Source organism: Camarhynchus parvulus, chromosome 20, assembly GCF_901933205.1.
Source record: "Camarhynchus parvulus chromosome 20, STF_HiC, whole genome shotgun sequence".
Classification (NCBI taxonomy): domain Eukaryota; kingdom Metazoa; phylum Chordata; class Aves; order Passeriformes; family Thraupidae; genus Camarhynchus; species Camarhynchus parvulus.
In genome coordinates this window covers 7,049,101-7,182,138 of record NC_044590.1, presented here as the reverse complement: position 1 = coordinate 7,182,138, position 133,038 = coordinate 7,049,101, and the positions used below count along the sequence as shown (strand labels likewise).

The 133,038-nt window shown below is 59.1% G+C and overlaps 15 protein-coding genes across 28 annotated transcripts in view; 3 read left to right on the top strand and 12 right to left on the bottom strand.

The window, feature by feature from the left end:
• The window catches only part of BCL2L1 (BCL2 like 1), an 18,482-nt gene extending 18,051 nt beyond the window's left edge, over window positions 1-431 (top strand). For all 7 annotated transcript variants that reach the window (XM_030963081.1, XM_030963078.1, XM_030963079.1 and 4 more), the window contains exon 3: window positions 1-431. This exon is cut by the window's left edge and continues 1,294 nt beyond it. The gene's annotated coding sequence lies outside the window, so the exon portion shown is untranslated.
• Window positions 432-1,522: 1,091 nt separating this feature from the next.
• Window positions 1,523-5,324, bottom strand: LOC115911836 (bactericidal permeability-increasing protein-like). The gene is made up of 15 exons (XM_030963075.1): window positions 5,183-5,324; window positions 4,838-4,952; window positions 4,624-4,752; window positions 4,387-4,542; window positions 4,193-4,256; window positions 4,028-4,088; window positions 3,762-3,853; window positions 3,443-3,676; window positions 3,288-3,347; window positions 2,698-2,865; window positions 2,416-2,483; window positions 2,092-2,134; window positions 1,853-1,916; window positions 1,693-1,769; window positions 1,523-1,614 (listed from the first exon to the last, which is right to left on the bottom strand). Exons 1-15 carry the CDS (start codon window positions 5,322-5,324, stop codon window positions 1,573-1,575), a joined length of 1,515 nt encoding a protein of 504 aa, XP_030818935.1. The 3' UTR covers window positions 1,523-1,572.
• A 3,072-nt stretch (window positions 5,325-8,396) lies between these two features.
• On the bottom strand, window positions 8,397-9,295 carry ID1 (inhibitor of DNA binding 1, HLH protein). Its single transcript, XM_030963083.1, has 2 exons — window positions 8,912-9,295; window positions 8,397-8,723 (listed from the first exon to the last, which is right to left on the bottom strand). The coding sequence occupies exons 1-2, from the start codon at window positions 9,230-9,232 to the stop codon at window positions 8,682-8,684; spliced, it is 363 nt and encodes a 120-aa protein (XP_030818943.1). The 5' UTR covers window positions 9,233-9,295; the 3' UTR covers window positions 8,397-8,681.
• A 4,995-nt stretch (window positions 9,296-14,290) lies between these two features.
• On the bottom strand, window positions 14,291-28,190 carry HM13 (histocompatibility minor 13). Of its 2 annotated transcripts, XM_030963473.1 has the most exons (13): window positions 27,978-28,190; window positions 26,591-26,689; window positions 25,286-25,368; window positions 24,136-24,224; window positions 23,295-23,380; window positions 23,060-23,185; window positions 21,130-21,187; window positions 19,829-19,912; window positions 19,373-19,409; window positions 18,286-18,388; window positions 17,424-17,509; window positions 15,287-15,475; window positions 14,386-14,672 (listed from the first exon to the last, which is right to left on the bottom strand). In XM_030963473.1, the coding sequence occupies exons 1-12, from the start codon at window positions 28,155-28,157 to the stop codon at window positions 15,325-15,327; spliced, it is 1,182 nt and encodes a 393-aa protein (XP_030819333.1). In that variant the 5' UTR covers window positions 28,158-28,190; the 3' UTR covers window positions 14,386-14,672; window positions 15,287-15,324. The 2 variants fall into 2 exon arrangements, with proteins under 2 accessions (XP_030819334.1, XP_030819333.1); XM_030963474.1 differs by lacking the exon at window positions 15,287-15,475 and having other exon boundaries at window positions 14,291-14,672.
• Window positions 28,191-30,569: 2,379 nt separating this feature from the next.
• On the bottom strand, window positions 30,570-33,496 carry REM1 (RRAD and GEM like GTPase 1). The gene is made up of 4 exons (XM_030963331.1): window positions 33,051-33,496; window positions 32,815-32,897; window positions 31,614-31,818; window positions 30,570-31,433 (listed from the first exon to the last, which is right to left on the bottom strand). Exons 1-4 carry the CDS (start codon window positions 33,328-33,330, stop codon window positions 31,156-31,158), a joined length of 846 nt encoding a protein of 281 aa, XP_030819191.1. The 5' UTR covers window positions 33,331-33,496; the 3' UTR covers window positions 30,570-31,155.
• A 5,674-nt stretch (window positions 33,497-39,170) lies between these two features.
• On the top strand, window positions 39,171-43,379 carry SOX12 (SRY-box transcription factor 12). Of its 2 annotated transcripts, XM_030963551.1 has the most exons (2): window positions 39,171-40,049; window positions 40,165-43,379. In XM_030963551.1, the coding sequence occupies exons 1-2, from the start codon at window positions 39,216-39,218 to the stop codon at window positions 40,252-40,254; spliced, it is 924 nt and encodes a 307-aa protein (XP_030819411.1). In that variant the 5' UTR covers window positions 39,171-39,215; the 3' UTR covers window positions 40,255-43,379. The 2 variants fall into 2 exon arrangements, with proteins under 2 accessions (XP_030819411.1, XP_030819412.1); XM_030963552.1 differs by having other exon boundaries at window positions 39,171-43,379.
• A 1,473-nt stretch (window positions 43,380-44,852) lies between these two features.
• TBC1D20 (TBC1 domain family member 20) lies at window positions 44,853-55,441 on the bottom strand. Of its 2 annotated transcripts, none has more exons than XM_030963489.1 (8): window positions 55,285-55,441; window positions 52,839-53,024; window positions 51,625-51,708; window positions 49,997-50,183; window positions 49,128-49,229; window positions 48,098-48,239; window positions 47,327-47,514; window positions 44,853-47,193 (listed from the first exon to the last, which is right to left on the bottom strand). In XM_030963489.1, the coding sequence occupies exons 1-8, from the start codon at window positions 55,325-55,327 to the stop codon at window positions 46,920-46,922; spliced, it is 1,206 nt and encodes a 401-aa protein (XP_030819349.1). In that variant the 5' UTR covers window positions 55,328-55,441; the 3' UTR covers window positions 44,853-46,919. The 2 variants fall into 2 exon arrangements, with proteins under 2 accessions (XP_030819349.1, XP_030819350.1); XM_030963490.1 differs by lacking the exon at window positions 55,285-55,441 and adding an exon at window positions 53,808-55,049.
• A 1,339-nt stretch (window positions 55,442-56,780) lies between these two features.
• On the bottom strand, window positions 56,781-79,429 carry CSNK2A1 (casein kinase 2 alpha 1). 2 transcript variants are annotated; one of them, XM_030963217.1, is made up of 14 exons: window positions 79,307-79,429; window positions 67,449-67,642; window positions 66,322-66,433; window positions 65,334-65,435; window positions 64,868-64,918; window positions 64,110-64,169; window positions 63,399-63,482; window positions 62,890-63,000; window positions 61,974-62,075; window positions 60,974-61,074; window positions 60,137-60,285; window positions 58,775-58,861; window positions 57,973-58,125; window positions 56,781-57,121 (listed from the first exon to the last, which is right to left on the bottom strand). In XM_030963217.1, exons 2-13 carry the CDS (start codon window positions 67,547-67,549, stop codon window positions 58,010-58,012), a joined length of 1,176 nt encoding a protein of 391 aa, XP_030819077.1. In that variant the 5' UTR covers window positions 67,550-67,642; window positions 79,307-79,429; the 3' UTR covers window positions 56,781-57,121; window positions 57,973-58,009. The 2 variants fall into 2 exon arrangements, with proteins under 2 accessions (XP_030819077.1, XP_030819076.1); XM_030963216.1 differs by having other exon boundaries at window positions 56,781-58,125.
• Window positions 79,430-85,675: 6,246 nt separating this feature from the next.
• TCF15 (transcription factor 15) lies at window positions 85,676-88,336 on the bottom strand. The gene is made up of 2 exons (XM_030963391.1): window positions 87,730-88,336; window positions 85,676-85,899 (listed from the first exon to the last, which is right to left on the bottom strand). The coding sequence occupies exons 1-2, from the start codon at window positions 88,204-88,206 to the stop codon at window positions 85,825-85,827; spliced, it is 552 nt and encodes a 183-aa protein (XP_030819251.1). The 5' UTR covers window positions 88,207-88,336; the 3' UTR covers window positions 85,676-85,824.
• A 6,099-nt stretch (window positions 88,337-94,435) lies between these two features.
• SRXN1 (sulfiredoxin 1) lies at window positions 94,436-95,458 on the bottom strand. The gene is made up of 2 exons (XM_030963420.1): window positions 95,045-95,458; window positions 94,436-94,901 (listed from the first exon to the last, which is right to left on the bottom strand). Exons 1-2 carry the CDS (start codon window positions 95,456-95,458, stop codon window positions 94,698-94,700), a joined length of 618 nt encoding a protein of 205 aa, XP_030819280.1. The 3' UTR covers window positions 94,436-94,697.
• A 1,643-nt stretch (window positions 95,459-97,101) lies between these two features.
• On the bottom strand, window positions 97,102-102,144 carry SCRT2 (scratch family transcriptional repressor 2). Its single transcript, XM_030963590.1, is given in 3 exon segments — window positions 97,102-99,784; window positions 99,786-99,820; window positions 101,945-102,144. Coding segments are annotated over 3 exon segments (831 nt in total). The 5' UTR covers window positions 102,069-102,144; the 3' UTR covers window positions 97,102-99,112.
• A 3,565-nt stretch (window positions 102,145-105,709) lies between these two features.
• On the bottom strand, window positions 105,710-108,547 carry SLC52A3 (solute carrier family 52 member 3). 2 transcript variants are annotated; one of them, XM_030963273.1, is made up of 4 exons: window positions 108,490-108,547; window positions 106,544-107,614; window positions 106,171-106,294; window positions 105,710-106,047 (listed from the first exon to the last, which is right to left on the bottom strand). In XM_030963273.1, the coding sequence occupies exons 2-4, from the start codon at window positions 107,569-107,571 to the stop codon at window positions 105,835-105,837; spliced, it is 1,365 nt and encodes a 454-aa protein (XP_030819133.1). In that variant the 5' UTR covers window positions 107,572-107,614; window positions 108,490-108,547; the 3' UTR covers window positions 105,710-105,834. The 2 variants fall into 2 exon arrangements, with proteins under 2 accessions (XP_030819133.1, XP_030819132.1); XM_030963272.1 differs by lacking the exon at window positions 108,490-108,547 and adding an exon at window positions 107,999-108,479.
• Window positions 108,548-114,422: 5,875 nt separating this feature from the next.
• FAM110A (family with sequence similarity 110 member A) lies at window positions 114,423-116,505 on the top strand. The gene has a single exon (XM_030963268.1). It carries the CDS (start codon window positions 114,783-114,785, stop codon window positions 115,782-115,784), a length of 1,002 nt encoding a protein of 333 aa, XP_030819128.1. The 5' UTR covers window positions 114,423-114,782; the 3' UTR covers window positions 115,785-116,505.
• Window positions 116,506-118,227: 1,722 nt separating this feature from the next.
• Window positions 118,228-127,630, bottom strand: ANGPT4 (angiopoietin 4). Of its 3 annotated transcripts, none has more exons than XM_030963224.1 (10): window positions 127,035-127,630; window positions 122,709-122,864; window positions 122,330-122,451; window positions 121,800-122,032; window positions 121,221-121,336; window positions 120,688-120,789; window positions 120,442-120,608; window positions 119,496-119,626; window positions 119,204-119,409; window positions 118,228-119,117 (listed from the first exon to the last, which is right to left on the bottom strand). In XM_030963224.1, exons 1-9 carry the CDS (start codon window positions 127,344-127,346, stop codon window positions 119,249-119,251), a joined length of 1,500 nt encoding a protein of 499 aa, XP_030819084.1. In that variant the 5' UTR covers window positions 127,347-127,630; the 3' UTR covers window positions 118,228-119,117; window positions 119,204-119,248. The 3 variants fall into 3 exon arrangements, with proteins under 3 accessions (XP_030819084.1, XP_030819085.1, XP_030819083.1); XM_030963225.1 differs by having other exon boundaries at window positions 119,216-119,409; XM_030963223.1 differs by having other exon boundaries at window positions 118,228-119,409.
• Window positions 127,631-129,712: 2,082 nt separating this feature from the next.
• Window positions 129,713-133,038, bottom strand: part of RSPO4 (R-spondin 4) — a 6,846-nt gene continuing 3,520 nt past the window's right edge. The window contains exons 3-5 of the mRNA XM_030963423.1: window positions 132,988-133,038; window positions 132,715-132,900; window positions 129,713-129,798 (exon numbers count right to left, since the gene is read on the bottom strand). The exon at window positions 132,988-133,038 is cut by the window's right edge and continues 93 nt beyond it. Coding sequence (XP_030819283.1) covers window positions 129,725-129,798; window positions 132,715-132,900; window positions 132,988-133,038 — 311 coding nt within the window. The 3' untranslated portion in view covers window positions 129,713-129,724. The remainder of the gene's footprint in view (window positions 129,799-132,714; window positions 132,901-132,987) is intronic.

Here is a 133,038-nt window from a genome sequence, read left to right as displayed (position 1 = left end):
CTGCTGCTGGAGCAGGGAACCTCCGGCCTTTGAGCTGAAATTAGCTTCCACAATAAACGCCCTCATCCTTCGAAGCCCACCGCGGGCAGACACAGCTGTCCACAGCTTGTCCGTGTACATACTGCCCGCGCTCTGCTGTACATATACGAGTAGTTTTTAATTCATTTGTGAATACTATTAATGCTATTTTTGTTATCTTGTCTGTCCGTATTTATGTGTGGGACCGTGCTCCCTGCAGAGGCCAAGCTGGGGTGGAGGTGAGGGGAGAACCGGAGGTTCCAGAGGGGCTCACTTGGCCACTGAGCACGGACTCGAGCTCCTCATGTCGGAGCCACTCCGATCCCGCGTGGGGAGCACGAGGATTAGCATTAGCCCATTGAACGCTTCGGTTTGCAGGTGGAGGTGAATCCACAAATAAATTTGTCATTCGAGCTGCTGCTGGTGCTGTGGTCTTTGCAATCGTTGGGAATTTGAGTGACTTTGGGGCCAAAGGAGTTGGTTTCAGTGGGAGGGATGATGGATGGATGGATGGATGGATGGGTGGGTGGGTGGATGGATGGATGGATGGATGGATGGATGGATGGATGGATGGATGGATGGATGGATGGGGATGAGGTCCTCTCCCTGCCCAGGGAAGGGTTGGGGTGTTCCGACGGCAGTTTGCTGTGGTCCAGAGGGATGGTGGTGGGGTGGGGTGGCACTAAGGGGTGAAAGGGACAGGAGAACCCAGGACAGGCTCTTAGCTGGGCTGGGGGTGCTGGTTTTGGGGACATTATGACTTTGGGAGGAGGAGGGCAGGGGACTCACAACCTCACTGGGACCCACAGCCCCCCGCATTCCCGGGGCTACCCTTCAGAGGAGCACCTTCCCTTTGTGCGGGGCTCATTCCAGCACGGTTTGGACCACACAAACACTCGGCCTTTTTTTGGGATGTCACGAGCATGGGGAACGCCGAGCCACCTCACATCCCTGTCACGGCAGGACTAGCCCAGCTCAGCCTCCCGCAACCCCCCTCCCCTGTCCTTTCCGGGACACCCCCGGAGCAGGGGGGCAGCGCAGGGCCCCGGCGGGCTCCGTGGGGCGGCGGGAGCGGCGGGAGCCCGCGGACACGAGCACCATCCCGTGGGCAGCGGGAGAGCTGCGGCCGCTGCGGCTGCGGGGAGCGGCAGCGCAGGGACCCCCGTGACCGACAGAGCCGCGGGGATTGGAGGGACCCGCGGTCCCCGAGGGCCACTCGCCCCGTCCCCACCGCCCGGAGCCCCCCAGAGGGGACGGACCCCCTCCTGCACCATTTCATGTCCCGCCATCCAGCACCACGGCACAGCCAGAGCCCCTCGCCGCAGAGGACACGGAGATGCCCCGTGGCGGAGTCGGGAATGGGACCGTGCCTGGCAGACAGCGTGAGGGGGCTCCCCGAGACACCCCACAGCACACAGGGCTGAGCTACGCTCCCCTTTAATCCCTGCCGAGGCTGGGGGGCTGCGGCTCCCGCGCTTTGCCAGCCGCGGGGGCGCGGTGACACCGGGGTGGTGATGGGGACACGGCTGGGGGGTTCCCACGAGGCAGGTGGTCTCATGGCTCGTACTGCAGGTCCGTGGCGATGAGCACGAAGCCCTGTAGGGAGTCAGGGTGAGAGGGGGGATGTGGGGGACATGGGGGACCTCGTGGTAAGGGGACAGTGGTGGCACCCACCTGGTGCAGTGAGAGCCGCGGTCTGAGCAGGCTGAGGCCACGTGGGAGGGGCAGGGGGATGCCAGCCTGGAGCCACTCTGGGGGGAGACAAAGGCATAGCAGGGGATGGCCCTGGTGCAGCTGTGGGAGGATGGGGGGACAGCACGGGGACAGCACTTACTGTTTGCCCGGGGAACCCCAAAAAGCCACAGACTGAACTTCAGCAGGGTCTCCAGACGCTTCACCTGTGGGACAGGCAGGCCCTGAGCCCGGCTCAGCGCAGGCAGAGGGGTCCATGCTGCAGGCAAGGCTCAGCCCCCTGCCAGACTTGCCATGCATGGGGTCCACAGTCCCCCAGATCCCCCCCAGGGTGATGTAGAATCCAAGGCTCCCCTTGGCTTCCCTGGCACAGCCACTCACCTCCACTGGGCCCACGTTTGATGCCACCTGTGTTATGTGGAGCCTGTAGGACAAGATCAGGGTCAGAGCCAGGCACAGGGATGGGAACTGTCCCGTGCCAGGGTAGGGACAGGCTGAGCTCCATGCTGAGACCAGGACCCAGCAGAGCAGGCCCAGCTGAGCACCTACTGCCAGGGCAGCTGGGACAGATATGAACTGGGGGCAGGATGGGGTCTGAGCAGGCAATAGGCGACTCAGGGAGGGAAGTGGACAGAGGTGGAGAGTAGGGGAGCTCTCTAAGTACGTCCTAGGGGAGCTCAGATCCAGCTCGGGGTCAACACTAACCCTGTCAGCCTCACAGTGCCCCCGAGTCTGTTCCTGGTGATTGTTGGCTTCCCCGTCACGTTGGCATCCTGCAGCAGGAAGAGACATTGGAGAGACCAGGGCAGTGCCTGCAACCCAGCATCACCCAGCTTGGCCCCAGTATCCCCCAGCATCACCCAGCTGGGCCCAGTATCTCCCAGTACCACCCAGCATGGCCCCAGCCAGGAGCACAGGCACACCAGCCTCAACCAGGCTCTTTGGGGTCCCCTGGCTCCCTGAGCCATGGCAGCAGCAGCCACTCACGATGTTCAGCAGAAAGGCAGGGACACGGGTGGCGTTGGGCAGCACCACGAAGGCCTCGGCAGAGCCGAGGAGGGTCCCGTGCAGGGCATCAGGATGGCAGGAGAGCAGGGGCTGCTGGCGGGCCCAGAGGTGCAGCTCCATGGGCTGGTCTGGATAGAGCTCCTGCAGCTGGGAGGGACAGGGCAGGGGTGGCACAGAGCCATGCTGGCCATGCCCCCATCAGGTCCCGTGTGCCCATCACTGCCCTGCCAACGTCCTTGTCCTGGGGTGTTCCCTTCTGTCTGCATCCCATACTGCCTGCAACACCTACCATTTCTACTGCACCCCATCCCCTGTCGTGTCCCTCGTGCATCCCATTTGACCTCTGTGCCATCCCATGTTCCATCCCACCTGCAACCTTTCCCTCCTGCATCCCATCCCTCCTGTGCCCCATCCCTTTCCCATCCCTCCTGCATCATTTCCTGTCCCACCTCCAGCGTCCCATTACATCTTCTGTTCCTGTCTCATGTCCCACATCCCATCCCACCTGCATCCTGTCCTACTCCATGTCCTACCTGTGTCCCCTTGTCCCTGTGTCCCATCCCACTCACCTGAGGGGAGAAGACCTCCATGCTCTTGGTCCTCAGCTGGAGCGGGAACCGCCGGGGGAGCTGGAAGGCAGGGAGGGATCAGGGGGCTGGGGCTGAGCAGGGGTGGGCGTGGGGACACCCCGGTGGGGACAGCTCTGCTCTGCAGCCACTCCTACCATGTCACTGGAGATGTTCCTGCGCAGGGCCCCAGCTGTGAAGTAGGTGAAGGCGGCCGAGTTGGCGACGAACTCGGTGACAGCCAGCAGCAGCGTGGGCTCGTGTGCCATGGGCGGTGGGGTGGGCAGGGGTGTGGGCAAAGCCACAGGCAGCGCCATGGGGAGTGCCACAGGCAGCACCACAGGCAGTGCTGAGGGTCTCTGCTGGTATGTGCCCACCCTGAAGATCTCTCCCTGCACAGACACACAGAGGGATGTGAGGATCAGCCAGGCTCCCCTGTTCCCAAATCTGGCCCAGGGATGCCCAGGATGACCTTACCTTGAGGGCAATGTCCCCATACTCCTCTGTGAAGGCTGGTGGTGCCAGGAGGGAGTGGTCAATGGCAGCAATGGTGTCCAGCTGGGTGGACACTGCAGGGACACGGAGGTGGATGTGAGGAGTCAGACCACCAGCCCCTCCCACAGCCGGGCTCTGTCAGGATCCAGCCCCACAGGGGGGTCCTGCAGACCCTGCTGGGCACCAGTCCTGTCCACAGCCCCCAGGACCACCCTGCCCATCCCCAGTCCTGGGGTCCCCTCACCCACCTTTCATGTGCTTCAGGGCAGTGTCCAGCCTGTCAATGCCCCTCTGGAGCACGAGGCAGAGCTGGAAGCAGAGCAGGGTGTCAGGGATGAGGGTCTCCAAGCCTCTCACTGGGCTGGGGGGGACAGGGACACCGACAGCCCAGGGCACAGGGGCTGAGCACCCACCTGCTTGTTCAGCTGCTGCCGCAGGGTTCTCTGGAGCAGAGGTGCCAGCAGGTTGTAGAGCCAGCTGTAGGGCAGAGTGGGGTGCTCAGATCACCTCATGGCCCCCAGCCAGCCTCCCCCAGCCCAGCACCCTGGCTGGGCACTAATAGTCCTTGCATGCCAGGGACAGCAAAGAGCAGGGGGCCTGGCATCACCTGTATCCACGGTGGAACTCCATGTGCAGGTCGGTGCCGTGGGTGTCACAGCCGGCGCTCCAAACCGTGGGGTGGCCACTGCCGTCCTCGCTCACCCCCAGCACCGCGGCCACGGCCACGTCCTGCATGCCGAGCTCCACAGAGCCACTGTCCTGGCTGGGGACAGAGCGGCTGAGCACAGGGACAGCGGTGACCCTGGGCCACCCGGCTCCTGTCCCTGTCCCCGTGGGCACTCACATGGCTCCCAGCTGGGCTGCCCAGTCGGCGCTGAGCTGGACCCGGGCGCGCTGCACCGTCAGCCTCAGCCCCACGTCCTCGGCAAAGTCCAGCGTGGATTCGTTCATCTGCAGCTCGTGGATGTGAATCCTGCACAACACAGGCAAGTTGTGCTTGTGGCTGTGGCACAGACAGGGATGGGGACAGGGACAGGGAGCCCACAGGTGGCTCCTACCGTGGCACAGCGTAGGTGAGAGTTCCCAGGAGTGGGGTGTTGTAGGAACCCGTCAGGTTCAGCTCGTGCTCCTTCTGCAGCATCGACTGGAGCACCTCCAGCCCAAAGCGCCGGCCTGGGGCAAAGTGGGAATTTGGGGTGACACCAAGGAAGGGGCTGGGGTACCTGGGGTGTTAGCAGAGTGAGCAGCCAGGACCAGGATGGTCCTTCCATCCCCCATTCCTGGCAGACTTGCCATCATTCCTGGGGGTACCCACTGATTCCCCTCATTCCCCATCCTTGGCAGTCTGGGCATCATCCCCCACTGGTCCCCCCATCCCTCCCTACTCAGGAGCACAGACTCACCAAACTCCAGTGTCCTCTGGGTCAGCCAGACCTTGATGCCAGGACTGGTGATGGTGGCAGAGCCACAGGTGGGCAGCAGGAGCAAGAGGCAGAGCCACACGGTACCTCGAGGCTGGGACCTGGAGGCTGGAGCAGAGGACATGTCTGGGGGACACACAGCAGGTGTAGAGATCCCCTCCCTGGGCACCAGCACAGCCAGGCTTATACTGGGGACAGGGAGCCCTGGGTGACATCAGCACACACGGGGACACCACAGGGCTCCGGCCACCGAAAGCCCAGCCTTGCCCAACCGTGACTGAAAGGGGAAGCCCCATCGTGGGAGCAGGGCAATGCAGAGTCTCAACCAGCCCTGCCAGCCCCCACCCTGGGGGTACACAGGAGCCAGGGACACCAGCTGGGGCTCCCCACAGGGACACAGGATGTGTGGGGACACACAGAGACCCGGATGGGGCAAGGCCACAAAGAGCTTCAGCTGTGCCTTGCCTGGGAGCAATGGAGCAGCGGGGGACAGGGACACAATGAGCTGGTCCTGGGGCAGGGGGTCTGCACCAGGGCAAACGGGGCTCAGCCCATTTGCACCAGGGGGCAGCAGCTGTTCCCACTTTGGGGAGGGCTCTGGGAACCCTGTGTAGGGTTACCTACACTTCAGTGGGGATCAGGGTGTCCGGGGTGCAGAAGCAGCCCCCAAGGAAGTGATGGGAAAGTTGGGACAGTCAGAGTGAGAGCAGAACTGTGCAATGCCCTTCAAAAACCCCAGCTGTGGGGAAGGAGCCACCCGCAGTGCCAGACCTAGGGACCATCCCCTAGCTGGGGTGAGCCCCTCCAGTGCCCTGGGCTATGGATGACAGGGCTCCAGCTGCCCTCCTGGATCCAGCCCGGCAGACACAGAGGTACCTCTAGTAGGGCCAGGGCCTCATCTCAGCACCACAGGGGCACATAGAGCCCACGGGCAGCCTCACCTGAGGGACCACAGCCCACATAATGCACCTTATGGAGGTCTTCAAAGCAGCTGCCCACTGGCCTGGGATGCCCAGTGCCCCCAGCAGTGACCCCCCAGCCCAATGCCTACCAGAGCCCCTCCATCCCAGGGGGCCCTGCCCTGCAGCAGCTCTCACCGTGCCCGGTGGGTGCAGTGCCCCACACCTCAGCTCCTGCCATGGGTGCCGGCTCCTCCGTGGTGTCCCAGGGACTGTACGTGGCAGTGAGCAGCAGGGACCAGCTCTGACGCCAGTGTCCATCCCGGGTCCTGGTCACACCACAACGTCACCCATTTCCACCGTCCCTAATCCCTTCCGGGATGAATCAGGTCCCACGAAAACACCGAGGGACCGGTTGGGGCGCAGGTGCCCGCGGGCTGGGCGCTCCCTCGGGCTCTCCGGTGCATCCTGGTGCTGCCGCATCCGGCATCCCGGCACGTGCAGGGGCTTGGCCCTGCCAGCCCCGCTGCCAGCCCGGGCTGGCCCCACAGCCCCGTCCCAGCTCTCCTGTGCCCGCTACCCGGGGGTGCCCAGGTACCCGGGGGTGGCCACCCCGCGTCCCCCGAGGACGGGATGGCGGCCAGGGCTGCATCGCGAGGGCTCGGTCGTGGGGCACACAGGGCTTGGACAGGGGTCAGGCAGGGACCCGGGGACACACACGGACACACACGGAGCTCCTCTCCCCACCGCTCCAGCGGGAGCTTCCACATCAGCGGCAATGAACAGGTAAGGGCGGCACCCGCGAACACGGCACGGGAAGAGCCCCAGCGCCTCCCGCGCTGCCCCCGGCCGAACAGAGCCCCCAGTCCCGGTTCTGCTGTCCCGGGACCTTCCAGGCTACTCCAGGAGGGCGGCCCGAGCCGTGCAGTGCGAGCGGGCACCGGGAGAGGGACCCACCGGCCCGTCCGCGCCGCGCTCGGGGCTGGGAGGAAGGCGGGCGGCGGAGGAGACACTGGGGGGACGATGAAGAGGAGCCGGGGGGTGATGGAGGGGACGCATCCAAGGATGGACAAGTTCATCCACAAAAACCCAGAGCCCCAGGCCCCCCTACGTGTCCCCTGCTGCTTTGTCACAGCCGGGACAGGGGTGCACAGGCGAGGCAGTGTCTGGATAGCCCAAGTCACCTGTCCCCTGCACAGGCCCTGCCAGGGGCTTTGCTGGGCTGGGAAAGCACGAGCGGACACGTGGACACGCATGGACACACAGCTGCGAGCACACAGAGGCTGTGCAGAGCCTCACACACGCCTGTGCCCGGGGCTGCTCAGCCCCTTCCAGCCCCAAATCCCCTGGCTGCAGGACCCTGGGGAGGGGGGAGCCTAAATGGTCCCACCAGAGCAACAAGAGCCCCTCCAGGCACCCCGATTGTCCCCTGCCAGGCCCGTAGGGAGGTGTGAACAGATCTGGAACGGGAGGCTGTGGGATCCTCGGGGTGTCTGTGAGTCACAGGGAAGCTCAGGTCAGGGCAGCTGCCCGGGGCACCCCCAGCCCTCTGGGTTGCACAAGCCCTGATGCAATTTCCTTGTCCCAGGCGTTGTGTGTCCCCACAGGCAGGGGTTGCACCAGGAAGAGCAGGAACCACAGGGGCGGGGCCAGAGAGAGAAGCACCCCAGGATTCGTATCTGCTCTCCCCTGTAAAGGGAACAATCCGTGCATCACCAGCCCTGCAATCCCCCAGTCCTGACGCAGCAACAATCGTGGGAGCCCTGGAAAGGCTGCTGGGTGCAGGTGGCGCAGCTGGGAAGGGGAGGGAAGGGAATTCCAGGCTGCGAACACACCACTGTCCAGGGAGATGGGGAAACCACATTCCCATCGGGCACAGAACCCCACAGCTGGCTCACAGCACTGTCCCCTCTGTGTCATCGTCCCATGAGGTGCCTAATCACGGGAAGATGCATCCCCGTGCTGCTGCATTATCCCACCACAGAATACAGGGTGCCAACCATCTTTCCTCCTGTGTCTGACCCTCAACACTCCACTGAGCCCAGGGAGTGAACCCCACGGGAAGCACTGGGAGAGGCTCTGTGGGGGCAGTGCTGGGACACAGGGAATTGGGACCAGCCCGTGAGAAATCCCTTCCCCAGCACCACCACAGGGTCCCAGACCCCGTACCCCCCAACATACCCACCCAGCCCACAGTGGTCTGCACAAGATGCCCTCCTTTAAATGGGGCACCAACCCCCGGAGCAAAACACACCCAAAACCCAGAGGGGGTGTGAGGGGCAGGAAGAAAACGCACGTGTGGTCATCAGGGCTTGTTTAATAACAAAACTCCAGCTATTGTAGAACAATATTCTCCAGCATCATTGTAATATACAATACGGGGAATGCTCTCAGCAATCTGAGAAGGAAGGATCCGGCCCACAGCACCCCCTGCCCAGGCTGCGGGGGCACCCCCAGGGCAGCCCCACCGGGGAGCCAGGGATGCGGGTGAGCCGCGGTGCTCGGGGACGGGGTCCCGGGGACGATGTCCGTGGAGGGACCGGGATCCCGGGGACGATGTCCATGGAAGGTCCAGAGCGGTCTCAGCGGCAGAGGATCCGATCGGCAGCGGGAATGCACGGAGCCTGCGGGAAAGGGACACGAAGCGGGCGGTCAATACTTGCCAGAGGGTGCCGGAGATGGAACGGGGGCAGGAGGAAGGGACACCCCCGGGAAGGAGAGGGCGCGGATCGGGGGAAGGAGATTCCAAGGAACGCCGGTGCTGCCCGTGAGGAGCGCGGGTCTGAGCCGGTGCCGTGGGGTCCGCACTCACCTCGGGGGAGTCCCCAGCAGCGGCGGGGCGGGGGGGGCCGCACTGCAGCTCCAGCTGCAGGTCCCAGATGTAGTCAATAACGTGCTGCAGCAGCTCCACCTTGGAGACCCGCCGGTGCCGCGGCAGCGTTGGCACCAGCGCCCGTAGCCGCGAGTAGCAGCCCTTCATATCGTACAGCAGCGCGGCGGCCGCCTGCTCCGCCGCCACCGGCGACACCCCCGGGACAGGCCCGCAGCGAGCGGCCTCCCCGGGCCGCACGGCTTTCAGCGGGCCGCCGGCGCCCGCGGGCAGTGGCGAAGAAGCGACAGCGGCGACCTTCATGGCGAGAGGCTGCGAGCGCGGAGGGCAGGACGGGGACGCGGCGGGCGGACAAGGAACCCGCGCCCCGCCGCGCCACTTATAGAGCACGGCCGGTGGGTGGGCGGGGCCGCGGGGAATCCTCGGCCAATGGCAGCGCGGAAAAAGAGAGAAGAGCCCCGCCCACTCCATTCATGCGCCCCAAAGGGCAGCGTCTTAAAGGGGCAATGGCGGAGGGAGCGCCGTGACGGGCTTGGGCTGCGGGGCAGGGACGCCGGCGGTGCGGAGGCTACAGCGGTGCGCAGCGCCCACCGTGCCCGCAGTTAACGCGGGTGCTCGCCCCGGGGGCTCTCGGTGTCGGGCTCCCCGCAGCCCCGCTTGCCCCTTGTCCCCTCCAGGACCCCGGTGCCCCTCCGGGGCTCGGCCCCCCCGCGCTCCCCGCGGCCCCCCCGCCCCGCGGCGGCTCAGACCTCGAGACGCCAGGGCCGTGACGTCACCCATTCATAAAACGCCGCGCGCTGTCAGCGCGGCGCCATGCGGGCGGTGCCCATGGCGACGAGGGCGGGGCGGGGACACACACCTGCAGCCCCTACGGGGGGCACCGGGACCCCCACGGAGACACCGCCACCCCCACCGGGACACCGGCACTCCCACGGAGACACCGGCATACTCTCGTGGATACGGGCACCGGGACCTTACAGGAATCACAGGGACCCCCGGGGGACATCTGCAGCCTCACGGGGACACGGGGGTCCCACGGCGGCACAGGCACACGGGCATCCCCACAGGGGACAGCTCCGCTCCCCCCGGCCCAAGTTCGGAGTTCCCCGTTCCCCCTCACTCCCGGGGCTCAAACCTCCGCAGCTCGGTGGCGGCTGCCGGGGCGGGGGACGCCAGGTTCGGGACCACCGAGGGACGGGCAGAGGAGTCGAGCGCTGGGCGCGTGGGGCAGCGCGGGGCTGCGAGCACAGTTCTGCCGCGGGGGAAACCCGTGGAGGTCCCGCCACCGTGCGAGGCAGCCGGTCCTTGCCCCGAAGGCTTTCTGGTCCGGGCTGTAATTAGCGTTCCTGCTAATTACCCCGCACCTGCGGGGAGGGCAGGCAGCGTCCGGTGAGGGCCCCCGAGCGAGACTCCGGCACACCCCGAGCAGCAAGAAACGGTGTGGGAAGGGAGGGAGGCAGGCAAAGCTGAGTCTCAGACGCTCCCGGGTGTGTGCACAGGCCGACACGCAGGGTGGGTGTGCGTGTGCACACACAAAGGCGCGGACACACACGGGCTTGCACACACAGATGTGTGGGACATACCCAAATATGTGCACAGGAGCGTTCACACGCATACACAAACCTGTGGAGACCAAACACAGCCACAAGTACTTGCACACTACAGAGGCACACACGGATGGACGCACATACAGGTACACACACACACGAGTACACACATGCACGCTCATGCACACGTACACCCTGCCTTGCACACCAACACGTGTGCCCAAGTGCCAGCACAGCTCTCCCAGCCCTTTATGGGGTTGGGCCGGGGGGGCCAGCCCCTGCCGCACGTCCCCAGGCATTCAGGGAGCCGAAGGCCTCCCCTCTTCTTCCTCTTCTGGGGAGGGCAGCAATCCTGGAGAGCGTGCATGAACTCCAGCCCTGCCAGCCTGGCTGGGGGGAGCTGGATCCCCCTGTCCCTCCCTCTGTCCCTCCTCCCTGTGTCCCCCAGCCTGGTGCGGTGGCGGTTCCCAGGGTGGGCACGGCGCTGGGGTCGCCCCCTCCATTCAGGGCTCGGCGGAGGGCCCGGTGCTGCCCGGTTCCCACCGCGGCTCTCAAAGCTGCTAATTAGCCCCCATCTGGCGGCAGTGGCCGGGCCGCGGCGGGAGGCCGGGGACATTGTGCACAGGAATGTCTTTCAGGGCCGCCGGCCGGCCGCCGCCACCACCAGCTGCGCCGCCAACAATGCCAGGACGAGCCGGACCCCGCGCCCCTGCCACCGGCCACCCCGAGCGGCGCGGGGACAAGGACGAGGACTGATTTCGTGGCCGTGGTGGGTGTCACGGCACACACGGCACGGCTGCCCTGGCACAGCCACTCCAGCTGCCCCAGCCCACTGGATGCCCCCGAGAGCAGGACACCCTCACCCCATCCCTCTGCGTGTTGGGGTGCTGGGGATGGGGTGCGGGGCTCAGGGCTGCCAGCGTGGCACCGGGACGCTGCCTCGGCCACAGCTGGCCGCGGGGTCCTGGCCTGGCACGGCAAGCCGGCCGGCACAGCAGTGTTGTCCGGCAGAACACAGAGCTTCATTTCCATCTCAATTCTGGGAACGGGGCTCACGGCGCGGTAACAGCAGCCTCGGCCATATGGTGCTGGCGGGGCTCAGCCCGGCCGGGGGGGCAGCCGGGGGGCGGCTGCTTTGCGCCGAGCAGGGGTTGCCCGGCAGCCGAGCACATCAAAGCCCCCGGCCGCCCCCGCCCCGCCGGGACCACACAGGGCACGGCCGGCCAGGCCGCCGAGCGGCCGAGGGGCTGCCTGTGCTGCTCTGATGGGGGAATGGGGTACAGCCGGCACCCCAGAAGCGGCAGCACCCAGCCCCGCACTCCAGCACGCAGGGCTGGAAGGCAGCACGGACATCGCCGGTCAGGCTGGGCCCCCACCAGTGACCAGGACTCCCAAACTGGCTGTGCTGGGCTCCATCCAGATCTCCTCTCCTGGTGCCATCCGCAGGTCACCCCTGAGGCTACACAGAGCTCCCACCCCCCCGCCCCGTGTCCGCACGACACTGCTGAGCCGGGGTTGCAGATGTGCCGGGGCCGCCGGCACAGCTGGAGCGGGGCCGAGGCCTGAGAAAGCCCCTGCGCATTCCCCTCCCGCCTTCTCCCTTCCCGTTCCCAGCTTCCATCCGCTGCAGCCCAGACCAGCTGGAGCCAGGCAGCCCTTCCTGGGATTTATTCCAGCTTCCTGCCCCTCCTCGCCGGCCGACCGGGACTGGGGCTGCCTTGGGCTGCTTCCTCTCCCTGCTCGCAGCCGCCGGCCGGGCGCCACTGTCAGTACCCATCATCACACGGGACCCCAGCTCTCACCACCAGCACCCACCACTCCATGGGACCCCAGAGCTCATCACCAGCACCCACCATCACAGCACAGCTCATCACAGCACCCCCAACCCTGCGTGGTAGAGCAAGAGGTACAACTGCAGCACCCATCACCCACCATCACCCAGCTGAAACCCTGCTGTGGTGGGGAGGCTCCCCAGGGCTCTAAAGATGAGCACCCCTGGTGTGTCCCCCTTCACACCAGGCACCAGCACTCCCCAAACATGAAACCATCTTCCCCTTGCCTGGCGTTTGCACCCTGTGCACCTCCAGCTCAGCCCATCCCACCCCACTGCAATTCCTGGTGGGAGCTTGGCACAAGGGGCGTGTGCCCATGAGCTCCCCTGGCCAACTGGCATCTACACCACTGCCATGAGGTGCCGTGGGTGAGTGGGTGGGCAAGGATCATCCCAAACCCCACATGTGCTGGCAGCAGAACAGGCAGCTCTGGCCCCTGCCCGAGCTGGGCGCAGTTAAGTGGACAGAGGTTTCCTGCTGGAGCCGGCACATCCCCGTTTCCGCAGCCCCCACTGAGCCGGAGGGACCCTGCGGAGAGGGGAAAGTGGCCCAGCAGCGGCGCAGACACAGCGGAGCCGTGTGGCCTCAGCCCTGCCGGGACCGGAGGTGCCACAGGCCCAGGTGCAGCGGGTGAGGGAACCCAGGAGCGCTGAAGGGCCGGCTCCACCAGCGGCTCCTTGCAGGGCCCAGCACACTTCCTTCCTCCCGCCCAGCCCCGGCTTATCGGCCAGGCAGGGTGAGGGGTGACCCTGCTCTCCCCTTCCCAGGCCTTCCGCTCCCTGCAGCCCTGGGAAAGCTCCCGGCCACGCTTCCACCACACCTACAGCAGGCAGGAGCTGCTTGGAGCTCTGCAGGGCAGGAGGGTGATGCTGGCATGGGGGGTACCCTGTACAGCCCCCAGCCTGCTCCTGGCACTCTCGGGGCCTCTGGAGGCTGCATGGGGATGCAGCTCTTACCACCCAAAGCCAGGGAGGATGCAGTGCCAGCCTCACAGCAAGGGACACACCAGGTTGGGGAGTGGGTTCCTGACTCAGGGTAGGGTCCTGCACCCCACAGCAGAGCCCAAGTCCTTCTCCACGGAACACTGGAGGCTGGTGAAATCACATCTGGAGTCTAGACTCAGTGACTCGGTGGGCTGGGCCTGGCGGCCGCGCTGTACCCAGACCCTGCTGCACACTGTTTGCTTAGCTGGAGGTATTTAATTGGAATTAAAGTGGCCCCTCTTGTTTTTGCGGACAGGGCTGTTGGAAAAGGAGCTGTAAGTCATAGAAAACATCTGTAGGAGCCTGCGAAGGGTCATTAGATGGCAGAACGCGAGGCGCCACTTTTAGTGCTCGCAGCCGGCGCAGGGAATAATGGTTCAATACGGCTTTTGTGGAGGAGCTGCCAAGCCAGCAAACACTTTCTATTTATTCTGGCAGTGGGCATGGCCGAAGGGATGCAGGATCCTCCACATGTGGGCCTCCAGGAGGGGTAGGGAGGACACTGCCAGTGCTGCAGGACACAGGGCAGCTGGTCCCAGAGGAAGCCGTGGTGGATGCTGGAGCTGCCCCTGCCTGCAGCCCCTCCAGCCCGCACCAGCATTCTCTGCCCATCCCAGCCCTAAAGGGTGCAGGATTGTGCCTGGCTCCCTGCAAGGAAGGGGGACAATCCATACTGTCCTCACCCTGCTCCAGGGCTGGGTTTGAGGTTACCCACTCCTACCCCTCCCATTCCCGCTCCTCCAGGCCGTGGGGTGTTAGCCTCAGCTCACTGAGCACCCCAGCAGCTGAGGCAGAGCACATTCCTATCCTGTGGGGTTCCTACATCCCAATCCCTGATCAGCCACCCTTCTCTGGGGCCAGATCCCAGCTCAAACCCACACAGGGCTCAGTGGCTCCGGCCCTAAATCTGGGTATTGCAGAGCAGGGGCCAGGCTGGGGGAAGGCCCAGTGCCAGAGAAGTGGGAGGGGGAAGGGGACGGTCACTTGGTCACTTGGAAACAGCCAGACAATAGCCACCAGCTCCAGGGGGAGAAGGCGGGTGAGCTGATGCCAATCCCAGTGCCGGCTTGAGCAGGGGCATGGCCACACCAGCACTCCTTCCTTCAATATGGTTTAATATGAGAGAAAGCAAATGCACAATACAAAATTTAAAAACCGGCATACATCGATACCCCACCTGGGTGGCTGCTCCGACACACACAACACGATGCTCTTGCACAATTGTTTCGTCGTCTGTCACTTGCAAAGGGTCTTGAAGGGCCCCAGCCCAGCAGCGCCGGGCACAGCCCATGGGCAAGGTCACTTCTCCTTCTTGGAGGCTTCTGTTGGCTCTTCTTTGGAAGCCCCTGCTGCCTCCTTGGGGGTTGAGCTCTCCTCGTAGCTGGGGACAAGAGGGACATGAGTGGGACCAGCTGCTCTCTGGGGACAGAGCCCTGTGCCACGTGGGGACAGCCCAGCCTCTGGCCTCAGCTTCTGCCCGGCTGCTGCTGAGGACAAGACGGGCTCCAGCCATCAGCACCCAGCACAGGAAGCCCCATGGCGCAGAGCCCAAGCAGGGAGATGAGGGATGCACCCCCCCAGACATCTCCAAGGGTAGGGTGGACCCAGCCAGGGGCCAGCTCTGTGCCCAGGGATCTGTCCTTGCTCCCAAGAGCACTATTGGATATCCGGGACAGCACATGCTTTCCTTGGCTGAGCACGGGTGCCAGCGGGGCCCGTTAACAGGGGAACCGCAGCAAGACCAACAGCAGTGTTCCCTCCCAGGGTCTCACTCCTCTGGCTGCAAACCCCCTCCAGCAGTGGCCCCAAGGCTCTGGCTAAGGAAATGGGAATGCTGCTCCAAGCAGAAAGGACAAAGTCTGCGATATCAAATCTTCTTGCCCTTCCCAGTCTTCTCTCTCAGAATGGGAGAGAAGCCGGCCCACAGCAGCGCAGCAACAGCTCCAGCCTCTGCGAACAGAGCTTGGGCCAGGGAGAGCCAGGACCTGTCCCTACCTGGCCAGAGCGACAGACAAGGGGCCCCGGTGGCAGTGCTACATGGCACTGGGGCTCTGCTGCCGGCGTCGGCGGGGACAGGACAGTTTCTGCTGCATGGAATCAGCCAGGCTGGCCGGCGAGCCAGACACCGTGGGGAAGTGGGTAAGTCTTGGTGTGTGAGGCAAGATTTCAGCAGAGGATTCATAGCTGCAGGAGAGAGAGGAAGCAGGAAGGGAAAAGACAAGGACAGAAAGGAGGGGAGGGGGAGAGAGAGAAAAAGCAGAAGAGTTTTGGAGTGAGAGCACTGAGAATGCACCGCCCTGTGCAGGAAGCCTGGCATCCTCCTTCACCTGCTTGCACCCCCTGGCCTCTCCTTGCCTGCTGACTCCACGACAGGGCTGCAGCATGGAAAAGTGAGCACTGAAACTCAGGGATGAGACAGCTCTCACTGGCATGAGCAGAGCCAGGCAGCCAGAACCTAGGGAGAGCAAGCCTGGGCAGCGGGGAGGTGGCAGTGGAGCAGCCCAGGGGCTGGGCAGATGACAGAGAGATGCAGCAGACCCTGTCCTGCCACTCGAGGACAGCGTGCCCACAGCAGATGTGGGGGGCATGATGGGTTCCCACTGCTGAGGGAGCTTCCTGCCTAGCCTAGGGAGGTTTGGCAACGCTGAGAGCCATGGAGCTGATCCCAATGTCACTGACCTCTGCTCCACCAGCACCCCTTCCCTGGGCCTGCAGCACAGATCTGCTCACTCCCACCCTGCTTGCAGACCCTCACTGCTGTGAGACACCATAATGCAGGCAGAGACCACAGGAACTGACAGCTCCAGGGAGGATCAGGGCGCACCAAAGCACCACAGCAGAGCAACCTACACCTGGTGGGATTCCTGCGGTGGGAGTCACTGCCCTCCAGGCATTGGTCCCTCTGAATCCCACTTCCTCTGCCTACAACTGGAGCCACTTCAAGGGAGGTCTGGCCCCCTGGGGCCATTGAGATTGCAACCCTCCAGCATCCTGCTCTTGCCCTGGCAACACTTTGCTGCTGGAGCAGCTTGTGCTACTGCTCTGGGAGGGCACTAGCCCCTGGCTGCCAGGCTCCCTGTGCTCCTTGCTGCCCAGTGGGCCCGGCCTCACAGCTCATCTCTCCCCAGTTTCCTGGCAGGAGCTGCTGCTGCTGCTGTCAGCTGGTGAGTCACAGCACTGGGGAAAGCGGCTGCAGGATCCCAGGTGCACAGGAAGGACGATCCCAGGACACTCAGTGCCTGCAGCAGCGATTGTCAGAAGCAAACATCAAAGGAGGGGCAGGTGCTGGGGACGGCCCAGCTGAGAGCCGCTGGGAACATGCATACCTGCATCTCCCAGGGGAGGGGAGGGGAGGGAGGAGGGAGGACAGCTGGCTTCCCGTTGCGCCCAGTTTCCCTCTGAGGAGGCTGGGAGCTCAGGAACACTCCCCAGGCTGGGGCACTGGGGAGGCTGGGAGGCTGGAGGGTATACTGCCCTGCTTTAGGATGTTCCCTTCCCTCCTCTGCATCAACCATCATTACTGTGCTGAGCCACCACCAAGTCTCAAGCATGACAGAGAAACAGCTCTCAGGCAAGAGGCCAGAGCTGCCCACTGACAGCCTGGATAGGCTCCAAGAACAGCTGAGCACAACGGCCCAGTCCCCCCTCCTCTGTACCCACAGTCTCTGGGGAAGGGAGGCTACTACAAACCAGGAGACTGTGCCCAAGTGGGGAGGTTGGGATGTGCTCCAACCAGCCTTGGCTGCTCTCACAGCGTGCTCTGGCTCCATTTCTCCCCACCCACAGGCCCTGGGACACAATGACCAAGTATCTCCACACCAGGTGTGCAGTCCCACCCTCCCCTGCCTGCCAGCTCATGGGAAGAGTCTGTCACTGGGGCGTAAGGCAATCCCAGGTGCTGCCTGCTGGTAGCACAGCACGGCTCCCACCCAGCTCCCGGGAGGCGGCTGCAGCCAGGCCCAGCATGTACAAACACAGCACAGCTCCCCCCACCCACGCACGTGCCGGTGCACACCCAGAGCATGCCCAGATGAACCCGTCCCTCCAGCTGTGCCCAGGCGTGGGAACATCTGCACGCTTCACGGGGTCCAGCGCCGCCGGCAAAACAGCTCCATGGCCAGCTAAGGCTCACCTGAACATTTCGGTTACTTCTCCCTTTGCCAAGGCCACCAGAAGCGGGAATCCAATGCAGGCAGGGACCAGGTACAGCAGCGCAGGCTGGGGGGAAGGAAAACAACTGTTAAACCAAACCACAGTCACCCTGAGGGAGGAGTGCAAGGTGAGCTCATGGCCTTGTCCCCTCTGCACCCATGATCCTGCATCCCTTCGGCTACACAGGGAGTCAACACCCCAAAAAGCAGCTCTAAGAGCTAAGTTAGAGCTGCAGCAGCATGCAGCTACATTGGGTATTAGGAGGAAATTCTTTCCCGTGAGGGTGGTGAGATCCTGGCACAAGCTGCCCAGAGAAGCTGTGGATGCTCAATTCCTGGAAGTGTTCAATGCCAGGTTGGAACAGGGCACGGAGCAGACTGGTCTAGTGGTTGGTGTCTCTGCCCATGGCAGGGGAGTTGAAACAAGATGGTCTCCAAGGTCCCTTCCCAAACCACTCTGCGATTCTGTGAAAATCCTCACTGCGAGGTCCCCGTGGGCCATGAACACACTGAGAGCCCCTGTGCAGATCACAGTGTATGGGCTCCCAGAGGCCCCTGCAGAACAGCCCTGGTGCTCAGGGCAGCTTGGTTAAAGAGCCAAAAAACACAGGGCCCCTGGCTGAGGGGCTGCTGTTGGAAACAAGGAGCCTTGCCCCAAGCAGGCCTCTGCTCCAGCTGGGCACAGGAGCTTTGGGAAGGGAAAGGTACAGGCAAGCACTGGAAAATCAAAGCCAAGAGAAGAAATAAATCTACTTTTTCCTGGCAGGATGCAGGAACTTTGTGGCCAAGCTGGCCTGACCCACTTGGATGTGCATCCACAGGAGGCAGCAGGGTGGAGCTCACCTGGGCATGCTTGAAGATGTGCATGATGAATATGGTGAGGCCCAGCCCAAAGATGTAGGCCACAAAGCTGGTGTAGAAATACGTGTGCGTGTTCTTCTTCAGGCTGTAGGGAAAGGGAAGAGCTCAATGACCTCTGGTCTGGAATGTCAGTGGCCAAAATGGAATTGGCCTGGTACTCTTAGCCATCTCCCACCACAATGGAGTGTGCAGAGCAATGCTCTGCCTGTGCAGCCCCTGGTGTTGTGGGAGCAGTGTGGGACTAAAGGCAGTAATACCCAGGTGAGGGGCTGGAGAAGGGAAGAAGGCAAGTGATGCTGCTGCTGGATGGCAACTGGGAAGGGAGGAATTAGGGCTAGGACCCAGGGAGAAGGTCCCACTGTCTTGGTGAAGCCTGTCCCTGGCTCTCAGCAGTTACTATTTTATCACAGGGCAGGCTGCAGGAACTGGGATTCCCAGCAGGTGCAGGCAGGATGTGGGTGGTAACACCTGGAAGAGCTGGCACAGACCAGAGGGTCTGTGCAAGAGCAGTGGGAGTGGGGCCACACCGCCACGGCCACAGAGCACCCTGTTCCCCAGAGCTTTTCAGTGTGGGGCAACTGCTGCAGCCCAGCTGTAGGTGCAGCTTCCCTGTGTGGGAAGGAGCTGCTTCCTCCAACATCAGGGGAACCTGGAGGCAGCCAGCACTGCCAGGCACCCATTTGCATCCACGCAAGCAGCGCCAGCACCCCAGCTCTTTCCCACGCTGTCACTGCTTCCTCTCACTGCCCTGCACTCCTTGGTTCCAGGGAGCTGGTGAGGCTCTATGGGGCTGCCATGTGCTGCTGCCCTGAGCCCCATCCCTCTGCTGCCTGCCCTACCTATGCTTGAACTCAACCACTCACCTCCAGTGTTCAGGACGTACCCACAGAGCCAGCCCCCTCTTCCAAGAGCTTTTCCTTACACCCCCTGGTGTGTCTCCACACCCAGCTCCAGAAGGGAGCACACGACTGCACTCCTGGCTCCCCCTTCCCTTTTTTCCTCTACAAAAGCAGCTCAAATATGCTGCAAGATCCAACCTGCCAGAGACCCTTCCCTGCTGCCTGCTCACCTGATATCAAACCGCAGCAGCAAGGCAATGAAGATCCCTGCAGGGAGAAGGAAACGATGAGGGGCTGGAAGTGGCACAGGAGGGACAGCGAGGGGCCAGAGGAGCACAGAAGGGACAGCGAGGGGCTGGAGGGGCAGGGCGGGCTGAGGGAGGCAGGGCAGGACCCGCGGTGCTCGGTGCCGTGCTCGGGGTGACAGTGCCCTCTCGTGGCACGCGGCACCGGGACACCCGCCCGGACCTGCGGGGACACTCCCAACACACCGGGACACCCGCGTGGGGCTGCGGGGACGCTCCCAACACACCGGGACACCCGCCCGGACCTGCGGGGACACTCCCAACACACCGGGACACCCGCGCGGGGCTGCGCCTGGCCAAGGGCAGAGCCAGGCACCTGCTCGGCTCCCCGCAGCCCCCTCAAAGGAGACCCCAGTCCCGTCCTCCCTCTTCTGTCCTCACCCGGAATGACAATGTCTCCCAGTCCCAGCATGGCGAAGTTGTCGGCGTCCAGCCCCTTCTCCAGCAGGTCCTGAGGGAAAACCACTGCGAGGAGCAGAGCGAGGCACAGTGAGGTGGAGTGTCCCCACTGAGCAGACCCCAGCCCCACTGGGCCTGGCAAACAGCAACCAGAGCTGGGCAAGGGACCTGTCCCTGCCCTCAGCCCCCTCCTTCCCTGTAGCTTTCCTTGTTCTTTCTGGGACAATTCCAGAACAAGAAACCAGGGACCAAACTACTGCATGCACCACAGCAGCACCAGTTCAGCCCTCCTGCTGTTTTGGGGCTCTGTGGTTTTTTTTGTTTTTGTGTGTTGGTTGTTTTTTTTTGTTTTTGTTTTTTTTTTTTTTTTTTTTTTTTTGGTGGTGGTTTTTTTTATATTTGGTATGGACTGTTTCTACAAGCAGGTGGAATTGCCTACTTGTCCTAGGGTGACATTGTGATGCTTGTATCCCCATTCATATGTTCTGTTTCTGCAGGATATTATGTTCTGTGCCTTTAAGACTGGCTTTGAAGAGTGGAAGTTTTGTTTGGGTTTTTCTTATCAGGGACACAGAGATGTATTTAGGGCTGCTTTGGCTTTCTTACTTTCACTTTCTGCTTGGCTTGCTCTCTCTCACTTCTGCTTGCTCTTGCTTCTGCTCTTTAGCTAGTTTAGCTAAACAGTCCAAATTTCTTTCTGGACTGTGTATCCTCTTCTTTTTCCTGACCATCTCGAACCTGCTCCGGACTGGGACCTGGGAACACCGAGAGTCTGCACCGTGCGGCTTGCAGCAGCTGCCCAGCACCGGAGGGACTGAGAACAGAGCGACCACCCCCCGAGAGAGACTTTCTGAATTTGTCATCTGTTTCAGAGTGGTGTCACCTGGTATTGTTCATTTTGTGTGCTGGGGGGTGCTGTGCCTGTTAAATAAACAGGTTCTTTCCACTTCTCTCTGAGGAATTCTTCCCGAACCGGTTGGGGGGAGGGGCCGTGTGGGTTTGTTTTCTGGAGGGGCCCCCTTTGGAGATTTCTCTCCCAAATTTGCCCTAAACCAGGACACTACTCCAAAGGTGCAAAGTGACCCAGACAGAGCAGGGCACTGCAAACCATCCTTTTCCAGAGATCTGCCTTGGCTTGAGGCTGGCCAGTGACACGGAGGAGGAGTCACTAGCAGGAAATGTTCCTGCACACATCCCAGCCTGAGCCATTTCCAGAGGTGGAGGGTGCATGGGGCAGGGCTTGCAGCAAAAAGGACCCCAGCACACAGGGAAGATCTACTCACGTTTTATTGGGGCCTCAAACGATTTGGCAACTGTCACCATCACATTGGTGCCAAAGACCTAGAACAGAAGGAGACCAAGGTGACCACATCTGCACAGGAACACACACACAGTGCTCAGCTACAGCCTCACCCCAGGGCCAGGAGTGGCTTCAGTGGCAGAAAATAGCCAGTGACCTGCCAAAATGTGGGCACAGGAGCCCTGAAAGCAAGCCCACTGTCTGGGGGAGGAGGCATACGGTGGCACTGGGGGAGGTGGTTGCTTCACAGCTGTCCTGCTCTCTGAGCAGCATGGGGACAGCACTCACACGGCAGAGCTGCTACCCACCACCCAGCCCAGCACCTCAGTTCAGCTTGAATCAGTCAGCTCCATGTAAGATCCAGCTGGAGGGCAGGAGCTTCCAGCAGGGACAGGGCAAGTGTCAGATCAGCTGCAGTTTGCTCTGAGGTCATTTACTTGCGTGGCCCTATCAGCTGTAAATACTGGCAGCATTTGGGGGGTGGACTGTAAACACTGAGGGCAGCCACTCTGATCTCTGCACCTTGCCATCTCTAAGCCTCCAGTCCAGCAGGCACAAAAACAGGTGCTGGTTAGCACTGGGTGAGCAAAATCCTGGAGCTTTGGATTAAAGGGAAATCTTAAAGCATCAGATTAACTCCCATAAGGTGCAGCAAGTTCTGAGCATTGCCATGGAGTGACAGGACTCGACACTGGGATCAGGGAAAAGCATCATGTATACCCCCAAACTATGTGGGGGCAACAGCATCAACCCATTGAGATCTCCTTCCTCCTTGAAACCCTCCTGGGATCTCACTGTGACTGAATCCATGCCAAGATCCAAGTGACCAGCTCTTGCAGAGGGGCACAGTACCAGGGCCTCCACTTCAAGGGAGCCCTTCCCTAAGTCTCCAGAAATACTCTGATCCATGGGGAAGCCAAGGTGAGACACAGCCAGCAAGTGGAGAGCAGAGGGGTGCACTCAGTGTCCCCAAAGCACTGGGAAGACACTCACACACTAAGCAGGGCCTGGGGTACCAGGTGTGCTAAGGCAGAAGGCTAAGTCCCCTCCAGCTGAGAGCTGCACAGGAAGTGGCCCACAGGCTAAAAAACCACAGAGCCCAGACTGTTAACGAGCCTGGGAAACAGAGGCACCACCAGCCAAGTACAAAACAACCCACAGTAGCCAGGCGTAAATATGGAGGGATTACACAGGCAGCTGCAGAGCTGCTGGACAGACCTCAGTGTATACAAGGCTCTCAGACATTTGGAAACATGGTGATTCAGAAGGTGGAGGCAGCAGGAAGGACTGGGGAATACGGACATTACAAGGAGAAACATTCTCTCATGCATGGAGCAGAGCACAGGACTGCATTCCTGCCTTCCCCACCCCCCTTTCCTCTACAAAAGCAGCTCAAATGCACTGCAAGAAATAAGGAAAACCTCAAAATGAAAAAGTTGGGGTGCAGCACTGGCTGAAGAAAACGGACTGGAGGCATTCCAGGGTCTGATCCTCTGTGCAACAGAATAGAAGGACACTAACGAAACCAGCAGATAACAGAGCCAAGGCACAGCTCATACAGGCAGGCTCAGTGTGCCCCAGAGCAGCCTCCAGCCCACCCAACAGCTGTCAGGCCTTGGGGAGACCATAGTAGGGAATACAGGACCAGATATGACACACACTGAGTAACCCACAATAGCTCTGATGAGGCCCCTGCCAGCCCTGGGCTCTCTGAGTGAGAGAATAAAAGAAAACACACTTGATGAGCCACATTCTGCCACTGTGGATTCTGTCATCAACCCTGCCACACCCCTCTGGGCTGAGAAACCGAAAATTCTGACTTCAAGTGTGTGTCCAGCCAGCGTGGTGCCTCCAGAAAGGCAGAATGCCAGGCACACACTTCCACCAGTGGCCTGCAGAATACTCCTGCTTACCCAGAACACATCGTAGATGAAGAGGCCCCCAAGCAAGATGCAGCCAGTGCTGACATTGTTCAGGTGCAGCAGCTCCACCCCGTTGAGGGAGAACGCCAGCCCGAAGAGATTGTTGGCAATCCAGTGCTGAGAAGGAGAAAAGGAGATTTGGGTCCTGCTGTACATGGAACCCCCACCCTGCACGGAAATGAGTCAGTGTCTGGTCCAGCCCAGCCCCCAGCTGTGCCTCACTTACCTTTCTCAGCAGGTACCAGACCCCCACAACACTGCTCAAGGCCAGGCACACGAGATCCTTGGTGTCAAACTCATAATTCACTATTTCTGCAAGAAAACAGAGAAGTCAGACTTGGGGCAGGCCAGGCAGCTCCCCTTCCCATGCAGGGCTGAGATGAGTGATTCCACAGCTGGGGAGCCCAGAGCTCAGTGCCCACATCCCAAACAAGGGGACTGTACCCGTGGTACACACGTGCAAACTGCCTGGGAATGAGCAGTGGGCTCTGCAAAGCTCAGACCTTCTCCTTCAGCCAGACTCTGCACATGGACAGCATCCACGGTCCTGCTGTCAATAAGGAAATTGGATTCAGGCACTGCCTAAGGCAGGGAGAGACAAATCTTCTCCTTCTTCCTGTGCCAGTTAACTCCTGGTGGTATCACCAGAAATACTCCCTTAGCAGGAAAGCTACTACAGGGCAGGATACTTATCAAAGCATCCTCTGCCAGTGCAAAGATCTGGCCCAGATAAGGCAGCACAAACCAGTCAGGCCTATGCTTTCCAAGGGGCTTAAATAAAAGCTGTGCATTTAATGACAGCCACAGCTCCATCCCCACAGCACTCTGGGAGGTGTTTCTGGGGTGTCCCTGCCAGGCAGAGGCAGCACAGAGTGCCAGCCCAGCTCTGCAGGGACACATGGGGCTCACAGTGGCTATGGAAGCCCATGGAGCAAGAGGCAAGTCTTTGAGAGGGTTGTTTCAATGGACTGAGAGTAATAAGACCAAAAAAAAAAAAGGAAAAAAAAAAGGAACAGTAAAGGCAGAAAACATTCAGGCTCCCCTGAAAGACAGGAAAGCCAACGTACCCTCCTTGCTCTCCCCGGAGCCCTGGGTGAAGAGGAGCTGGTACTGTTTGTTGGGGAAATTTGCAGGGAAGAATCTGTTCATCATGGGGCTGAAACGAGAGGTGTAGAGAAGGGCAGTTCGACAGAAACCCCACAAGCTGCCCAGCACCTCTGCGTTTGAGGGGCCCCACACCCCCTCCCAAGACAGGAAACACCATCTGCTCCATCAGGGACTGGCAGGAGCCACAGCAACTCATCCTGCACAGAGATCTGATCTGGCAACATGTGACAGTCCCCCAAATACTCCAGGGCAAGAAAACAGAGCGTCGCCCACAAGAAAGGAGGACCCACCCCAGACCCCAGCAAATGCCCTATGCCCCCAGCAACCCTCTGAGTACTCAGGAGTGGCTGGGCCACCACTGACTGGCTCTGCTGCAGAGCCAGGAGCAGAGCAAAGCCCTTGCCCAGCACCAGTCTAGGGAAAGCATCTGGTCCCCAATGCCACAGAGCCCACGAAACAGGAAACCAGTTCAACTTTTTCAGTTACTGAAACAGTCTGAGCTTTCAACACCTCGTACCACACATGGCCGTGAGAGGCCAGGGACATTACCATGAGCTCCAGCTGCCTGTGTCACCCATCCCAGAGAGGGTGCTGCTGAGCTCTCCCCTCTGCAGGGCAGCAAGGACTGTGCCAAGAGGGGTTTAAGTTGGATATAAAGAAAAGGCTCTTCACCCAGAGGGTGGCTGGGCACCGTTATAGACTCCCCAGAGAAGTGGTCATGGCCCTGAGCCTGCCAGATTTCAAGAATTGCTTGGAAAACACTCTCAGGAACATGGTGGGATTTTTAGAGTTGTCCTGCGGAGGGTCAGAAGTTGGACTCGATCCTTGTGGATCTCTTGCAACTCAGGATATTCTGATTCTGTGATTCTGAGCCAGAGAAGCTCCTCAGGGTGAGTTTGCCTTGTCCCAGGACTGGTGTATGGGATGCTGGCTTCCCAGGACCCCCAGGGCTTTGGTTCCCACCACCAAGGGACAACATCCTAATAGGCCAGGCAAATATCCTAAAAGACCTGGCTCTGCTGCAGGGCAAGGTGCTCTAAAACTCTCCCAATAAAATGAACTGAAGCTTTAGGTAGCCCTATCCCAGTCACACCCATCCTTGTGCTGTACCTGATAGTGTGAGACAGGGCCAGGATCCCCAGCACAAAGAAATACATGGAAAGCAGAAGATTGATGTACTCTTGAGAGAATATCTGCAAGACAAAACCACAGAGGGGTTAGTAACCACAGCATCCTCCCCATCCTCATGCTCCTGTTGGCAGCTGCTGTGTCAGTGCTCCAGGGAAATAAGAAGAATAGCTAGAATAACCCAAATTCCTGCATGCTGAAGGAGACTATGTTGGAAATAGCCATGTGCTCAAAGAACAAGCACAATGGGCCCGTGAGCTGTAGCGCATCTGTGAGCTGCTCAGGTCAAAAAATAACTCCAGTGCTGCAGAAAGGAGGCCAGAGCTTCCCCTGCAGAGAAGGGAGAGGCACTGCTCCCAGGGGCTGCCCAGGCCCAGGGGAGCAGCAGCATCCCCTGGCCTAATTAAACAGGGCATTATTAAAACTCCTGCCCTCCAAGTCACACACTCCCCTACTGGATCACACCCCTACAAACCAGTGTGGAAGGATCCTGGGGCCCTCCATGCCCTCCTGGAAGGGGGATGCTGGAATAGGAGAGCACACGGCACACAGCTACTGACAGAGAAGGGACTGAACTGTACCATTCCCAACTCTGCACCTTAACCCTCACCTCCTGGCCAGCCTAGGAGCACCCTGGCACCTTGCATGGATCCCAAAACAGCACAGCTTGGAAGCTGCTATGCTCACAGGATCATTCTGTGCTGCAGCTCTCCAGACCTCTCTGGGAGCTCAGCCATGTGCCAGACCTGCATGGGCAGCCCAAGGTGCTTGAGGCCAAGATATCATCTCCACACCACCAAAAGCACGAGCTGCTGAGAGCCCCCGTCCACTTCTCAAGTCATCTGACTCTGCCTGTGGGCTCTGAAAGTCTTAAAGACTTCACCTGATCACACAGGGGCTCCCCCAGGCCTGCAGCTGAAATAGCTCCAGGAGCACAGCATGGAACACAACACAGAGCCAGCAGCATTTGCCCCTCAGAGACCCCCTCTGGCTCCAGCCTGTGTCCTGTCAGCTTGGCCCACGGAGGCAGGAAGAGCTCAGGGCTATTTGCTCCTCGGCAGCTCTCCAGAAACAACCTGTGCACAAACAGGCTCTGATTTCCCCCAAGCTGTGACAATTCAGGCAAGAACTGACGTCCTCCTGCACGGTGACACCGAAGAGCTCGATCTGTGCAGCCTTACACACCTTCTGTCCCAACACTAAGGGCCAAAATCAGAGTCACCCCGTCATGGGAGCTCCTGCCAGGCAGGAGGATGTCCTGCCCCAGCTCCAGTGCCCTTCACTTACTTTAAAGAAGAGGTAGAGCCCCAGGAGGGTGCAACTGGCAACAATGGGAAAGCGAGCAGCATCTCGGCTGGTAATGGTCTCTGGCATCTCCGAGGAGTTCTGGGGAGAGAAGGACAGAACAGGAATGGATCAGCCCCTGCCCTGGCTTCACACCTGAGCAAGGGGTGAACAGACAGAACACACAACGCTCCATAGAATTTTGGGAGGGACAAAACACCCACGGGCCCCTGCTATATCCAGAAGCGAGGCTGTGTCAGAGGCAGAACCTGAGCTGGAAAACATAAACCTTGCACTTGTCCTTCCCAGGGCAGCCAAATTTTACTGCTTTTCTCCTCCTGGAGACAGAAAAAATCCTGTTCTGGCATTGTTCCATTCTCCCCTGCCCAGAGGGGAGCTGGGCTCCCTCACCGCTCACGCCCAGCCAGCCCCATCTGTGCCACCATCTGTGATCACCCCGTGCACGAGGCCTCTCTCCAGCCACCTTCTCATCCCTCACCTTGCTCTTGGGACACTTCTCATGCTCAAAAGCCCCAGATTTATAAACCCCTTCCAAGACATCCTTGCACCACCTCAACCAGCCCCTTTCAATCCATTTCCCATGGGAGACCTTCAGCTTTCAGAGGAGGCAGAGGGCTGCCTGTTTTCTGCCTGTTCCCTGCCCACTCCAGGCCCAGCTGGCTGCTGCTCACAGATCTAATCTCACTCAGGGAAACACCTGCGGCCAGCACAGATCCAGGGCACCTCAAAAGCCCTCGTGCAGCTTATCCCGGGCACGGCAGTTGTCACGCTGTGCCCAAATTCCTGCTGCTCCCTGCAGAGTGAGGGATGAGAACCCCCAGCCTGAACCACGGCTGGGCTTTGCTCACAGCCCCCCACTGCCTGGGCTGCCAGAAGCCCCGTCAAGATCACCTGAAGCCCCTGATATGAGGCTTAAGGGCACACAAGGAGATCTTAAAAATAGTAATAGATCAGACTGTGTAAACCAGTCCTTCCTCCTGAGCTACAGCAGCCCAACTATTTGGATAGAAGTCCCTGCTATGAAATGCAAAGAACGGCGAGAGGAGTACCAGGGCAGAACAGGGTGTTCAGGCAGGAGAGCAGCCCCGGACCAGCCCCAGTGCCGCGGGGCACAGCCACACACGAGTCCCCCCAGCACAGCCCCTCCTGAGGAGGGACAAGGGACGGTTGTGTTTTGCAGCACTTGAATTTATCGGGGCGGTGAGGAGTGGCTGGAGAAGCCCCGGGGGAAGCCAACTGTCTCCCCGGGCTCCCCTGCGCCTCCAGACCCACATGCAGCTGCCGGTCCTGCCGTGACCGGGGCGCCCGGAGGGGACCCTTGGGGAGGGGCGAGGCCCATAGGCCCGGCTGCCCCGAGCCGCGGGGGTACCTTGCTCTTGGCGCAGCTGACGGAGCGCAGCGCCCCGAAGAAGATGGGCAGCAGCGCCATGAGGACGAGGCTGCCGTAGGCCAGCGCCATGCCCTCGGGGGTGGCGGGCGGGCGGGCGGGGGTCCCGGCCCCGGGCGCGGCCCCGGCGGCGCTGCCGTTGTGCGCCGCGGGCTCCTCCATGGCGGCGGCTCCCACCGCGGTCCGCACCGACACGTCCCCTTACCGAGCGGAAGTGCGTCACGCGTAGCGGCGCTGAAGCCGGCCCCGCCCCGGCGGCCCCGGTGCCCGGAGAAGGGCAGAGCCCCGCGCCGCCGCCCGCGCTGGGCCCGGCCCGGCCCGGCCCTCGCTGTGTGCAGGGCAGGGAACGCCCCAGGAGGGAAAAGCTCCCGGTTTGCCGCAGCCTCCCGGAGCACCAGCGGGTGCGGGGCTCCTGCGCTGCCCGGGGTTTTCCTGCACTTCACCCTTTTCCAAGGATCTGCACCCCTGTTCTTGGGGATGCCCCAGCCCAGCCGTGGGCAAACAGCCCTTCTGTAAAATTCCTTATAAATGGCAGCAAATTCTTCCCCCGCGCTGGACTGGGACCAGGCTCTGCTGGAAAATTGGCCGAAATGTGTGTTTTCCTCACAAATACTCCGAGCCACTGGCAGCTCGGCTGTGCCACCAAGCCTACTCCTCCCCTTCCTCACCAGGATGAAAGTCTGCTGATGGGCAAAAATTGGTGAAGATTGGAGCACAGCGAAATGGTGCTGCCCCCAGTTTAGATCTGAGCCATGGGCAGGAGATGGGAGCACAGCAGGGATTAAAACACAAGTCTTTAAATTTTTTTTTAATGTCTTTTAAATTTTATATTTTAACTAAAAGGGATCTATTTCAGGAGCGGGGTGATTCATAGTTCCGTGTTGCAGGAGGAGGGAAGCCTCCTGGGAGCCCCTCTCTGCGGGCTTGGCCTCCTGCCCGGGATGCTGCCCTCTCCCTGCAGCTGCTGTTCCCAGAGCCGAGCAGGATGGGCAGCACAGGGCAGTGTGCCCACACACCCCCCTGCATCCCAGCCTAGCACAGCACAGCTCCTGACCCCAGCACTGCCCCTTTCTGAATCCCAGCCTGGCTTGGGAATCCTCACAAAGGGCAGTGTTGCTGTGCAGAGCGAGATGGGGGAGTCGGGGGCTGCTGTCGCACGGTGGCCGCCGGGGCTGGTGGCACCAGGGAGCCCTTGGGATGGCAGGAGACTGTGCTAGGGCTGGTGGGCACCCAGGGATGGATGACACTGGGAGTGGTGGTCACCCAGGGACAGACAGCACACAGGAGCCACCCAGAGGCTGATGGCACTGGGACAGCCCCGAGAGCGCTCGCTGGAGCAGCGGGTACCGCCGAGACTGGCAGCACCTTCCCCAGGAGCGGGCCCAGCACAGGCAACCCCTGGCCCCCTGCCAGCACCTCCTCCTCCCACCCACCCTCTCTCCGTTTCCCAGCGCCTCACCGTGGCCCCCCTTGGCCTCTCCTCCCACTCCTCCCATCGTCCAGCACGGCCGCATTTTTCTGGGTTTGAGCTCATTCTTTCCACTCCCCTCTCTGCCGGCTGCCAACTTTCCATGCCGTGGCCCCGCTCCCCCGCCTCCTGCCACAGGGAAACACCGGCTGCAGCTGCGGAGGGAGCGGCAGCAGCCAGGAGCCCCCTCGGGTGCAGCCCCCGGCCCCGACGTGGCTGATGCTGTGTGAACCTCAGCTGTGAACCTCAGCATCGCCTCCAGCAGCGCCAGGAACCGCCGAGCCGGGAGCTCCAGGGCAGAGCAGCGGGAGCAGAGCAGCAGCAATGCCATGGGCTAAGCAGCACGGAAAAAAAATAAATCTGAGCACCCACCTCACCATTTATGAGGGTAAAACTTGGGATTTGCACCTCTGGAGAGACTAGTTTCCCATAGGGACAGGGCACATTCCAGTGTCCCATCTGTGCCAGGCACAGCCAGTGGTTCCCCACGGTCTGCCCACAGAGCGAGTGGAAATTCCCGACCCGAGTAGGAGGCACAGCTGATCCTCCCTGGCATCAGGCCCGGGATGCTGAGCAGGTTCCCCCATGGTATCCCAGCTGCTGGATGGCAGCACAGCCTAAAAACAACAGGCAAAGCCCACACAGCTCCAGCACTGCCTCCCTGGGTGCCCAGGGTCATTCCTTGCTGGCTGCAGCCAAGCACGTCCCTTCCTGGCTGTGCCATCCTGCTCGGCTCCTGCTCCCTGCCCTTCCTGGAGCCACCAAGCACCCAGCTCCCTGCCCAGGCTGCGGCTCCCACGGTGCTCAGGGCTTTAAACCTGCAGCTCAGCAGAGCTCAGTCCTTCCCATGGGCTTTTCCAGAGCTGGGAAATGCAGGGGGCTTCACAGGGGACGATGCTGGACCACTGGGTGAGGAACTGGGACCTCCACCAAGGGTGGCCAAAGGAAGCCCTGGACAGAGGCTCTCCCTGCCCCAAGATGCTCCAGCTAATGGAGGAGCCAGCCAAGGCCTGGCCAGAGCAGGAAGCAGATCCTCAGCCCTGGCATAGGCGAGGAATCTCTGGGATGTGGCTCCGCAGGGCAGGGACCCAGCAGAGACCAGCACCTCCCTGATGTGGTTTATTCTGCAGATCAAGGGTTTCCCCATCACACCAGTAGAGAGAGAGCACAGAAACACACTGGTGCCAGTGAGACATGGCACAGAGCCCTGGCACAGCAGGGTCAGGGTGCCAGGTGATGCCACTGGTGCTCCCCTGCCCCCTCTTCCCAGCCAGGCTCCAGGCTGTCCAAGGTGGACAATGCCACGGTGCCCCTGCCAGTCCCTGCTGCCCTGCAAAGGACAGCACTGCGAGTGGGACCTGCCACACTCCTGGTAGCCTCCAGCCCTGCTCTGGGGCACAGCCACCCCTCACCTCCAGCTCTGCAGGAGCAGCTGTGAACCAAAACCTCACCACTCCAAGTGCAGGTACCCATCCCATCCTCCACTCCACGGACCTGATCCCACTTATCCCCTCTCCTGGTGGGGAGTGGCCGGATCCAGAGCACCTTCACATCCCTCAGCACCAGTGAAAACAGCTCCACGTGCTCAGCATCACTGCAGCCCAGTCTGAGCTCTGCACAGAGCCACTGGCCACACTGCTGGCAGAGAGCAGAGTCCCAGCCGGCGCGTGGGGAGGGACAGGAGCGTGGCTCTCAGAGCACAGACAGGTCATGGCAGGACTTGGAGCGGACTTTGAGGGCCACTTTGCTGCTGTTCCTGGCCACCAGCCTGTCGAGGAAGTGCCGGGCTCTGCTGGCGAGGCTCTCCTTGTGTTTCTGACCAGGAGGGGGATGCAGGTGGGACTTTTTGGCCCCTTGGCGGAGGCGGATCTGCCGCACCACCCCCTCGAAGAGCTCGTCCACGTTGTGCTGCAGAGCCGCCGACGTCTCAATGAACTTGCAGTCAAAGACAGCAGCACAGGCCTGGCCCTCTGCAAGGGAAGGGCAAGGAGAGGGCATGGCCCTGCTGGCACCTCAGGTGCTCTGAGATGGGCACTGCCACATGCACGACAGCAGCTGCACGTCCAGGGACAAGGGGACAGATGCAGGGGAAGCAGCTGGGCATGGAGCCCTCTCAGGGGTCTCCACCAGAGCCTTCACCTCCTACTCACCTTCCTCGGACACCTCCCGGCAGCGCACCAGGTCGGTTTTGTTCCCCACCAGGATGATGGGGATGTCCTCGGCCTGGCGTGCCCGGCGCAGGTGGATGCGCAGCTCCGAGGCGCTCTCGAAGCTGTCCCGGTCAGTGACAGAGTAAACGATGATGTAGGCATTCCCTATCTGCAGGCAGTGGCTGCGGCGCTGGCTCTCCTCATCCTGTCACCACACGGGGAATGAGATGTCACCAATCTGTGGCCATGGCCACTTCCAGGGGATAGCAGAGCACCCTGGCACTGATGGGACCTGTCAGTGCGCCCCACCAGCCCCCACGGTGTGGTCAACAGATGTGTTACCTATTAATTAAATGCAGATGAAAAGCTCTTGATTTTGAGGGGAGTGTTTGGGAGTTTTCCTCTCTATCAACAACAAACTGGAGCTGTGGGCTCAGCTTGGTGGGGGGAGGTGAGGCTGAATCCCCTGGGAATGCCCCGGGATGGTGCGGTGGGTGCTGCACCCTGCATGATCCTGGCACTGCTGGGCAGTGTGGGAATAAGCCATGGTGGAAAAAAAGGGGCCAATTTCGGGGTGTCACAGTGCTGGGGCACCTCTGGGCAGTGCAGGTAAGTGCCAAACACAGCTCAGTCCATGTGGGTGCTGCACCCCTGTGCACAGCTTGGGCACTGACTCTGTTCCCACTCCCGGGTGGCACCTACAGGAATGCAGGGCCCTGGCAGGAAGGGAAGGAGGGAGGTGTTTGTAGGGAGGCAGTGACAGCAGCACTGGAACTTCTGCCCAGGAGATACCTCATGTTCTGGGCATGAGGAATGCCCTATGCCAGGCACTGTTCTGTCTGTTAAAGTGTTCTGGCTGGCAATACTGACTCGTGGATTTACCCAATTGGATCCTTCAGCCCCATTCCCAAACATTTCCATGCATTTTGAAGTGGGTTATCATATAGGGGCCCACACCAGTGAGAACACGGGGGGCAGCCTCCCATGCCCCGGGAGGGTGGGCACAGAGCTGTGCAGAAACGTGACCCCAGCCTGTCTTGCCCAGCGTGTATCCTGTGCTCCAAGGTGGTGAGCCCCAGAAATGGACAGGGGGGGCCCAGGTTGCCCTTCAAAGCGCTCAGAGGCCCCAAGACAGCTCTTGTGCCCATGCAATGTCCCCCGGGCACATCCCAGCTCTCTCCAACGCACAGCCCCGCCGTACCCGCTGCTCTGACTCCCAGGCGTCCAGCACCAGCAGCGTGGTCTCCTCGCCATCCACGGTCAGCCTGCGCTCGTACGCGACCCCTGCGGGACACCGGGAGGGACAGCTCGGTCAGTGCCGCGCTTCCCAGCAGGGTCCCGGGCACCTCTCCGCCTCTCACACGGGTTTGTCCCCCCAAGGGGCCGCGGGATGCCCCGCAGGTGACCCTGCAGCAGATCCCCCCAGCAGACACCCACCTCCGTGCTGGTCCAGCGGGTCCCTCTCCTGGACGCCGGCGAAGAGGTTGACCAGGCTGGTCTTCCCCACGCCGGGGTCCCCCAGCAGCACCACCCGGTACCGGGGCTCCCTGAGCCTGGGGGAGCCCGCCCTGCCGCCCGGCTCGGAGGCGGTGTGGCCGAGCTGGGGGTGGAAGGGCTCACTCCGCGAAGCGGCCCCGGAGCCACCGGGCCGCGGGAGCGGGGTGCTGGCCCTCCGCCGCAGCGGGCTCCTGCTCCCGGGCTGCGTGTTCAGGGTCATCACCAGCACCGAGGGCAGGGGGCTGTAGGGTGGGCGGGGAGGGCGTGTCGCCCCGGAGGGCACCCGCGCCCGGCAGCCCCGACCGCGCCGCTGCCGCTCCTGGAGCCGCTCCGAGCGGATGGCAACACGGGCACAACTTTCGCGGGACACCCGCACCGCCGTCCGCCCCGGGCTTTAAGCGGCGGGAGGTGGAGCCCCTCGCCGCTCCGATCCCTCCCCCGCCAGGCCCATCCCCGCCCGCGCTGGCCTCGGTCCGGCCCAGCCGCCCTGTCCCGGTCCCCGAGGTCCCCTCGGGGCTTGCGGTGCCGGGGAACGGCGAATTCCCCCGGGAGCCGTGCCTCGGTCATGGGGAGAAGGGTTACATCGGGATGCTGCGGGATGCGCCTCCGCGGGCGGGGGCTCCACCACGCTCCGGGCCTGTGTGGAGCTGCGGCAACCCGGTTCCCGGCCCTGGTCTCGCCACCCCAGGCTCGGTTCCGCCAGGGAAGGAGCGAGCCGAGCCCGGTCCGGTCCTGCCCTGCCCAGGGGAAGATGTGCTTTTTCAAGACCTAGAAGCCCGGAGCCCTAGGGTTACAAGGCTGGGGGTGTCCTGGCACAGACAGTAGCAGGAGCTGTTTTTATTTGAACCTGTCTCTAGATCCCAGACACTGGCAGCACTGTCCCAAAGTGTCCCAGTGCAGTCACTGTTCTGACCCTACACTGGATCACCATTCCACGCACACTGGGATATGCTGGCAGAGCCTCCTGGCACCAGGGCTGGTCCCAGGATATCCCTCATGATCAGAGCACAGCAATGGGGAGGGCAGGAATGACGGTAACACCTTTATTGTGCCATAAAACCACATCTGCAAATGCCCAAGGTGCTGAGCAGGACTGGAGGAAGAAGGGCTGAAGGCAATGGAGTCAGCTTGGCACCTCATCCAAGCCTGGCTGTTCCAGGCTCTGGGCTGGCATGACATGAGTGTCCCTCCTTGCTGGGAGTGCTGAGGACCAACTCGGTACCCAGCACGTACCTGAGAGAGAGGAGAGGTAGGACGGGAAAGCACAGAAGGGAATAAACCACTGTGCTTTGGCTGTTTGGGTACGGGAGGAGCAGAAGCAGGAGCAGGGTGACTGCTCAGATGGACTGTGCTCAGAGGTGTCCCATTCCCTGCATGGCAGTCCTGTCATCAGGGGGCACAATGTGCCTGGAGGGAAGCCTGCCTGGTGTCAGCTTGCCACCCTCTCTATGTCCCCAGGGTCCTGCACTCACTTTCAGTGGGGTCAGCCCAAATGCTTGTTCTGGGACCCAGGACCATGCAAGCAGCTAGGGAAAGAGAGAAACCCTTTTAAACCAGGTGAGGGTAGTGCCCAGCTCCTGTTTAGTGTAAACCAGAGCCAAACCTGACCCCCAGTAAACCCAGCAGTATTTTCTCACGCCTCATGGTCTGCCACAGTCACTGACCACTCTGCCAACCACCAAAATCGGTTCCAGCCCAAGCCCTGCTCCACCACCCTCTGTATGGCAGGCTCAGCCCTCGCCAGCCTTCCCGGAGCAACAGAGCCAGACACAACTCCTGGGCCTCTGTGAGGGAGAAGGAATGAATTCAGCTGCTCTTATTGTCAGTCCTGAAAGACAAACAGAAGCAGAGAAAGCCCGCTGGAGCAGCCAGGTACATCTGCTTTCTCGCAGTGGGGACAAGTGCAGCAAGCTGGGCTTGCTCAGAGCTGCCTCATCCATCTCCGTCTCGGCTGAGGACAAACTGTGCATCCAGAGTGTCCCAGCATAGGGCTCAGACCTACCAGCAAAATCCACCCAGGGCCTCTGCAAACAGGAGGATTTTTAAGGAGGGGAAGCTGAAATGCAGATGGGAATGGACACAAGGGGGTTGCAGCTTTTCTGGGCCCCACACGCTGCCAGCGACACGCAGGGACCCAGGGAGGGCCAGCACGAGCACGGTGCTCCTCTACACCCTCACATTCCCAGGATGAGCAACTCATGGCTGAATTTGCTCTTTCAAGATGCAAGTCCAGTGTCTGGAAGCAAAGGGTTAATTAGCAAAACGAAGGGCTGGTGATGTCGTGTGAAAAGTTGCTGGGAGGTCAGTGGGAAAGGGCTGAGGATGGTGGAGAGGGCTCTGGCACAGGCTCCCGCCTGTCAGGGCGGGTAAGCACCAAATGCCTGACTTGTGATGTTACAGAAACTTTCCACTTGGGACTTCCTGCTATTTTTAACTCTTCTCCCATCCACCCTCAGTAACCCCAGCCCCACCAGCTGCTGAGGCTAATTAATTCCCCTTTTTTATCATTTTTTTTTAAACAGAAAAAATGAAGTTCCACTAATCTATCACGCAGCCGCTCGCCTCCTCCCTCCTGACATGTTCCAGGCTTTTCTCCTCCTTCAGCTTGTGCCTCCATAGCTACAGCCATACCTGTCTTGCAGCTAAAACCCAGACCCTGGTGCAGGAGATGCAGCCCCCCTTGACACCCACACCACTGCTGCTCTGCGGGGTGAGTGTCTGCCCAACAGGGTGAGATTTTAATGAAAAATAAGCCCTGTGTGCAGCCGTGGGGCAGGAGCTGGGATACAGCAGGAAGGAATGATGCCATGAGCAGACCCCCCCGTAAACACAGGTTGCTGTGTGTCACAGGGCTCTCTGTCTCCTGGCAGGCTGGTGGGAAGATCATCCCCACAGAGCAAATGGGATTCATTCTCAGAAATGGAATTGTTTGACATTTATAAGATCAACACAGTGTCTTTAGCCGAGGATGGAAAGCAAAGGTAACATGACTGTATAGACTCATTTCACAGTGATGTGTGCAACTAGCTTCCCAGATTATTTTCCATTGTTTTTTCTATTTGCTGGAGTTCTGCCCTCGCTGTGTCCAGCCAGTTCTGATAGCAGGTCTGCACCACTGCCTTCATCCTCTGCACAGGGAGAAATGCAGTCACTGCTGATTCCTCAGAGCTGGGAAATGTCCCCTTGCACCAACCCTGACCTTACCCTCAGGCACTGCTGCTTGCACTGGCAGCACGGAGGAATCTGTCACCGTGCCTGGTGCCATTCCACACAGGAGCGGCTCTGCGAAGCAGAGTGGCGTTCCAGCAGCCAGCTAGAGCCAGGGGCAGTATGGAGGAATGGATTTAGTAGGCTGTTGCAGGGGTGATACCGCTGCTGTCCTATGGAAACCCTTCCCGGCTCGCTCTTTTGTCCACTTGGCAGCTTTTGTGCGTCCCTACATCCCATTGATCCTCACCACCCTCTGCCCTCCGGGGACGCCCGGGCCCCATCGCCCTCCGGGAACCCCTTTTCGCTGAGGCCCCTGGGGATGCCCCGTGTCCACGTGAGCCGAGCCGGTGCCCGCGGCGACAGCGGTCGGGCTCGGGGCCGGGCGGGGCCCGGGCTCACGGGAACGGGCGGAAGGGACGCCCCCTGCCGGCTCCGCCCCGGCACCGCACCGGGACAGGATCAGCGGGCCGGGATCCACCGGGCGGGGTCTGCGTGTCCGGGATGGAAGCAGCTGTGGCAGCCCGAGCAGCCCGGCGGGACTGGCCCCGGGCTGCTTGAGAGGCAGCCGGGGCCGGGAGGGAGCAGAGGAACGGATGTCGCGGGGAGCCCGGGTAGAGGCGGGCCCGGTGCACGGGACCAACGGGGATGGGCAGCCGCCTCCGGCCCCGCAGAGCTGCTCGACGGCACGGGCGTTCCGTATTGATGCACACCCAGCCGGTCCTGCCGGCGCGGTGGCAGCGAGGACTGGAGGTGTGTGGGAGCGGCCGAGCAGGTGCTCCTTGCCAGGGCCCTTCGGGTGACCCGTACCGGGCATGACCTCCGGCTATACCGAGCGGGAACGGCTCGGGGAGGCGCCGTCCGCAGGCAAAGCCGCCGTGGAGAACTGTGCGGCGTTCCCCGCGCAGCGCGGCTCCGGGACGGCGTGGGCAGCGCCCGGGGCTGCGAGCCGGGCCGGCGGGAGGGCAGGCCCCGGTGTCCCGGCTGGCCTCAATGTCGGGGCAGCCGGCAGGGTCGGGACAGGCCACAGTTCCCGCTCAGAGTGCAGGACGGGGACAGCCCGCGGTGCCCGGTGAGCGGCGGTGCCCGGCGGGTCGGGCGCGGCCCCGCGCCGTCCCCTGTCACCACAGCAACTGGCGGCGGCGGCGCAGCCAATGGGCGCGGCCCCCGGCGGGTCCGCGCGCGGCAGTGACAGCCAATGGGCGCGGCCCCCGGCGGGCAGCCCGCGGTCTCCGGGGCAACAGCGCCGCCGCCGCTGCCCCATTGGTGCCGCCCAGCGGAGGGGGCGGGCTCTGACCGGGAGGGGCGTGGCCCCACCCGCGGCACCGGGGAGACGCGTGTCCGCCTCGTGGGCTGCGCGTTCCCCGCCCGGCGCTCCCGTCCCCGCCGGGGGCCGACCCACGGGGAGACACCGCTGGAATGGGTGGCGGGGACGTGTTCACGAAGGCGTCGGTGTTCCCCACAACGCGTGGCGCCGAGCGGTGCCAGCCCTAGTGAGCGGCCCGGGGACTGTTCCTGGCCGGGGCTCTGTCCGGATGACCGGGAACAGTGGGTGTCCCGGGAGTCCGATGGGCCGGCAGGGCAGGGTTTAAGCGCAGGATTCCGGGTGATATTCGCTGTTCCGGCCGGTCACACCCGTGCACAGGCTCCCGGCGAACCGCAAGGGGTGTAGGTGCTCCCGAGGGTGTGGATGTCAGGGTCACCGGGGACATCGGGGTGCCTAAACTCGGGGAGCAGCGGGTTACTGGCAGGAGCTGGAGCATCCTTGGGTGCGTGCCTGAGGGCACAGAGCGGTACCGGCGTACCGGGATGCTTGTCTGAAGGTACCGGGTGTCACCGTGGGTTCCGTGCTGCTCGGGTCGGGGTACTGCGGGTTGCCGGGTTGCCGTGGGGGCGGTATCGGGGATCGGTGTGCCCGGTACCAGGAGGCAGCGGGGCGTGCTGTGTCTAGCGGGGGGGTACCGGGGAGTACCGGGGTACCGGGGCGTGCCGGGTAGCCGGGCGGTACCGGGGGTACCGGGGCGTGCCGCCCTGCCATTCTCTCCAGCAACCCCTCTCGGCGGGCGCCCATTGGCTGAGCGGGATCTGCCCCTCCGCCCGGCGGCCAATGGGCGGAGGGGGGCGGGGCCCTCCAGTGACAGACCCGGCGCGGCGGTGTTTACCGGGGGCGGCGGGGGCGGGGCGGCCGTGTCTATAAGAGCGGCACCGGGGGGCGTGCGGCTCCCGGGCTGCCCGCACCGCCCCCGCGCACCCCCGACCCGCACCTGGACCCGCCGCAACCACCCTACGCCATTCCCGACCGAAGCATCTGCCGACTTAACCGGGGAGGCATCACCGGGGCAGCGGGGAGAGGAGCAACCCTCGGGCGGAGCCCTCACGGCGTGCAGCATCCCCGAACCGCTATAGAGCATCCCGGAACATCCTCGAGCCGGCGCCGAACATCCCCGTGTTGGTGTGGAGCATCCCCGAGACGGTACAGAGCATCCCGGAGCATCCTCAGACCGGCACCGAGCATCCTCGAGGTGCTACAGAGCATCCTCAGACCGGCACCGAGCATCCTCGAGGTGCTACAGAGCATTCCGGAGCATCCTCGGACCGGTGCAGAACATTCCGGGACAGAACCGCTGCAGAGCATCTCCGAGCCGGAGACCACCGGGCCATCGCGGGGCCCTTCCGGAGCATCTCCGCGGCCGCCGCCCCGGCGGAGCCGGCCCCGCCGTGCGCCCCCGGGCCCCGTCGCGGCCGCCTGCGCCCCGCCCCGCCGCCGCCCGCTCCGCACAATGGGGGCGGCGCGGCGCGGCGCGTAGCGGCGGGCGGGGAGGCGGCGGCGGGCAGGGAGGCGACGGCGGGAGGGGAGGAGGAAGAGGCGGAGGCGGCGGCGGGATACCCGGCTCCGGGATGGTGCAGCGCGGCCCGCGGGGCCGGGGCGCGGAGGCTCGGCGGGAGCCCTGCGCCCCGCTGCCCGCCCGTGACACCGAGCCCGCCTGGTGCAAGACGCCGAGCGGACACATCAAGCGGCCCATGAACGCCTTCATGGTGTGGTCCCAGCACGAGCGCCGCAAGATCATGGACCAGTGGCCCGACATGCACAACGCCGAGATCTCCAAGCGCCTGGGCCGGCGCTGGCAGCTCCTCCACGACTCCGAGAAGATCCCCTTTGTCAGGGAGGCCGAGCGTCTGCGCCTCAAGCACATGGCTGACTACCCCGACTACAAGTACCGGCCTCGGAAAAAGGGCAAGGTGGGCACCGGAGCAGCCCGCCCGCGGCTCCCAGTGAAGATCAAGCCCTCGGTGTTGGGCCGTGTCTCTGCCAGCCGCAGGCAGCCCGCCAAGCTGCCCGCCGGCCCCGACACCCCGCAGGAGCCCGCACCAGAGGTGCCCGCTGAGGACAGCCCTGTGGTGCCTGGCACGGCTGCCTGGCACCCGGCACCCGACGGGGAGCAGAGCCCCCAAGAGCCCCCTGCACCCCTGAGCCCTACCACACCCTGCCCGGAGCCAGTGAGGTCCCCAGAGAGCGGGTCCCCCTCTCCCATGTCGGCTGGGTCCCCTCCCTCTTCCTTCAGCTCCTCTGACGAGGAGCTGGAGGAGGAGCTGCTGGGGATCATGCCCGGGCGGGCGCCTGCCAGTGCCACCTGTGGTGCCCTGGACTGGTCCGTCTTCGACAAGGACCACGACCTCTACCCGCGGGGAGGCTCCTCGCACTTCGAGTTCCCGGACTATTGCACGCCCGAGGTGACGGAGATGATAGCAGGGGACTGGCTCATGTCCAGCATCTCAGACTTGGTCTTTACCTACTGAGTCCCACGCTCTGCAGGTAACACTCATTTTTATTTTCACCCACAATCAGGTCATATCAAAAAACAACCCAGGAAAAAACAAACAAACAAACAAACCGAAACCAGCTGTTTACATGCAGGAATCAGGTATTTTGCCTTGAAGCTGCTGGAAGGCAGAGCCCCTGCTCCCCCCACCCCCTGGCACACACCCATTCTCCATCCGTCTGTCTGTCCGGCTCTCGCCTCGTGCCCGCAGGACGCATGGCCGCCCGCTGCGGTTACTTGCCCGTGAAATGCATCTCATCGGGTTTTCATTGTCACACCCGGCCGCTTTCCCCCACGGCCCCGGCGCTGACAGCCATGGCTGCTCCCGGCCGCTCCCATCTGTGCCAGCACCGTGTGCCCTCCCGCTCTCCAGGACGCAGGAGCATCCATGCCACCCCAGCTCTCGGTGCCCGCCCCACCTTCCCCATCCCTCGGAGAATGGCTGATTCCGTTTGGTTTTTGACTGCATTGAACGCATGGCTTCAATTTTCTCCTCTTCCTCTTTGCAGCCCTTGGGGAGGGATGCCGAGCCATGCCAAACTGTCCCTTCCCAACTCCCTGTTTCGTGAGGGGTCCCTGGTTTGGGGGTGCAGTGTCCCACAGCAGCGACTCGTTCCCCGTGGCGTGTGCTGCCCGCCACTCGCTTTGGGAAGAGTGAAGTTGCACACACGTGATGAGCACGTGGGCGCGGGAGGCTGTGTTGTTTCTCTCGCCAGGCAGTTGTGCAGGGAAAGCTGTGCCACCGAGGGAGCCCCTGTCCGGAGTCACCCCAAAATCGTGTGGGGACCAGCCCTTCAGTAAGCAGCCAGCCCTCATTTTAACCGTGGAGCCTGTGCCCGTGCAGGACCTGCTGTGGGCTGGCTGACCTTGGCCGGCAGAGCCGGGTGTCACTGTGCCCAGCCGGGTGTCACTGTGCCCAGCCGTGACACCTGGTGCTGCCGGGATGGCATGGAGCAGCATGGAGGGGCAGGGTGGCAGCGAAGGGCAGCTGTTGGAAATCTGCCTTAAGCAACCACCCAAACTGGTCCAAGAGCAGCTGCAGCCAGTGCTGGTGGGCGTGTGGGGTGTGGGTGATGCTCCTGCGCAGGGCTCCTCCACACAGCACCGCGCTGGGCTCCGCTGCCGGCCACGCCAAAAGCAGGGAGATGCTGGCAGGGAAGATGCTGCTGCAGCGGCTCCTCCAGCTGGGATTTTCTTTGCTTTTCCTAATGGCTCCTTCCTGCGACAGCCGCCTCCTCCCACTGCCGGGAGCACGTGGCTGCAGTGCTGGCTCGGCAGCTGCCGCAGGCTGTGCTTGGGGGGGCAGGGGCTGCGCTCTGGTACAGCTGTGCTGGGTGGGGACCCCACACATCCCCGGGGACGTGGTCGTGGCTTGGGCTGGCAGCGTCTGCGAGAGCTGGACTGGGCTCGGCGGCAACCGCTGCTTGAAGCAACCCCTGCAGTCCCCCATGACCCCGATTCCCCAGGGACTCTGGATTTGTGGGGGCCCCTCGCATCCTTCCCTGCCAGTGGGGTGCTGGCAGCAGCAGAGCACCCGCTGCTTGGGGCTCTGCCTCCCTGTTTTGGCACTGCCGGTTCCCCCGGTCACAGGCTACCCCGTGCCTGCCCCTTGCTGTCAGGCTGGACCGAGCCGTGACCAGGGCAAGGACATCCCCCCTCCCATGTGCTGGCATCCCTGAGGGTGCCTCGGAGGAGGTGCCTGGCCCTGCTGCTGGAGCTGCTGGTGGCTCTGGCTCAGCCGTGGGGATGGGCACTGCAGCGCAGGGAGAGGTGTGTCCCTGGGCCCTTTGCAGGGATGCTTGATGTCCCCCAGCCCAGTCCCTGGGGACCCCTCGAGGCCCCCCGCGATGGTCAACCATCAGCAGTGTAGATGTGTCGGTGTGTAGCGGTAGCTGTGCGTGTGTGTTGGCATTAGCCACGGTGTTTCGGTACCCCCGTGCGGGTGCCAGCCTGCGGAGCCAGGCGGGCATCACGCATCGGACACGTGTTCCCTGGATAGAGCGCGTCCTCTTCTCTGCTCCCCTCCCTCCCCGGCCGTCCCCCACCGGATCCAGTCCCGCTCCCAAAGGTGGAAAAGCCAAATAAGCGCCGGGACAGCCGTGATTCTGGCAGCCTGCTCCCCCCTCACCGCCGCCTCGGGGGAACTTTGCCTTCCCACCCCCTGGGCAGCCCCGCTCCAGGAGCATCTGAAGCCGCCTCCCATGTGTGAGCCGGGTTTGCGGTTCCCGTGGGGTCCGGCGGCCCCAGAGCTCTCTAACACACACGGATCTCACCCAGCACCTCGGTGCCTTCTTGGGGTGCACAGCCACCCCGTGCTGTGGCCAGGGCTTCTCAGGGAGGGCTCTGAGGCTGACAGTCACCTGCCCTCCATCCCTGTCCACGGGGAAGCCAAAGCCCCCAGGTACCAGCAAGGCCTGAGGCCACACTGAGGGTCTCGCATCACACGTGTGCTTTGCTGACCCTGCAGCTCAGGGCTCAGCTTCCGTTCCTAGGGGAACACGGGTCCCAGTGGTCCCCTACGTGCTGTGCATCACCCTCGAGCCAGGGTGATCCCTCCACAGACTGTCAGGCGAAATATTTCCTCAGGAGCAGGTTCTGGGTCGCTGCCAGAACTGGAGCCAGTGCCGGGGTCTCCTGCCCTGGCCGCAAGCACAACATCATCCGCTTTGTCCCCGTCCTCACCCCTGTCCCCCTCCTCGAGTCTCGCCGGGTGTGTTTGTCAGGGAGAACCGTCGTGGACAGTGGTGGATTTTCTGTGCCGTGTGGTTGTAGTGCTTAGAGACCCCCCCAGCGTGCGGCCCCTCCCGCTGCGCCCCCGCTGCCCGGTGCTGGCTGGCGTGCGTGTGCGAGCGTGTGTGCGTGCGCGTGCGACATCCCGTCATCACTCCAGACAAAGCGAATAATAATAATAATGATAGTAATAATAAATAATAAAAATAAACCAAACCTTTCTCAGGAAGCAGCTGCCCTGGCGGTGGCCGAGTGGGCCGGGGGTACCCGGAGCTGGCGGGGCCCCGGCGCAGCCTGCGGACGGGCGCCAGCGCTCGGGGTCACCTTTGTAGTGTTGTGTTAGTGAAGGGTCCCTGTGTCTGTTATCTTGGAGAAACAGGATTTTAGCCGAGGGGCAGTGACGACCCCATCTGGGTCCGTCTTGGGGGTGTGACATGGCTGGCCCTTGCTCTGCAGAACCTCGGCTAACAATGATCCTGACTGTTGTGATTATGGAATAAAGTGTGTTGGTCTGCTCTCCACGGCTCTGGCTCCTTCTGTGCTGCCTCACTCCTCCCAGGGGAATTTGGGGAACCCAGGGCTATGTGAGGTCTCCAGGGAGATGTGGGATTCCCAATGGCCAGCATCCAGCTCCCAGGCATACCAGTTCCTACCCTGAGCCCGGGTTCCTACGGGCTCTCCTGCAGCCGGGAGGTTCACCCTCATCCGTCAGTGTGGGCTGGGCGTCCCTGGGAGCAGTGTGAGCATGTGCACGTATGTGCACGTATGTGCTGTGCATATGCAGCCCCTCGCCCCACCCGTGTGTGTGCGGGCAATCCCGGCGCCGCCCCCGACTCCGTTCAGCCGGGGGAGGGGACCGAGGGTAATCGGGGGAGGGGGAACTGGGGGGTGTTAATCCAGGAGGGCCCGGGGGGGGGCACGGGGTCACGCGCCACTTGCATCACACCCAGAACCCCGCCCCCAGGCTCACCGCAGCTGTTGCCACGGCAACAAGAGGAGCCCAGAGCATCCCCGGGTACTGCCAGCCCCTCCTGCTGCCCTGGCGCTGCTGGGGACCGGGCTGTCCCCGAGGGAGGGAGAAGTGCAGGGGCTGCCCATGCCACGGTGACCTCCCAAGTCTGCAGGCTGCCCCCAGCACCGCCCGGGGCCTGGGCGGTACCACAGGGACAGCAATGTTCCAGGGTGGCATCACTGCAGCCCCAGCAATGGGATTCCTCTCTGTGCAGGGGCACTGCTGGGAGCAGGGAGGACCATGGGGCAGCCACAGTCAGAGCTCACTGGCCATCACCACTGCCCCCATCACTCTGGTAAGATCAGGGCCACATGGGGCTCTTGTCTAGAGTCCAACACGGCCCACACAGGAACACGCACAGAACCCAGGCCTGGTTCTGAGTCCCATGAGGCAGTGGCCTCTTGGCTACCCCAAAGGTGCCACATACCTCCTGCCACCACTCTTCCAAAGGGTGTTCCTCCCAAAGGGATTCAAGCACTGTTGAGAAAATGGCTCCTGGAGAAGCCACAGGCAATTAAAATCAGCAAACAGGGCTGCCAGCTTTGAGCCATCCAGACAAAACCGCTTCCAGCCTGGCCAAGGGGCTGCATCACCCCAGCTCAGCGGAGCGTGCCCTGGGAGTTGGGCACCGTGCCAGGGATCTCCTCCTGCAGCCGGGCACCCAGCCTGGGGTACAGGGCAGCCTGGCAGGTCAGGCTATTTCCAGCCCCACGCTGCTGATGGGGGGGACACCCTGGAGAGCCAGCAGCACACACAAGGCCTGGCACTGGCCCAGAGGGAGGCAGATGGATGGAGAACAGTGACCGGGGCACACACACACCCTTTGGCTCTGCTCCTGCTCCTTTTCCCATGGGGCTGCTGGGTGTGAGGCCACACTGAGCTGGCCTGGCCACCGCAGGGAAGGTGCCAGTTCTGGGCCCCAGGGTGCCACAAGAGCAGATCTGGCAGCCCTAGTCTGCGGAGGGCAGGAAGTGTGTTTAGTAACTGTTTATTTTACAGTTTTAGGGCTTGTAGAAATCTGCATTTACAGGGGGTGTATAAGTCTTTGTACAGAGTAACTGAAGCACCCTGGTCTCCTCCCAGGCCCTTCTCCCCCCACTGGGGACAACACAAGAACTAAAGTGCATCATGGCCAGGGAATGGAGGGGGGGCAGGGGCTCCTCCTGGGGAGCTCCAGCCCTCCCCTCCTCAGCGAGGTGTACAGAGCAGTCCTGGGCCCTCCAGCAGCATTCCCAGGTCACCACACTCTCCTGCACCAATGGTTTCTAAAGTGCTAAGTGACCCAGCCCCCAGTCCTGTTCGGCTGCTCTGGGGGTGCCAAGGGGCCAGGAATGGGCTCTGCCTTCAGGCACACTGGGAGGAGCCCCTGAGCAGCCCCAGGTCTCTCCAAGGCCACTGGCACCATTGAGGAGAGGAGGGAACAGATCTTGCTGCCTGCCTGGACAAGGGCAGTTTCACTCACCCCACATTTCACCTGCAGAGGCAAAGGGAACTCCTGCTCAGAGCTTCATGGGAACACAAGTCAGGAATGAAAACTGCCCACCTGCCCTCTGGCCAGAAAGGCACATCCCTTCCATGAGCAAGGGCCCGTGGGGCAAACCAGAACACACCCAGGGTGGTTATGGACCAAGATGGGTGGGAGTGGGGGGTGCTGAGCTTTGCAGGGCATGAGTTTTCTTCTCTATCCCAAAATCCCTTCAACCAATGCCTCCTTTTCAGGTGTGCAGCCCCTGGGCATGGCACAGATGGCTTTGGGCACAACAGAGCAATGATGGGGCAGCGGGAGGGAGCCGTGAGGGACAGGTAAGGACACTTGAGGGAGATTTAGCAGCTTGGGGGAGAGGTAGAGGCATAGAGTGTCTATTGGCTCTGTCTCAGTGGGACACTGAGTTGTCTAGAAGGATTTGCTGCTTAGCTTGGAGGGCAGGGAGCGCTGGGACTGCCAATGGAACTGGTGGGGAGATGGAAGCTATGCAGGGGTCAGGGTAGCCTTTCTGGGAAACCCCTCATGTTATTTCCAGAGGTCATGCTGAAGCCTGATCAGCTCATGGGGGAGGTTTTTGTCACACTTCCTAGTGCAACAACTTCTATCTTGTGTAAAGTGTTTCACAAGGTGGAGAAAGCCTTTCTCCCGGTGGGCATGGTAATGTCCACTTCCAGAGCTATTAAAGAAGTCAGCAATTGGTGTTTACAGTGCCACTAAGACTTGTGTTAGCATACCCTGGCACATGACAGTACACACCCTTGGCAGGGTGACTGCACTTGTGCTCACTTCACTGACCCCAGACAGGGTCACAGTACTGCCAGCACAGCAGTGGCAGTGCCTGAGAGCTGGGGGGAGCTAAGGTCTGCTCCTGGCCCCTACAAACAGATCAGGCTGCAAAGATGTGGAAGCAAAAAGAGCCAGGGAGTGTTACACACTGAAGAGAAGCTGAGAGCATTGTGCTGGCCAGGGTGTGGGAAAGGTTTGGCTCTGCTCAGAGGGTGCCCAGAGGACAGGAAAGAGCTGGAGCACCGGCAAAGCTCAAGGCAGATTGTGGGGCACACTGGAGCAATGAAGAGCCAAAGGGCTGCCCTGTTCCTCAGGAGTGCAGTGCCCTCCACCCTTACACACACAAGCACCCAGAACAAACCCTGTTGGGCACTCCTCCAGGTGAAGATCTGCTCTCACTCCCACCAGTTTTCCCCATGGAGAACACGGGATCATTTGGGCACAGCCCACACACAGCTCTCCCTCTGTACAGTCACCTGAGCCTGAACAGCCAAATTTGTCCATACCTCTGGTTCCTCAGGAGACAGTAGGAGTGCCTGTCTGCTCGCCCTCGCACAGGGAGAGGGGAACAAAGTGAGCATGGTGTGGGGAACCGTCCTGCTGGGCTGGTTCCCTCAGCCTCTGTCACAAAGGCCAAAAGCGTTACTGGATGCAGTAAGAATAAAAAATAATCTTCAGACAGGTCGTTTCTGGACACGTCCTTCATCACACATCAGCCCTTCCTGCTGGGGATGGATGCAGTGACAGCAAAGGCCCTTCCTCAGGCATCAGGGGAAAATCTGCAGCTGAAACTTGGGTGCCCACTCCAGCGCGCTCTTCACCATGGCCAGGGCAGCTGCTCCCAGGGCCACCGTCAGCCCCATCACTGCCAGCTTGACAAAGCGGTTGGTCCGGGGCTTTGTCAAGATGGATTTTGTTCTCTCCTCCCCTCGGAGCCGCTCCTCCCCTCGGAGCCGCTCTCTGAAGCGTTGCCTCAACACAGTGTCTGGTCTCTGCTGCACTGACGCCAACTCAAAGTCCTTAAAAGTGGAAGCCGCAGTTCTGCAAGAGAAGGAACAGGTCAAGGAGTGTCCCCTGCTCACCCCTGGGACCAGCCTCCGGCCAGGAAGATCTCCACAGGGAGGCCAGGCCTGGCAAGGGGATGTAGGGAGCACATGGGCTGCCCAGCACTCACCGTTCCGCCTGAGCTGCCTGAGCTGCCTCCTTGGCGAGTTCGGATGGTGGGAACTGCACAAAAAGGTCCCCAGCTTTGCTGATCAGAGACTCATAAGGAAGGTCCTGTGGGATCTGGGACAGGAGGTGGTGGACAGAGGCCATGTCACACTCACAGTCCAGAACTTCCTGCTCCCGGTGCAGCACGATCTGCAGAGGAGTGAGAGGAGAACAGACAAGAAAGTGGGGACAACTCCTTGGCAGATGCTGGCACTTGTTTCAGAGCCAGAAGAAAAAACCACTTTACTTCCAGCTGAAAGACCTTCTTCAAGAGGACACACTGCAGTGAAGCATTCACTGGGAAGAGAAATGCCAAACCCCTTCTGAGACTCTGAGGCCATGGGAAGCCTCTTTCAGGGTACTTAGGTCTGCCTGCTGAGCAGAGCCTGCTATTGGCAGGTCGGAGATGGGGGCAGAACCTCAGCAGGGCTTGACTTCACGACTTGCCCTTTGCTATAGGAGGATGGGCAGGATGGAAGCATGAGAGCAAACAAAAACACTGTCCTGCTGCCTCCACAGCACTGAACTGGTAAAGCCTGCACATTAGGACACCCTCAGGCTGCCCTGAGTTCCCTTAGATCCCACCTGCCCCTCACCATCACCAAGGACATCAGTGACGGCATCTGCAGAGCAGGATACATCAGGGGACAGCACCAGCCTCCCTCTGCAGCCCCAAACTCCTTATAACCTCAGAACAGCTCATTTAATCCCTGACCATTCCATCAATACCTACCACAGCTGCAAAATAAATGGGCATCAGCGGGTGGCAAGCCAGGAAGAAGTCATATAATCGCACAACGTGCCTGAAGTCAGACAAAACGTGGCCAAACCAGGTGATCAGCCAGCTGAGAGCAAAGATGGTTCCCACCTCCGCACTACACAGAGAAAGAGCCATTAGGTCAGCCTGGGGACAGGGATGAAATGCTCCCAAGCCAGCCCTGTGCTGCACAGCCATGCCTGGGGAAATAGAGCTGGCTGTCAGTGGAGCACTGAACCCCCCAGAGCAGGAACTGCACCTCTGACAGAAAAAAATTATTTATCCCCTGTGCCACCCCCTGTTGCAAAGTGCTGCCACTACTGTGTCACATCCAGTGGGGGCCACAGCAGAGGCCAAACGCTGCTTTCAGGAGACCCTGAATGTGTCATGTATCATGGCACTGTCTGGCTTGCTGGCCTGAGGGCAACTGAAGTCCTGCAGCACAGACTGATGTTTGGGTTCCTTCCTACCCTGAGGGCTTACTAATTCTGGGAGTTTGCAATCAGGGTTGGTACCCAAGGACATTCCGGCTGTGAAAAAAACCACACACCTGCCCAAAAAAGGGCTCTGAACTGACACTTCCAATTCACCTTCCTACTTCTGATTTGATCTGTCCAGACATACATGTGTGTCCTTAATGCAAAACCTGGGAATTATCCCCAGAACTAACAACAAACTACAGCAAGGTCCCACCAGCCACACAGGTGGAAGCAGTGAAGCAGTTGTAGCATTTGTACAACACTGTCCCCAAATCCCCAGCCCTACCAACACAGACTGCAGACAAATGGGCTGTGTACAACCCCTCCAGACAGGCATCACAGGTTTGAGCCTGCTCAGAAACGAGTGCCACATGCCTTTGGGGTGTCACCATCAGCTGTGGGACAGCTGTTGACTTCCTGAGGAAGCCACTGTGGTGCTGGGGATGTGTGGGTGAAAATGGCTCTGTGAACAGTAACCTGAGACAGGCAGGGAAGAGCCAGGAGGCTCAATGGGAACATTTGCATACCTCTGCATGAAGTCATGCACCTCAGGGTTCACCTGGTCTATGATGGGCATCAGGTAATTTAAAATGTGCTTGGTATTATCCATCGTTGAGTCCATAAAATCCCTGAGGAAAGATTTAAAAGAAGCTTTGTCAAACAACAACATCAGCGAGCTCTCCCTCTAGGGAGGTAGCAGAAGGTGAAGTACATGCAATAAACAGCCTTGCTGGCAGGGTGGCCCCAGCCCCAAGGAATTCTGTCCCTTTGGAGCAGCCTCCTTCCAGCTTGTCTGGGACCCACAGGGCTGACCTGCACACAGAACCCAGGCCCAGACCATCACGCTGCTGTCAGCTGACACTTCTTACTTTGCTGCAGTGCACACAAGAACTGTAAAGCCTTTTCAGTATTCAAAATCTGACTCCTGCCGGGGAGAGGAGAGATAATCCCTCCAAACCACACAGGCTGGAAGCTTGCTCTTATTTCAGTGCACAAACAGGAAACACTCTTCATGTGAGGTACAGGACACTGTTAGTACAGACCATGCTGCCCAGGGCTATGCAAGGACACGTGGGAGCAGGAGCTGAGCCAGCCCTGTGGGACTGGAGAGGCCCTGACAGCCACACAACCATGGATAATGCAGTGTGTTGGCTTTTCCATCTCCAAGAGATGCTACAAATTAACTGACAGCCTTCAATTATCCCTTCCCCAGGGCACAGCTCCCTGCAAAGCCACGTGCTGTTGTGTGGTCAGGCTGCTCTCAATCACCCTCTGGGTATAGGCAGCTGCTTTAACCCAAGGCTCTGCCTTCCCAGCTCCCATTCCAGGCCAGGTCTACCTGCACAGGTGTGCTCACAGCCTGAGGACACACAGCTCCTCTCCTGCCACTGAGTACCTGAGATGATGCGTTGAGAGCTTCTCCACCAGTGCTGTGGCCAGCCTGTCCCCCACCACCAGGAGGAAGGTGACCACAATGTCGTGGTATCCCTGGTAGTAATGCAGCTGGGGGTTGCGCTGCAGGACGTGGAGGATGATATCGATGAGCTCCTCCTGCAATCCTTCCCTCTGGTCATCTGGCATCCCTGTGGGAGGAACAGCAAAGGTGGCACAGCTGTGTCACCTACCAGTGCCTGCTGTGGTGTGCAAGGAGAGCACCTGCACATTTACTAACCTGCCTGATCCCAAGGGATGTGCTGCATAAGGGGAGGGTGGTAAAACTGGAAGAAAAAAACTATCCAAAGCCCTAATGTTGTCTCCCAAAACTATACAGGACCAGGGGAATCTGGCCAGTTGCTGAGAGGTTTAATCTTTAGATCTGCAGAACCCTTATCTGCAAGGAAGCCACTGTGGAGGACAGGAGCAGGGTTTACAGATGTTTGCACAGTGCTGCTGTGAAGAGAGAATTGTTCTACACATCCAGAAGAGATGAGGATGTTTTAGTAATTTTTAATTTCCCAGGAGTTCTAGAAAAAAATTCAACAGGACCCATTTTCACAGAAACTATGCCAACTGCATCAGATTGTGAGGCCTCCACCAGCACAACTTTCTATCAGTCCCCTGCTAACAGCACGTGTTTAGGGACAGGATGTCACAGGGAAAACATTGTTCCTGCCTTGCACAGCTGCAGCCAGTTTCTGGCAGCCCTTGTCAACAGATAAAACACCCAAAGGCCAAGCAGAGAGTCCCAGCAGAGATCCTGCAATGACAAAGTTCTCCTTTTCCTCTGCTTCACTAATGCGGCTAAAAATAGGCAGGAGGCTGCCATTCAAGGGCAAAAAAATCCGTAGGAGCAGAGCCTCCAGGAATCAGGCCTGCACACAGCATCCATGCCTGCAAGAATCAGAGTGAATCAAGTGTTTATACAAAATAAAAGTGGCAGAAGGGGGAGGTAGATTCTGGCCAGAAATAACGACTGCTCTGCACAGAGAGCTGCTGGATTTAGCATTTTATAAATAACATAAGGCACCAGCCTCCCATCAGAACTAAACAACTGCAAAATCATTTTGCTTCTAAATGTTTAAGTTCTGTTAAATTTGGTGCAAGAACCTGAATTTGAGACTGTTTTATACCAGAGGTTGTTCTAAGCACAGCCAAACCAGCCTTCCCTGCCCTTGAGCAAGACCATGGACTAAAATAAACCGAAGCAAATGGCATGTTTCTCAAGCTTTCCATCTGTCCTAATCTCAACAGGTCATGGTGCACAAGATCCATGCAGGATCCATCCTCTCTCTGCTGCAACTGTCTGCCAATAGCAGCCTCCTGGCAGAGGGGCACAGTGGGGCAGGGGAAGTGGAATGTTGGAAAGGCCACATCAAAAACCATATGTGCAGACACAGCTGAAGGAAACTGAGGGCTGCAGAAGGGCTTCACTGCAAGAAGCAGCTGCTGGGAGCTCACACGGAAAATGTTTTCTAGAGGTCAGGCCCTTAGAGTAATGATGGAGTGTCCCCTTCTGCAGTGTCCCAGGGAGGTGTGAGCCAGGAGAGCCCCACGGCAGAGTGGGAAGAGCAGAACCCCCCTCACCTGGCGGGAAGCGGCGCAGGGATCGCCGCACATCCAGTAACACCTGCTGGTAATCCTTATTGTCCTCTCGTAGCTCCTTCCTTGCTGAGGAAAAGAGGAACAGGATTAACATGAAGCACTGCAATGGTACTGGGAAAAGAGTGAGGTGAGGGAGCTGGGAAGATCCCTGCTCAATGTGGATATGAAGCTGCACACACTCCCTACTCCACTGTATATCCCTTTTTTCATGTCACACCTCAGTCCTGTCCCTGAACTTTCACTGCCACACACTCTGGCACTAACAGCAAATGAGACAATTATTTCTTTAGACAACACATGTTAAAATGCTTAAGTAACAGCAGCACTCCCAGCACTCCTAGAAACATCTCTCCTCCACAGTTTTGCTGTGCAATTCAAAGTGTACTCAGCAGCAGCACTGGAGGAGTGCTGTGGAGACCATAAAGAATCCTTTATAAAATAGAAACAATTCAGAGGAAAATCTCACCCAGGGTTAGCTAAGACAGTTAAAACAGAAAAGTTCAGTGAGCCAGCAAATTCCTTCTATGTGATCATGTAAAGTTAAACCTTGTCTTCCAGCAGCTCTGGTCACCTCACATCACCCTAATGCCACCCGCTTCTGGACTGAGGTGGGGGGATGCACATTTCCAAATAACCACAGAATCAAGAACAACAACAAAATCTGTCCTGGGTGACTCTAAAGCTACAGGACCTAGAGCTCCTGCATTGCTAAGGTTTAAAAACCATGTGGGTACTTCACCAGGAAGCTTGTTGTCCCTGTGCCTGTTCTGACCAAAAAACCACATGTGCTTCACACAACAAACTGCTGCCTAGGAGAGACACATCATAATAATTTTGGCCACATCAGGGCTCAGCACAGCCACCTCTTCATGGGAGCAAAACAAATCAAGTCTGATTCTTTCTGCTGCACCTGAACTTACATATGTCAGCTAATGCTCAGGGCCACGCTGACTGCATCCACAATGAACTGATTCCATGACTATCACTAAAGAAAACAACAAATGTTGTTTTTAGGAGTCATGTATTGTTTACATACAACACAGTATTGGTGCTGCAGTGAGTCCCCTTTGTACACGAGCTTAGTGGGAAATACAACACACACAGGGAAAAGACAGGTCAGAAAGCACGTCCCTCCTCTAAGGACAAAGTTCACTGAGCTGTTCCTCCCAAGCAGCTGAGTCCAGGCTGTTCCATACCTGGAAGAGGGGGCAGGTCATCTGTGTTAACACTGAGCAGCTTTGGCCACACTTTGCGCCGGATCTCGTCGGTGAGCAGCCCGCCCTCGCTGATCGCCATCCGCCTCAGCGTTGCCACGTTGATGGGGTCGCTGTTCAGAGCCTGGTAAATCTCTGCCACTTTTCTTTTCTTCTTAGCATCAAAGTCTGCAAAAGGTCACAGAGACATGAGCTGACAGGCAGTGGCAGCACACAGTGGGGGCTGGCAATAGCCACTCACAGTGGTGTCACACACACACACACACACACACACACACACACACAAGGGAGATGACACAGGACAGTCACCACACTGTCAGGACAGGGATGACTCTGGTGGGGACCCCTCCAGCTGAGTGTCCCCATTTCTGTAGGCTCAGCATTGGGAGCACCTCAAAGGGCACTCTCACTACTTCCCTATCCTGGGGGTCCCACTGTGGGGGGCAAATGCTGCTCCTCCTGACACCGGAGCCACCACCAGTGCCCAGACGGAGCCCTTGGGTCCTGTCCTTCCCAACAGCTCACGGCTCCATACAGGATCAAGACAGCCCTGCGAAGCCATCCTGAAACTCTTTGCTCTCTGATGCAGCTGCCAGCTCAGATGTCAAGTGCTTCCTAAGACCAGGACTTAGGAAAGTGTTCAAAATAAGGTTAGGAAAGTGTTCCCAAAACTGTGTTCCTACCGACTCCCAGGTGCAGCCGTCCTAGGAAGAAGCCTGAGTATTTCCACTGACAGCAACAGACACAAGAAAGGACATAATTATACCAGAGTTAAAGAATCATAAGCACATTGACTTGTCCTACAACAAACACACACCTGTCAGCCATCAGTACACACACAGCTCAGCCAGTAGGAAATAATTCCCACTGTTTTGAGGAGCACGGGAACTCAGGGCAGGGAGGGAAGGGGTAACACACAAAGCACACAGTGCTCGGGTTAGACACACTTACAGGACACCAGAGAGCTTCCCAGGGAGCGGAGAAGGGACACTACTTCACACCACATGGTGGAATTTGTCACCGCTGCCTCATGTGAGGAAAGAGAGAAGCAGCCGAGAGCCACTCGATATCCCACACTGGAGGAGTTCCCAGTAAGGAGGCTTTGCTGAGCAGCTGTGGGACTGGAGTGCAGGATAAGGCCACAAACGCTGCCTTTCCCTAAAGGCTTTTCCCATAGATGCAACAACTCTTGGGATCCAAACAGGATTCGTTCTACAAGGGACGTGTCCAAATAGGATTTGGGGTGAGAGGAATTAAAAGGATTCCGATGGAGAAACAGCTGTTTCCCAAGGCCGCGCCCTCCCGGCAGATAGGGGAGCTCGTTCCTCTGCCCACGTGGCACCTCAGCCACTGCCCCGGCCCTGATCCTGCGAGCTCCTGGCTGGAAGTGCAGCTCTCAGCGAGGTCTGAAGGCAGCCGGCAGGTCGGCAGGCTGTTCACACACACGGACGCTAAGTAGGTCGAGCAGTGGATGCTGTTCCTTCTCAAAGACCCTTTTAAAACACTTCTTGGATCAAAACAAGCTGTAACAGCCTACGACAGAGCTCCACCTCCCTCCAAATTCCAAGATCCTGGTAACATTAAATCTCCTATCACTCACACAGCGACTACAGTTTATTTTATTTCCTTTCCGGCCCCTTATGCAAGCAGAGTTATTTGCACAACAGAAGGCAGCTCTGCTCAGCCGGTTCCCTATTCCCAGCCAGTTCCCTACCCCCAGCTGTTCCTGATCCCCTGCCACACGCACACACTGGGCTGTCACATACCGATGCCTCGGGAAGGAGGAGACAAAGCCTACGGGAGAAAGAACTGTTCACATACAAAGAACTTAAGGAGTAGTGGCAAGGAAGAAGCACATCTTCCGGGCTCCTCCTCTCAAACTTACTAATAAAGACCGCAATATTTGCACTTTTCAAACACACGGGACAACAGCTGCGAGTATTTCCAAAACCAGTGCATTGCAAAAAATGTTTTATGCAACCACAAGACCTTAACTCGCAGGTTCACCCTAGGAAGAAGAGACATAAACGCAAGGTGAGGGCGGTCTAAAACCCAGATCAGTCCGTCGGTGGTTCTGCACCGCTGCAGGCATCGGGCACCGACACACGGCCTCGCCAGGTCTGGCCAGCCCGGCGCTGCCGCAGAGCCCTCGGTCACTGCCGGGGATCGCCCTCGGGCATCAACCGCGCCCGGCTGGCTCCTGCCCGCCCGAGCCCGCGGCGGCCGCACAGCCGCGGGGTGGGCCGGGCCCTTCGCTCGGTGCCGGGACCCCCGGCTCCCCCGGCCGCTCCCGCGGGGCGGCTCCGAGCGCAGCGCCGGCCCCGCCCCGCCGCCAAGGGGCGCCGCCGCGCCCGTAGGGGGCGCTCCAGCCCCCGCCCCCTCAGCGGAACCACCGCCCCCCGCCCGCCGGGCCCGGCCCAGCCCGTACCGTGGCCGCCGACGCCGTTGCGCGGCGGGCTCTGCCGGCCCATGATCCCGGGCGCTGCGGCGCATTCCGGGCCGGACACCGGACCGGACCGGGCCGGGGCTCCGCGCTCCCCGCGCCGTCCGGTCCCGTCCCGTCCCGCCCCCGCCCGCTCCCCGCCCCCGCCCGCCGGCGCGCGGGCGGGACGTCACGGCTCCGCAGTGCGCAGGCGCGGCGCCGCTAGGCGGGTCGCACGGGGGGAGGCAGCCGCGCATGCGCGAACGGGCGTGCGCGGCCTGGCTGTGTCCGGCCCGAGAGCCCCTCAGGGGCTGCTTAAAACCCACAAAAACCAACCCCGAACCCTCCCCGATGGCCGCCGCACGGGTCATTCCCAGCGCTGCCGGGGCCGGGTAACGCACCCTCAATGGTGCTGCACACAGGGGCTGCTGCCATCACGCAGAAAACCCCGTCAACCCTCCGAACTCCCCCGTCCAGTGCTCGCCGACACCGCAGTGGGAGAGCGAGTGCCCGGCACTGCTCTGAGGGCTTGTCCAGGCCACAAAGCTCCTTCCGTGCACAGGGGTCCGTGCAGGGGCTGACAGGCACTGGGGCCATCCACCACTCCCAGCTTCCTCTTCCATTCTTATCCTTATGCAAACCTCCCTCGCTTGGAATAACGAAAGAACTGGGTAAAATGTCCTGCATAGCTCAGAACCAGTGCAAACAAGCTGTATTTTGTCATACTGGGTGCTTTTACGGTACAGCACATTGAGGTAACAGTCAACACAGTCCAACTTTCACATCACTTTAGGATATAAAAGATTAAGTACAATGGATTTCCACTGGATGAAGGCATGGAGGAGAAAGCTATCCTGGTGTATGTGAAAAACCTCATCTCCCTGCTGGCACTCCTCACAGAAAGAAGCAATGTTCCATGTCCCATAAATCAGTTTAATCCAGCCCACATGCTCCATCCTAAAATTAACTAAGCAACGTGGAAGCACATGTCCATCCTCCCCACAGAACAGAGGAGGGAGGGATGGGTGCCTGGGACAGGCAGGAGCTGCAGGCCAAGGCGTCAGCACCCACTGAGGAACACGAAGATCACTCAATGTCCACGGGAACAACTGCTGCAATGGCTTTGGGATGAGAGGTCACTGAAAGGGACAGGTGCCATTGTGCCTGCAGCCACACCAGCTGAGCCAGCCTAGCATTAGGTGACTGAAAACAAGTCACAGAAATCCAGTGAGTTGCAACAGGCAAACAACTAATAATTGGTTCATCATCTCAACTCCCCACCATCATGGCTGAGACAGAAGAGGAGGGGTTTTTGTTATGGCAAAAGATCCTTCTCCCAGGAGATACTTTGGCTTTGTGACATCTGTGTAAGGCTTCTCTGCACTGCTCCCCATGGGTGTGACAGGGACATGGCCTGCCCAGGGCACATGTGGCTGTCACCACTCCTGTGTCAGTGTATGACCACCCCAGGGAGGCCTCTACACAGGGAACTTAAATCTAACCTCGATAAATAAAACCAAATGTTTATTTACACCAAAGAATTCCAACACTGGATCTTTCACATATGAAGGACAAAGTATATATACACAGCAAGGGGTAGCAGGGCTGTAACAAGGGTGCTTTTCCGTTGTCAATGATAATATTTGTCCACAATTACTGATCTACCATTTCAGTTTAAGTTAACGTCTCCTGGCTCCTTCCTCTCAGTGCATATTTACAAGACTGTGAGGTAACTGGTATTCTCACCACATGGCACGTGAGGGAGGGGATGGTGGGTGAAGATGTGGGATCGGACTTGGCGCAGTCTGATTTTTCCAGCTTTAAGTAGCCACCAGCTCGAAACCTATAGAAACAATTTAAAAACAATATACCCAATAACAAATTAATTCCAGAGATCCAAGCCAAGCAATGGCTGGAAGAACCCTCCACGAGAAAGGGGCTGATGAGAGCAGGGCTTACTCTACAGGAGCACCTGTCTCAGGAGGTGCCAAGGACTCCAACTGGATCAGTAACTTCATTTTTAAGACTAAAATTACATGCAAGGGGTGAGTTAGCATTCTGGTTGACTCCTAAGGAGACATTATCCAATCCAATTAGGGTTTTGGACGCTATCTGCACTTACTCCTTTTAAGCTTATCCCACCTCTCCCTACTGGAATTGTCTCCTCAGTGTACCCTGGCTGGGACATATGCAGGACATAGGGTTCAAGTGAGTGGTACTTTTAAGAATCCCCTCCCCTGCCTCATGAAGACTTGGTTTGGTAGTCTCTGGAGAACAGCACAATCCCCCAAGGCTTGTGGAGGAATAATGGTGGGAACATGAAGAGAAGAGATTTCCAGCAGGATGCAAGAGCTTGGAAATGCTGTTGATTCATCTTTGTTATTACATGAAGAGTTGTTTTGTTAGTGTTTTTGTTTTTGTTTTTTTTTTGGGAGGGGTGGGGGGGGGGGGAAGAAAAACTGTCCAAGAAGTATTCCATCTGTAGGTATTTTCAGGGAATCCCCTGAGTTACGAAAAGTTCAAGTAAAAAAAGAAAAATCAGCCTATAATAATTTTGTATATAATGACTGAACTACTATAAATCCACAAGCAACAGTTCAGACACGGTGTCTCCAAAGCGTTCATCCCCTCCCTTCCCCTGCCAGGCACGAGCTGCGTCCTGAGGAGAGGTGGAGGGGGAAACCTCTTCCCCACCTGACTCAGCTCAGGCAGCAGGAGACAGAGCCCGTCACTACTGCTGGGCGCCCGCAGCAGCTGGAACCGGCATCCCCAGGGTGGTGGTGGCAGAGATGACGGGGGAGCCTGCTAGAGGTCCAAGGGGTGAAGGTGTTGGCACTGAAGAAATCCCTGGAAGAGAGACAGGTAAGCAGGAATTAGAGTAAAAACAGCGCACTGCTATCCAGGACAGCTTCTGAAGTCAAGCAGGAGCTTTGTGGGTCACTTATGTTTTTAGAGCTGGCAAAATAATTAAAGAGAGAAAAGATCTGTCACTATTCTCTGCAGCTCTGGGAAGGGCACAGATTTGCACACCCCTCAGTGTCACTGATGGGCAGAATCACCGAATGCTTTGGGTTGAAAAGGTAACCTTAAATCTCCTCGTGTTCCAACCCCCCTGCCATGGGAAGGAACACCTTCCATTAGACCACGTTGCTCCAAGCCCTGTTCAACCTGGCCCTTAAACAATTCCATGGATCTGACAGCCACAGCTTCTCTGGGCAGCCTGTGCCAGTGGACTGTCCTTCAAGCTGCTGCCAGAAAATCAACTGCAAAGAGCTTCTTAAAATGAGACCAGAAAAACAGGTCAGGCTGCCCAAGGCCTTACTTATCAGACTCTCCCACCCACTTTGCAGCTCTCCTTGCCCTTGTCCCCAATCCTGGGAGATGACCCAACACCACCCTCCCTGCCTGCTGAACTCTCCCTCCTGGGTCCTCCCACCCACCCCACACACAGAAATGCCTCAGCAGCCCAAGCACCAAGAGAGTTGGCAGAACTGACCTGACATCATGCTCGCACTGCTGACAGGAGTGCTGCCACCCGCCATGTTGGACGAACCCATCCGAGCCTGGTCTTTCACAATGGGGTCTAGGAAGAGCACACTACCAGTAAGTGCTGTGTTTCCAGAGAGCTGCTGAGGCACACACACTGCCTGTGGCCTCTGTGCTCAGCCAGTCCTGGCACTCTGCCTGTGTCAAACAACATCAACCACCACCTATTGAAATACAGACATTTCTACCAATGCCAGTGGGAAGCACTCAAGAAGGTACCAAGGTCATGCGATATCGGGGAAAATTAGCTAAATGATGTGACTTGGGGTTCAGCAGGACTATCTGACAGAAAAAGACAAAGGTTATTATGGCAAAGTTGATATTCCTGTGCTAAGCAACTGTGTAATTGCAGAAAGCCAAACCCAGAATATGGGCGCAGCAAGCAGAAAGATTATCACTGATTACAATCATGTGTCATATCTCTAACACATCTTACATCTCTGTGAGCTGTCAGGTGTGTCACTAGAACCTGTCATCCATGAGATGGATCACAACTTACTAACTCTTGATTTTCAGCTGCATGTAAAAAAGGCTCTCATCTGAACAGGGACAATCCCTTCCTGCCTCCCAGGCCTTCTGTGTCAGACAAGGGAATTCCAAACTTTGCTGAGCTCAGCACTACATGTATCTTTTTGTGAACACAAGTTAATGAACTGTTTGTCCAGCTCTCACATTCCAAGCTGTTGGTTTCTCTAATGCTCATACTTGCAAAACATTCCCCTGGGATTTTTCCAACAGGTGTAACACAGATCAACAGTCTGTTAATTACAGGGGTCCCTTCAGCAGCAGCTAAAAAAACCCCAAACCCCAACCACCCGAGCAAATATTGACATTCTGCCTTGTTGCAGCTGCTTCAAACCCCCAGATATCAATATCTGTGAAAAACAGCAACCACTTAAAAGCATTTACTAGTGAAAGTAACATTTTGCTTGCAAAATCAAGACCTGAATATAGGAGTAGCTAAGCAATTTAGCAACAGAAGGAGTTAAAACACCTGCTTATCAACAAACCAGAATTCTCTGGGTTTATCCAAACAGAGGAATCCATGCACACCTGCAGAAAGCAACCCCAAATCACATTATTTAGGTGACTTTCCTTGATATTACTTGCTGATTCATGGGCCTGACACGGGCACCCAACACTGATTCCTTGGCTGGTGGAGGTGGCACACAGAGACCAGCAGCCTCAGCTCCAGCACAAATATTTGCAGACCAGGCTTATCATTGTTGCCATTCTCAGCTCCCATCTGTACAAGGCATGGGAACAGAGATTTCCCAGAGGCAGAACTCTGAGGACAGCAGCTGATACTTACAGAAGTAGGGGTGTTCCATGGCTTCTCTTGCTGTGAGTCGTGACTGGTGATCATATCGCAGCAGCTTGTCTAGGAAATCCAGAGCTTCTGGACTCACCAGGTGTTGGTTCTCACTGTGGACAAAGCGCTCCCATCGCTTACGGGAGTGTCTGCAGGAAAACAGACCCAAATCAGGCCAGCCAGGGGACAGGGATGCCAAAACTCACTTTCTTAAGGAGCAAGAGCTGTGACAGATGTCCAGCCCTGAGGGAGGTGCAGGACTGAGACATTCCAGAAGATGAAGCAGTGTCACTGTGTCTCCACGTGGTGGCACAGCAGCCACAGCCCCAGCACAGCCGCCACCTCGGCCACCTCAGCCCCTGCACGGCCCTGCCATGACCCCAGACAGCAGCAGGACTAATGCTCAGAATGGATTACAGGCCTAGAATTGCAGGTTCTGTCATCTCTTCTGCACCCAACATGAGTTCCTTTAATTTTCCACTATGAGGGGGAAAAAACATATAAATTCCATCTTTAGCAGCACCTGACTTTCTGCACTCTAATGCTGAGAAACACCATTTTGTTTTTTTCCCTCCAGACTGAAGAGAGCATTTGCCCTTCATGCTTTCTGCTCCAGTAGCTCCTTTATTGCCTGAATGACATTTAAAAATCTTTCCTCAGGTCCATTTCCATATAAAGGACTACGGAAAGCACTGGCAAAAGGGACCAAAGGCACAAAGTGTCAGTTCTCCAGAATCCTGGCTCTGATTTCTCCCACAAATTTTTGCTCATTTCAAGGTCTGTTGACAAAGCTGTAACTGTCTGGATCTACCAAAGAGACTCCAGACCTTGGCTCACCTGCCCAAAATGTCATTGAAACGTGGATCCAGCTCAATGTTGTATTTGTCAATGTAGTCATACAGATCTTCTGTCCCCAGAACCTTGGCTATCCTCACCAGCTGGGAACAAACACAAAAACAAGTCACTGCTGTGAAGGGATGATAATACCAGAGCCTGCATGAAGATACAGCAGCACATTCCCATGGGAGCTGGAACCTGATCCCAGCAGTATGAATCAGAGGCCACAGGGTCAGCCTGTGGCTCTGGCTTCCCCAGCCACACAGTCCCAGGCATCAGGAACATGCCTCCACTCACAGCTGGAGCTCAGTACCCCAAGGCAGCCAGGAGGGAGCCACAGACCCTAAAATCTCTAAAACCTGAGACCCTGCAACACTAGCCTCCTTAGTAGCATGAAAAAATTCAAAACCAACAGAGGGGAAGGCAAGAGTAGCTGGTAAAAAAAAGCAGAAACTCTGGATCTTGCATGTGAAAGGTGAAGCACCACCCCAGAGAGCTCCAGAATAAAGGTTTGAGAATAGAAGGTCCCTGTTCCAGAATATTTGCATGGCAGCCACATGCTGAGCATGTGATAAAGGTTTAAAAATAAAAATTTTGGCCCAAAGGCAACACATCAAAGATTTCAGAATCTGTATAAACCTATACCAAATTCACAGTTTCTATACAGAGTGGGGGGAGAGTGAGTAGTGGCAGGGGCTTTCCACATAACATAACCTCAGGAATAGTCAAACTATGTACTAGAACACACCAGCCTTAATATAACTATTTCTACAGCTTTTCCCAGACACCTACTGAGGAGCTCCTAAGTACAAAGCTCTATAAATCCATTTCTATTTAATTGGTTACATAATCTTGCACACTTGAGAAAAGGAATGTGGCTTCAAACTGAGCTAAGAAGCCATTAGAGAAAGGCTTAAAAATTCTCTGGATGACTTGATAGAAGCCTAAGGAAACCTTCATGGTGCTAAGAGAACAGACATTGTACATGACCAGCTCTCACCTGATCATAGTTGTCATGGCCATGGAAAAATGGCTCCTTTCGGAATATCATACTAGCCAACATGCAACCCAAGCTCCACATATCCAGACTGTAATCATACATCTGTACAAAACCAGAAGGACAATTCAATTTCTAATGAATTAAGCAGAACAGACCTCCATAACTAACAGGGTTCCCCCACCCCGCCAAGGTGATATGAACACAGCCATGTCATGCTGGAAATAAACTGAACTATCTTCATGCACCTTCATCCCTAAACCACTGTTCAGCTCAGTGTTCCAGTTACTCAAACTGGGATACAGCAATTAGCAGGACAGCAGGTATCCTAATTCCATCCCTGTCTGACAGGATATTAAAAATCAGAGCTTTCTTCTATTTTCACTGCAGACTCCAATGTTATAAACCACTGAGAAATGCATGTTGGGAAAGGAAACATTGGAACAAACAACAAAAGGTGTGGACTCCCCAGGGTCCATGGACAGGTGAGGATGTGCTTTTTTCCAGAACCAGCATGGTCTGAAAGTCACCAGGAACACTGTGATTTCCATAATGCAAACTGCCATCAGATAAGGGGATGCTTTTATAGCTTAATTTAGAAGTTCATGCAGTACTTGCTGTTCCCACAGGGGCTTTGTTTCATTACTGTACCTTACTGCAAACACAGCCTTGCTAAAAAAATATTCAACATTTGTATTCCAAGATCCATAATGATCGTTCTGCAGCTCTTCCTCAGGTCCTGAGACTACTCATTTGTTTCTTTCATTCAGTGGCTTTATGGCCACTGCTTTCTGCCATACATTTTGGAACAGACTGTCTTTAGCTTCAGCTCTCTAGACATCTGAATTTTGGGTTTATTACCTTGAAATGGCACTGACTTTCCATATCAAAGTCAGTAAGAAGTCCTGGTAACTCTTACCTGATAATCTACAAGAAGTTCAGGTCCTTTGAAATATCTGGAAGCCACTCTGACATTGTACTCCTGGCCAGGGTGATAGAATTCAGCCAAACCCCAGTCTATTAGTCTAAGCTAAAAATGGTAGAAAACAAAGAAAAAGGGCTCAAGGGATGCTCCAGCTTACCACTGGCTGAATGACACTGGTGAACTTAGTATGAAGTTAATTTATAAGTCTTCCATTTTCAATTAATTTGATCAGAGTATCTGGTTTCATATTCTCCCCAAACCCATATCACTAAGCAGTCTAAATAAAATACTTCTCCTTACAACCCTTCCTGTGGGTTACATGTGACCAAGTAAAGCCTCAAAAAGCAGCACAATATTCTCATTTTATATTTGTCCACATCATTACAGCAGAGTCCCCCTCAAAGAGGTCTGCTAGTACCACTACACACGAGTACCCAAAAGGGACCCCAGTTCGCCAAGAGAAAAGCAGGACCCCTCCCTGCCCCCCAAACACCCCACACTACCTTTCTGTGCTCATGGTCAATCATGACATTGTGAGGTTTGACATCTCTGTGCATGATTCCCATGCTATGGCAGTAATCTAGAGCCTGCAGGTGAAAGGAAACAGATGCTGGAGTCACAAGAATGTGTCAAGTTAACCATATTCAAAAGTATTTCCACACATATCAAGTCTAACTAGATGACAGGACTGTCCAGTGTTAGATCCTGGACCAGACTCACTGATCACAGAAAATGCATCTAGAGCACCCTCCCAAAGGGAGGTCCCAGCAACACAAGTCTCTTGACTTTACTTCATGTGCTTCTTCATAAAAATTGGAATTTCAGAGTCTCTAAGAGCACAGTTACTAGCCACTAATGATCACACAAGCCCCCTTTCTCCAGACTCCTAAGGAGAAATTACTTACTTCAGAAGAATGGATGAAGGCATTTGACTCACATTATATCTGAGCACAAACACAGCCAGTAACAGCTCACAGTTTTCTTTTTTCAGAGGCTACATGTACTCCTGATTTAGGATTTTAAGGTATCTCAATGTAACAAAATGCTGAAAAACAGATATTGACTTGATATTTTTCTGCCCAATTCTTCCATGGACTCTCCTTCCCTTAGTGATATGATGTCACTATCATCAGTGACATGAGAACCATCTCTATGGGATCAGCTGAGAGCAAATACTAGAAATAAATCAACAAAACAGCAAAACACCAACTTACCTTCAAAATCTCATACATGTAGAATCGAATATCATAATCTGTTAGTGTCTGGTATAATTGCTGTGGGACACAAACACATCGTGTCAGTGTTCAACATCCAAAAAACCTCTGTTCTGGGCTGCTGGCATTCTCCAAACCCATCTGAAGGTATAGTCCAAGTTTCTCAAGTTACTCTGATCTCACACCTGACTATGATCAGTCTGTTCCTCTCCTTTTGCAAATCCTATACATTGTTTACTTCCAGCTCTGCTCAGACAGCACATCCTGGTTCCTGTCACTATCTCCCTCTGGTTGTACCCACCCAGTACAAACATGATGGATGGCATTGCACAGCCTTCTTCTGAGGCAGGTCAGTATGAAGGAACAAAGAAACATTTAAATCCCCATTCCCAGGAGTATGGAAAGCCACAGAAACAGCTGTCCACATTTAAAGTGGTTCCAATAAATAGTTGTACACATAAAAGCCAAATGCCTCAAAAACACAGGCACTGATGGGCCACAAGGTAACAGATTCATTTGCTCCCAAGGTTAAATACCTCTTGCAATCTGCATTCTCATCTTGTAACTTTTGTGGCAAAATGGTACTGATGGGCTAATTACAAACTTCTGTCCCAACTGCATTTACCTTTAAAAGCATTTCCTATGCTGGAAGGAAATGCCCATCCTATGTACTTGCCCTTCCCCAGAAAGACAGTATGAGTGGTTTTCAAACCCCCCCAATAAAAAAATAAAAAGAGAAGTCACATCTCACACTGTACCTTAAAGTCTGTGTTGTTTACATGTTCAAAAACCAGAGCGGGTGTTCGAGACTGAAAGAGAAAAAAGTATTCAGCCATGTTAAGTTATGTTTCCACTCAGGATAATGAATTGCATCTTTTTTTTCCTACTAACACTACACAAAATCCCTCTGCCTTGGACATATTTATGATTCCCCTCAGACAGACAGAGCAGAGCCTAAGCCCACAGCCTCCAGCAGCACTGTTTGCAGAGCGAATTAACTTGTCTCAGCTCGCTAGTATCTCTTCCTCACAGAGTGAGGGGCTGGAGGGACCTGTGGGGGAAGGGCCCTCTAAAAGAAGTTTATCAGATTAAGAGCTGATCTGATCAGTCAATTCAAAAGCAGGATTTAAGAGCAGGGGAAAACAAAAAGCCAGGTCAGAGCTGAAATCAAACAGAACTTCACCCACAACCCCAGTGTACCCCTTGAGTTTCTCCCTTACTCACCACAGGATCTTTTACTATATCTGCAAGGGTGATTATATTGGGACCGCCTCGCAAGTTCTCTAAGATCTTGATTTCACGCTTGATTTTCTTCTTTTTAACAGGCTGAAGAATAAAAACCCAAAGTGTAAGATAAAGCCCTGCAGTAAAGTGAGGCTAATAGCTCAACAGCCAGATGACAACACCCAGGTGACTGCAGATCAGCAAAATATACTGAAACATTTGCAATTTAACCTGAGTATGCATCACACCAGTAAGGGCTCAAATATCTGCTGTCTCCTTTCTAACCACACGACCCTGACAGCTACAGACAATAATTCCAAGTGAAGGAGAGGCTGGAAGATGGCATTTTTTAAAAAAAGCTCTTTGAACATAATCTGATAGGCCAAGAGGAAATGGCCTCGAGTAATGCCAGGAAAAAATTTCTTTACAGAAAGGGTTGTCAATACCTGGAACAGGCTGCTCCAGTGGTGAGAACACCATCCTTGAATAGATTTAAAAGATGTGGCACTTGGGGACATGAATGCTGGGGTGTTGACTGGACTTCATGATCTTTGAATGCTTTTCCAACCCAAACAGTTCTGTGATACTCCAAGACTTCTTAACTGGCATGTGGCAAATGTTTAACTATGAGAAGTTTGCGGGCTATTGGAGGGTCACTAAATGAAGGCCAAGGCTATGACAGCCTGCCAGGACGCCAGCACTTAGAGAAGCTGAGAATTTTGTAGTCAGCTGCTGAAATGTTGCTTAGTTCCAAGTAAAAAGGTGTTGCACATCAGGGCTTCTTTAAGACAGAGCCTAATTCCTTACAGGCAGAGATCTGACTTAACTGCAGGGCTTATATCAGGAGGCTCAAAACCATGGCCTGTTTCACTGAGTGACACTCCAAAGCCAGGTTTTAAGGATTTCAGTTTTAGAACATCAAAAAGCCCTTTCTGGCCTCCTGATCACCTCAAGACAGATTTTATCTTTTGCCCAATCCCCAGCTCACCTTGAGAATTTTAACAACTACTTTTTCGTTATTTGTAATGTTGATGGCTTCAAATACTTCACTGTATTTGCCTCGGCCTAATTTTCGAACTAGCTGGTAATCATCTTGATTTCTGTGGAGAGAAAAGGTTAGAGTTCCAAAGGGCTCAGTCATTTCCATCACAATTTATAAACTGATTCTTAACACTCAATCACTGCCTAACTTCACAGACAAAGGGGATTAACTAGTGCCTTACTTCTCCTGAACTGGATGATTTAAGAACTAGGAGAGAAACAGGGAGCTTCTATTTGCCCAAGACAGAGTCCATCCAAAAGTATGGATTGAAAGCCCAACTATGTATTTCAGCATTAGCAAACTTGAACTATCCCTTCTCTCTATATTTGGAAGCTCCATTTTTCCTCGTATAATGCTGGTAAAATTCAACAAAGCCAGTAGGAGGAAAAATCTAAGTGCAAGGCTGTTTAAAAACAGTCTGGGCACAAAGCAGCACTTATGCTCAGACGACTGTGTACATTCCAGAAACTGGGAACTGCACAGCTGAGGGCAGAACTCTGGGCCCTCCATATCCCAGCAGGAACACAGAGCTATGAAGCTGCCACCACTGCTATCTGATTCTGGGACACTTTAGTCATGAGCTCAATTTAGACACCTCCCTCCTTCAAAGAGAGGCAGCCATGTCTTTTCCAGGCACTTGCAGAGAGCTGAGCAACAAGTCATAAAATAGCATGTACCTATTTAAGTTTGTGGAGTTTCTTCACTTATCCAAGTCAGCAGCAACTTCAGTTTGAAAGTCTTTTCATTTCTTTTCAGCCCTGCACTCAGGACTGTTTGGATTGTTTCAGAAATAGATTTTCTTCCCTCTGAAAGGGGATGTTTCTCAACTACCTGTCAAAATTTCTTCAAACTTTTAAGGAAGCTGCTATAAATGTTCTTCCACAACTGGGAATTTAAAAGTTTGATAAGAAATATTTCTCTGAAGAGAAGTTGTGATCCTTTCCCTTGCCATCTGCCAAGAAGCATGAAAAAGCCTCACGCAGCGCAGTTGCCTGAACTCCCCAAGTACCACTACGCAGGATCCACAGGGACTGATCCTGGTGCAGGGACATCCAGAGGCAGCCCAGACTTACCCCCACTCAACCACGTGAGACTCATAGTCCCAGTACTCCCGGGGTCTGTGTGTGTTCACATCCGTGTAAACTCTGGCCCTGCTCGGCACGGGTCCCGACATATCAGACAGCTTGGCAGGCGGAAGCGAGATGTGAAATCAGAGGCGACCTGCTCTGCAGTGCTGACAGAGGAGAAAGGCCTCAGATTCCTCCACCTGCAGACAGAACATCAACCAGAGGTTAAATTCTCAAGGTACTTCAAAAGTATTATGTTAATCATTAAAAGCTGCTGCAAAGGCTGGAGCCTGCCCAGCCACAGGCCTAGGATTTCTTGAAAGCCCTTTGTCTGGTCTCCCTCACACAGAACTGGCCCCTAGCAAACCAACGTGCTGACCGGGTAAATTTCAGCACCTTGTTTCCAGCTGCTGGTTGTAGAGGTAACTTTCCAAAAGGAAAGAATGCCATGTGCTCTGTATCTGCACACAGATCCCCTTCTTTCGACTGCAGACTGAAAGCAACAGCTACAGGCTGCAACCTCACCCCCATCACAAGTCTTGGGCCATCCAATGTAACAAAATCAATTCTGCTGGGATGGAAACCAGCTTTAGTCACAACTTCCTACAGTCAGAGCACTAAATCTGACTGTCCAAAAGAGAGCAGCATCTGTGTTGGATTATGATGCTTTATTCAAACATGAAAGAAATGCACTGCTGCAAGGGTCTGAAGATGTGCCTTTGCATTCTGCTTGCCCAAAGTACCTTCAACCCTTCCTCCTTCCAAGGCAATTTTTCCAAATCTTCTGATTAGTTTATTCAGTATTGAGATTGGTCAAAACCACTCAAAAGAAAGTTACTGTATGTCAGAGACAAACACTGTATCTTTATCCTATATGTCTGAATACTTTATCATCCAGATCTGAATATTTAGGACAGCAGTAACTCACTAGAGTTCTCTATCAATATTGTCTTACCCAAGATAAATGTGGCACCTTTACATGTCTCAAATCTTTCACAAGGGGAAGATGTCTAAATACAAGAATCCCCTTGTCAGCTTTCAAAATAACTTACAAGAAAGGGAGCTGTATTGCAGCAGGGAACAGCATTGTTTGGTGTGTAGCAGCACGTGGCAGGGCCATCCAGCCCTGGGTATGTGCTCAAACAGTGGGCAACACTGTTATCTAAACTAATACACTTATTTGCTGTGCCAATCTTATCCCTTCAGAGAAAATGGGCAACTGCCAGCCTGCAGAAGGAAGTAACAGCCCCATTAATCACACATTAATGAGAAAGACCAAGAAATCTGCTCGGAGCAGTTGGCTTAAGCTACTAGGGCACGTCACAACAGAAGAAAACTCTAGAAGCAAAATCCTGCTCTACAGGCAGAGTCCTGTTGTTTATTTGACGTCTGCAGCACTTCAGCTCCTGTGAGGACCGAGCAAGACCCACTGGCTGTGAAGGTGGTGGAGGACCTTGGGGACATAGGTCTGATGTCCTTCACTGTGTCACACAACCTGACCAGCAGCTGGTCCTGCTTCCACAGGCAGGAGAGCATGCAAGGGCTCTCTGACATGGACAAAGCCTCCTTAGGTGGGACATAGCTCAGCACTGGGATATTTCTTGACCTACTGACACACAAATGCTGTTGGCAGCAGCTTCAGGTAGACAAGGTTGCAGTAATCCAGTCCAAAGGGTAAACAGGGATACAGCAGTATCCCAAAATCCACTATGGAAGAGTGACTGAGGCATTAGACCCATAAAAGAAGGATGAGGCACTTCAGCTGTGTGTCCAGCTAATGGAAGAATATGAAGCATTCCTCAAAATATAATAAGTCTATTCCTAGATAAAATGCTAGTCCTCTCACAAAATACAATTTCAGAAGATGAGGCAGCAATCATCTAAGACCTCAAAGCATTTATGTGGCATGACTCAGACACTTAGAAATTAGATGTCCCCAGGCATTACTAGAGCATGCAAGTTTACTAGAACAGTTTAGTACAGTGAAATTTATTAGATTTCAAAGTTCAATCACCGTGTTTGTGTTTCTTCTCACTCCCTGTCCTTCTGGCAGGAGATGCACTGGCCCATTTCCTCTGCCCAATACTCCTTGTGAAGGAATTAACTGAACTTATACATGTCTCAGATGACTTAGCAATTTTAATTTTTAAGCACAATTCAGTATAAATAAAGCACACGTGACTGCTCCCCTCACCCAGCTTAGCAAGATCAGTTTCAGCACAAAAAAAAAAAAAGAAAAATCAATCACATTATCTAAAGATAGATCAAATTTCACAGTGGCTATTTTTTGTCACGTAGCTCTAGCCTAGCTCAAGCAGCACATTGTAACAGGCTGCTCAGAGAAGAGCTTTTTCAGGAAATCATCAACTGCAGCTTCTAAGAATGGCACACAATGTCTATTTACGAGGGTAGGTATTATTGTCTACTATTCTTTACACAGGAAGGGGAGAGAATCTGCACAGATAACTAAATTTTAAAGCAAACAGAGTTACAGACATACACAAACTTACCCTGCCTGAAAGCTGCTCACTCTCTGCTCAGAACTGCTAAGGAATTTGTATAGATTTTTGCCTTCAGTGCCCCTGGAGGGGGATTATTTTGCACTGGATCCAAGCTCTTTGGCAGAAGGGAATGACACAAATAAGGACAGATAATGGGGACAGGTGTTGACATGCAAGCATCAGTTGAGCCTGTAGTTTTAAAGCAGAAAAATCTACAGCAAGAGCAGTGATTGCACCTAGAGAACTGCCCTGAGCTTGTTATAAAGGATGAGTTCTATTTCTGCAGAATCTAAACAAATTTTGTCATTTATTAATTCCTGCATTGATGACAGAATCATAGAATCATTTATATTGGGAGAGTCTGCTCAACATCACCTAATCAAAGCAGATGTGGTGAGATCAGGGTCCAGTGTAGCCTTGAGCATCTCCAGAAACAACATTAAAATTTTAATTTCTCTGGTAGAGATGTCTTTAACTAGGAAACAACCATGAGCTTTTAGGCAATGTACCAGAGGTCACAAAGAGAGGAAGACAAAGCTCCCAACCACAGTCTGACATGCTGTTCACTGCCAAGGCCTGCCTGTGCAAGGACACAGAGCAGGGCTTCTCAATCAGCCCCTGTGGTGACATCCCTTGGACGGATATCACCCAGAAGGGCTCACATGACAGCTACAGCAAAGGAACACCACGCCAAGTTTCACTGTTGGCTTCTCCCACACAGGCCTCTCCTCAAAAATGTCGCTGGACTATTAACAAACTGATAATTAGCTGATTTCTTACACAGCAGCCTTATCAAGAGGAACCCTGCTCATCCCAGACAAGAATAGAGCCAAACACAGCTCTTGTCCTGCTGACAGACTCCAGGGGAGTACCCAGAGCCCCAGCTCAGAGACAAATAATTGTGCTGCCACCATATAGGAATTTTTTAATTGGAAGGCCTACTAATTAAAAAAGATCAGTTCTTAAAAGTTTGAATTCTTCTAACAGCAGCCTGTTGACTGAACAGCTTGGCAAGCTTAGACATTTTGCGCCTTAAGTTTGATAAAATGGTAAAAAGCCTCTCAGTGTTCTCTTTGACTCTGATTTTTAAAACATTTTAATCTAAACCAGTTACAAACCCCCTCATTTTTAAAATGAGATGTTATCATCCTTACAATGCACTCTAAGGGCAACCAGGTCCCCATAGAGAATTTGATATTTTGTGATGGATCCATACTTCCAGCACCTTCTCCACTTAGTACAGGAATTTCCTACACCTCTGTCCTTCCAGATGCATGCACTTAGAGCAAGTAGCAACAAAACACAGCTAAGAAATCCATGCAGATTAGTTTCTGAGAAACACACCTACTTCGCCTCTAGTAAAATTTGCCTCCCTTTTTTTTTTTTTTTCTTTTGTCCAGAATAACTGAGATACCGGAATGATTTTTTTTCCCTTTTAAATGGAAATGTTCTTGGCATGGAACCTCTCTCAAGCAGTTACTCATTCAGAACTTAAAACCGATGAAGTTGCCCCAGTATGATGCAGCACTTATACAGGCTCCCAGTGAGCTGAAAGCCAAGAGCTGCCCAGAAGGCTGGTGTCCCAAGGAATTCACAAATGCTATCCAAGTGATGACCTTTGTGGATAAGGTTTGGAGTATAAATAATGTACCCAAGAACACAAACACCGCTTGACACTGGCTTCCCTGTGGATTGCTGTTAACAGCATGCCTTGCCCTCAGCGTGAACACTCTATTGCCAGGAAGATCCAAGTTCATCCAGAGAGAGTGGAGTGAACCCAGAAAACCTTGTTCAACACCACATAAACCTGGTTATTCCCAATGACCCACCTGAACTCTGCTTCAGTGAGCCCACAGCAGTCCCAAAGGAGTAAAACAGACCCTGAACTGCACCAAGCTGAACTCAAAGAGCCAAGAAAACATTTCTGTAGCTTTATGAATTCCAGAGAAGCTCACCTTCCTCTGGAGGAGAAAGCAAAGTGGACAGATTGGCCAAACAGGTCTAGAGACTTTCCTCTCACTTCTACTTTCCCCACGTAAGCTCATTACAGTGGTGATTGTGCCAGCCTAAGACTGTAAACAGGCTGAGACAGCAGCGGGTTTGTTGTGAGAGAAGAAAAGCTCTGTCAGTGGAGAAGAGCAGAATTACAGCCCAGAGTCTGGAATCAAAAGGTTATTCCCTTCCTTTTATCTGCAACTGCAAGCAAGATGTTACCTTTCACAGCAGAAAGCTTAAACCCAGCCTCTAAAATCATGAGTGTAAAATGTGATTTGGTAGGGTGAGCAAGAATTACAATTATCAGATAAAATTGTTGATGATTTTCTTCACATTGCCCTGTAATCCTCCCAGGGAAGCGCACTTGCTCCTTCAGAGCTTGGAGAATATCTAATACTGGAGAAACACTGAAATTAAAAAATCAAGACATGCCTAAATATTACAGTACTGCCTGCTGGCAGTCAACATCAATCAACACCCAGCTTACTTTTAAAAGAAATAACAGTAATCAACTCCATTAAAAATATGCTCTATCTCACAAAACAAACCTGATTTCTATGTTCTCATGATGCTGAAACTTCAGCAATACAAGTACAGAACAAATGACCTCCAGAAGTCCCTTGCAACCTATATTTTTCTATGATTTTACAACTAAAATAGAAACAGGCCTGGATTAACAAAATTGACATTTTATATCCTTTCCTGAAGATCATTTCCCTACCAAAGGGACAACATCGATAGAAAAGTAGATTTTAAAATTTGAGTTTTAAAAAAAAGCTTAGGTTTGAAATCAAACTTTTCTCTGGGTATTGTTTTGGAACAGCACAGTCTGATTTAACTGCATTTTCCACTAAAATTATTTTCCAGATTTCTTTTAAATAGCTGGTTGTGTCTGACTGTAGAGAAATAACAAATGATAACGTAATGACCTCAACATTCCCTTAAGAAAGAAACATGAACTGTTGTGATTAATTCAAAACAAGACATGGCCAGTCTGCAGGGAAAGCAGTTGACAGGTTTAGTTATACTGGAAGAAACATCTTGGAGTAATTCTGCATTAGAAACATCCTAAATTTAGATTGGCTCTTCCTACATCAGCTCCACTGACTCCTCTCTGAGTTCCTCACGATTCCTGCCAATGAAGAAGTCATCCTCTGTAATGAGGATCACAATCTATATGGAAGCCACAGGAATGGTTTTACTGTAACTCCATATTTTATGATACTCTTCACAGTCTTAGGGAAAACTTCACTGTCCCACATTCCCACCTCGGAAAGCAGCGCGTAACATGTCTGTCACCCTCCAGGGTGCCCTGGCAGTGGCTCTGGTGCCACACACTCTCCTGGCAGAAGGTCTGTCATACTTTGTCTTCCTTTTCATTCAGATCTCTAACAGCTGAATTTTAGCAGAGCTCAAACAAACCCTCTATGGGTCTCCAGCATCTCAGCCTGGTTGGGCATTTGTCCTTTGCCAAATATCAGTGCTGGCAACAGCACATGGACTGGGGCAGAACACTGGGATCACCTCCAGCAGCAGTGACAGGCACTCTATGCAGACAACTCCCCAAGATCATCAACACTATTATTTTCAGAGCTAAGTTAGTCAACAGCACATGGAGCAAAGGGAAAGACCCCAAATCACAAAGACCCCAAAGCTGACCTTGGATGAGGCCATGTAGCCACAGAGGGCAGCAACATCAGCAAGACACCCAAGCCCCTGCAGCTGAGATCAGGCTCTGCCTCTTTCCCATGCCTGCAGCTTCTGCCATCACTCCCAGCACCCATAAACCCAGAGGATATCCTCACTGCCAGTGCCAAGGACTCCTGACACAACCCGATAAAAATGGCTGCAACATAACCAGGCACTGCCAAACCAACTTGTCTGTACACACACACCAAACAGAAACCAAGGACAAAACTCTTCTGCTTGCACCTCTTCCCAAAACTGACAGTTCAGGCTGAGCAGGGAGTGCAGGAAAGGCAGGGGGATTTTCTTTGGAGGAATATCCCTCTAGGTCTGCCCTCAAGCCAAAGCAATACTTCAACAGGAAGCAGTTCCTTTTTCTTCCAAGAGCACTAATAAAACTAAATCTTCTACTGCTGGAGCTTTGGACAGGATTCCAGTTACCAAAACTGCAGTTTCTGAGACCCCAGCAACACCAGGGAACTCTTCCTGGAGGCTCACAAAGGGGAATGTTTCAGCAGCACTACAGGCTGACATCAGGTTCCACTGGCAGCATCCTCTGGAAAGTTCTACCTCCCTAATTGCTGCTAAGTGACACAGTTGTTTTCCTCATTAATTAGTAGGCACAGAGTACTGCCAGGACAATCATTCAGCTGATTTGACTCCTATGGGTCATGTACAGAGAGGGATTTAGGCAGAATTCAGAAAACTGACCTGTACCAACCATCTGTAAAAGTTACAGAGTTTTAATTGATCCGCTCATGCAACTCCTAGAGGCAGGAACAATTACCAGAGCCAAAGGATAAACCAGAGGACGCTGCCTGTAACTATTTCTTCAGGAAATCCCTGTGATCAGCTGTTCCATGGAGCAGGCAATGCACTACAAACCATGTCCAACCCTCAGCCAGCATCGAGCAGGCTCAGCAAGAGGCACCCGGTACAAACCCCTGCCAGCAAGCGAAGCTCTGACATAATTCTCTAAAAATTTATCATTATTAACACAAGATGAAACCAGCTACCACCATTCCAAGAATCAAATGGAAAAAACCCCCAGCTATTAAACTCCAGCAATCAGCACTCTCCTTCACACCTTACAAGCCCCCAGTAAAGCCACTGTGCCAAAACTTGTAACTTAATTTGTAAGCTCAGTTGAAATTAATCTAGATGCTGCAGAGTGAGGAAAAAGCCCTCTTTTTCCTTCTGGAGTACAACCAAGCGTGGAAGAAAGGCTGGAATTCAACAGCACATTGGTAACAGATAGAGAAACCTGTGAAAGGCTGCAAGAGAAGGAACACTGCAGGAGCTCTTGCTTTTCTAGACTGGAAATTAATTTGTTGTGCGCGTCCACGCTCATCCATTTTCTGAACACTAAAAATAAAGACTTTCTGACAACTCACACGCACATGTGCAAATATGCTCTGAGAAAATGCCTTCTCTAAAGGCTTTGGTAACAACAGGGAGAGGCAACTTTTCAGCTCCCTGGACACACAAGAGGATTTGGGGCCACTTCTTCCCACCACAGGAAGACCTTTCCCACCCAGGGAAAGCAAGTTCTGGCATGTAATGCTGTATTAGCACGCTGGATTCTCCCTGAACTTGGCTTAATTAAAAGAGGACTAATTTAGCCTTTGGTTGTTCCAGAAGGTGCAAGGGCAGAGCCTACTTCTCTGCAAAAACACAGTGAGTAACTTCAATTTTCTAGGTCTGCTGTTAACACTTCAGACCATCCAGTGGGAAACCTGCAGCCAAACTCTTGCCTTGACTCAAAGTTGTTTTCCATCTAGCACACAATTTATTCACCACTCACATGAAATAAACTGCCATAATATGATGCAGCCATTATATGGGCAGGAGCTGGGCAGCCTGCTTTAGAAACCACCTCCCTGTAAATGGTAACATTAATTAAAAAATGGAACTCAGTAAGGAGGACATAACCTAAATCTCAGAACTCAACTCCGTGGAAAATTAAAATTATTGAAGTTGTAACCTTCCAAATGTGAGTCTGTGGTGGTACCAAGTCCACAAAGAACTCCAAGCTTCCCTTCTGCTCTTCAGCCTCCCAAAGCAGCAGCATGAAATGGTAATAAATGGTAATAAAACCATTTGTCCAGAACAGTGTGAAAACAGGAGCAGATGAGACTTGGGCCTGGCTCATGTTGCTGCTTCTCTACTGGACTCCTAACCAGAAAACATCCAGGAACCACTGATCCCATAAGCACATCAACAATCCCACTTCTCATCAATCTTTTCTACCAATATGTAAGTTTGGCACCTTGATGGAAAAAGGGGCCAGAAACCAGCCTGGAAAAACTCTACATTCAGCACAGCACTAACACCAGCTCAAAAAGCTGCAGCCTCCTCTTCCAAGCAGTTTTTTCAGGTTCAAAGGAGAACTCCCTTTCTCCAATTACATTCTGTAAATTCCAGGGAAGTCAGCTCTTGGAAGCCCCTGGAAGGAGATATCCAAGCTTAGAAAAATTATCCAAGAGCTGTCTTGCAACAAATGTTTGTAGCCAGACCAAGTCAAGGCAGTGTTTCCTGATCTTAAAATCTTGGGGTTTTTTTCCCCCTCTCAAGACCCTTATGGGACAATAAAATCTAAGATGGCAACAATCTCATGCAAAGAGGTCTAAAACAGATATTTTAATGTAAGCAATTCCATAGTGGAGGAACAGTGGAGGTGACAGGTCTGGTAACCCAGAAATAAATCCCTGCCTCTTCAGAAATGTGACACTAAATTAATCACACCACCACAATGTCACCCATTTGCTTCTCCTGTCTTCCTTTCCCTCATTCCTCAGAGGACATGAGGAAAGACAAAGAGAAAATTAGTTCTATAAGGAGAAAATGGAGAAGAACTGAAATGGAAGTGTAAGGACACCCACCATTTAATGAAATTGGGAAAAGCTAGGTACATGTCCCTTTCATCAGAGCAGAAAGTTTCTTTCTCTACAACTCCACAAACCTATAACCACCTTTCAACATCCTTTATACCCTGAGATTCCTACTTTCAATGCATTCCATGCTGATGAACCTAATCTGCATGACTTGAAAATGCCCCAAATATCAAACTCTAAGTCTTTCCATGTCTCACCGCCAGGAAATGGCATTTTACCAAATCAATTCCCAGTCCCAGGTTTGCATCTTCATTCTCACATCTCACCAGCCTTTTTCAAACAAACAAGTACCATTAACTGCCCCTGCACAAACCTCAACAACCTTAATGTCATGCAACATTCCATGATCCAATTGCTTCCACATTTGCTAGAACCTACTGCCAATTTTAGTATCACTTTTCCAAAGAGCCGTATTCCCAACATCCAACAAGCCTCATTTTCCCTCCATCTATGAACCCAAGAGCCCTGCCAAACAAAGAAAACCTGTTCTGACCCTCCCACTTGGAAGTGTCTGCTTTCTCCTCCAACATCTACCTCTCACCACATCTGCCCATGCTCTGTGCCTCATCCCCTCACCCAGGCACACCACCCAGATCCTCAGCTGCATGACTTTTTGCTTCTTTGCTGCAGCCAAAGCCAAGGCTATGTTCCCTTCCTCAACCCTGCTCTGAGTGCACGACATGCAGACCCAACTCGGGCACCACACACACTGGGAACAAGACAGCAAATTTCACTAAAAACAGAAATTGTGTTACCAGGTATTGACAGAAATCACTAGAGAAAGGTGAAATAATGGAAATTTCTCCCCATTTGGCAAGATGAAAGGAAAGGATCACTGCCTACCACCAAAGATGGACATTCTTCATACTCAGGGAAAGGTCTGGCACTTTACAATTCCAATTCACCTTCCCTGTCTGGAGTGATCCAAAGAAAACAGGGATTGCAGCCACAAGGCACAGGCAGATCTCCTGAGTGCAGAGCCTGCCCTGAACCTGGGATCAGACATCCCAATCCCAATTTCCATCCTCCAGTTACAGACACAGTGTGTGTCTCCACAGAGCCTGTGCTGTAGGAAATGGAACATTACCCTAATCCCAGTTTTAGGGCTAATTAAGGAACTGATAAAGCTTCACACTTTCCCTAAATCTTGCCTTGAGTCTTCCCAAGCTCACTCTCTCCTCTCCTAGCAGAAATTTTGCCCTTTTCTACATCACACCAATCCAGCAACCACAGGATGAGCGACTCCTCTGCCCCAGCTGACGATGCACCCAGAATCCACCCTGGATTCACATCCAACACCCAGGATGGCTGGCAGGATGGCACAAGCCCCAACTCTGAGTCTGAATAATTTGAGCAATTCTGTTTCAGAAAAGAGAGTGTGTTCAAAGAACAAAGAAATCACTCCCAGCCCCAAGCAGAAATGCTGGGTGTCCACTTGTTTTCCTCTGAACAGCTGCCACTGTGCCCAGTCCCCTGTGGCAGGGGCTCTTCCCAACCCCTTGGTGGAGTGCACCCAGGACTGAGCTCCCATGAGGAGCCAGGTGAGCACATGGCACAGCCCTCTCCAGGGACATGTGCCCAATCTCAAAGGCTGGCACCACGGTCGGTGCAAGAGCAGCTCCCCAAGGCCCCAGCCCAGGGTCAGGTTTGAGCAACACAAATCCCAAATCATGAGAGACCCCTCTCAGGGGTACCAGGGCTGGAAGTGACCCATAAAGAACATCGAGGCCAACTCCTGGCCCTGCACAGGACACACCAGCAATCCCACCCTGTGCCTGAGAACTTTCTCCAAATGCTCCTTGAACTCTGTCAGGCTTGGGGCCATTACCACTGCCCTGGGGAGCCTGTTTCAGTCCCCATCCACCCTCTGGGTGAAAAACCTTTTCCTAATATCCAACCTAAACCACCTGCACACAGCTCCATGTCACTCCCCCAGATCCTGCAACCGATCACCAGAGACCATAGATCAGTGCCTGCCCCTCCACTTTGCTTCAATATTCACAATCCAAACTTTATTGGTTTTACCCAAAACCCTCAGTAAGAAAAAAATTAAGTGATCTGACACACATGGGGTTCCATAATCTTATCTTATCACTCTCTTACAAACCACATTTTACCAACAGACACACTGCTCTCGGTCCCAAGGCACAATTAACTAAATTACAGCGGGGGCAAGACTGACCACCACTGCTTCCACAGACTGGTGTGGAAAGCCGTGAGAACGACCTTCCCCTCCACCCAGAAAGGCCCAGAACGGAGTCCCTGCGCAGCCGGCGGTGGCAGCGAGCACTAAGAGGCCTTTCCATGCCCCTCCGCATCTCCCCGCTTCTCCGGGCAGGGCGGGGAAGAGGCAAGATCGAGCAATTTAAGTAAATAACACCTACACGGCCCGAAGGTGCGAGCTGGGAGAGCTGGGGGAGGGGACGGCTGCCGTTCCGCGGGGCTCTGCCCTTCCTGCGCGGCCGAGGGCGGCCCCGCACCGGGATGGGGGCAGCGGGGCGGCCCCTCCACAGCCCCTGCCCGCTCCCCCCGGGGACTCGGAGCCCCTCCGAGGGCAGAGGGCGGCGGGCCGTGCCCTTTCCGCCGCACCGGACCCGCCCGCTCTTCCCGCTCCCCCTCAGCGCCGCCGCGGCCCCACTCTCCTGACGGGCAGCCGCGGCCCCCCGGCCCACACCGCGCCCGCGGCGGGGGGGCGGAGGAGCTCAGGAGGCGCAGCGGCGCCTCCCCCGCCGCCCGCTCCGCCCGCCACCGCCGCGGGGCCCCGCTTGGGCGCCGGAGCCGCCGGTACCTGGCGCAGCCGCTACCGCCGCCGCCGCCGCCGCACACAGACAATATGGCGGAGGCACAAGGCTCGGCCGCCGCCGCAGGGACCAGAGCGAGGCGCGCCGGAAACGGAAACCGCGCGGGCCCCGCCACGCGCCGCGGAGGCGTGCGCAAGGAAGGGTGGAGCGCGCCGCGAGGGGCTATGGGAGTTGTAGTCCACGATGGTGGCGGCGGTGTGCCAAGGACGCGGGTTTGTTCCCGCTCCGTGTCCAGGTGTGTCCCCGTGAACCGCGGGAAGGTGGCGGGGTCCGTGTCGGCCTCCGCAGCGCCGCCGGGAGGCCCGACCGTGAGCGGTGGCCGCTTGGGCCCAGTCCCTCTGTGGGGCTGTGTGCAGGACCCGCCGCCAGGGGGCGACTGTGGCCCGCGGAGGTGCCCCGGTACCGGCGCTGCCCCGGCCCCTCCATCGGCCCCGATACCGATCCTTGCCCCGGTCTTTCCCACGCCCTTCCACGGTCCTGTCCCCTCCGTTCTTCAGCCCTTCCCTGGCCCTTCTATCAGCCCTTTCCCAGCCGTTCCACCGGCCTGCCCCGGCCCTCCCAGACCCCGAGGCCGCCGAGGAGCGCTGGGGTCCCGCCCGGCCTGTGGGGTCTCAGGCGCTGTTGATGGAAGGGACTTATCCCTCCCCTGAGCCGGCAGCCGGGCCAGCAACCAGGCCAAGCCTTGACCTAGTCCAGCGCCCCATGACCTTCTCTCCCTGCCTTTCACCTTTTTAGACCAATTTCTTGCCATGCAGCCCAGGACATCCCTTTTTCTTCAAAGGACTGGCTGGAGCGAATGGTCCACCGAGCCATCTGGCACAGGCTGAGCTGGGGGACACCTCGAGGTGGGAAAAAAGGCACCCAGGTTCAGCCTGAGGACAAGCAGGAGCCTGGGCTCGTGGCACACTCGGACCATGGGGACATGCAGCTCTGGGCTGGTCGCCATCCTCCCACCATGTCCAGGCTCTGGCTCGACCTGTGAGCCAGCCTGGAGGGGAAGGGGTTGTGCTGAGCTATGCACCCCTTTGACCCCCCCAGATCTCCCCATGCCCTTCAGAAGGGAGCCAGCCTGGCCCCTCCTCACCTCGAGCTCATGGAAAGCCGAGCACGGCCAAGCTTCACCCCACTTCCCTCCCGGTGTGGGAGTCTCCCCCAGGGGAGGCCGCTGGCCCAAAGCTCGCAGCCCCTCACCCCGGGTCACTCCCATTAGGTAAAGGAGCAGCTCGTCCTGGCGGGGGTATCTCCCTCTCGCGCTTTCCTTGTATTGTACGGGCCTGGGTCATCGAGGAAATCTTACAGGTCCTTCTGCTGCCGAGTGGTCACGGGGGAAGCCCGGCCCCCTTCCCCCCATTGTCAGCGGCCGGGCCGTATCCTCGCTCCGAGCCCCGGCCCCTAAAAATAGCTCTTTGTCAGGCGATTGTTCCGACACCTTCGCGGCGGCATTGACGTGGGCCGGAGCGGGAGAGCGGTGGGGTAGGTGGAGGGGAAGGGCTGGAGGTCCCCCCTGGGAGCACTCGGAGGATTTGCCGCTGATAACGGCCCCTGTTGTGGGGAAATGGGCTCCCGGCGCGAGGCACGGTGCCGAAGGCCTTCCCGTGCCGCTGCTGCCCGCTGGTCACCTCTGCCCCACCTGCCCCAGCCTCCTGCCAGCCCACACCACCCTGGGTCACCAAGCAGGGGAAGGGTCTCCCCAGGGCACAGGGGGGGATGGAGCCCTCCCAAGACTCCAGTTCAGATCCTGCAGGCTGGGGTCAAGCCCTGTTCCCCCCAAACCGGCTCCTTGGGGTCAAGCCCTGATCCCCCAAACCGGCTCTCTGGGATCAAGCCCTGTTCCCCCCAAACCGGCTCCTTGGGGTCAAGCCCTGGCCCCCCCAAACCAGCTCCCTGGGGTGTTCTTCTCCTGTTCACCCCTCTGGGGCCAGGTCAGGCAGGGGCAGCCCTGGGGGAGTGAGGTTGTTGGTGTGTGAAAAGCCCACGTTTTGAAGGGTTTAAGGCCATCCCTGCAGCACTGTTCCTGCCCTGAGCATCTGCAGGCATTCCCTGCAGTGAGACCTTTCCCTACCCCCTCTCAGAGCCCCATGTCCAGCCACGGTGCCTGTTTGATTGAGTGTGGGCCCTGCCGTGGGATCCCAGGGAAGCTGCACCACTGCAGGGCTTGTGCTGGGAAAGGAGCTGTGCAATGGAGACATCCTGGGACAGCCCCCTCCCTTGTCATCCCCTGCCACCCACTGCCAGCTGAAGGTGACGACCCCCCCGGGCCCTCTTCTGCCCAACCACCCCAGCTGCAGAAATAGGATTTTATTTCCCATGAAGAAGTTTGGATTAAAATAACCTCCTGGCCCAGATCCCTTTTTTCTGATGTGGCTGGAGATGTTTGCCCACAGCCCTGCTGGGTATCCAAGCCTTGACCCTCCAGGCTGCTGTCCCCAAGGTGGGGACATGCCTGTCCTCTGCCTGGCCTTCAGGGACGCATCCCTCTCCCATCCATGCCTGGCCTCACTGACTCAGAGCCTCTGGCCCTGCTCACCTGCTGTCCACGGGCTGAGCTGAGCCCCCAGGGCCGCTGGCCGTGGGGCAGGGCACGGGGCCAGCCCTGCTCTGATTACCCCCAGCGTTTTTTCCTTTTTCTTCCTTAATTTACTGAGGGCTAAATCCAAATATTACAACTTCCCCTCCGCGCCGCTGGTTACGCAGGCGGCCCCGGCCGGGCATTGTCTTATTGTTTGCAGAGGGAAGCTCCAGCGGGAGATTAACCTGGCGTTCACCCCTCGCCACGGCCTCACACCCTGTCCCTGCTGCGGGGCCCGTGTCCCCAGGGACCCCAGCTGGCACGAGGTCCCAGCAGGGAGAGCAGCTCTGAGGGCTCCTGTGCATGGGGGGGACGTGGCGGGGTGGTGGCAGCCCTGCAGCAGCGCCTGCTGCACCCCTGGGATATGTGGGGCCTTGGGGCATTCTTGCCATGCATCCCTTGTGATGGTGAGGATCTGGCAGGTGTCTTGGGGGTCTCAGGCAGACCCTTTGCCCGTTTTCTTCCCCAGGGACCCTGGCAGGATGCTGGAGGGTCAGTACAGTCTGTATTTGCTGGCACAGGGAAGCAAGGACTGCCCAGCACCTCCACCTGGAGGACCATTGTGCTGCCCCTTGATCTGCCCATCCCATCCCATCCCATCCCATCCCATCCCATCCCATCCCATCCCATCCCATCCCATCCCATCCCATCCCATCCCATCCCATCCCATCCCTCCCTGATCTCTCCACCCTACCCAGGGCAGCAGAGGTGTGTCACCCTGTCCTCGCTCAGTGCCATCTAGACCTTGGGGGGTTCCTTCCCAGTCCTTCGCCCCCAGGTCTGACAGGGCTCAGAGTGACCTGTGACACTCCGTTGATGGCTGTCACTGTCACAGGGAGGATTCCCCAAGCAACAAGAAACTGAGCTTTGCTCCAGGATACACTGGGGTCTTTATCATGAACCTCCACTCTGGGGGAAGCCCAGGGAGGGTCAGGCAGCCCCCAAAGGTGTTGCCAAAGGACAAGGAATGAGTAGGGCTGGATCTTGGCCCCAAAATCTGTCTTTGTGTCCTCTACCCCTGTCTGGCTCCTCTTGCTCCGCTGACTCACACTCAGACATGGTTTGACTCCCCAGCCCCATCCTGGGGGCGGTGGGTCGGGAAAGCAGCGCTGCCCACGGACTGCAGGCTCTGCCTGACCCCTCTGCCCTCTGTCCTCCCACACCCCATGGCCAGACTGACCCTCCTGTGTCTCTGCTTGGCCATGGATCCCTTTCCAGCAGCACAGCAGTGCCAGGGGCTATCAGGTCACTGGGTGTGAGCCCCAGGCTGACCCCTGCCCACAACTCCTGCCTGGCCAGACCCAGCCTCATCTGTCCCACCAGCAAGGCAGCTCCCGGCACCCGCGGGTGCAGCCCTGCTGCATTCCAGCCTGGCTGGCCAGCCTGCAGGGAGGCTGAAATATTTGGGAGGGGAATGGAGAAGGGAAAGGAGAAAAAAAAATAATAAAATAAAAATCTATAAAAAGAAAGTTTAAAAACACAAGTTAAAAAAAAAAAATACCAGGCGCGGAGTGCAGCTGCGGTTCTGGTTCCAGTTCCCAGGTGATGTCAGGCCTGGAGCCTCTCCAGCCCTGGCCCCTCAGAGACGGTCTTTGTGGGTTCAGCACTGAGTGTTTTTCCTTCCTGAGACTCGGGGACACCTTCCTGTCTCAGAGAAAGCGGCCAAGAGCCTTTCCAAGGGTGTCCGCACGCAGGAAGGGGAGAGGATGGGAGGGGAGCATGGCTGGGCTCAGTGCGGGGCTGCCGGGGAGCCGGCGGTGGCCACAGCACTCACCCCTCATGGGGCAAAGGGGCACCCGGCTCCCACCAGCCCAGCAGCTCTGAGTCACCGTTTCCCCTCTCGTGGTGCTGGGAGGGGCTGGAATGTACTGGGACCCACAGGCTTGTCACTGGGACATGCTGGGAGCCGTGGCCCCAGTGCTGGGACATGCTGGGATCCATAGCCTCAGCAGTGGGATGTGCTGGAATCCACAGCCCCAGCACTGGATGTTATTGGGTGCTCACCTTCTGGACTAGCACATGCTGGGACCCAGGGCTGTTACACTGGAGCTTGCTCCGGGGTCATTGTGCCATCCTTGGCACTGGGGTGTGCTGACATCCATGGCCCAAGCACTGGGATGTGCTGGATCCCACAGCCTCAGCACTGGGATGTACTGGGATGCATTGCCTTTATACTGGAGCTTACTAGGGCCCCAGTCTCTGGCACTGGGACATACTGGATGCACAGCTCCTGTGCAGGGATTCACTGGGGCTCATGGTCTTCATATTGGAGCTTGTTGCGGCTCCAATTGCTGGCACTGGGACATCCTGGAACACTGGGACTCTGGGCCCTGGGACATACTGGGACCTATACACTCAGTGCTGGGACCTGCTGTGCCCCCAGCACTGGGACCACCAGTCCTTGCTGACCCCCTGGGGGCTCCAGAGCTGCTGCTTCACGAGGACAGTCCCCTTTCATGTGCGGGTCGGGTTGTTTGCAGAGCACAGCGTCCCCCACGGCCCCTGCCCCCCGATAAACCCGGGGGCAGGGATTCTGTGTCCTGGGCTGTTTGGAGAATCTCACGGCTGTTTATTGGGGTCTGGGACACATTAGCCACGCTGAGAACAAACCTCTCCCACCCACCCCGGTCCCTGCTTGGGACCAGCTCTCACAGCTGCACCGCGCTGTCAGCTCCATAAATCAAACCCGGGGGAGGGAGCCTGGGGCAGGCTCACCTCGGTGAGCGGGGGGCCAAGAGGTGCTGTGGGCTCCCAACAGAGCTCCTGCCCGGGGCAGGCTCCAGCAGGACCCCCAGCATGCTCCCCCTGCTCCATGTTGGCTCCAGGACCCTAGGGAGACAGGGCAGCTCCAGTTCTGCAGCCCTTGGGGGGAGCCCCCAGCTGCCCCATCCACAGCTGCCTCTGCTCTGTGGGACATGCCGGCCCCTGGGAGCCACCAGCCCTAGCACTGCACCATTCCCAGGCTCAGCTATGTGCACTGGCCAGCCAGTCCAGCCCCCTCAAGCAGAATCCCATGTGGGGATCTGGCCTGGGAACCCCCCATGTCCCCACCTGACCCCATGCAGGTGCTGCTGCCTGCAGCCCCACTGTACTCTGCATGGTCATCGTGGTGGCAGTGGCAGTCACAGTGGGGACAGTCATTGTGCTGGTGGCAGCAGTAGAGATGGTGGCAGTCACAGTGGCAGTGACATGGTGCCAATCATGATGTACCCAGTGGAGGGCAGGGCACAAAAGCAGTTATACCAATCCTGACCCACCACTTGGGCACCTGTGGCTGCAGCACGGGGCTGGCAGTGCCATCCCCATCCCATGGCATGGCACTGACCCCCTTGGGACTTCTGCAGCTTTTGTGGGGCTAAAGCTGTCATCAGAGCCTGGGGACACAGGGACAGCTCACGCAAGGGTCTTACCCACGTGAATCCCACTGTGGCACAGGCTGGGATGGTCCCACTGTGGGTAGGGCTGGGATGGTCACACTGGTTCCAGCAGCACAGAGCAGCAGTGCAGAGCTGGGGCTCCAGAGCCATCCTGGGCACCCCTACCTCACCCCACACGGGGGTGACAGGCAGGCACTGGCCCATCAGAAAAATAAGGCTTTATTTTCCAAGCGGCTGCACGTGCACAACCAGCATCCCCAGGGCCACTGTCCCCCCGGAGCGCCTCGACGCCGGCCGCACACAGGCCCCTTCCAGTCCAGCCCCGGGGCGCGGGGACCCCCTCCCCGGCCCTGCCCCGCGTGGGCAGCCTCGGCCACGGGAGCGTCCTCCCGCCCCCCTGCAGGCTCCAGGGCCAGTGTCGGTGTGCTGCCAGCCTGGGCTCGGCCGCTGCCACCTCAGGTGAGCAGCTCCCTCCCTCCCCGCTGCAGTCTCTGGGCTGGCGTGTGCGGGCTCCGTCTGCCTCCGCCGCTGTGTCAGGTGGGCGCTGCCGGAGCCCGGCTCATCTCCGCGACACTCGCAGGGGCGTCACCCCTCGCACCTTCAGGCAGTTGCCCCCGAGGTCCCTCCGACTGCCCTGCAGAGAGAGGAGGGAGAGCTGCAGGTACCGTGGGGTGTCTGGGTAGGGGGCACCCCGCTCCTGCCCGCTGCCCACCACACCGACTCCTCCATGGCGACCCACTGTGAGATGGACAGTGGCTCAGTCCTGGGGTGGCTCTGGGCTGCCTGGAGTGGACAGACAGACAGATGGGGCTATGCCTTACAAGTGGCGGAGTGTGTGGCTGAGGTGGGTGCTGTGGTGGAGCCCTCCAAGGCGGGTCCCCTTGGCCTTGTCACCCTGCAGGACACAGCCCCCATGGCTGCTCAGCACCACAGGGCTCAGACCTGTGGCAAGGGCCAGTAGCACCCCAGGACAGACACACGGCCCCAGACAGATCCACAGCCCTGACAGACAGAGTCCAAACTGGGATGGGGAGACTCAGCTCTACCTCAGAGTTTATGAGAACATCATCAGCCCAGTACTGCCCAGTATAACCCAGCACGGACCAGCATGGTCCAGATTTAACCCAGAACATTCCGGTATAACTCAGTGCAGATCAGCAGAGCCCAACAGAGCCCAGTTCCAACCCAGCCTATTCCCAGCCTTGCACAGCCAAGCATGGTCCAGTACAGCCCATTTCCAGACCATTTCCAGCACAGCACAACCATTTCCAGCCCTGCCCATTTCCAGCCCTGTACAGCCCCTTTCCAGCCCAGCCTCAGGGCTGGGATGCAGAGTCAGATCCCAACCCAGCTCCCCCCACTGCCCTCCAGCAGGAGCTTCCCAGCCCCAGTGCCTCCACAGAGACCCCTGGGGACCCAGCACTGTGCCAGACCCCCGGCTCCAGCCCCAGGAAGCAGCTCAGAGGATCCCAGCTCTGCCAGGGACCAGGGCTGCAGGACCCCAGGAGGGGTGGAGAGGCTGCTGAGGGGGGCAGCAGGAGCAGGGGAGCAATTAAAAATGGAGCAGCAAAATGTGAAAAAGCTCTGAGGGCTGGCGTGTGACCCATGGCTGTATTGCTTGGGGTCACACATGGACATCCTGAGGGTCTGTGGGGACAGCAGCAAGTACAGCAGCCCCTGCTCACAGCCCTGCCAAGGGATGTCCAAGAGGTCGGGCAGCTTCCAGCCCCTCACCCTGCACCCCATATCCTGCACAGCTATTCCTGGGTCAAGCACACCCTGGCACGGGCAGCAGGGTGGCTCACCACAGGAAAGGTGTCCCTTGAGCCACAGGGTGCTGGGGGGAATCAGCTGGGTGGGCAGGACAGGGGTGCTCTGCCATGGCCCAGCTCAGCTGTGTGGGAGCTGTGCCAGTGCTGCCAGCAGATCCTGCATGGGAACACTGGATGGGGAGCTCTGTCTGCGCCCCCTTGGGGAGTGTCTGCTGGGCTCTTCCTGTCCTCATCACATCAGGGAGCTGCTGGAGTAGCCCTGCTGCAGTGCTGGTGGGCTGGCAGGGTTGGGTATGGAGATGGGGATGAGGACGGGGATGGGGATGGAGAAGAGGTCAGCCAGCGAACTCTAAGCCCCCCTGGGACAACCAGTGCCGCCAGCTCCGGGGTGACTGTTTAACCCCTGAGACCTCCCAGCCCGGATGGACGTGGGGGAGCAGCCCAGCCCTCTGACGTGAGCAGGAGCTGTAGGCGTGTGGCTACAAGCAGGATTTGGCCAGGAGCAGCCAAAACCTCCAGTGGTGGCTGAAGCCAGAAGCTGTGGTTCTCACTGAGCCATGCCAAGTCTCCTGCCCCGCTCAACCCAGACAGGGTCTGCTGCCCCCCATCCCTCGGGGACATGCTGAGCCCCCTGACCCGCTCAGACCAGCAAGGGGAGGAAGAACCCTAACCCATCCCAGAGCCCCGCTCACCCCTTTCCGCTGGTTGCTGAGACAGAAGGTGCAGATGCTGCGGGGCTGTTTGCTGTCCAGGTCGCCCTTGGCGCCATAGATGGCACTGAAACAGGGCTGCCCGTCCTCGCAGCCCTCGCCCAGCAGCAGCACGTTGGCCAGGTGGGAGATGTAGCTGGAGGCCAGGCGGAGGGTCTCGATCTTGGACAGCTTGCGATCCACGGGCTCGGTGGGGATGAGGGTCCGCAGGGCGGTGAAGGCCGTGTTGACGCTCTGGGTCCGGTCCCGCTCCCGAGCGTTCGCCGCCTGCCTCTGCTTCACCATCACCATCGGGCCCGGCTTCCGCGGCAGCTTGCGGCGAGCCTCGGCGCCCTCGCAGCAGCCGAACGACTGGTCCGACGTGTCGCTCTCGCTGCGGTTCTCCTCGTCCTCCGAGAGCATGCTGAGGTCGGGGTAGAGCACGCGGGCGGCCACGGGGCGCAGCATGGTGAAGGCCATGGCGGGGTGCCCGCCCGCACCCCCGGCCCTGCTGGGGGCACCCCCCGGGCTGCGGGGAGCCTTCCCCCGCCGGCACAGCTGCGACGGCGGCTCCGGGCGTCTTCCCGCTGCTGCTCCGCCGCGGCAGCTGAGCAGGGCTGGGACGACTGTCTGCAGGGGGAATCGGGATTTATACGGCCGGGGAGGGGCTGGCTCCGGAGCCCACCCCCAGCCGGCCCCCCGAGCTCCGGCCAGCGGCCCGTGGCCAGCGGCCAGCGTCCTCACCCCAGCCCTGGCTCTGGCCGCTGGCCTGGCCCCGCTCCGGCACGCTGGCCTGGCTGCGGGCACCTTGACCCCGGGTCATGCCCGAGGTGGTAACTGAGCCGTGGCAGTGCCCGGGGCGCTGTCCGACAAGTGCTCCCTGTGCCGTGGCCTCTGGCACCTGCAGAGCAATGTCACACACAGTCAGCGCACAGGCAGCGCGTCCCCAGCCCCTGCCTGGCTGTCCCTTGCCAGCCCTGGGTCCCGCACAGGGTGGCATGAGATGAGCCTGGGGCACAGGGGCTGGGATGGGGAAGGCACCAGGGGTGGGTGGCACCGGTGCAGTGCCGGGGGTGTTTATCAGAGGAATGACAGTGGGGGACATGCTGCTGCCCACACCCTGCCATGCCCCCCTGGGACAGGGTCTGTGCCCAGGAGGGTGCCCGGAGCAGTCAGGGAGCAGCAAGGGCAGGCAGCCCCGCAGGGATGCACTCCTTGCTCCTCTGTTCCCGGTGCCTGCTCACCCTGGGAGGTGACAGGGACACACGCAGGGGCAGGGGCAGAACTGCCGGCAGCGCTGCCAGGAGCATTTCCTCCCGCCCAGGAGGAAGGTGTGTGCCGGCAGTGGAAACGCGGAGTCTTTTCCTGAGAGGGGAGCGATGAGCTGGCAGCAGCGGGAATCACCGGTGTCCTGGGAAGGGCTGGGAGTGCCCCCGGCCTGACCATCGCTCCTTGTCATTCCTTGGCACTCAATACCACAGACTACGGCCCTGCTCCTGCTCACCAGAGGGGTCAATGTGGGTCCCACTCTGCCTTCAACCCCCCGGCCCTGAGCCCAACCCTCCCAGGAGCAGGCAGGGGGGCAGCCAGCCGAACCAAGCAGGCAGGAGGCTTCCTGCCTGCCTTCCTCCCCTTCCTCCTCCTCCGCGGTACTCCAGGCATGATGAAGGTCAAGCAGCAAAAACACGTGGAGGGCGGGACCTGGCTCCTGGCAGATGGCCCCAGGGCTGCCGGGGATGTGACTGGGAGACTTGGCAGTGCCAGCTGCAGTCCCCACTGTCCAGCAGCTCCACAGCCAGAGAGGGATGCAGGGGGAATCTTGGAGGCTTGCCAGGGCTGAGACAGTGGCCATGGAATGCAGCTGGGATATCACCAAAACCCCAGTGAGGTCAGTGGGGTGCCCTGGGGGCCATGGGATGGGTTGGCATCATGTTCCTCAGTGCCCTGTGGGCAAAAGCATATTGCAGGACTGCAGCTTGTGGTATGGCTCCTGGGGTCTGGGTCCCCCCATGGGCTCTCCTTCTGCTTCCAGGGCTTGTGGCTGCTGGGCCATGACAGGGGCAGCTGTGCTGCCTGGCACCACTTCACTGCCTCCCATCCTGCTGGCTGTGAGCAAACGGCCCCTCTGCCCCCGAAGGGCACAGGCAGCCCCCGGCTGGCGGGACCCCCTGCCCTGTTTTCCTTCACCATTTGTCTGCCTGTGCAGAGCCTGTAAATCACGCAGTGGGGAGCAGAGAGATGGGCTGGGGGCTGGTGGTCTGGCTGGGACTGGGGACATGTAGGGCTGCACCAAGGGCCAGGGGTCCCACTGGAGCAGGGGACATGCAGGGCCACACCAGGGGCTGGGGACATGCAGGGCTGAGCAAGAGGACAGGGATCCTGCTGGGGATGAGGATGGGCAGGGGGCTGCACTGTGTCTGCACTGGCAGCTCTCACCATGCATCATTCCCATGAGGGAGCCCAATCTTCTCCTGTAGCATTTGCCCAAGTGCAGACCCCCACAGAAGGGTACGTGCAGCTGTGCCAGGGGCAAAGCTGGGGATGGGCAGGTTGGCATGACAGGCAGGGAGCAGGCAGGTGCCTGTACAGAGAGGGGAACCCCCACTCTGCCCCCCTCTCACCCCAGAGTCTTGCTGAGCCATGGCTGGGGGTCCACAGCAGCCCCTGGCCCTGACAGGTGGTAAGACGGATGGCAGGGGCTGTGTACTCAGCTGCACATCCCACACATGGCCACCAGCTGGCAGGGACAGGCTGGGGGGGTCACCCAGTCCCCACACCCAGCCAAACTGCCCCAGGGCTTTTCTGGGGGGCACAGCCACGTGTGGGGTGCTGGTGGCCTGTGCAGGGAAGGAGCAGCAGACAGGAGATGGCTCAGTGGGGTGGGGACAGCACGAGTGTGCCCACGAGTGTGTGTGGGGGTGTGCAGCTGCACACATCTGTGCATCCCAGCATGCATGGATGTGTGTGCACAGCGTGTGCACAGGGATGTGTGTGAGTATGAGGCTGTGTGCACGTGTTTGTGCAGTTGCACATGGCTGTGTGCCTGTGGGTGCCACGTAAACCCCAAATGCCACCACCTCCTGCTGCAGTGACACCTCCGTGTTGGCACAGACGTGTGTATGTGTGACCACCGCCTCGCCAGATGCTGCAGACAGAAGGATGGATGGACAGGAGCTGTCATCCCTGGCTGGGAGAGCAGCAGGAGCCATGGGAAGCAGGGAATGCTGCCGGCTCCCTGCCTGTCCAGCTGCCTGTGCAGGCTGTGGCTGTGGGGCAGGAGGACATGTGGCAGCAGCCAGGTTTTCCTGTGCTGCAGGCATCTGGCACAGGACATGAGTCCCTGTGCCTGGCCCCCCCAGCTCCCCCAGCACTGTGGCCTGGGCTCTGACTCAGCTGGCCAGGTGCAGTTGAGGCATCACAAACCCTCTGCCAGCTGGGGTGGGTGCCAGGACATGGTGTGGTTTGGCACCACAGCTGATCCAGCCAACTGAGTGACCCCCGGGCAGAGGGCAGCACCAGGCAGTGGCTCAGGCATTCATGGGACCCTGCATGGGACACAGAGCATGGAGGGGACATGGCCTGAGCATGGGGTTGCAGTCCTGACTCCAGTCCAGCCAGGCTCCTCCTGCCTGGTGGGCATCGTGGGGTCAGGGTGCTGGGCACCCTGGGGGCTGGGGCCTGCCTCTGCTGCCAGGGAAATGCCCCCTGCCCCCCACACCAGGGAGTGTTTGTCTTCGAGGTGATACTTAAGTGTAAGAAAATAAACAGGGAGCAGATGGGGCAGGGGCCAGGGCTGCCCCCGGCCCCGCGGGAACGCTCCAGCCCTGCTGGGAAAACACCACGGCCAGCGAGGCAAATGGATTCCAGACCCAGGGCAGTGCTGGAACATGTGGCCACCAGGACACTGGGCCTGACCCTGCTGAGCCCTGGAGAAGCAGTGCTGGACTGATCCATTCAACTCCACCCCACCCCATCCCCTTCCATCCCACCCTGTCCTGTCATGTCCCATCCTATCCCATCACAACCCATCCACGCCATCCTGCCCCATCCCATCCTACTCAGTGCCCCAGGTCCACAGCCCCTGACCAGACCTTGGCTCTGGGGGATGTCCAGGAATGGCCCCTCTGCCTGTGGCTCCCCAGTTTCAGGGTGCTCAGGCCAGTGAGGCCACAGGTCTGGGAGCTGCCCCATCCCAAATGCAGTCCTGTCCAGCTGGGCACACACAGCATCCAAGTCCAGCTGAGCCCAGTGAGGCACGGGTCGCATCCCAGGGGAGTTGATCCCTGCTCCCCAACACTGGCAGACCAGAGATGGCAAATCTGGGAGCCCCTGGAGCCCCCTGGGTGGGGAGGAGCAGTGAGTGCCATGGGGACTGGGCATTGTGAAACATTTGGGGAACAGGAGAGTTCCCCCATTTTCCTGGATCAGGGCTGTATCAGGGTGACCTGGTGGGCCCCCAGGCAGTGTGGGAAGCCCCAGGCCCCCCCTGCCCCCCGGGCTGTACCTGCGGGCTGGGGCTGCTGGTCTGGAAGGCATTACACGCCTGTCGGGCGGGGAAGTCTGTCCCAGTTCCGGAGCTGGGACCCCTCCCCACCCGGCCTGGGCTGGGGGGAGCCCACAAAGCTCCTTTGTTCCTGCCCTGGAACGAATGGATTGGAGGCAGCCGGATCGGCTGTCAGCCGGCGACACCAGAGACCCCGCGGGTCAGGCAGAGGGAAGGGGGACAGGTGGAGCACGGACAGATGCAGGCAATGCAGAGACCCATTCCTGGGCCAGCCAGGGGCTTGTGGCACCAGCAGCCCCAGCTGGAGACCAGCTCCCACTGCCCACACCGTGCCAGACCCATGGATGCACCAGTCAGCCCTGGAGATGTTCACACAGCACTTTGGACACAGCTCCGGTGCCAGGGAGCCCTGGGAGTGATGTCAGGACATCCTGGGACTGGCACGGACCTTTGGCGCTGTTTGCAGGGGATGGCAAGCTGGAAAAGCAGATCCTGCAGCAGGCTTCTCAGCTGGAAGAAGCCTCCATGGCTTGCAGGAAAACGAGTTGCAGGATCTGGGCAGCCTCAGTTCATTCCCACTTTGTGGAATTCCCAGTTCTGCTGAGCTGCCTCTTATCCAAGGGATGAGGGGCACAAGCCTGGGAGAGTGGGGCAAACAGCATTCATGTGAGATGCCCAGCAGTGGGGGCACAGAGGATATGGGCAGACATCAGTCCCTGCCATGGGACTCCCGTTTGGGGGCACTCTGGAAATGCCCACATTGCCTCAGGAGCTGCTGCAGGAGCTGCTACCTCCCGCCTCCACCCCCCCGCTCTCTAACAAGAGGAAACTTTTTAGCACGCCACAATTCTGAGGAGAAATTTATGGCCCATCAGGGAGCCGCGGGCCAGGGCTGCTCTCGGTGAGTGCTTGCAGGGCTTCCTCCCGGCACACAGCTGCTTTCATGCGGCACATGCAGCTCTGGAGTCTCCCTCCCGTCCCTTCCCCTCGGCCAGCACCCCCAGCCCACCCTGCTCTTCCTCCCCAGCGGATCCTGCCGAAACGTGGAGGCAGCAGGAAATTGTGCCCTGTCCCATGCCAGCACTGCCAGCTCCTGCCATGCAGACGACCCGGCTGTGCCCTCCTCTCCCAGCCTGTTTCTGCCCTAGGGGAACAGGATCCCTTCAGGGAAGGGCATGGCTGATGGGGCAGAAGTGTCCGGCCGCAGTTCCCATCCCAGGTCCCAGTCCTTCTGCTGACTCACGGCGTGGTGAGTGAGTCAATGGCCTTTCCCCTCCCTGGATGGAGGCTCTCGACTTAGAGGGATGCTGGAATGCCCAGGGGATGCTTGAGGCATTTTTCCAGGCTGCACGTGGGGTGACGATGTGGTGCTTGCAGAAATGACAGCATCCCAGCATGGCAGGGCCACAAGAATCCCCACAGCTGGGCCAGACCCTGAATTCAGCTCCAACGAAGGTTGGGCTGGCAGAACATTGTCCTGTCACAGCATCCATCCCCCAGCAGAGCAGCCATTCCCTCACAGAACATCCATCCCCTTGCAAACCCTCTGTCCTTGTTCTGTGTGCCCACAGCCACTGCTCCTGCTGGCACCAGGGCACAATGCTGGGCCATGATGGACCACTGCATCCCTGCTCCCAACCTCAGCACCCTCTAGCACCACGCCAAGGAGCTGCAGAGGTTTTGATCATCTTTATTCCAGATGCAGCAGTGGCTGTCCCCACCACAGGATTTTGGAGATGTCCCCCAGGGAGACTGGGACCACTGGTGAGCCCAGAGTCGCTGAGGGTGGGCTGGGGACTGGCCATGCCAGGTCTCTTCCCTGTGTCCTGATTCTGTTGTGTCCCAGTTCGCCTGTACCCCTTCCCGGTTCAGCTGTGCCCCGAATGAGCTGTGACTTGTCCCAGTTCCAGCGTGCTCCGGTTCCGCCATTCCCGCTTGAGCCATGCCCCGGTTAAACCCATTCCATCCCGGTTCAGCTATTCCCGGTTGAACCGTGCCCCGGTTTAGCGTGTTCCAGCACGGTTCAGCTATTCCCGATTGCGCCGTGCTCCCGTTCATCCCACTCCAACCGGTTCATCCCGTCTCGTCTCGTCTCGTCTCGTCCCGTCCCGTCTCGTCCCGTCCCGTCCCGTCCCGTCCCGCCCCGGTCCGCGCGGTCTCTCCGGGCGGCGCAGCGCGGCACAACAGCGCCACCTGCCGGCCCCACCGGGCGCCTCCCGGTACCGGCGAGAGCCCGACCCATCCCGGCTGCCGGGAGCCGGGGACCCTCCGAGTCTGGGGGACCCGCACCTCATCCCGGCTGCAGGGACCTCAGGGGTCTCCAAGTCTGGGGATCCTGACCCCTCCTGGCTGGAGGGACCATGGGGATTCCCCAGGGCTGGGGGCGCCGACCACATCCTCATGAAGGGCTCACGAGTCGGAACCAACAGGGATAGAACGGGCTGCTGGGCATCCTCGGGGTGCTGGGCTAGCGCAGGTGAGGCGTGGAGGAGCCGAGGTAGGTACGGAGGTCGCTGAGGGTGGAGGGGATGATCTTGGCGGGGATGGTCTCCCGGCGGAGTGCCTGGTGGGCAGCATAGCGGTGGCAGCCCCCGAAGGAGTAGAAGTAATCGCCGCCCTCACTACCTTTGATCCAGAGCACGTCGATGGGGGGCACCCGCTCGGGATCCTCCTGGGAAGGGGAAGAGCCATCCAAGAGCAACACAGCCCGGCCCTCCCATTCTACCCTGACACCCCCCGACTGTGCCAGGGCTTGGGTGCTGACAGCTTCCCCAGCAGTGCCCTCTGAACGGGTGCAGGAGGGGCTGTGCTCACCTGCAGGGTCTCCATCAGGCTCTGCACCTTTCCCGGGTCCAGCTCAGCCGGGATGGGCCGGATGAGGACCCGCATGGGCACGTTGTGCACAGCCGAGATGTGCTGGGTGTGGATGCTCCTGTCCTCGGCCTCTGCCATGGTTGTGGCTGCCGGCCGTCCTCGGCCGTCCTCTGTCGTGCTCAGCCGAACCCTCTGCTGTGCCCCGAGCAGTGCAGCGCCCAGCCGTACCCCTCTACTTCCTCCTTGCCCGGCCATCGTCATCGTCACGGCCTCCGCCCCGGCGTTTTGCAGAGTCACAGTGAAGGGGCAGGACAGACTTCCGGGCCGGGTGCCAGAGCCGGCTGGCCCGCTGCCTGCTCCGGAGAGCCTGCGGTCAGGGCTGCCCTCGGCTCCTCCTTCCCGTGGGACACCCATGGGCATGCGGCAGCTCAGCCCCCACCATGAGTGCTGGGGGTCCCTGTCCTGCCCCCTGCGGGTCCCACCTGGCCGGGCCGGGGCACTGAGGATCATCCCGCAGCTGAGAGTTGGGATATGATCCCAGCTGCCTAGCTGTACCAGGAACATGTCCCCAACCCAGAGCCCACTCCCTGCTGTGCTGACACCTATGGGGTCCACAGCAAGGAAGATGGGGCGTGAAATAACCGCAGAGTTGAGCAGTGATGCTGGGATGCTCCACAGCTGGGCAGGCACCCAAGAACTGCAGCCCTGAGTCTGTAGCCATGATATTTTCTGCAAAAATCCTTTCCTTAGGATTTTTCCTCCTGAGAAGCTGAGAGGCCTCAGGAACAAAATGTAAACAATGATTACCTGCTGCTGTAGAATGCAACAGGTGGATCTGTGATTGGTGTCATAGAGTTGTTTCTAATTAATGGCCAATCACAGTGAGCTGGCTTGGACTGTGTCCGAGACACAAGCCTTTGTTATCATTCTTTCTTTTTCTATTCTTAGCTAGCCTTCTGATGAAATCCTTTTTTCTATTCTTTTAGTATAGTTTTAATATAATATATATCATAAGATAATAAATCAAGCCTTCTGAAACATGGAGTCAGATCCTCATCTCTTCTTCCCTCTTCCTCAGACCCCTGTGAACATGGTCACACTGGGTCTTTCTAGGTCATTTCTTCAGACCAGTGCTCCAAACGGGGAAAGGCTCCCGGGAGGAACTGCATCTCCCACCCCTCTGGCTGCTGCAACTGGGACACCCTGAATCCACAGCAGGGACGCAATGACAGGGGATGGCTGCTCCCAATGCCCTCACCCTGGCTCCCTGGTGTCATGGAGGGTCCTCAGCCCCAGAGCTGACTTGAAAGCATGCATGATGATGGTCAGGGATGGTTTTGTGAGGCTCTGGAATTAGTTTCTTGCAAGTTGAATCTGGTAATGTCTTTGTGGGTGAAAGACTGCACTGGTGTCACTGGGAGCCCAGGGCTCAGCTAGGTCTGTGCTGACAAGCTGCATGCTAAAAATGATTTGCTTTCCCCCACTTTGGCACCCACATCTGGGAAAGGATGAGGAAAGAGGGGTGGGGAGCAGGAATGCCTGTCTGCCCCTGGGACCGGGGGCTCTACGGGGTTGTCATCACCGGCGAGTTCAAATAAAATTTGCTCACAGAATCCTCCCCATCCGGCGCAGCGGCGCCCCGGGGGTGTGCGAGCGTTACCGGCGCCCTTCCCGGGCTGCCCGCCGGGCTCCGCGCCGCTGCCGGGATTTCACACGGCATTTACTTCCAGGTCAGCGCCCTGCCGCGCTCACTGCCCCCGGCGCTCTCACCAGCAGGGTGGCATCGTAGCCCCTCCTTGTCACAGCAGGGGCTGTCTGGCTGCTGCCCACCGGCTCAGGGGCTGGCAGGGCCACATGGGCAGCGTGGAATGCCCAGAGTGCCTCAGCCACCCGCTTCCAACGGGCTGCCAGGACATCACCCCTCTATTTGGGGCAGTTCTCTCCAGGATGCTCCAGCCCAGGAGTGGGCATGGGCACAGGGCACCGTGGGATGGGCAGGGTGGCAGCTCGCGTGCCACCACCCGCCACCGCCGACACAAATCCCCCAAGACACATGGTTAGTGGCAGAAATCCCTTTTATATCCCTGAATTGCATTACAAGTAATACTGCGGGTGGCCGGATCTCAGTAGACTTGTCATACTGGGGCTGGCGAGTACAAAACCTGGCAGAAAAAATCTATCATGCACGGAAAATTATTGCTGTAGTATCTGCTATTTACAGGAGAGAGGGGCAGCAGCGCAGTGCTCCAAGCCTGCCGGCCTCAGGACACCGTGCTCCGCGGAACGGCGCCGGCATCGCGGGGAAAACCCGGCGGGTGCCTGCGTGGCCAGGGCGATGCTCATCCCCTCTGTGGGGTGCGGATGTGTGGTCACCGTGCCATGGCAGCGAGAGGACCATGACAGGGACATCCCCACTCAACCCGTGACCAACACAGGCACCGAGGCAGCGGGAGGAAGACGGCGCAGGAAGACGGTGTGGGGGTGCGCGAGTGCGGCCCCGCGGGGTGCCGGGCTGAGTCCCCAAGTGCTGGGGACCGGCACAGGGTGATGGGGCTGTGGCAACTCGCGGCCCGAGGTAGGAAGCGGAGGCGTGGGTCGGGCCCCGCTCCGGAATGCCGTGCGCGGAGCTTGCTCCGGGGCCGGTGCGGGGGCGCTCCGCCGGGAGGTTGCATAGAGTGGCTGGTTTGTCCCCGCTGGGCTGGCGCGGGGCACGGAGCAAAGCAGGAGCCCGTGGAAGCAAGGAAGACAAATGAGAAGGGCTTTGCCTTTGTGGGAGGCTTGCAGGACATGCAGCCTGGGCTGCCGGGCCGGCTCGTGCCCTCCTGCCTCCGTGCCCGCCACACAGTCCGCTCTGGGGGTCCTGTCCCCGTCCGTGTCACCGTGGCTGTGTCCTGGGCACGGCAGTTCTGCTGCAGCTCTGCCACCTCCTGCGAGCCAGCGCTGGCATGGCCCGGCCAGTCTTGACAAATAAATAGTGAAAAGCATAAGTTATAAATAATATAAATAAGAACATTTAAATAGACTCACCCAAACTTTACAGCTACTCTGACCCCCTCCTCCTGAGTGCAGGTGGGGGGCAATGGCGAGGGAGCCGGGAGCCGGCTGGAGAAGGGGCTGGGGATACGTGGGGGGGGTGGTTGGGGGTTTGGGTACTACCTGCCCCAGGGCTGGGTCTCCAGCCCAGCTGCCAGCCCAGCCCTTTGCATGGTGAGGGGGGCTGCACCTGCCTGGGGGGGCTACTCCCCATCACCGTGGCAGGGGCCAGTTGTGCCTGGCCAAGCTGGGAGCTGGGAGACAACAGAGGTCGTGTCCTGTGGATCTCTGCTGGAAGCCCCTGGCTCTTCCCTTGGCTCTTCCCCTGACTCCAGGGCTGTGGATCTGCAGTGCCAGGGTGAAAGCTGTGCCACGGGGCAGAGGGGCAGCCGGGTGCCCTTTGTGGTGGGCTGCAGGGACCCGAGGCTTCAAGGGTGAACCCTGGCAGCCCTGCCCTCTGTCAGCCTCAGTGGCCATCAGTCCTGCTGAGCTGGCAGTAACACCAGCCCGTGGTCTCATCAAGATTGGGGTCAAGGGGAGGGTTTGCTCCTAGTGGGGAGCAGAAAAGTGTCTTTTCTCCCCCGGGATCCCCCGGGAAGAGAAGCAGCAGCTCTACATAAATAATAGTAATAAATTAAATAAATAGAGGTGAAAGTCACAAGCTAGGGGAGGAAAGTCTCTCCTGGGTCGGGAAGAGGTCCCCAGGTGAGTCCCCCGCAGAGAGACCTGCCTGGCTGCGGGGGGGCTCTGGGACCGAGGGGAAAGGATCTGGGTCCCACTGTGGGGGGGACCCCCTTCCCAGGGAGCAGATGGGGACTGAGTCTGTGGGGATGTTTCCTCCAGTCTGAGCACAGCAACAAACCAGCTGGCTGCAGCTGCAGGAGTGCTGGCACAGGGACTGGGACCAGGATGGGATGGGGATGGGGACACGATGGGATGTATAGGGGAATAGGGATAGGCATGGGATGAGATGGGGATGGGGATTGGACAGAAGGATGAGGTTGGGAAAGGGGATGTGTCACAGGGCTCAGGGGGCTAGTTCCCTATTGCACAGCTGTGTTCGGAGCCCTTGAAGCAGGCGGACTCGTAGTGCTTGTTGAGGTACGACTTGAGGGCGAAGGTCTTCTCGCACTGCTTGCACTTGTAGTGCTTGAAGGCGGAGTGGGTCTGCATGTGGGCGCGCAGGTTGGAGCGGTCGGCGAAGGCTTTCCCGCAGTGGGAGCAGCCGAAGGGCTTCTCCCCGGTGTGGGAGCGCATGTGGCCCTGCAGCAGCCAGGGCCGGCTGAAGGCTTTGCCGCACACGTCGCACTTGTGCTTGAGGTTGTGGGTGAGGACGTGCATGGCCAGGGCGGGCATGGAGACGTACGCCTTGCCGCAGGTGGGGCATTTCCTCGCCATCTTGCTGTCCAGGCTGCGGTGGGTCTGCTTGTGCCGGCTCAGGTTGGAGGAGGTGGCGTAGGTCTTGCCGCACTCGGGGCAGGAGTGGCGGTGGCTGCCACGGCGCTGGCTCTCGCTGCGCCGACGCGAGCGCCCGTCCGTGATGAAGAAGGCATCCATGGAATAGCTGTCTGTCACTGCCGCCTCCCCGTTGAAGTAGCGGGCGGAAAAGCTGGACTGGGGGCTCTCGGGATCGCTGTACTCCTCGTGGCCGGGTGCGTAGGCCGGGTCTGGTGGCGGTGGTGGCAGGCCTTGCTTCTTGTCAGTGTGCGTAGCCGGCTGGCGCCAGGCAGTGCTGGAGGTACCCTGTGGGCACAACACAGTGGGGTCATTGTCCCTCCAGAGCAGCCACACCAGGGGCAGGAAAAAGCCACAAGCTAAAATTTCCCATAGAAGGTGCAGAATCAGGGTTGTCCCCCTTAAATTGGTTCCTGTCCCAGCTGAGCCACTGAGCACCAGAGCTGCATTGTCCTGCCCTGGCTCCTGTCTGCATCTGTCAGCAGGATGGGTCCCATCCTGCAGAGCTGCCTGAGATGGGAACTGGGGATGGAGCTGCGGAACGTCCAGCTGCGCCTGCCCCGGCTGCGGGCAGCCCCCAGGGGCTATTAGCTGCCAGACAGCTGTCGGTGCCGGCAGCTCATTGTTCACCGGGGCCGTGCCGGTAATGAGCTACGCTCCGTGGGCAGCCGGGATGAGGGGGATGAGGCTGCTCCAGGTTCTTTTTCCTCAGCAAAGGGGCTGGGAAAGCCCCCCCACCTCTCTGGGGTCCCCACAGGGCCTATTCCTTGCAGATGGGACAGCACCAGGAGGGCAGCAGCACTGGGTCCCTGGCCTCCTGCCAAATTGAGCGACCCACAGCCCCCCAGATGTGGAGCCAGGCTCGGGTACCACTCCACTGGCGTCACACACATGTGACATTGGTGCAAGTCAGCTCATGACTTGCTCCGTATGTGGGTCTCCCAACCTGTGTCAGAGCGGGCACTGCGCTGGCATCCCAGTCCCCCTGTGCTGTCAACACAAAGGTCACAGCAGGACCAGCAGTGCAGCCCCCTTCCCAGCAGGCCAGCAATCCTGGGGATGTACTGGCACCCCTCAAACTGGTCCCAGCAATCCCCTGCCTTGTGCACACTGGTCCTTGCAAGCTGTTTCAGAGGCCTCATCCCCACTGATAGTGACAGAGGGGCTATCGGGGGCCTGGGGTCAGTGCACAGCTGGGCTGACCCATGCACGCCGTGGGGCAGCAGGGACATCCCACCACAGCTGCAGCTGAGCATCCCCTAAATCCACACAGCCTCTGGCAGCACCCATGGACCCCTTGGCAAGCAAGTGCTGCCGTTTGTCCCGTGGTGGCCAGGGGTGCCCGTTGTGGGGAGGGGGCTGTGGGGCAGGGGCAGAGCCGGGCCCCCCCGTCCCCCGCGCCGTGCTGACAGCGCGGGCTGTGCAGAAAGCGCTCTGCTCAGCAATTTCTCACGCTGCCTCCGAGCATGCAGCAAGGTTATTTCCAGGAGAGCAGCGTCGGCAGCTTCTGCCCAGCTGCAGCACATCCCTCCCCCACCGGCTCCTGCTCGATAGGGGGGAGCAGAGGACCCCCAGACCAGACAGGCTTCGTACCCCGGTCCCTGGCAGGGAAAGCCCCCCAAGGGCTGGGGAGCACGAGAAAAGGGGGGACAAGCACCGCAGCAGCTGAGCAATGTTAGCTTGTGCAGGGATCAGGCCCATTCCCGCATCCTGCTCCGTTTCCCAATCCACGAGCAGCCAGGACTCCCCATCCTATGCAACGGAGCCCCCGACCCACGGCCAGCCCCTCTTTCTGGGCTGCCCCGCTGTGGGGCTGTGCCAAGCCCGGGGAACTCCGAGCCCACCCCAGTGTTCCCCCGCAGGAGGACGGGATTCCAATGACCACGGCCACCCCAAGTCCAGCCTTTTGCACCTCTCCCGCTGCCGGGGTACCCCCCAGTCTCCCCCCCCCGCTCCCCGTGCCCCGGACGGCGCCGGCCCCCCCCGCGCTCCCAGGGGGGCTCGGGGCACCGCTGCGAACAATGAAACCCTCCGGCACGGCGAGGCTGCCGCCCCCCGCCGCCCCCGCCGCCGGTTGCTCCTTACCCCCCCAACTTGCCGTGGGAAGGAGCCCACCCCGGTGTCCTACGGGCGGGGGGGACTCGGGGCTGCCCACGGGGCTGACGCTGTCACGCAGGGGATGTTTCCCCAAGGACCAACTTCGGCAGCGGCCGGTGGCCCCGGAGCCGGGGACAAGGCGACAAGGAGGGATGACACACCCCACCCCGCACCCCCCGCCCGCCGCGGGACACAACGCGGGGACCCCCTCCCCGTCCTGCCCCGCTTCCCCCCGTGTCTCCCTCCCGGTGCCCCGCCGGGCGCACAGACAATAGAGGCGGGGGGGCCCCTCCGGACCCCCGGCCCCGCACTCACCATCGCCGGCGGCGGGGCCGGGCAGCGTGTATGGGGGCTCCAGGGGGGCGTAGGGGGGCGCAGGGGCCCCGGCGGCCGGGAACGCCTCCGCTTTCAGCTTCTTCACCAGGAAGGAGCGGGGCATGGCGGGGCCGGGCAGCGCTGGACACCTCCGGTACCGGCACCGCCACCGGCCCCGGCCCCCGCACCGGCCCCGGCCCCCCCCGCCCCGGCGCCGGCGCTCGGCCCCGGCGGTGCGCACGGAGAGGCGCGGGGAGGCAAGTGCGAGGGGCGGGGAGGCGGCAGGGCGGCGAGGAGGAGGAGGAGGAGGAGGAAGAGAAGGAGGTGGGGAAGAGGGGGAGGAGGAGGAGGAAGGCAGGCGGGAGGGGGGGAGGGGGCCGCTTCGCCCGGCCGCGCCCGGAGCCCCCCCCAGAGCCCCCCGAGCCTCCGGTAGCGCGGGGTGCCCCGGGCATCACGACACTGTGAGGTCCCTGGTCCCTCCCCCTGGTTCCTCCCCCCACCCCGGCCACGGACAATGGGGACACAGGGGGGACGGGGGAGAGGGGGGGCACATGCCTCTGCCTCCCACCGCCTTTGTCTCCCTGCCGCCAGTCCCCGGGGCCAGGGAAGGACGGGTCTGCCGGGTGGGAGTCCTCATCCCCATTCCTGTCCCCATCCATGTTTCCTGCCCCATTCCTGTCCCCTGTCCCTTGTCTTGTCTCCATCCCTGTCCCTGTTCTTGCTTCTTGTCCCTTTCTCCTTTCCTTGTCCTTGCTCCCTGTTCCTATCCCTGTTCCCGGTTCTCCTTCCCATCCATCTTCCCTGTTCTCATCTCTGTCCACAGACCCTTTCCACTGACCCCTTTCTCTTTCCCTTCTCCCTTCACCTGTACCTTTTTCTCTGTCCTCAACCCTTTCCCCTCTTCCCTGCTCTCATTTCTGTCCCATCTCTGTCCCACCTCTCTCTTGTCCCCATCCCTGCTCGCTGTTCCCATCCCTCGTTTCCCACCTTCTCTCCCCTTCCCATGTCCCTGTCCCAGTCCCAGTCCCCAGGAAGCACCGTGACCTTTGGAGCCACAACAATAGCTGGGCTCGTGGCAGTTCATTGTTCCCGGCCAGAGCCCCCACTCCTGCTCCCCCCTCGTCTCACTGGAGCCCCCACTCGCACTCCCCCTCCTCTCTGCGCTCCGCTGCAGGCAGCTGCTGCTCCGGGGCTGCCTCTCCTGCAGTGGTGCCATCTGAAGGCCGACTTGTGCCATCTGAGGGCCAGAGGGTGACACGGGGACCTGGCTGGCAGCTGGCCGTGCTTTCCCTGAGCCTTGTGCAATGCCCAAGTGTTGCAGCACTTAATAGAACGGTCCCTCTGCTGTCACTGCAGGCAGAGAGCTGGCATGGCTGGCATGGGGCAGCCCTGGGCACACTAAATCCTTTGGCCAGGGATGTGGCATGGGTCTGGGGACCAAAAGCAGCATCCCCAAGGGCAGCACCATGGGCCTGCCGGCTCACAGCCATGTCTGCTCCTTCAGTTGTGCCTAGAGCCACATCTGGAGCCAGCCCTGCATCACAGTGCCCCTGCTCACTGCTTTGTGTGGTACTCCACAGCCCAGGGCATCCCACAGCATCCCACAGGATCCTACAGCTCAGGGCACCTCACAGCCCACATCCTAGAGCATCCCACAGACCACAGCATCCCACAGCATCTGATATCCCACAGAATCCTACAGCATCTCACAGCATTCCACAGCTACGTGCATCCCATAGCTCACAGCACCCCGCATCCCAGAGCATCCCATATCCACAGCACCCCACATCCTACAGGATCCCAGGGCTGCTCCCCATGTGGGCTGGGGTCTCTGCACTCGCTCCCGCAGCCCTTGGCCAAGGACTGCCGGCAGCACCACGAGTCCCATCTGTCCCTGCAGCGCTGCCCTGACGTCAAGGCTCTGCCAAGTTCAAGGTCACCTCTCCCACAGGGCTGCGGCCCCGAGGGGACATCGCCTGCCGGGCTGCTCACGGCATCCCCCGCACACACACCGGGCTCCCGGCCTCTCTCTTCTCCCTGATTTATTTATCCGTGCGTGTGCCTGCTCTCTCCTGGAAGGCACGCTCGCAGAACGGGCATTACTTACGCCCTAGTTGGGCCTGCCCGCCCGCTGCCCGCTGCCCGCCCGCCCGCTGCCTGCTGCCTGCCTGCCCGCTGCCCTGGGATTTTGTCTCTCTCCAGGCTGCGGTGTAATAAGGGAGGTAATTAAGTGTAAAAGGCAGGAGGAGGGAGGGCTGGGAAGGGGGAGCAGCCCCGGCTCCTTTCGGAGGCAGGGGACTGCGATAATGTATGGTAATAACCGCAGCCAGCCCTGCCGAGCTGATAGCGCTGACGGCAGCGCCTGGGCCCCCCCAAACCTGCCCCCGCCACTGTGGGGAGGGGGAGCAGCGCCAGAAGAAAGGCTCAGCCTTCCTCTAGCGGGTTTGTGCCTTCCTGAGCAGCTGTATGGAAATAATTCCCATCGGAGGCAATTGTTTCCCCGACAAGAGGGAGGGGGCTGTGGGGGTACTGTGGGTGAGGGGTTTTGGGCGCTCCCAAGGGCAGGATCATCCTCTTGGGGGGCAGGAGGACAGAGGTCAGGTCCCTACTCCAGCTCCCAGTCTACCCACAAGGGACATATCCTGCTACTGGAATGAGACGAGCTGCCCCGGGGTGCCCCCACTGGTCCTCAGCTCCCCTATCCTCCTTGGATCCTGGACACGGGCTCTGGGGTCAGCCAGGATCTGCCAGAGGATGCCCACTAGTGCCAGGAGGCAGAGCCCCCACTCCTGCCCTCCCTGCTGCCTCAGCTGCAGGATCCGCCCCCATGCCAGCCTGGGGGGCTGCTGGCCATTAGGTATTCCAGTCTCGTTCCTCCCAGAGGCGTCCGGGTCGCAGCCGGAGCCCCGAAGTGGCTCCAATCCGTGCTGTGGTGCTGCCGCCGGCGCAGGGAGCAGATGCCAGACAAAGGGCCGGGGACAAAGGCCTGGCTGCCTCGTGCCCCAGGGAAGGGGCGCAGGCGTGTGCAGGGCACGGGCACTGTCCCAACCCGGGTCTGTGCTGCCCTGACCCCCCGTGCCTGCCACGTCCCAGTGTCCACCCTGCTGGCATGGCTGGGGCACAGCTAGCTACCAGGTGGGCCAGCCCTGGCACTGGTGCTGTGCCACCCCTGCCATGGGCACTCTGCTCTGGTGTGAGGCTCTGCTGTGGCCCCTCTCCAGCTCTGCTCACCTCAAGGTGCAGCGGGGCTGAAATGGTGTGCAGGGGGGCACAGGGGTATGGGGATGGGACCACAGAGCAGAGGGTGGCAAATATCACACATGTCGCTCCAGTCCCACCATGCCTCAGTTTCCCCAGCTGCTATTGGGGGCCTTGTGAATGTTCTGTGTTCCCCCACCATCCCCCTCCCCATGGCCGCCTTTGTCCCCAGTCCCCCCAGCTGGCTGCAAACCCCCTGTCTGGGGGCAGCTGCCACAGCACAGGGCCAGGAACGCCACCGGTGCAGCTGGGGCTGTGCCCACCCACAGAGTCCAGGGGGGCTTTATGGCACGGTGCCAAACGGTGCCAGACCCCCCAGGGGAAGGGACTGGGCATGGCCCCAGTTGAGAGGTACCCAGGCGGGGGACACTGGCACAGACAGCCCCCTCAGCATGGGGGGTGCAGGCAGCAGGGAGGCAGAGGGCTGAATAAAATAAAACACCTTCTATTGTTTCCACAGGATGGGAACACACTGTGCCCCAGCTGGGGACAAAGCCCTGAAGATGCTGCGCCCTGGCAGAGTCCATCAAGGAGCTGTGTCCTGGTCCCAGTGCTGTTTCCCAGCCAGCCAGCCTCGCTGGTTCTGGGAGTTCATGCCGGCAAGAGCAGCGGTCTTGGGGCGTCCACCCCTCTCACGCTGGGCACTGCAGGCTGCAGTAGTCAGCAGATTTGAAAAGGCCATAGACGTTGACAAGGGGGAACATGAGCAGTGCCCCCAGGAGGGAGCCCAGCTGCTCCAGCACCCCGTACCACACCAGCGCGCTGCGGCTGCGGCTCCGCAGGATCACCCCGGCCATCACCTTCATGTAGGAGAGCGTCCCGGTGAACAGCACCCAGGAGAGGACCTGGTGGCACAGGTGGAAAAGTGGTCAGGGCCAAGGGTTTCCCGTTGTGGGGACATCGTGGTGAGGTCAGGTCCGGGTGTGGTGTCAAAGACCTCCCTGAGTGAGAGGGACACCGTGACTTACAATGATGACATCGCCCCACTGGGACTGCTGGAGGAGCGGGCAGGGACTCATCACTGCAATGGCCATGTTGTAGGCACCAAAGCCTGTCCCTGCCATAGTGAGGAGGACCATCAGGGTCAGGGACCTGCAAGAGACATGTGAGTGTCACTGGAGAACACTACCTTTCCCTGGTGAGCAGCACAGACACAGCAGCTCATTCCGGCTCCTTGCTGGCTCCATCCTCCTTTCCTGGGGTGTCTGTGCTGCCAGGGCATGGGCATCCCACAGGCCCTCTCCCAACCTACACCTCCAACCCTTGCAGAGTAGGGGCCACTCTTGGGGCAGAAGCCCCTGGTGTGCACCCTGCTGCAACTCCCAGGGCCCTGCAACTCACCTGCTGGGCAGGAACATGGCCACGATGCAGGCCAGGGGGTTGGCTATGGAGCTGAGCGTGGCTGCCAGGTGGTAGGTGGTGTGTCCGTAGGGCAGGCAGGAGTAGGACTGCACGGATGGCAGGACCCCATTTGTCAGGGCGTTCACCCAGGCGATGAGGAGATAGATGAGGGTGAGCTGGGTTAGGGAGTAGGAGACCTTCTGTGGCAGGATGTCCCCAGGTCCCTTGGGATCCTTTGGGCATGAGCAGCCTCTGCTCAGGTGCGAGTCAGCTCCCTCGTCAAGGATCTGGTCAAATGAGTTCAGCACAATGTTGCTGGGAAAGAGGTGCTGCTGGGAGAGCTCCCACACCTTGGGCTGCCGGGTGAGGAAGAAGAAGGCCAGCAAGCAGGTCAGCATCATTGCAGTCATGAGCAGGAAAAAGATGAAGGTGGAGAAGTTGGGTGGGAGGTAGTGGGTCTCCAGATGGAAGATGGTGCTCTCCACAGTCTCGTTGCCAGTAGTGATGTTGACCTTGTAGCTGACATTGGTGCAGCTGGAGATACCAGAGCCCTGGCCCAGGGCAATGAGAGAAGGGACCAGCCCACTTAGCCCTTCACCTATGAAGAAGGTGTTTGTGTACTGGGGCTGCAGCTGCATCATGAAGGGCAGGAAGGTGACGGAGGAGGTGCAGTCCACCAGGGCCAGGAAGAAGGTAAGGATTAGGAAGGGAATGCTGTGGGATGTCCCGGCAATGAGGGATGTGTGGCTCCAGAGGAAAGCCAGGAGCAAGCAGGCCACAACACCGACGGACACGATCACATAGATAACAGCCACCTCCTTCAGCAAGCCAGGCCGAAAGCAATTCATGAGGGTGACAAAGAGTGGTCCCACGTTGGCCATCTGGATGATGATGGTGATGTAGGAGGGGAGGTACCACTGCTCCGGCAGCACCGTCACCAGCAGTGGCAGCTCTACCCACAGCCCGTTGATGGCCACCCAGGAGCCCATGCCGAAGGCACAGGCCAGAAGGTGGGTGAGCAGTGCCATGGCTCAGGGCTGGGTGCCTGGGCCTGCGAGTGACACTGCTGTGCTGTGGGGAGAAACTTTGATGAGTGGTGAGGAGAGATCTGACCCTTCCAGATCCTGGCCCTGTCCTCCCATGACCGCTGCCTGTGTTGGCAGAACAGCTTCCCTCTACGTGCCATGGGGGTGTGGGGCGCACAGCCCAGCCCAGCCCCCTTTGCCCTCTGCAGGCCCTGTGGACCCCTCTGCCCCCTTGAAGTGATGACACGGTGTCCTCCTGCCCTGGGTGTGGATCCTGATGAGCTTCACCTGGTCTCATCCCTGAGGGCTGGGGCTTGGCAGCAGCAGGTGCGGTACCAGGAGGGCATTGAACCTGTGCCAGCTCACGTAGCAGCTCCGTGCCGCCTGCAAGGGCTCGGCACAGCCGGGTGCAGGGGAAGGGGGCTCTCACCTGGGGGCTGAGTGGCCTGGGCAGCTGCTCTGCTGGGAATGGACGCCTCGTACCTCCCACTGCATCTGCAGGGCAGGACGACACCGCGCCCGTCCCCTTCCAGTCAGGACCCGCGAGATTCCGACACGCTCCGGTGGCCGCGGGCGACAGGCCCAGCAGCCCAACCTGCAGCCCAGCCCCTGCTCGTACCGATCAGCTGAGTCAGCCGGGCTCCGGACTCATCCCTTGCCCGCTCCCATCCCGCTCCTGGGAGGAACTCTCACGTCCCGTGCCCCTACGCTCCGTGCCCCCCCCGGTCCCGCGGAGCCGTCTCCAGCCCTGCCCCGGGGCGCTGAGGCCGCCAGAGGAAACTCACGGGGCTGAGCGTGGCGGGAGCAACGACCCAGCCATGGCCCCGGCCCCGCGGGAGGTACCGGGGCTGCGGCAGGAGCCAGGAAGGAAACGGGCTCCGGTCGGACCGGTCCCTCGGCAAGGTCCCAAGGGAAACTCACTGCGCTCTGGGGAACCGGCAGCACCACGCGGGCGGCAGCCAGTCCCGGCTGCCCGAGCTGTGACGTGAGACGGGCGCGTCACCACCTCCGGATGCGGACCGGTGAGAGCCTGGCCCTGCTCTGCTCTTCGTCTTGGTCCCGGCTGGCAGAGTCCCCAGCTCAGGGGGGGTTATTATTCTTGGCGGTGTCCTGGACTTTGTCCTTGTCCCCGCCTGAACTGCGTCCCACCTATCACAGACTCTTCTTGCAGGTGCAAGTGTCACCCGATGACGGTTCCTGTCCCCATCAGGATCTCTGCGGGGTCACGGGGTTGTCATGGGGCGCTGGGGAACCTCCGAATGTGGCCGTTGTCCCACCTCGGGACACTTCGGGGACCAAACCGCGAGCCAGCGGATGAGCCATTTGCACCGGTCGGGAGGTGACACGGGTGAGGACACAGACCCCTGGTCACCCCCGGCAGCCAGCCCCCCTCTCCCAGCCCAGACCCACCGCCCCAGGATGCCTCATGGCGGCTCTTCCCCCAGCACCCACCGGGTGTCGCTGGGAGAGCGGGCTGCAGCCCTGCAAAACCCGGGGCTGCCTTCTCCCGTCTGCTTCCCCGCCTGCTTCTCTGCCCTGCCTGTCTGCAGTGCCCCTACCTGTCCCTGTCCCTCCGGGGGACTGCAGTTTGCTCCTCCACCCTGCCCTGCGCCTGTGGGAGCATCCGCGGCAGCACGGGGACAAGTCTTGTCCCCGGGGCTGCAGGGACACTGGGTGACAGTGCGGGGGGGTTGGTCACAGTTTGAGGCGCTGCTGTGATTTAATCCCAGCAGGCGCCTAAGACCCCCTCAGCTGCTCACTCACCTACACCCCCGGTGTACAAAATGGGGAAAGATAAAGTGGTAAAAGGGACTGAACTGATGGATCGGTTTAATAGGAAAAGCAAGGATGTCCTATATTCTGGGGTATCCCGGGGCAGGGGGGGGAAGGGGGAGTGGCAGAGCTGTCCCATCCACGTCCCCTCCCAATTTCTATGTCCCCCCAGCGCTCTTACTCACTGGTGAGGCAGCGGGACGAGCAGAGAAGTCCTTGGGGCTCTGTGTGCACGGCTCAGCCAAGATCAGACACTCCTGGGTCATCAACGCTGCTTTCAGCACAGCTCCAAAACAGTCCCGCCCTGGCTTCCATGGGCAAAATGACCTCTATCCCAGTCAAACCAGTACAGGACTGCAGGAAGCTTGGAAGGTGGGGAACAAGTGCAAGGTGGAGAAAGCAGGCACAGGGAGATTGCGGTGGGCGCGGGGCAGCTGAGGTCATGGTGTGTCCATGGGCATGGGGACAGGGAGGGGATGGCAATTGTCCTGTGTTTAATTTGTCGGCACAAAGAGGCGGCTCAGCCGGCAGTGAGACCCTTCCCAAGGCCCAATGGCAACAGGGCAGAGGCAGTGGGACCCCCGTGCTGCCCCTTCACGCTCCTCACCCAAATGCACCCGACGCGTGCTGCCCGCCCTGCCTGTGCCTTCTCCGCCCCCTGCCCGCCCCGCAGCTGAACTCCCGGCCCCGGGCCCCTCGCCCCTCCGCACCCCCGGCAGATGCGAGCCAAGGCCCCGGAGCAGATGGCAACATTTGGTAGCCGAGTGGTCCCTGCCTGCGGGACTTTGCTGGGCTGTGATGGCCATCCCTCCAGGAAGCCCCCTCCTCACCCAGCCAGGGCTGGGGAGCCCATCCCAACTGCAGGCCAGCGCATGCCAGGGGGTGCAGAGGGGATCCCAGGGTGGGCACACGGCCCATGCCATGGGGGTGACAGGGTGGCATGGAAAGATCGGCAGCCCAGAAAAGCGGGGGTCTGTCCTTGAGCTCAGCCCTAGTGAGACCCAACCCCTAATATCTTCTTCCATGTGTGAGCAGTGCAGATGGTCTGCCAGGGCAGAGGGTGGCTCCTGCTCCGTTGCTGAGGGACAAGGGGACCCCCTCGCTCCAGGGACTGCTGGCCACCGTATTTGAGAGGGTATGACCCCCAGACTTGGGGGCCTGCTGGCGGCTCTCAGCCTGGACTGCGGCAGCCCCAGCCCTATTTGCATTCTATTTCCATGTGAAAGGAGCAGGTCAAGTTGAAAGTGGAAAGGCTGGTGGGGGGCAGCAGGGAAGGGGCCGCTGCCGGAGGTGAGACCCCAACAAAAGGGCCGGATCCCCAGGGCCCAGCGCTTGCCTGGCCATGGGCTGCGGCCACGGCCCCACGGCAGCCGCCATCTGCGGGTCTGTGCCGTCGCCACGACCGGCCAGACAAAGGCCTCGTGCCCAGCATGTCCCCATCTGTCACCTCCCTGGCTCCCGGATCCCTGAGCAGAGACTGAGTGTGAACATCCGGGTGCAGGCAGCATCATTCCCTCTGCCCACAGGGAATGGGGCGATGCTGGGTGCAGCGGGTGCCTCCCCATTCTGTCCCCATGTCCCTTCTGGAGCAGCTCTGTAGAGCTCTTGTGGGGAAACTGAGGCAGGAGCAGGTGGTGGCTTATCCTGGGTCTGGGCACAGCAATGGGCTGGAATAAAACACTGGGAGTTAACACTCAAGAGCTCTGGGGGTGCCTGTGCGTGGGGGTGCCCACACTGCCGAGCCCCAGCCCTGCGGCTTGGCAGGTGTTCCCAGGCACCCGTAGCTGCCTCCACCCAGCACTTCCAGGGGGAATTGGCTCCTGAATGTGTTTTCTGCTCGCTGGCAGCTTAATTTAGCATCCAGGAGGTCCTGGCAGTGGCACGAGGGTGTCTGTAGAAGGTGAGAGCAAAGGCACTGCCAGCGCCTCGTTGTCCCTGTGCTCACAAACACGGTCCCACGTGTTCCTGGGGCAGCGGTGGGGATGCTGCACCAGGTGCTGGGGGAGCATTCCTGCAGGAGGCTGCCCTCCCGGGGCATGTCCCGGGATGCTCCCGGGGAGGGCGAGGCTTGGGGCGCTGCCTGGATCCAACGCCCCGCTCCAACGGGCCAGACATGCCCGAGCAGCTCCTGCACCTCCTGCCTGCGCCCGCACAGCCTCAGCACCCATGGGGGACGCAGCCTGGGGCTCTGCCCTCACCCACGAACTGGGATTTTCTAGCAGAGCCCGTTGTGTGAATCTGGGCTCAGGGCAGCCCTCTGGCTCCCAGACTGTGTGCTTCCCCTGGCCCTTCTCCCTCCACCAGCTCCTTGTCTCGCTCCAGGAGCTGTTTGAACAATGCAGGGCTGTAACTAAGCTCCACAACATGAGCATTTCTGTGCAGAGCTGAACAGAAATGCCTGTACCATGGGGCAGGAGCCACCCTGCCTGGGCCAGCAGGTCCAGGTGGCTGCAGGCTTGGTGACCCTGTTTTAGTCTTTCACCTCTCCTGCTATCCAGTTTATTTTCCTATGTTTTGCAGTTTATTGCTGCTGGGTGAATGGGGAAACAAGATGAGATTTCCAAGTCAGACCAGGCCCTGCCAACTAACCGTACCAGTGATATGAGGGAATCTGGGCGCTCACAGCAAGGCTGGGAATTTCCCCTGTGTCCCTGAAGCCCTAATCCAGCACCAGCACCCTCTGCCCACAGCGAGCAGTGACATCCAGAAGCATTTTGGATATGTCACTGTGAGCACCTCAGGCCGTGCGTGCATCCAGGCTGCCCAGCCGGCACCGCGGGCTGAACCGGCACCTGGGACGTCACCGGGCACCGGCGCGCTGCGTGACGCAGCCTGGCACGGAGGAGGAATGCCCTGTGCTTTCCATCCCATGTGAGCACTGATTTGCTTCGGAGGGCGTCCTCGCCCGGCACTGACTCAGCGGCAGCCGCTGCAGCAGAACCGCTCCAGCACCCTCCAGCTGCCGTCAGCTGGGACACGGGGAGGACAGGCTGGGGAGCAGGAGGGTGGGGACAGCAGGACACCCTTGGGACACTCTCGGGAAGACAGCACGGAGAAGAAGGTGGCAGCTGATCTGGCCGACGAGGCTCCCACACCACAGGGCCAATCCAGGTGGGTGGCAGAGGTGGTGCTGGTCCCGTGCCAGCGGAGTGGGACTGGGTGAGCTGGTGAAGGGGTCACAACCGTGTGCCTCTGGAGCAGCTCCTCCAGGTTGGAAGTGACCTGGTGTGCCATGTGAGCCTGGCTGAACTGCCCACCCCAGGAAGGAGAGGAGATGAGGCCACTCTGAGCGATGCCCAGAGCTTGGATCCCCGCACTCCAGCTGGGTTTGGGGCATGGGGTTATGTTGCTGAGTTTTTTGGGCTGTTTGGAGGGCGGCTCCGCTCTCTCCGCTTGGCTCGGTGCAGCCCAGCTCGGTGTGGCCGTGCCAGCGCCGTGGCTCAGCTCTGCAGGAATGTGGAGCAGCAGGTTGTGCCCGGCCGGGCTGTCCGTGCTGGGGAGGGGTCCCCACACTGGCCACTGGCGGCTGTGCTGGGGCTCCTGTGTCCTTGTTCTTGTCCCTGGATTTCACAGGCGTCTCCTCTGTGGCTTGGCTGAGCGTCTGGTACAAGGCTGAGCTCCAGTGCCTGACATGGGGACATTTTCCTGCTTTGCCTTGCCTGGGGGACACTTCTGCACCCCTGTGCTGAACCGGGGAGCCCTCCCTGTGCTGGGCACAGGTACAGGGGCAGTGAAGCTGGCCATTGGCACAGGGGCTGGGCAGCACTGGACCAGAGGGGTTGGGCAGAGGGGTGCAGAAAGCTGCCCCGGGAAGGAGGCAGGAGGATCTGTGTTGGTGCTGGGACCGTTCCCAGCTGTCACCATGCCTGGCCGCCCCCCTGCAGACATTTTCCAGGTCAGGAGGCAGCATGTCCCCCCAGGCAGGGGACGAGAATGGGGAGAAGGGCAGCCAGCCTCCCCCATGGTCACTCGTGTGTCACAGTGTGTCAGAGGGATGCACCGTGTGCTGTGCAGGGATCCTGCTGGGGTCCACATTCTGGGGAATCTGGCACCCGTGGGCTGGTAGGGCATGCAGGCTGTGGCTCAGCCACGGCTCAGCGGGGCTGTGGGTGCCAGGGCTGGCTCCTGCCGCTGGGACAGGCGCTGGGCTGCTCCCAGGAAGTTTGTGCACGCAGGTGAGCGGGTGACGGTGGCAGCTGCCGGCTCGGGGCTGCCACAGGAGCGAGTGAGGCCACAGCACACCGGCCCTGCCCTGCCCACCTCTGCACCCGGTGAGTTCTGGGGCTTGCTGTCACATCCTCGGGCTCATCAGTGCCCCAAATCGGGACCCTCAGGGGGAATCTCGGAGCAGCTTGGGAAAGGGGTTGGGGGAGAGGGTCTGACTCACATTTGCTCCTGTGTGCCCTGCCGCTGCTGAGCCCCTTTGGGTATTGGGGCTACTCTGGGGGTGTCCACCTCTGGTCAGGGGGCTGCAGAAGGGTGTAGGGCTGGTTTGGGTGCCCTCCCCCCCCCTTTTCGCTGTGGGCGGGCTGGTGCCTGTGCGCGACCGTTGTGGCGGCGGCGCTTGTTGGGGTTGGCAGGGACCCAAGGACACGGGTGCACAGGGCCTCACGCTGCCCCGAGCACGCCGGGGAAGCACGAGTGGAAAGCCCCGTGTACTCCACTTACTTTCCAAGGAGCTCCAGGAGGAGAGCAGGGAGCTTGCGAGCAACCCCGGAGCTTGCGAGGGCTGAGGGAACAGCAGAGGGAGCGGCGCACGGAATCCAGCAGCCCGGCGGGGTGGTGGGTGGTGGAACCCTGGGCATGGGGGATGCACGCCTGGGAGCAGGCAATGCACCCCTGGGCATGGGGGATGCAAGGATGTAGATGAGGCACCCCTGGGAGCAATCAGTGCTCCCCTGGGAGTGGGCGATGCACGCCTGGGTGAAGGAAATGCCCCCCTGGATGTGGCAGTGCACCCCTGAGCACGGACGAGGGGCACATGCAATGCCCCCCTTGATGGGGGCGATGCACCCCCGGCACCTGCGGCTCGGGCAGAGCATCAGTGAGGGGCGCTCGGCTCTCTCCGCCCCCGCTCTCTCCCCAGGGTGCCCCTCGCCGGGACCGGGGCGCCCTCCCCGCCGGCGCCATTGGCCCCGGTGCGGTTTGAAGCAGGCGTGCGGCGCGGATTGGCCGGGGCATTGTCGGGGAGGCTCGGCGGCGGGGAGGCGTGGTGACCGCCTTCAAATAGGCAGCCCGGAGCCGGGGGCGCAGCGAGTGCGGTACCGCACAGCCGGGGCTGCCTTTGTCTGCCGTGGGGCCGGGGCGCGGGCAGGGGCAGCATCGCCGCCGCTCTCACTCCGGCCCCGCTCTCACTCCGGCCCCTTTCCGCAGCCGACGGCACCTGAGCCCCTCGCTGCCCGTGGCGGCCGCTCAGCCGTGTCCCGGTGCCGGCACGGAGGATGCCCGTCGAGGCGCTGCAAGCCGGTGACACCATGAAGGGGGTGACGGTGACGGCGCCTTTCACCTCGGCCATGCCCGTCCGTATCCTCCGCAAAGGGCCCGCGTATTTCCGCCGGCACGCCGAGCCGGGGGCCGGGAAGCCCAGCGCGGTGGAGAGGCTGGAGGCCGACAAGGCCAAGTACGTGAAGAGCCAGAAGGTCGTCAGCACCAAGCAGGAGCCGGTGAAGCCACTGCTGCTCAAGCAGCCCCTGTTCACCCCCGGGGTGCGCCGGGCCGTGCTCACCCCCAGCCGCAGGGCACCCCCGGGGCCACGCCGCGCCGATGCTGCCAGCCCGAAGACCTCCCTTGACCTGGAGATCCTCAACAACCTCATCAACCTCTGTGACAGCCCCTTTCCTAAGGCGGAGAGCCCGCTGGGCAGGGAGTGCAGGTGGCGGGCGGAAGCTCCAGCAGTGGACGGGGCTGTGAAGCCACCGGAGAGCCCGGCCACCCCCAAGCCCCCCGGCAACGTGGCCGTGCGGAGGGTGGACGTCCGTCCCTGTGGAGCTCCGCGGAGCCCAGTGACACCGCTGCCTGCATCCCCCATCCCAGGTGGGCTGCCTGTGACCCCGTCGCGGAGCTCACCCGCCCGCCCGGAGAGCGCCCGCCGGCAGCCGCTGCTGCACCGCTCCAAGTCGGACCTGAGCGATCGCCTCTCGCGGGCCACCGCCGATCTGGAGCGCTTCTTCAACTACTGCGGCCTTGACCCCGAGGAGATGCAGGACATGGGAGCCGAGCGCTTCGCCCGCGCCAGCTCTGACATCGTGTCCCTCAAGTTCCACAGCGTGAGCACGGCCAGCTCGGAGGGCGGCCGCTCGCCGCCCAGCGCCGCCACGCCGGAGGGGCGGCCGGCGGAGCGAGTGCCCTACGGCATCTCCATCATCGAGCGCAACGCCCGCGTCATCAAGTGGCTCTACGGGCTGCGCCAGGCCAGGGAGCCCCAGCAGGTCTCCGATGTGTAGCAGTGCCATGGTGGGCACCGGGGATGGGTCGCTCATAAGTGGGCAGTGCTGGATGGGGACAAAGTGCTGGCTGTGCCCTGGGAGGAGCAGGAACCTCTCGGTGGTGACAGGGCCCTGCTGTGCCACAGCATCACTGGCCTGATGTGGCCAGGGATCCATGGTCAGACCCCTGTGCCAGCACTGGAGAGCCAGGTCCCTGCAAGCCCATGGGAAGGCAGAGGACACGTGTCCCTGGGTGTGTGGCTGGTCCTCAACACCCACAGGGCCTCAAGTGTGGCTGCCCTGCCTGTACTGCTGGCAGCTCCTGCCTGTCCTGCTCCTCACCAGCATCCCAAGGTGGGGTGCAAGGGGCTGGGTCCCCCTGCACGGAGCAGGGACACTGCACCCGTGAAGGAGCTGCCCCTTGCAGCCTCCATGGAAGGGGTCCCACTGCCTGGGGTGGTGGCCACATCCTGGTGGTCCCATCTTATTGCTGAAGAAAAGCCTGGTGCTTTGAGGGGTGAGGGGGAAACCTGACACCCCACTTCAAGCTGCCCAGGGCTGTGTGTCTGTGTGTCTGCGAGTGCCTGTGTTCCCCTTCCCGGCTGCCAGTGGGCAAGAAGCCCCCACCATGCTGGGCCTGGTATTTATGAAGACAACAGTTCCTCTTTTCTACTCTTTTCCTTATGTTTGATCTGTAAATAATAATAATTATTATAATGCAGCCAGTTTTATTAAACGCCTGTGTTTTGGAGGCTGTGTGTTGTCTCTTGGGGCGGTGGAGGTTGGGACGGGACAGGGACTCTTGGGGTGCCTGTAGCTCTGCAGGGCTGTGGGTGCTGAGGGGATGGGTGCTGGAAGGGAGTCACAGGTTCCACGCTGCAGCGTGCCAGCGCGGGGCCCGGCGGGCACGGCAGGGCGGCGGTTGGGCCTGGCAGGTCCCGGCAGAGCCCCAGCTGCTGGGATTCCCCTCCGTGCCACACACCCTCCCCTGCCTCCTTCCCTCCCTGCTGCAAAGCTTGGCCAGGTCCCGACTCTCCAAGAACTGGAGATGGGGGTGGCAATAGCGGAGAGCTCCCAGGTGGGCTGGGATGAAAGCGGGCGCAGGGAGCGCTTTGAAGATGAAAAGCGCCTGTGGTTCTCCCAGGGCAGCCTCACATGGCACCACAGCTCTCCTGGCAACTGTGCCCTGCAGTCACCGTGCTCCTGATGTCCCGTGCAGCCGGGTGTCTGCTGGGGAAGGTGACATCAAAGCCACCAAAGCACCTGCACCCAGGGATTCCACCTGGAGCTGGGCCTGCTCCCTTCAGTGGCAGCCGCCAGCAGCTGCAGGCCGGGGCAGCACCATGGGCCCCTTGACTAGGGCTTCCATCCAGAGCTTGGGGTCCCCAGAAAAGCTGTCATAAAGAAGAATTTACCACCCCAGCTTGATTTCCGCACTGTTGTGTGTCCACACAGACCCCCTGCTTAGGGTGCAGGATCCATGTGACTCCTGCTGGGTTATTGTCAGGTCCAGCTGCTGGGAATGTGGAGGGCAGGATGTGGTGTCAGGACGTGGTGACAGGACACGAGGATGGCATCTGGCTGTGAGTCAGGCTGATGAATGGCTCTGGGGAGGACACGCACACCCAGGGGATCCTTAATGATGGCACATGGAGCACTGGGTGCCTCCCCAGGGAAAACACCCCGGAAACCGGAGGGTGACAGGGACCCTGGGCAATTGCCTGGGGACAGGCTTTGCCCTTGGGGAAATCTCTGAGGGAACCAGATCCTTGCTGGTGGCTGGGACCGGCTGTGCTGCCGGATTCCTCAGCGTGGTGTGTCCCAGGGCTTGGTCTAAATTTGTTGCTATTGCTAAGGAGAAGCAGGGGGGCCACCAGTCCCCAGCCAGGCAAGGACTGAGCTGCCACATGTCCCTCAGGTGCTGCCAGTCCTTGCTGTGGCTCTGGTGTCCCTTCATGACTGGGACCTGACACGGCCATCCAAAGCCCTGTGTGCTCACGTGTGCACGATCCCGTGCGTGCAGGATGTCTGTGTGTCCATGTGCACACGTGTTTGTGAGCAGTTTTTTGATGTGCACACACAGATGCACACACAGCAGCTTTGTTCCTGAACCAGGAGTCTCCATCTGACCCCCACCCATGGGACTGCCAGCATGAAACCCTGGCACAGACACGTTCAGACACACGTGTCCCCCCCAGAATGCCCCCCGTTGCATGTCCCCACTGGGGACAGCAGGACAGCCCCACTCTCCCTATCGCTTTCCCTGGCAGCTGCTTCCCGGTGGCTCGGGTTTCATGGGGAGCACAGCTGAGGCCATCAGTTATTTGCAGGGAGGAGGGACAGCCGGGGAAACGTCCATCACCCTCACCCTGTGCGCTGAGATTCCCCATGGGTGCCCCACGAGCAGGCAGGAGGTGCAGGCAGGCAGCCAGGACAGAAGGAAAACCGGCAGCACCGCCCCCCGTGTTTTCCATTTTTTAATTATTCCCCACTGATGAGCATCTTCTGGAAGCGCCAACAACGTCATGTGCTTTAATCAGCGTTAATTAGCGGGTGCCTCGGGACAGTGATGAGGGCAGGCAGCAGGAGCTCCCCTGCTGCTGCGTGCACAGCCGGTGCCGGTGCCAGCACCCACCACCTCCCACCCCTCTAACCCACAGCCCCCTCCCCAGCCACGACCCCCCAGCCCATTCCTGCCAATCCTGGGGCCCTGCCAGCCCCTGCCACAGCAGTGTCTGCTCCCAGCAAGGGCCTTCCAGGACTGGGCCACTGGCCAGCCCAGGTCCCCATGGAGGTCCCCAAGGAGACCCCCTGCTCTTCCTATCCTCTCTAGAGCTGGAGAAACCCAGCTCCATCCTGTGAGGAGCAGTGCCTGTCCTGCCATACATGGGGACAGTGGCTCGGGCCATGCCTGCGGCCCTCTGCATGGCTCTGTCTGGACAAAAGGGAAGGAGGGACCACCAGCCCCCATGCTTATCAGGATTCCTGTCCCATCCAGCTCCTCTAATCCTGCAGGAAAGTGGGATGGTGGAGGATTTACAATATCCAAAACCGGTGAAAAGGCAAAGCCCCCATCATGTCTGGGGTCCCTCTGAATGCACATGGTCCCATGGGTTCTCAGAGCCCATTCACTGGGGAGGGTCTTGGAGCCCCGTCCCCAAGACAAAACCCTGAAGCCCAGCAGAAATTCATGGAGAGAAGCTGAGGTGAGATCAGGAGGTTTCCACATACTGGAGCCCACTTTGGCAGGTCTGGCTTTGTCCCACTCCTGCAGCTCCTGCAGCTCCAGCTCCAGCTCCTTCACCCCTGCCCGTGGTCCCTCCAGCATGGCCGTGGTGACACTGCAGACTTCTGAAAGATGGGATAAACAAGAGTAAAAAATAAACTCATGGCAAAGGTTCCCTGCAGCAGCTGGGACATCTCAGCCCCAACCATCCCTTGTCCCAGACTTGTCTGTCAGTGCTGGCACTGCCGTGGGCACGTCAGAAGCCGGAGGGTCGGATCATCATGCGGGTGCCCTTCAGGGAGTAGCTGGGCCCCTGGAAGTGGTGCCAGCGGATGCCGTTGAGCTTGCGGATGTTGTTCCGGGCCGGGTAGTAGATGCCATTGAGGTTGGAGAGGCCACAGGCATCAAACCACCATCCTGTGGGAAGGGACAAGGGCAGGGAGGTGGCATCGCAGGCTGGCACCCACGGGTGCTGCGTGGGGGTGTCCCCCTGCTCCACTCACCTCCCGAGAGCATCTGGGCACACTTGCACAGACAGTTGTCGTTGTCGGCGTCACGGGTGCTGAAGTGGGTGCCCTGCAGTGCCAGCCCACTCTGCTGCCCAGCCGTGCCACTGTAGTCCTGCAGCGACAGCCTGTGCCCACAGGACACAGCCACTGTCACTGTCGGCTGCCAGGGGGTCACAGAGCCCCAGCACTGCTCAGGGGCTGCCACGAGCTGGACACAGCACAGAGGGATGTGGGCAGAGATCCTGCAGTGCCAGCCTGGCCTCCTGTCCTTGGCCCCCAAGAGTGGGGGATGTGGGATGCTGGGGCAGAGAGGAACCCCAAGTCTCCTCCAGTCTTCTTGCTGGGGGTCAGCTCCGTGCATGCATGGGATGGATGGTGCAGGGCATGTCTGGGGTCTGCTTCCACCTCCAGCCCAGCAGTGAAGGACCCACCTGCTTTCCACCCTCCTGCCCATGGCCAGGAGCACATGGTCATGGCAAGCTGAGCATTAGGAGCACAGCATCCCTTCGTGGACATGGACAACCTGGGGATGCCCAAGACCCCTGGGAATGCCTGGTGGCCACAGCTGTGTTACCTCCCCTGTCCAAACAAAGAGCCTCAGTGCAAGTGCCCAAGTTGGTTCCACTGGGATGGCAAATCCATGATGCACTACCTTGATGCAATTTTCTACATTAAAAATCTACTTCTCAGAAGCCCAAGGAAAGATGAAAGTGTCACAGCAATGTGCCTGGCACCTGGCACCATAACTACACCAGGACAACCCAGTGAAGCCCCAGGTGATCCTGCACCTCCCACACCCAGCCCTTCCCCTGGGCACTGCTGCCTGCAGGGTTTGGGGACAGTCAGAGATGGGGAGTGCTGGGTGGCTGATCCCACAGGGCTTGGGGACAGTCAGAGATGGGGAGTGCTGGTGGCCGTTCCCGCAGTGCTTCTCCCCTACCTGTAGAACTGCCGCTCGCTCCCCAGCTGGAATTTCCCGTAGTGGGCATACACCTGGCCGCCCTCCCAGTCCTGCAGCTCCACCCGCAGGGCGTAGGGCACCCGGCTCGTCAGCAGGTGCACGGCCTCATTCCCCAGCCAGTACTCCCCCGACGCGTCCCCAAAGCCCTGTGGAGCAGCAGGGCGGGGGAGTTCAGGGTGCCTGGGGTGCCCCCAGGGTGTCCCCCCTCCCTGGCCAGGCACACACCTGCCTGTACTCCCTCCAGCTCCTCTGGAAGCTGAGGCTGCCGTTGGCACGAAGCTGGATGATGGTCCAGCCCCCCCGATCTGTGTCCATGTCACAGAATGCCTGCAAGGGAGAGAGGGACAGCTGGGGATGGCTTGGAGCAGGCAGCCAGGTGCATCCCTGCCAGGCTGGGCAGCTCAGCGTGGGTGCTCTATGGGTGCTAGAGCTGCCTGAGGGGCTGACGAGGGGGTGCTGTGCCCAGTGCCTGGCTGAGGGATCTCTCCTTCCTCCATGGCCATGGGCAGGAGCTGGGGTCTGGTGCTTATAGGTCAGGATGCCTAAAATCAGTTTTATGTCCCCATTTGGAAGGCTGTGCCAGCCCTGCTTTCATCCTGTGGGTGCTGCCCTCACCCCTGTGCAGCCCCCAAGGCTGGATAGGGTGGGGAAACTGTCCTGGGATGTGCCAAGCAACAGAGGGATTGGTGTGGAGCTGGTGTGCTGGGCGGGCAACACTCCAGGGTGAGGCAGGGAAGCCCTCTCTGGGCTGTGCTCACCTTTTTGGGCTCGCTGAGGTTGGCGATGTGCAGGGTGTAGATGCCACTGGCATGGATGCCTGCCCGGCGCACCTCGGCACAGTCCTGGAATTGCTGCTCCTGCCCAGGTGATGAGGCTGTGACAGAGGGGACAGCGAGAAAGCAGAAACCACGGTGACCCTGCAGCCCTGCCACGTTTTGCTGCTCTTCCCTCTCCCTTTGTGCTCACTGATTATTTTTTTATCTTCATGTCATCTCCTGAGGGCTGAGCAAGGCAGCCATGCCAGCCTAACCCCTGGGGGTTTGCCATGGCTGGGAATGGCATCAGGCTATGGACCCAGCCCCTGGGGCTCCAAGCTGCTCCTGGGTTGCAATGAGTGGATAATTTTCTAGTGGAAGGTGTTCCTGCCCATGGCAGGGTGTTGGAATGAGATGAGCTTTAAGATCCCTTCCAAACCCAAACCACTCTACGATTGAATGATTCTGTGATTTTTGAGGTGGTCACTCAAGCTGAGCAGACCACAGGGGGCACCCTGGCACGCTGCTGGGAGCACACGGAGCTTTCCCACTGCCCCCGCTCTGCCCGCACCCCCCGCTCACCTCTGCCCTGGGACACGAGGCGCACCAGGCTCTGCACAGACTGGAGGAGCTGGAGCTGCTGGCGCTGGAGCAGGCTGGTGTTGGCACTGGCAGCCAGCAGCGTCTTTTCCATCTCCTCGATGGTGCCGCTCTGCCGGCTCAGCAGCCGCTGCAGCTTCTCCTGCTCTGAGTGGGCCCCCGCCAGCTCCGCCTGCTGCTTCGTTTCCATCTCCAGCACCCGCACCTCCAGGATGCTGGGAGTGGGATGCAGCGGTGATGGAGTGGCAGAGCGGTCCCAGCCTGTCTGCAGGGACCCATTGCTGTCCCCATCCCCGGCTGCACCCCCTGAATTGCACCCTCACTTCTGGGATGTGCCCAGCCAGGGGAACCCAAAGCCCAGCGGCTGTGCTGGGGCTGTGCAACCCCCCAGGGACCACAGCCAGCACGTGGAGGGGTTCAAGCCCCCTCAGAGTGCAGTGTGAGGTGGGAGAGACCAGCCTCCCTGTGGGGTCCAAGGGCTGTGGGGGTCCCTGAGCCACCCCAGCCCCTACTTGTTTCTGTTCTGCAGCTTGTGGATCTCATTGGTCTGCAGCAGCAGCTGCTTCTCCAGCTTGGTGGTGGACAGGGAATTCTCCTGGAGCTGCATCTCGATGCGCCACGTCTGATTCAGCACCTGCCTCGGGAGCAGAGGGGACTCTTGGCACCAGCACCAGGGCCACACCACACCCGAGGTGTCACCGGGCCGGCCGGTCTCGGGCACACAGCCCTGGTACCTCCACCAGTGGTGCATTAAACCCTGGGTCACCTCAGGGCATCGCTTTTATCTGCAGACAAACCGTGCCACCCACCAGGTCTTGGGGTGGCGGGGATGTGGGCACACACGTGCTGTACCTCTCAGGGTGGTGGGACATGGGGACACACGTGTCGTACCTGTGCCTCCACGTCGGTGAGCTTGCGGCTCTGCTCGGCGCTGCGGTTCAGGAGGGAGCTGCCCATCTCCAGCATGGCCGCCGTCTGGTTCTGCACCGCCGCCTGCTGCAGCTCCGCCACGTCCGGCTTCACGCTGCTCTGGATGTAGCTCTCCAGCTGTGCAGGGAAGGGAGGGTGCAGGACGTCATTTGGGCACCTCTTTGGGTTCTGTCTCAGCGTCCCAGCTGAGCCTGGCACCGCTGGGCACAGCCCTGTGTCTCCACAAGGCTTGACCCACCCCGGGGCCCTTGGAATCTTATCAGAGGACAGAGCGAGCTGAGCTGCTGCAGGGGAGGCTCCTCAGGCACCGGCTGCCAAGATTCCTGGGCTGTGGTACCAGCTGGAGCCTGGCATGGGCTTCTGTGTGCCCAGGTGTGCTGGCGAGCTGGGGCTGATGACCAGCCAGGGTTGCCTGTGCCAAGCAGCCAGGCAGGGAGTGGCTGGCACTGCCATCAGCATCAGCTGCCAGCCCCCAGCCACCGGGGATACGGAGGGTGAGGGGACACGGTTAGCCAGGGAGGGTGGGTGTCCGGCACCCCGTGCTGCTCCACCACGTGGGAGTGCTCGGGGCTGGGAAGAAGCTGGCTGCGAGCACAGCTCGGACACAGCTGAGATGACGCTTCCGCTTTCCCAGCCCGCGGGGGAGCCGCCTTTCCCAAAGGCTTTGCTATTTCTGGCAGCCCCGCCATGAGGTTCCCATTCCGCCCCTCCCCAGGGCGATGGCCTCGCTGGGGGCACGGTCCCTCGGCGGGGCCGCAGGCAGCGGAAGGGGCCATGGGGATGTTCTGCCGCCCACGCTGGGAAAGCAGCCCCTGAGAGCCGGGGGGACGGGGGCTGCCCAGCTCCCTGCATCCCGCAGATGCTGCTTCCCTGCCTGCCCAGATCCTGCTCCCTGCCTGAGCTCCCCACGGTGCAGGCAGAGCCCCACATCCCCCTGCATCTTGTGGGGTTGCGGAGCAGAATCAGCAGAGCTGGGATACTGCTCTCTGGGCAGAGTGGAAAGCAGGCAGGGGTGCTGTGATGTTGTGCACCGTGGTGGGAATGCAATGCTGCTGGGATGCTTGGCACGGTGGCAGGCAGGCAGCAGTGCTGGGATGTTTGGCACCATGGAATACCAGGCAGGCAGCAGTTCTGGGATGTTTGGCACCATGGAATACCAGGCAGGCAGGCAGCAGTGTTGGGATACTCAGCGTGGGAGTGGGGCCGGCAGTGGGCCAGGGCACAGGGCTCTGCACTTGTTTGGCATGACGAAATCTCACTGTTCCCTCCTCCTCCTCCGCACCAGGCAGTGGCAAAACCATCACCCCACGGTGAGCATCCGTGTGGGGCAGGAGGGTGTCAGGGCAGGAAGGTCCCAGGGCTGACCATCCCCAGCACTGCCTGCACCCGTTTCCCTGGGGATTTTCCCTCGCAGGAACGTGCTCTCAGGGAGGAAGCAGGGAAAGGTCGGAAAGCCGCGTCTGGAAAACATTTCCCCGAGCTGAGGGATTGCTGGAGAGTTTCCCTTTAACCACGTCGTTAATCTTGTTGCTTCACAGGGCTTGGGGAGGCCTTTTCTCCCTCTCGATCTTCCTCTCAATCTTGCCTTTTTTTTTTTTTTTTTTTTTAAATAAACATATCTGTGAGCTGAGGGCAGAACATACCCAGAGAAAAGGTCAAGCTGGCACGGGGAAGGCTGAGAGCCCTGGAGATGGAGCCCTGGATCCTGGCCCCAGCAGCTCCCTGGGAGCTGGGGTGGGGCACAGTGTCCCCAGGCATGTCTGGCATGGGGAACACAAGTGGGGCAGGCTCTGAGCCAAGGACAGGGAATCTGGGAACCCCCCTCCTTCATCTCATGGGTGCTGCTGTGAGCTGGGCTCTCCTGGCCTCAGAGACTCATTTCTGCACCATAAGGGCAGAACTGCTGTGGGAAAAGCTGTGGTGCTGTTTTGGTCACCCCAAAACATCCCTGTGGAGCAGGAGGAAACTCAGCCACTCTCTGTCCCCATGCTGGGATCCCATTGCCCACAGCTGGATCATCCTGTGCTGCACAGCCACATCCCTCCCCTATGCCCCAGTTCCTATCCTGCCCTGGCATTTCTAAACATTTCACAAGCACCAGCTCAGGAATCCTTGAGTCACAGGTGGGTGGAAAACCCTTCACCCGCTCCCCACACTGCTGCACACATCCCAGGGTGAGCAGCATCAGCCCCTCAGGCACCTCAGAACTGCCAAAATGCCACTGCCTCGCTGGAGACCCCATCCCAGCCCGAGTGCCCCCCTAGACCCAGCGGCACCATCAAGTGTTTGTGTTTGAACTAAAATTAATTCCTCCTGAGACAGAAGTGGCCGATGTGTCCTTGTGTGCTGGGTCCTGGCCATGTCCCCACCAAGGGGTGCTGAGTGGGGAGGGTGGGCCAGCCCCCAGTGCCATGGATGGGGGTCCTGGGGGATGCCAGTGCTGGAGATACCTGAGGGGACCTGGGGAACCTGTTGGGTACCAGGAGATCTCCCAAATTCTCAGCACCCTGCAGGGCTCCCCATGCCAGGGCAGAGCAGACAGGGATGCAACGTTGGTTACGAGCTGTCCCTGAACCCAATGCCTCTTTTGAGCCCTCGTTTGTTTGTTCAGGACTGGAGTCTGACCAAAACAAGCGTTCTTGGGCAGCTCTGCTGAAATTTGGGAAGCTAAGGAACAACAGCAAAAAACAGAGCTGCAAGCTGCCTCTAAAAGGAGAGAGCCATGCTGCAGGATGGGCTGGGATGGGATGGGATGGGATGGGATGGGGTGGGATTGTTGGGATGAGATGGGATGGGGTGGGATTGTTGGGATGGGATGGATGGATAGAACATGATGGGGAAGGAATGGGGTACTGGCTGCCCAGTGCTCCACTGCCTTGTGCTCCTTGGGGCTGTGGTGAGGGGCATTGCTGCCCACAGCTGCCCAGATGTGCAGTCCCACTTTGCCTGTGGCTGTCTGCTCTGGACAGGGTCACGTGCTCCTGTGGTGGGACCCTGGTCCCCTGCCTTGCTTGGCCATACAAAGGCTGCCCTCATCCCGAGAGGGCAAAGACACCAGAGCACAGGGACACCAAGGTAGAGAACTGAAGGCACAGGGACCCCAGGACTTGTGTGCACCCAGCAGACCCAGCAGGTTCCACAGTGACAGAGATTTGGTGCCACCAGCCAGGTTGTCACTGGCCCTGCTGACCCCTCTGCAACACTCTGGGCTGGCTTCCAGCAGAGCCACGGTTCAGCGTTTTCCCAGCTCTTGAGGAATTTGTTCTCTAGGATGGCTGAGGGGACAAGGGAGAACGTCCTGCACGTCCCTGCTGCCTGCACTGTCCCCCACAGCCAGGGTGGCTTCCCAAGCAGTGTGGTTGGCACAGGCCATCCCCGGGACCCCCACTCAGTGTGTTGGCCCCATCCTGATCCCTGAGGGCTGCAGGGGGACATCACCCCGGAAATGGGAGTGCAGAGGCACACAGGTCCCACTGCAGCCTGGTGGGACACCACAGGACAGACATGTGGCTCTGCTGGGTCAGTGACAGCTGGGGACAAGCCACTTCCCCTCTTGTCAGTGCAGGTACCCAGTGTTCCTGGCGCTGGCCGTGGGGCTCAGGGCCCCCAGGGACGTGTCCCTTGGGATGAGCTATTCCTGGGTCTGACGCAGGCAGCCACACTCAGCTGGTGGGGGCTCCAGGAAGGAAATGCTGCTTCCTGCCTCAGGAATTGGGGACGGGGCAAGCCAGTGGGGGCTGGGGGTGGCACCCCACTGCTCCCACCGTGGAGCCATGGGTCCCACACACAGTCTCACCAAGTGCTGGGAGCTTCTGCAAAGCCTGTAGGAGGGAAAACGATGAAGCTGGAGAGATTTTGGTGGCCCCTGCCTTTGGGACCCTCTCCCTACCACTGGCCAAACCCCTTCCCAGTCTGCTTGCCCTGAGCTTGGAATGCTGATCCCTGAGGCATGCTTGGCACAGCTAACCCAGCCGGGACCATGAGGAATCCTATGGCAAGGATGGACAGGGAATACAGCCTCAATGGAGAGTGCTCTGGGCGAGTGATCTGCAGCACCCAGGAGCTGCAGCACCCGCAGAACCCTCAGCACACATCCCCTCCATGCAGGCAGCGCTCGATGCCAGCTGCACACGGGCACAGAAAAGCTGACCTGGATGCTCAGGTGGGCACAGGCCCCAGTGCCCACAGCTGTGCCACAGGGATGCTGCATGAGCGGGCGCTGCACACAGATCCCTGCCCACACCGCCCCTCTGCTTGTCCCCCCACACCCCACATCCTACACCGTACCTTCAGCAGCCACTGGGTGCTGTTCTCCAGGATCCTCTCCAGGTGCCGCAGGCGCTGGGCAGCCCCGGCGGTGCCGGCGGGCGAGTCCCGCTGGAGCAGCACGTTGGCGGGCCCGGGGGCAGGGCCGGGGCCGGCGGGGCAGGGCAGGGGCTCGGCCTCGGGCAGCACGAAGGTGTAGCTGCAGTGGCCGTGCTGCACGCGGTGGTAGCGCCGGCGGCCGCCGCCCTCCGGAGCCCGGCGCTGGGCTCCGGCAGCGCACAGAGCCGTCGTGGCACAGGTCAGGGCCACCAGGCCGAGGCTGAGCGCCCGCATGGCCCTCGTGGGGGTCCCCCCGAGGCCGGGGTGACACGGCCGGGGATGCTCCGGCGGCTCGCTCCGTGCCCGGTGGGTCAGTGGGCGCTCGCCGCCGCGTCCGACAGCGGCGATTTCGGCATTTCCTCCCTCTGAGCCGGCGCTGGCCGCCCCGGCCTTTTATCGCCAGCCCTCGCAGGGGGAGAGGGGAGGAAAAAAAAAATAAAAACAAAGGAAAAAATCTGTTTAAAAACAATACTTCTATCTTTTTTCTTTCCTCTGGGTCCACTGCGGGGAGATCAAGTTTCACACGTGATCTATAAATGTCTCTCTCTCTCTCTCTCTCTCTCACACACACACACTCACGGTCGCACACGCAGCCCCGTCCCTCCCCCGGGCGTTCTCTGCACAGCTCATCGCACGTCCCGGGGCAGCGCCACGGCAGCACCGAGCCCTCCCAGCCCCGGCCCTGCACCCCGCGAGTCCCCCCGATCACCACACCCAGGCACCCCCATCCCAGGCTCCCTCCCCGAGCCCCGGCTATTTATAATGCCAGCGGCAGCCAGGCCTGCATTTCGCTGCTCTGGCCATGGGATGAGCCCGTGGGGACCAGGAGGAGGGAGGGCTGTCCCAGGCAGGGCTTGGCAGGACACAGCCAGACTGTGCATGGAGCTCGGCGTGCCCAGATCCCAGGCTGGCTCTGTCGGGGGCTGAGGACTCCGAGCAGAACTGGGGGTCACCACGTCTGGCAGCCCAGGGACTGGGATGGGATCCAGACTGTGTCCCCAGGAGGAAACAATCCCGGTGGTGGGAACAGGCTGCCAAGGGGATGTCCAAGCATCTTAGCAGAGGGGGATTTTCTCCAACACTCAGAAAAAACCCCTGGTGGTTCCCAATCCTGTGGAATGGCAGTCCCAGTGTCACACTTGCCGCTTTGCCCCACCGCCTCCTCAGGCAATGAGCGATGCTCATTAAAAACTTGAAATCAAATCCTTCCCCAGTATCCCAGTGCTGTGGGGGCGGGGCAGGGTGTCCCCCCGCAGGGACCCGAGCTGCAGAGCTGTGGAATACGGGATTGCACCGTGGCCATGGCCAGCATCCCAAACCCCCTGCGGCAGCAACTCGTGGAAACGGGGAAAACAGGGACGCAGGAGCGATGCCGGGGGTTTAATCCATTTATTTGTGATGAAGCGATGGGAGGCGATGCTCCGGCAGCTTTGTGCGGCTCTGGGGCTGGCTCGGTGCTGACACCCAGCGCTCCCGTCCTGAAGGGTCTGTGCAGCCCCCGCAGCCCCGCGGCCAGCCCCGGCCTCCCCCCGCTCCCGCTCCGGGAGGGGACGGGGAGTTCGCACCCCGGCAATCCCCAGCGGCAGAGCTGCCTGCGGCTGGACAGCGATTGAAGCACACACACGGTACATATCCCGATAGAGCCCTCTGTGCCTGGGGCACACACGGTGTGGCAGGGAGGGGCACGCCTGGGCTCAGCACCCCACGGTCACACCCTGGTGATGGCTGGGAGGGGTTTGGGGACGCAGAATGCAGCAGCATCCCCTGCCTGGGCTTGCACTTGCACTGTGCCTGTCCCTGTCCTAGACTGAACACAGACACGGTCACCCCAAATTCCTGTGCCCACATCCAGCTGGGAGAGAAGCTCTTTGAGCCTCTCTGTGAGCCTGAGGATGGCAGGATTTGGCCCGTGAGGGTGCTGAGTGCTGGACTGGCATGATCCCAAAAAGGGTTGTCAGTCTGGAGGTCCAGCTGCCCTCCGAGCCCCAGGAGAGCAGGATTTGGCCCTTGGTTGTGCCAGTGGGGATGCTGAGGACCGGGCTGGGCTGCTGTGAGCAATGGCACCGTCCCCAGTAGGACCCCAGCCCCAGGAGTCCTGCTGCTTCCCATGCCTGTGGCCGAGGATGGGGGACACTATCCAGCACCTGGAGCAGCTCAGTAGTGCACTGTGCCCCCCAGCACTCCCATAAAATCAGGACCCTGTGGAGCCAGGGCATCTCCCAGCCCTGGGGAACACTATCCAGCCAGGCATCAGCTGCATTAGCAGGGTCCAACCCCAGTCTAACCCCATCCCACCCGTCTGGAGGAACGGATGGAGCAGGCTAGGGGAGAGGGAAGACCAGAGGAATAAAGGAGCCACCCCCTCCCCAAGCCCTAGGGCTTTGCTTTGGACATTGCAAATTAGATTTTCTGAAAAGGAAATGTTTTACAGGCCATAAATTGTCTCAAAAGAAAAGGGGGATGGGGGAGCAGAGAAAATTGTGCAATTTTTTTCTTTTTCTTTTTTTTTTTCCCCTGTGGATGGAAAACCAGGGGTGATGTGGCTGGAGCACCGTGGCAGGAGGTGGCTGGGAGCTCCTGCCATGGTGCCCCAGCTCCCGTGCTGGTGCCCGCTAGGTGCCCGTGTGCCTCTCTGTCTTCGGCTTCTTCTGTCGCTTTTTGCCTTTATTTTTGGGTTCGGTTTTCTCTGCAACAGAAAAAGGAGAAGAAAAGGAGCGCTCGCTTGTTGGCCAGGCAACATGATCTGACCTGAGCCCCATCCATGGGATGCTGATCCCATATCCTCCCTCAAGGTGTTAGTGCTGGGCCCAGGTTCTGATTTTGGGGAGCCCAGAGCCCCCTCCCAGGCATGAAGCAGCAGTGTGGGGCTGTGGGGCGTCTGGGTGTGCTGATGGCATGGGCACAGGGACACTGGCATGTTGTCCCCACATCTCCCATGGCTGGACTCTCAGTCCTGGTACCCCAAAAGCCCTAGGAATGGGGTGGGGCAGCTCAACCCAAGTGGAAGCTGTCTGGAGAAAGCCCAGCTCCTCCCTGAGCAAGGACTGTGGGTGCTGGAGGGGGGCAGTGGCACCCCAAAGCATGGCACAGCCATGCTCAGCTCTGCCCTGATGTGGGAACCTGCCCTCCACCATGGGACTCAGTCACCCCTGGGGGGACTTGGGCATGCTGGGGAGCAAGGTGGCTTTGGAGGGCATCCTTGCAGAGCTGCTAATTCTCCCTCCCTGTGGATGGTCCCCATCCCAGTGGCACAACCAGCTGGAGCCTGGCTGCATCCCAGGTCAAACCACTGCCAGCTTTCCAGGGTCAGGCTGTTGGGACCCAAACCTTTGCTCACCCCGAGAAGCTGCCGCACACCCTCCAGCTGGCTGAGGTGTTAGTGCTGAGACACCAAAGAAACCGAGATTCAGGATAAACCCTGCTGTGCCATGGGCTCCACTGGGAGGGGCAGTCCATGCTACGGATCAGAATGGTTGCCCCAAAAACTGGGCAGCTTTGTGGGTCCTTGCCCCCCTGTGCCCACTCCAGTTCAGTGTTGCGAGGGGCACAAGGGACCATGACTGTCCCTGGTGCTGAGTGTGCCAGCACTGTTGTCCCCAGTCCCTTCTGAGGGCTCCAGTTCTTGTCCTGGCTGGCTCTGAAACCCTGTTTCTCGGCTCTGATCTCCAGACAGCTGCCACCCACAAAGGAGAGGGCACGGCACGCATGCCAAGCGTCTGGAGAGCAGGACAGACACCCAAGGCAGATTTACAGCAGCGCGAGGGGTTTGTGCCACGGCCAAGCGCGGCGGCTTTTCCCTCCCAGCCGCCTGGATGGCTCAGAAGTGGTGGCACAAATCTCTCATCACACGGTCGGGTTCAGCCGCCTGCCCTGGCTCGCCTGGGCTGGGGGTGCCTCAGATACATCAAGTGAACTCCTCATCCTCCTCCAGCATCTGGATCCCATAACCCAGCACTTGGCCGGGCGGGCAGGAGCCTGGGAGCGAGGGCAGAGACACGCTCTGCCGTGGCAGGGACTGCAAACAGCCTGCACAGGAGTGGGGGACATGGAGGGGCTGGTCCCTCCTGAGGGGGTTGCTTGGGGGTCACTCATGGGATTCCTCCTGCTGGGCAGGGGACAGGCCTGTCTCTGAAGCTGATCCCAGACAGCAGCCTCAAGAGCAGAGTCCTGCCAGTTCCTGAGCCCACCACTGTAGCCCCACGGCTTCCAGCTTGCAGGAGCACAGGCAGAGGCAGAAGGCCAAGCACTTTTCTGGGGTGCCAGTGCCCTGCCAGTAACTTCACAAGACGAGGTGTCCCTGAAACAGAGGCACAGCAGTTCCTGCCAGTGGGACCTGCTGTGTGCCAGGCAGGACAGGGCACGGGCACAGTGCTCCAGGCCACAGCGCTTCGGAGCAGCCTGTCCTCCCACACTAAATTTCTTGCATCAAACTGTCACCAGCTCTGTGGGTCTGGAGCTGCCACACACCAGCAGGGAGGAGAACATCCTCAAAATCGAAGCCACCTGGCACCCCAAAGACGTGAGCTGAGACCTGGGTGGGGAAGGGAATCAGCTCCTCTGCACTGTCAGCAGGAAAATATTACTTATGATTGATGCTGCTGGGATGAAACCTCTCTCCTGGCTCCGTGGCCCTCACCCAGCATGCACGTCCTCTGCTGCTGCCCCCCTTCTTCGTCCTTTTCCTCTCCCCCCCCCAGTGCTGTCCTCCCTGATCCCCGCCACGCTGGCGGGGCCGGCCAGCTCATCCCAGGGCTCAGCGATCCCGCAGCTCCGAACCGCAACCCTGGCTGGCTCAGATCTGCTGCCAGGCACTTCACTTCGGTATCTCATGCATCCCCCTTTCTGCCAGTTATTAAGTGGAGATTTATTAGGGCAGCTTCAGTCCAGGCGCCTGCATCCAAAAATGACATCAGCCCCGTCCTGGTTCCCACCGCCAGCCCTGCACCCGTGCACGCACTGCCCGGACAGACCCTGCAGCGGGTCTGCTGTGGGAAAGGTGGGGGGATCCCTGAGCCAGGGAGCCCCAGCCTGGGAATGAGGTGGGGGGAAGTGCAGGAGCATGACTGAACATCTGGCCAGATGAGCCATGGAGGGGCACTCTGCCCTGGGGTGTCTCCCAAAACTTTGGTCACCAGAAATCCCCTGGGTGATGCCCTCCTGCTCCACGAGCGTTCCAGCTTTTAGGGAGCTCAGAGGTTTTTGCAGGAACCTCCCCTGTGTGTCTCAACCCTCCTTACCCACAGCTGCAGTACAGAAAGCCTCCCTTCACGTCGTGGCAGGATGGGAGCTGGAGCTCGGCAGCCTCATCCCAACACGGCGGTTCGTGCCAGTGCCCAGCCCAGCCCAGTCCAGCATGGAAGGGGACACTGGCTCGTCCCAGGCAGTCCCGGGGACTGCCAGGTGGGAGCAGCCAGCCCTAGGGCTGCTCAGCACATGTGCCTGAGATGACGGCTTTACCCAGAGTTTCAAAATGCTTGGGAGATGACAGCATGGTTCGCCGGCCACTGCCAGACCCCTGCTGCCACCGTCCTCCCGCAGCGCCTCTCGGGCTCACTTTGGAGGGACGCGGAGCTGTCTCCAGCCCCGGCGGCGCGGCGCTCACCTCCCGGGCAGTGCTTCTTCATGCGGCACCTCCTGGTCTCCAGCAGCGCGGGGCAGGCAGTCCCTTCCTCCCGGGCAGCCTCGGGCACTTCCCGCACCCGCGTCTCCACTCCCCACTTGCAGCCGCAGGTGCGGCTCTCGTGGGTGCAGGCGCTCCACTCGCTCCACGGGCCCGGCTCGCACGTCTCTGCGGGGACAGGCACAGCAGGGATTGATTGGTGACCCCTCGGAGCCCGGCACGTCCCCGGGGACGGCGGGCACGGGTGCCGCTTACCTTGGCACTCGCGGGTGCCGGGCTGTGCCGCGGTGCCGGGGGGACACTGCC

Bases quoted from the DNA above. Each gene is read 5' to 3' on its own strand.
- SOX12 (XM_030963551.1), top strand. From the start codon at position 39,216: ATGGTGCAGCGCGGCCCGCGGGGCCGGGGCGCGGAGGCTCGGCGGGAG. The intron at 40,050-40,164 runs GTGACGGAGATG...ACCCACAATCAG, and splicing joins CGGACTATTGCACGCCCGAG to GTCATATCAAAAAACAACCC.
- ANGPT4 (XM_030963223.1), bottom strand. From the start codon at position 127,346: ATGCGGGCGCTCAGCCTCGGCCTGGTGGCCCTGACCTGTGCCACGACG. The intron at 122,033-122,329 runs GTAGGGGCTGGG...TCCCACTCCCAG, and splicing joins AAGCTGCAGAACAGAAACAA to CATCCTGGAGGTGCGGGTGC. The intron at 120,609-120,687 runs GTGTGTGCCTGG...GCTGCTCCACAG, and splicing joins GCTGGAGGGAGTACAGGCAG to GGCTTTGGGGACGCGTCGGG.
- LOC115911836 (XM_030963075.1), bottom strand. From the start codon at position 5,324: ATGTCCTCTGCTCCAGCCTCCAGGTCCCAGCCTCGAGGTACCGTGTGG. The intron at 3,854-4,027 runs GTGGGTGAGGGG...GTGTCCCTGCAG, and splicing joins TGCCCTGAAGCACATGAAAG to TGTCCACCCAGCTGGACACC. The intron at 3,348-3,442 runs GTAGGAGTGGCT...CCTGCCTTCCAG, and splicing joins GGAACATCTCCAGTGACATG to CTCCCCCGGCGGTTCCCGCT.
- FAM110A (XM_030963268.1), top strand. From the start codon at position 114,783: ATGCCCGTCGAGGCGCTGCAAGCCGGTGACACCATGAAGGGGGTGACG.
- TCF15 (XM_030963391.1), bottom strand. From the start codon at position 88,206: ATGGCCTTCACCATGCTGCGCCCCGTGGCCGCCCGCGTGCTCTACCCC. The intron at 85,900-87,729 runs GTGAGCGGGGCT...CTCTCTCTGCAG, and splicing joins TCAGCAACCAGCGGAAAGGG to GGCAGTCGGAGGGACCTCGG.
- SRXN1 (XM_030963420.1), bottom strand. From the start codon at position 95,458: ATGGGTGTCCCACGGGAAGGAGGAGCCGAGGGCAGCCCTGACCGCAGG. The intron at 94,902-95,044 runs GTGAGCACAGCC...TCCCCTTCCCAG, and splicing joins GCCTGATGGAGACCCTGCAG to GAGGATCCCGAGCGGGTGCC.
- CSNK2A1 (XM_030963216.1), bottom strand. From the start codon at position 67,549: ATGTCGGGACCCGTGCCGAGCAGGGCCAGAGTTTACACGGATGTGAAC. The intron at 58,862-60,136 runs GTAAGTATCAGC...TGCTCTTCCTAG, and splicing joins CATGGAACACCCCTACTTCT to ACCCCATTGTGAAAGACCAG. The intron at 58,126-58,774 runs GTCAGTTCTGCC...TCTCTCTTCCAG, and splicing joins CAGTGCGAGCATGATGTCAG to GGATTTCTTCAGTGCCAACA.
- SLC52A3 (XM_030963273.1), bottom strand. From the start codon at position 107,571: ATGGCACTGCTCACCCACCTTCTGGCCTGTGCCTTCGGCATGGGCTCC. The intron at 106,295-106,543 runs GTGAGTTGCAGG...TGTCTCTTGCAG, and splicing joins GCCATGTTCCTGCCCAGCAG to GTCCCTGACCCTGATGGTCC. The intron at 106,048-106,170 runs GTAAGTCACGGT...CTGTGCCACCAG, and splicing joins AGTGGGGCGATGTCATCATT to GTCCTCTCCTGGGTGCTGTT.
- HM13 (XM_030963473.1), bottom strand. From the start codon at position 28,157: ATGGAGGAGCCCGCGGCGCACAACGGCAGCGCCGCCGGGGCCGCGCCC. The intron at 21,188-23,059 runs GTAAGCAGGAGT...CTTCTGTTCTAG, and splicing joins TCATCTACGATGTGTTCTGG to GTCTTTGGCACCAATGTGAT. The intron at 19,913-21,129 runs GTGAGTAGATCT...TGCTCCTCGCAG, and splicing joins GTTTGAGGCCCCAATAAAAC to TGGTTTTCCCTCAGGACCTG.
- REM1 (XM_030963331.1), bottom strand. From the start codon at position 33,330: ATGACCCTGAACACGCAGCCCGGGAGCAGGAGCCCGCTGCGGCGGAGG. The intron at 32,898-33,050 runs GTGGGTGTCTGC...GGTGTCCCGCAG, and splicing joins CCCGCTGGACCAGCACGGAG to GGGTCGCGTACGAGCGCAGG. The intron at 31,819-32,814 runs GTACGGCGGGGC...GTGTGGTGACAG, and splicing joins CCTGGGAGTCAGAGCAGCGG to GATGAGGAGAGCCAGCGCCG.
- TBC1D20 (XM_030963490.1), bottom strand. From the start codon at position 53,862: ATGTGGTGTGAAGTAGTGTCCCTTCTCCGCTCCCTGGGAAGCTCTCTG. The intron at 53,025-53,807 runs GTAAGTGTGTCT...GACCTTTTGCAG, and splicing joins GGGAAGCTCTCTGGTGTCCT to ACTTTGATGCTAAGAAGAAA. The intron at 48,240-49,127 runs GTATGCAAATGT...TTCTCTGTGTAG, and splicing joins GTGCATGACTTCATGCAGAG to TGCGGAGGTGGGAACCATCT.
- ID1 (XM_030963083.1), bottom strand. From the start codon at position 9,232: ATGAAGGTCGCCGCTGTCGCTTCTTCGCCACTGCCCGCGGGCGCCGGC. The intron at 8,724-8,911 runs GTGAGTGCGGAC...CCTTTCCCGCAG, and splicing joins CTGCTGGGGACTCCCCCGAG to GCTCCGTGCATTCCCGCTGC.